We start from the raw sequence: 128,475 nt of genomic DNA, 5'->3' as shown, positions 1-128,475 counted from the left end.
GGAGACTGAGGCAGGAGAATTGCTTGAACCTGGCAGGCAGAGATTGCGGTGAGCTGAGATCGTGCCACCGCACTCCAGCCTGGGTGACAGAGGGAGACTCTATTCCAAAATAATAATAGTAATAGTAATAATAAAACAACCCCCAGGGAAATAGGTTTGTCGGAGGCCGCGCAGCCAGCGTGGACAGAGGTGGGCTGGGACTGAGGCAGGCTCTGAGCGTTTCTTCATTAGGATTTATTGGTCCCCTCCCTGTCCCTCCCACCCGTCCTCACCCACCCCACTGCACCCCTGGAGGGGAAGGGTCCTGTGGAGACAGCGAGGGGGTCCCCGTCACCCCAGGGCATCAGGCCGATCGGCCGGTGACCTTCCTGATCCAGGACACGTAAGGCGCCACAGCGGTGGCCACGGGGGGCTTGAAGATGTTGGTGCAGACCCTGGAGCTGAAGGACAGGACTCCGGCCAACACCTGGCCTTTGCCACACACCAGGGGCCCGCCCGAGTCACCCTGCAGGGATGACACACTGCAGCTTAGCCTCTGCGCCCGCTGAGGGGACGAGGGGAGCAGGGCCCGCCGAGGGGAGCAGGGCCGGGCCTGTTATCCCCGGGCTCAAGGAGACACAGGGGCTGCTCCCAGCCCACGAGTGTCCCCTCCTACCCTCCCGCTGGCCCTGTGAACCCTGCCCCTTTTTCCCACCCCGGACCGTCTTTGCTGGAGCAGAAGTCACAGCTCTGCCGCTTCCCGGCTGTGTGGCCTTGGGCGGGTTGCTAAACCTCTCTGAGCCTCAGTTTGTGCACCTGAGAAATGGGACCACTGCCAGTGCTTCCCCACCCCCCAGCCCCTGACAGGACTCCCCAGAGAACGGGAGAGCCAGGAACCTGCCCGGCGGCTGCCCTGGCCCCGGCCCTCCCGCCAGCCTCGTTCCCCCAGCCCCACCCGGGCGCCCCTCACCTTGCAGGGAGCCTGGTCCTTGGAGTCAGCCGCCAGGCAGACCATGTGGGGGGAGAGGCTGCCGTTCCAGAAGCGGCTGTTGTTACACATGCGGGTGTCCAGCACGTGGAGGTCCAGCTCCCGCAGCACCCGGGACAGGGGCCCGCCTTGGTGGGTCAGCCCCCAGCCGGCCATGCTGCACCGAGTCCCTGCAGCCACCACCTGGCGCTTACTGGGCAAGGCCAACGGCCGGATGGTCCGGCTGGGCTTCACTTTCCCGTCCAGCTACGAGTGACAGGAAGGGGCAAGTGAGCAGGGGGAGGGGATGAGAGTGCGGGGGGAGGGGCGGCAGTGCAGGGGCAGGGGGCGGCAGCAGGGGGAGGGGGCGGCAGCGGGGGGGAGGGGGTGGCAGTGGGGAGGGGTGGCAGTGGGGGGAGGGGTGGCAGTGGTGGGAGGGGTGGCAGTGGGGGGAGGGGCGGCAGTGGGGGAGGGGCACCCGTGGTGGACAATAGGGTGCCCGGTTCTCCCTGTCCCGTCCCTGCACACCTGAAGCAGCGCGAGGTCGTTCTCCAGGGCAGGGACTGGCTTGTAGTGAGGGTGCTGGACGGCTGCCTTGATGTGGAAGGTAAGACCGGGGTCGTCCAGGGTGTGGAGCCCCAGCACCAGCTTCAGCCGGGCCATCCTTGCGACAGAGGGAATCAGGGTGCTGCGGCCTGGCCCGGCGTGGACGACCCGCCACATACAGTCCCGGCCCCCACTGTGCCTGTCGTCCACGGCCATCACTCACAGCCGCTGCCCCTCACAGGCCTTGGCTCGGCCAGTCCTTCCCTGTGTCTTCGCCACCCACCTCCTCCAGGAAGCCCTCCCTGCTCTCACCCCTGCCCCAGACTTCTGCCTGGCCCTGGCCCGAGGCAAGGGCTGTGTGCCCAAAAATCCAACCCCAAGCCTACAGCTTCACGAAAACCAGCTCTGGGAATTCCCTTCACTTGGGGCCCCAGGCTCAACCACAGTGATTTGTACAGGGCTTGACACATGCCAATCCTCCTAAGTGTGCCCCGACTACAGAGAGCCAAGCCCTCTTTCCACAGGACTGAGGGGGGTCAATCTTTCCACCTTGTGAGACAGGCTTCCTGGTAGTGCAGCAGAGCTGGAAGACAGACAGGCTCCAGAGCGCCTCCTGTGAGCACCTGGATCAAGCCGCACCTGAAGCCAGACCTCCTCCTAGACTTCGCAGTTACACAAGCCGGCAGATCCCCTTTTGTTACTTTGACCATCTTGATCTGGGCTCTGTATGACGGGCCAGGCCTGAGATAGGGCAACTCCATGATGGGTCACTCAGCGGCTTCCTGCTCACCAGGAACCAGGTCGATTCCCAAGCCACTCTCGAAGGCCGGCTTCGACCTCCTGGCCACAGGTGGCAAACACCCCCACCTGACCCTCCTTCCTCAGAGCAGAAGCCCTGGACTAAGTTGGGTCCATCAGCGGGTGAATGGACAGACACAATGCACTCCGTCCACACCAGGACTGTGGCTCAGCTGTGAAAGAAGCCAGGCTCTGACCCAGGCTGTGGTGTGGAAGGAGCCGGCCCTGCCAGTGCCTCTTGCAAGGAGTCAACCTTCTCCAGGAGTCCCACAGCCGCAGGTCACTTAAACCTGCCTAAGCCGTCACCGGGAGGGGAGAGGGGTCCGACAATGGGCCTAAATCTCCCAGAGCCCACCCCCTGCGAAGAATGGGGGCTGTCGGATGGACTCCCCGGACCCCTGGGGTGGGCAGGGCAGGGTACTCACCGCTGGACAAGGCAGTGGGCAGCTGTCAGCACCCACTTTGGGTGCACCAGGACACCCCCGCACAGGTGGGAGCCATCTCTCTGCAGTGAGGCCATGTACGGGCGCGAGTGGGGCATCACCTCCCGGCCCCCGATGATCTGGGTCTCAAAGGAGCTGCCTGCTGGGATGGGGGACAAACAGCCAGGCTGGGGCTATATGCTCCCCCCTCCGCCTGCCGCGACTGTGCTTGCCCAGCTCAGAGGCCCAGGACCCCAAGCACATGTGCCATCCTAATGAAGTCCTCGATGTTCCCTGAAAGTTTTAGGCTGACACGTGTGGGCTGCCCTTCATCCCTCCCATCCCCCTCTCATCCCCCCATCATGTTCCCCCCAGGCCACCTCCCAACCCCCTTCCCAGGACCTCCCCAGGCCCCACAGCCAGAGGAGTCCTTCAAAACGCACATCAGGCCGGATGTGGGTGGCTCACGCCTGTGATCCCAGCACTTCGGGAGGCTAAGGGAGGATCACTTGAGGCCAGGAGTTCGAGACCAGCCTGGGCGATACAGCGAGACCCAGTCTCTAAAAAAAACTTTTTTTTTTTTTTTTTTGAGACGGAGTCTCGCTCTGTCACTCAGGCTGGAGTGCAATGGCACCATCTCGGCTCACTGCAAGCTCCACCTCCTGGGTTCAAGCGATTCTCCTGCCTCAGCCTCCCTAGTAGCTGGGATTATAGGCACCCGCCACCACACCTGGAAAATTTTTGTATTTTTAGTAGAGATGGGGTTTCACCATGTTGGCCAGACTGGTCTCGAACTCCTGACCTTGTGATTCACCCACCTCAGCCTCCCAAAGTGCTGGGATTACAGGCGTGAGCCACTGCGCCCGGCCATTTTTTTTTTTTTTTTTTTTTGAGACGGAATCTCGCCGTGTCGCCCAGGCTGGAGTGCAGTGGCGCAATCTCGGCTCACTGCAAGCTCCGCCTCCTGGGTTCACGCCATTCTCCTGCCTCAGCCTCCTGAGTAGCTGGGACTACAGGCGCCCGCCACCACGCCCGGCTAATTTTTTGTATTTTTAGTAGAGACGGGGTTTCACCGTAGTCTCGATCTCCTGACCTCGTGATCCGCCCGCCTCGGCCTCCCAAAGTGCTGGGATTACAAGCGTGAGCCAATTTTTTTTTTTTTTTTGAGATGGAGTCTCCCTCTGTTGCCCAGCCTGGAATGCAGTGGCGTGATCTCAGCTCACTGCAACCTCCGCCTCCTGGGTTCAAGCGATTCTCCTGCCTCAGCTTCCCGAGTAGCTGGGATTACAGGAGCGTACCACCATGTCTGGCTAATTTTTTTGTAATTTTAGTAGCGACAGGGTTTCGCCATGTTGGCCAGGCTGGCCTCAAACTCCTAACCTCAGGTGATCCACCCGCCTCGGCCTCCCAAAGTGCTGGGATGACAGGCGTGAGCCACTGTGCCCAGCAAGAAATGTACTCTTTAAATAGGTAAATTTAGGCCGGGCGCGGTGGCTCAAGCCTGTAATCCCAGCACTTTGGGAGGCCGAGGCGGGCGGATCACGAGGTCAGGAGATCGAGACCATCCTGGCTAACACGGTGAAACCCCGTCTCTACTAAAAATACAAAAAAATTAGCCGGGCGTGGTGGCGGGCGCCTGTAGTCCCAGCTACTCAGGAGGCTGAGGCAGGAGAATGACGTGAACCCGGGAGGCGGAGCTTGCAGTGAGCCGAGATCGCACCACTGCACTCCAGCCTGGGTGACAGAGCAAGACTCCGTCTCACAAAAAAAAATAATAATAAATAAAATAAAATAAAATAAAATAAAATAAATAAATAGGTAAATTGTACAGTGCATAAATTATTTCCTAATAAAGCTGTACAAAAATTATTTTAAATCAATCATACATTTAAAAGGATCGATTTCATAATGTAGCGTAAATCAGCTCAAAATCTTCCTCTGTATCCCCATCATGCTTTGAAAATCGAGTCCCCGCTTGGGGACCGGGTGCCGTGGCTCACGCCTATAATCCCAGCACTTCGGGAGGTCAAGGCGGGCAGATAGCCTGAAGTCAGGAGCTGGAGACCAGCCTGGCCAACGTGGTGAAACCCTGCCTGTACTAAAAATACAGAAATTAAGGCCGGGCGCGGTGGCTCACACCTGTCATCTCAGTACTTTGGGAGGCTGAGGCAGGTGGATCACGAGGTCAGGAGATCGAGACCATCCTGGCTAACACGGTGAAGCCCCGTCTCTACTAAAAATACAAAAATTAGCCGGGCGCGGTGGCGGGCGCCTGTAGTCCCAGCTACTCGGGAGGCTGAGGCAGGAGAATGGTGTGAACCTGGGAGGCGGAGCTTGCAGTGAGCCGAGATCACACCACTGCACTCCAGCCTGGGTGACAGAGCAAGACTGTCTCAAAAAATAAAATAAAAAAAATAAATAAATAATAAAAAATAAAAATACAGAAATTAGCCGGGCGTGGTGGTAGGCATCTGTAATCCCAGCTACTTGGGAGGCTGAGACAGGAGAATCGCTTGAACCCGGGAGGCAGAGGTTGTGGTGAGCCGAGATCATGCCTTTGCACTCCAGCCTGGGCAAGAAAAGCAAAACTCCATCTTAAAAAAAAAAAAAAAAAAAGGCTGGGCGCGGTGGCTCACGCCTGTAATCCCAGCACTTTGAGAGGCCGAGGCGGGTGGATCACCTGAGGTTGGGAGTTTGAGACCAGCCTGACCAACACGGGGAAACTCTGTCTCTACTAAAAATACAAAATTAGCCGGGCATGGTGGCGGGCACCTGTAATCCCAGCTACTGGGGAGGCTGAGGCAGGAGAATCGCTTGAAACCAGGAGGCGGAGGTTGCAGTGAGCCGAGATGGCACCATTGCACTCCAGCGTGGGTGACAAGAGTGCAACTCTTGCTGTGCCTGCAAGCTGCCTGCACCCCGGGGCCTTTGTCTGTCTCACCCAGCTGCCTGCGTGCCTTTCCCCCACCGGCTTCCTCCCTTGCTTTATGCTCTTGTCTCCTGCAACGGCCCCCCACCTGCCCTCTTGCCCTCTGTGCATCCTCTGCTCTGCTGGCCTCCTAGCACCAGCCCCTCCCAAAGACTGTGGCACACAGCCTCGTGCCTGGCCTGTCTCTTCCAGTCAGACAGGAGGGCAGGCCTAGAACAGCACGAGCCCTGCAAATATGGATGGATACACAGAAGCAAAGGAGAAAGGAAGGAGGGACACAGGGAGGGAGGAAGGAGGGATGGAAGGAGGAATGGATGATGGATGGATGGGAGGAAGGAGGGGAGGGAGGAAAGGAAGAGAGAGGCATGATGGATGGATGGGTGGATACATGGAAGGAAGGAGGGAGGGAAGGATGATGGGTGGAGGGAAGGAGTGAAGGATGGAGGGAAGGAAGGAGGGAGGTTGAAAGGAGGGATGGATGGATGAGTGGGTGGAAGAATGGGAGGAAGGAGGAATGATGGGTGGATGGACAGGTGGAGGGAAGGAAGGGGGAATGAAAGGACGGAGGGAGGGATGACGGACCCATGGGTGGAGGGATGGATGATGGATGGATGGGTGGGTGGAAGAATGGAAGGAGGAATGATGGGTGGACGGACGGGTGGAGGGAAGGAAGGGGGAGATGAAAGGAGGGAGGGAGGGAGGGATGATGGACCCATGGGTGGAAGGAAAGAAGAATGGGAGGAAGGATGATGATGACTGATGGCTGGATTCCTACCTCTGTCCATCTTCTTGGGTTCCCAACTCATCAAGAGCCCCTGTCACTCAGTCCAGCTGGAATGCAGGGGAGCCGCCACCCACCTCCCTCCTCCCTCACTGCTGGGCACCTAGTCCCAGCCAAGCCCTTGGTGGTGGCAGGCAGCCGGCAGGGATCGAGTCCCAGCTCTGCCCTCCCAACTGGGCAGTCCTAGGTCAGTATCTCCTTCGCCGAGCCTCAGTTTCCTGCTCTGCACCTTGGGTGTGAGCGTGACTGCTGCCTTCTGGCTGCTGCTGGGAGGATGGACGAGGTGAGCCGGTGGCCACCACACACTCCCACGGTCCTGGGACGTCCACTCGCGGTGAAGCGTGAGGAGCTCGGGACGTCCCAGGCCTCAGTCTCCCTCCAAACAAGGATGAATCTCCGCTCTTACACCCAGGATGTTGGCGCCCACGCCCACCCCTCCCATCCAGGGACCCTCCCTCCCGAGAGCGCTGGGCCTCAGTGTCCCCCCTGCACTCTGGCTCCCACTCACCTATCGACAGGACCCCCAGGGCCAGCACCAGCAGTGAAGACACACAGGCCTCCATGCCGCTGTGGAGACCCGGTGTGGGTGCTGGCCCCAGCCCCAAGCCTCCCCACACGCGCTTCCTGTTGGGGAGGTAACAGTCACAGCCCCGCCCACCGCTGCACACCCTCCACCCTCCACCCTTGAGCATTTTAGAAAGTGTTTCTCAAAGAGGACTGGAGATGAAGCCACACAACCATCATCACACGTGAAAAAGTAACACCTTTTTTTTTTTTTTTTTTCAGAGACAGAGTCTCACTGTCACCCAGGCTGGAGTGCAATGGCGCGATTTCCGCTCACTGCAAAGCCATTCTCCTGCCTCAGCCTCCCAAGTAGCTGGGACTAGAGGCGCCCGCCACCACGCCCGGCTAATTTTTTTGTATTTTTAGTAGAGACGGGGTTTCACCGTGGTAGCCAGGATGGTCTCAATCTCCTGATCCGCCCACCTCGGCCTCCCAAAGTGCTGGGATTACAGGCGTGAGCCACCACGCCCGGCCAAGTAACACTTTTTTTTTTTTTTTTTTTTTTTTGAGACGGAGTCTCGCTCTCTCGCTCAGGCTGGAGTGCAGTGAAGCAATCTCGGCTCACTGCAAGCTTCGCCTCCCGGGTTCACGCCATTCTCCTGCCTCAGCCTCTCCAAGTAGCTGAGACTACAGGCGCCCGCCACCGCGCCCGGCTAATTTTTTGTATTTTTAGTAGAGATGGGGTTTCACCATGTTAGCCAGGATGGTCTGGATCTCCTGACCTCATGATCCGCCCGCCTCGGCCTCCCAAAGTGCTGGGATTACAAGCGTGAGCCACCGCGCCCGGCGACACTTTTATTATCATTATTAATTTTTAGAGACAGGATCTCCATTGCCCAGGTTGGAGTGCAATGGTGTGATCACGGCTCATGGCAGCCTCGAACTCCTGGGCCCAGGCGATCCTCCTGCCACAGCCTCCCAAGTATCTGTGATGACAGGTGCTATCACCATGTACGGGTAATTTTAAAATTATTTATAGAGGCCGGGCTTCCGGGTTCACACCATTCTCCTGCCTCAGCCTCCCGAGTAGTTGAGACTACAGGTGCCCACCACCACGCCCAGCTAATTTTTGTATTCTTAGTAGAGACGATGTTTCACCGTGTTGACCAGGCTGGTCTCAAACTCCTGACCTCAGGTGATCTACCTGCCTCGGCCTCCCAGTGCTGGGATTACAGGCATGAGCCACCGTGCCCGGCCACTACTTCCTGTCTCTGAATCGGACTCTAGGGACCTCCCAGGAGTGGAATCACACAGGATCTGTCGCGTTGGCGTCTCTCCGAGCGTGACGTCCTCAAGGTGCATCCAGGCTGTGGCCTGTGTCACAGCCTCGCTCCTTTTCGTGGCTGTGTCACATACCATTGTGTAGATGGACCACGCTGTGTTTATGCATTCACCAGCAGACGGATATTTGGGCTGTTCTAGTTTTTGGTCTTCATGAACAAACTGGCCGGAGGTGGTGGCTCACACCTGTAATCCCAGCACTTTAGGAGACTGGGGCAGGAGGATCGCTTGAGCCCAGGAGGTCGAGGCTGCAGTGAGCCGTAATTGCGCCACTGCTCTTTGGCCTGGGTGACAGAGCAAGACCCTGTCTCAAAAATAAATAAATTTAGGCTGGGTGCAGGGGTCACGCTTGTAATCCCAGCACTTTGGGAGGCCAAGGTGGGCGATCACCTGAGGTTGGGAGTTGGACACCAGCCTGGCCAACATGGTGAAACCCCGTCTCTACTAAAAATACAAAAATTAGCTGGGCGTGGTGGCGCGCACCTGTAGTCCCAGCTACTCGGGAGGCTGAGACAGGAGAATGGCGTGAACCTGGGAGGCGGAGGTAGCAGTGAGCCGAGATTGTGCCTGCACTCCAGCCTGGGTGACAGAACAAGACTCTGTCTCAAAAACGAAACAAAACCAAGCAGCTATGGATGATCCTGAGACTTGGGTGTGGCTGTGCCACTAAGACTTCATTCACAATAGGGGCGGACGCCAGGTTTGCCCTGAGGGCCATGGTTTGCTGAGATCCCAGGGCCCCATTTTCTGTCTGAACTTGGTGGGAAACCTCATCCTCACAGCTCCTCCACCCTGGATCAGCCACTGCGCGGCTTTTCGGGTACCCAGAAGCAAGGCCAGGAGCTTCTGGAGAGCTGAACGCAGGCAGGTTCCTGGAAGCCAGTGTGCCCTGGGGAGGGCAGTGAAGCTCCGAGCTTTCCTCCGTGACATGAAATAAAATGATGCTGGGTACTTCCTGACACCAGGATGTGAGGTGCCTGCCCTGTGTGTGCCCAGGGCCATGGCTCCCCATCCCGAGGCAGTGCCTGGAGGGAGCTAGAGCCGCCGGAGTGCTGATTGGGGGGGCATCTGTGGCCCTGGGAGCCCTGAGCTGCTAAGATCAACACCCAGGCGACTGTGTACCCAGGACGAAGCTTCGCTGGTGCCTGCAGAGGCAGCTCCTGTCCCACTAGATGCTCCTGGTCACAGGGAGGAACTCTGGGGGCTTTCTGGCCGCCCCTGTCCCGCAGGCTGGGGGATGCTGCCCAGGCCTGTCTGACCCAAGTCATGGGAGTGTACAGGCCGCAGGACCAGGCTGCTCCCTGTGCCTCCCAGGACAGGCCTCCCAGATCCACACCTGGCGTAGCCAGGGTCCAGGTGGGGCTGGCCGCGTGCAGTCACTCATGGACCTGGGGGCTGCCTCTCCCTCCCAAGCACAGCTTCTCTGGCCTCTCATAAAGTAGTTTTATTTAGATTTCAAACAAACCAAAGCAGGGAGAAGAGTCGGCCACGGTGAATCCGTCCACTCTGTGCTGGACGTGGCTCCAGGCCCTGGAGCTGACAGGTGGGACCGGGCCCCTCGGACCGCTACACCTGGGCCTCCTGGGCTGGCAGTGTCAGGGAACGGCCCCCCGCCCACGTTCCCAGCAGCGCCCCCGTGGCTCCTCCGGGGTGCAGCCAGTCCAGAAGCCGGGGGGCCCCGGCAGAAGTCGGGCTCAGCTCCCCTCCCGAGAGGACAGGTGGGCCGGCCACTCCCACCCTGGACCCGTCCACTGAGCCCCGAGTGATGTGAGTGGCGGTGGGGCAGCCCCTCTTCTCTGAAGCAAGTGAAAACCCAGAACAGACACGGGGAAGGAGAAAAAGAGCCAAAACGAAACAACCAGAGGAGACGGGGACCAGCACAAAACCTCCGTGAGGTAGTCTGTCGTCTAAGGAGCCACGGGTCCGGCCCTAGTGAGGTAAACTCTGCGAGTTTATTCTGGTGGTGTCAGGACTCCTCCGTGCCAGAGTCATCCTCATCGTCCCCGAAGCAGCTGTCGGCCTCGTCCTCCACCTCACCGTCCTCGTAGTAGTCGTCGTAGAAGAGGTCCGAGCCCTCGTCGGGCGCTGGCGCCTTGGTCTTCACGCAGTACTCGGCCAGTGTGGTGGGCACCTTCACGCCGTCACGCTCTGCGTCCACCTTGGTCCCCAGGACCTGCTTCCTGGGGGGACAGGGTGGGTGAGGGCGCCACCCACGTGCCTGGACCCGGCCCCTGCCCGGCCCCCCTGCCCCAGGTCCGACGCTTATCCCAGCGCTCAGGTTTCTTTTCTTTTTTTTTTTTTTTGAGACGGAGTCTCGCTCTGTCGCCCAGGCTGGAGTGCAGTGGCGCCATCTCGGCTCACTGCAAGCTCCGCCTCCCGGGTTCACGCCATTCTCCTGCCTCAGCCTCTCCGAGTAGCTGGGACTACAGGCGCCCGCCACCACGCCCGGCTAATTTTTTGTATTTTTAGTAGAGACGGGGTTTCACCGTGGTCTCGATCTCCTGACCTCGTGATCCGCCCGCCTCGGCCTCCCAAAGTGCTGGGATTACAAACGTGAGCCACCGCGCCCAGCTAGGTTTCTCTTAAAACGGCGTGTAGCGACCACTTAGGACAAAGCCCTGTGCGTGAGGAGCTCCAGGGGGAGAGATGACAGAGGAGGGGGCTCGGGAAGGGCAGGAGGTGCGGGTGGGAGGCTGGACGGGCGCAGTGCAGTCACAGCCGCCCACCCCGCCCCGAGGCACACCCCACAGGGACCCATCAGGAGCTGGGAGGAAATAACGATGCCGGCAGCCGGGAGGCCCACGCAGCCCCACTCAGAGCAAGAGCCTTTCCTGAGCACAGGAGCAAAGGGAGCAGCTGGGAGGGGCCAAGGACGGGAGGCAGGACCATCCCTGGAGCCGGGAACCAGCACAGGCGAGACGGCAAATGCAGAAACGGCCTGAGCCTCTTCGTGGCCTCATCAGGATTCTAAACCTGGGGGCCTGGCCATCCCGGCCTCTAGGCAGGAAGGGAGGACAAGTTAGCTCAAACTTCCTGGAGGACACCGTGTACACTAGGCCCTACGAGGGGCCGCGCCGCACACACCGAGGAACCTGCCCCCAGCTCCACCTCCAGAACACACGTCAAAGAATGTCCCCCCAGGACTGGAAGCAAAGGGGCTTCCAGGGGTGGCACAGCAGGGCCGGGCTGCACGTTGACCCCATTTGACAGAAAACAGGAACGAAGCTGCAGCCTCAGGCAATGGGCTCGGGACTCCAACCCGGCCCTCGAGCCCCTATCACCAACCAGGCACGGCTCTGGGCTCTGGGCCTGGCTGCTACCGGGGTGTGCGGGTCCCACAGTGCCCGCATGGCAGGGCACCAGGGAGTGGACAGACAGCCTCAAGCCCAGCCCACAAGCCCAGTGCTTTCTATGGGGAGGCACGACGCATGGAGGGCAGGCGTCTGGCCTCAGGGACGTCCCTGGGCGGCGGGACTCAGCGGATGCCATGCTTTGCTTTCCAAGCTCTCCAATGGGCTGGGTGGGTGGCGGGTGGCCCGGGGACGGCACTGCATGGGTGGCTGCCATGGGGAGACACAGGGGAGGGCCAGGGTGGGAAGTGACCTGCGTCATGGAGGTGCCGCCGGCACACCGCCAGCATGAGCTGGAGGACCGTCTGGTGGTGCTGTTCAGCAAGACCAACATCCCTGACCAAGCCAGGCTCCATGGCAGCCCGCCCGGCACAGCTCAGTGGGACTTGGGCTGCCACAAGGCCAACACACACACAGACTTAAAAACAGGCAGAAACAGCGATCACAGCACTCCACATGGCACATGTGAGTTGGCCCGCAGGGAGTTTTGACGGATAAAAATAGTGTGGCTTTTATTTCTGTGCTGGGATCTCAGGGGGGTGGTGCCTCAGGGAGGTTGCCGGGAAGAACTGGGCCAAGGAGCCAGCCACATGGGCCAGGTGACATGGCCGGGCCAGGGCCACCGAGGACATCTGCACAGAGGGATGGCCAGGGCAGCTACCCTGTGACCTCCAGAGGCCAGCAGGTGCTTGCAGGGCACTTCCCAGGAGGCCGCACGGGGCCCGCCCACCATGGCTGCTCAGAGCCGAGACCGCCCAGCACCAGGATGCTGCCCCGGGCTGACCAGCGAGTGCAGGACGGAAGGTGCCCTGGATGCTCGTGGGTCCTGGGGTGAGGAAGACACATGGATTATGTGTGCAATATTTTAAAGGTTGTTTTTAAGATTCTGCTTATACAAAATACCAACGAAAGTAGGTGAGGCCTCTGTGAGGAAATCTATGCAATTTGACTCTGAAAAAAAAAAAAAATGGATAGGAAAGGCCTCTACGTAACAGGAAGAGCAGGAACCGTTAAGGCCGTCAGCCCGTAAAGAAAGCCTCGTCTCTGTACACAGACACGCAAGTGTTTACACATTCATGTGAACACAGGCACCCAAGAGAAGGGGCTGTGGGGCTCAGCTCTGGGGCACGAGGGCGACGGGAGGAGAGGGAGAGCCGTGGGTCACCACACACAGCCACGCAGGCGAAGTGGACCGCAGGTACAGAAGGCACTGGGAGGTGGCTGCACAGCCATACCCAGAGCTCGCCAGGCCAAGAGCCTGCAGGGACGCACTCCAGACACAAGGAAAGCCAACACCCCTGACTAACAGTCAGTCACTGGGCACGCACAGCACGACCCCATTTCTTCATTAAAGCACGGACATGCGTTAAACTGAAAAGCCTGGAAGAATCTATGAAAACATTAACCACCAGGCCAGGTGCGGTGGCTCACGCCTGGCATCCCAGCACTTTGGGAGGCCGAGGCGGGGAGATCACCTGAGGTCAGGAGTTTGAGACCAGCCTGGCTAAGACGGTGAAATCCCACCTCTACTAAAAATTACAAAAATTAGCCAGGCGTGGTAGTGGGCACCTGTAATCCCAGCTACTCGGGAAGATGAAGGGGGAGAACTGCTCCAACCCAGGAAGTGGAGGCTGCAGTGAGCCGAGATTGCACCACTGCATTGCGGCCTGGGCAACAGAGTAAAACTGTCTCCAAAAAAAAAAAAAAAAAAAAAAAAAAAAAAAAAAAAGGCCAGGCCAAGCGCAGTGGCTCACGCCTGTAATCTCAGCTTTTTGGGAGGCCGAGGCGGGTGGATCACGAGGTCAGGAAATCCAGACCAGCCTGGCTAACACGGTGAAGCCCCATCTCTACTAAAAATACAAAAAATTAGCCAGGCGTGGTGGCGGGTGCCTGTAGTCCCAGCTACTCAGGAGGCTGAGGCGGGAGAATGACGTGAACCTGGGAGGCTGAGCTTGCTGTGAGCTGAGATCTCGCCACTGCACTCCCTTCTGGGCGACACAGCCAGACTCTGTCTCAAAAAAAAAAAAAAAAAGGAAAAAGGGCAAGAAGCTGGGCTTGAACCTGGCTGGACCTTCCGCCACTCGGCCCGGCCTCCATCTGTGACTGGCACCCTGTAAATGGGCACCAGGAAGCTCCGCCACCCTCACCAGGATGGTGGGGCTGGGTGGCCGTGGGACCAGGGGCTGGGGTGCAGGCCGGATCTGAGTCTCTCCTCCCGTGACGCCCCCGCCCGCCCTCACCGGATGATGTCTGTGTACTCCCGATCCTTCCCCTTGCTCTCTTTCCACTTCCTATACATCACGGAGGCGTCCACGTTGGCAGGCGAGAAGGTGTTGGGCTCGTTCAGGAGGGAGATCACACTCAGGAGGATGGTCCTGTGGGGAGGGCGGGTTGGAGTGGGGCGGCCCGGGGCACCCCAGCCTTCCGGCTCTTCTCTGGCCCTGAGGGTCACGGGGACATCTGGACCCGCCCAGCAGGTGACCTTCATCTGGCCTCATGGCCTCTGCTTCTGTCTCAGGCCCCCAGAACAGCAAGGGCTGGACCTGCATCAGCCTCCTCCCTCCCACGCCAAGACCAGGGAGAGCAGCAAGGTGCAGACCCCTCCGTCAGACCTGGGGCTGCCCTCACGCCCCCATGTCCTGCCTGGACTACACTCCAGGACACACAGGCAACACGGCCCAGTGCCCGCACCCGGGGACGAGGCCCGGGCGGCACATGTGGCACGAGGCAACCAACCCAGAGACGGCTGGGGAAGGAGAAGGACCCAGGACTGAGGAGGGTGGGACACCTCTAGGTGGTTCCAGACGGTGGGGCGGGCCTGGGGTCCTGGTGGGAGTCTGCATAGACACCACAGTGCTGCAGGCCTCATGAAAGCACCTACCGTGCAGGTAGAGTGAGGCCCAGGACCGCCGGCTGGCAGGTCCCGAATCAGGCCTCGGTGCCACGGCCTGCAGGGGGAGCCCGGCCTACCTGGTGTTCTGGGTGGACACGGGGGGTGGGACTGGCCGGATTGTCTGGGTGGACACGGGAGGGAGCCTGGCCTACCTGATGTTCTGGGTGGACATGGGGGGTGGGGCCAGCTTACCTGACGTTCTGCGTGGGGTTCCACCTCTCTGAGGGCAGCTCCCCACTCTGGGGGTCGTCCACCGGTGGGTGGAGGATGGAGATACACACGTCCCCTGTCTGCACAAGGAGAAGACAGGTCGGAACAGGTCGGAGGTCAGCACGGGCTCCCGGCACCCCGGTTCCCGGAGGATGAGGATGTGAGGCCCGTGGGGGCCGCGCTCACCTCGTAGATGTTAGGGTGCCACATCTTGGTCAGGAATCGAAAGGCCGGTGGAGAGTATGGGTAGTCGATGGGGAACTTGAGGCGCGCCTGCAGGGGCAGAAGGCGGGTGGCTCAGCCCAGCCCAGCCCCAGGCCCTGCCCCAGCTCACAAGGTGCCCAAGGCCATCCCACTCCCAGTGCTGGTGCCTGAGGGTGTGTGTGAGGGACACCCCATCCCGGCCAGGGCAGGGACTCTCACGGGCCTGGGGTCAAGTCCCCAGAAGGCTGCCTCAAGCCTTTTCTGAGTCACCTGAGCTGGTCCCAGCTCCTACACAATCCAGGTGGCCGGGACCCGGCCCAGCACAGCTGCCGGGGAACGTGGGCACTGGCTGCCCGCGTGGCTCCAGGCCCGTGGCAGCCCAGGTCAGGCACATGGGACCCAGGCCAGGGGCACCCACCAGCAGACAGAATGGACTGGCAGGGGCTCCAGGCTCCCCTCGGATGGAGCTGAAGCCCAAGAGCAGGGCTGCACCTCCAGAGCATTGGCAGCCAGGGTGTGGGGAGGGTTCGCGCAGATGACTGCTCACTCAGCAAACACTCGTGACACCTGCCCTGGCCCAGGCCGTGGGAGGGGATGAGTCAGTATGGCCGTCTGCCCTCAGGTGTCCGGTCTTGGGGGGTCAGGCAGGCAGACCCATAGGTCACAGAAACCTGGCAGGACTCGTTCCCTGTCAGCATCGCCCCCTGTGGTCACCCAGGCTCTGGGGGTCCAGACCTGCTGGCAAGGACAGCCACAGAGGGAGGATTGCAGCCACGTGCCGGGTGACAGAGCTGTCTGGCCTGCAGCCTGGGCGTGATGCCACCCACAGCCCTCCTGGGCCACAGCAGGTAAACAAGGAAGCCTCACTGTTTTCCTGCTGGGCCCCAGTGCCAGACACAGAGGGTGTCTGGGTCAGGGGTCCTGGTGGCACTCAGCACTCCAAGGCACGAGGGCAGCATCCCCAAAGAGTGATCGTGGGCAAGGCCTGGACAGGGAGGGCACTTGGGGGGTCTTGGATCGTTGGCGGGCCCCTCCTGGACAGGGAGGGCACTTTGGGGGTCTTGGGGGGTGTCCTCTGTTTGACAGAGAACTCACTGGGGCCCCGTGAGGCAAGTGACTTGGCCGCGGCCACAGAGCAAGGCTGGAACTTGTCTCAGAACTGCCTAGCAGTTCCCCAAGACCTCAGGCCCCCCAAGCCTGGTGCTGGGTTTCAGGTGCCAATCCTTGACAACAGCCAAGGCCTCACCTGTACCAAACCCCACCAAGTCCCAATGAGCCTCTTGTTTTCGTCACCTCTAAGAATGCCTTTTACCCGGAGCAGGCCCAGGCTCGGAGAAGGACAGCGCCCCACCAAGCGCACACTGCAAGTCAAGCTGTGCAGGGCTCTCTCCGGCGGCCCCTGCCCCAGGGCTGTCTCCGGCTCCTGAAGGAACAGTGGCTGCAGGCAGTGGCTGGGCAGCAGCAGCCCTGGGCACTCGGCAGTTCCTGTACTTCCACGCTCTCCCAGCTCCCTCCCAGCACAGTGGGAAGGGAGAGTCCTTGTGGGTGGCAGCACCCCCGTCTCAACGCTGGCTTCTGACGACTGACCCTGCGGCAGATGTCTAGAGGCCCCTCCCTGGGAAATCTGGAAAACCGGATTATCCCCTAATGCCGGCCCACAATCCCTGGCAACCGGTCTGGTGGGCAGCAGCCAGAAACCCGCATCCCTTCCTTCCAGAACAGCAGCCGCCTCACAGGCCTGGCTTCGAGGTGGGGCTGCCCCTCCTCATAGCCAGCTGCTCCCCCAAGCACACAAAAGGGGCTGGGGGAGGGGGCTGCTAAAACCATTTGGCAACCTCCAGGCCCAAACTCTGTTCCCTGTGTGGGGACGCAGGATTCCAGATGCAGAACCCACAGGCCACCCACCCTCTGCTGTAACCCAGAACCTCAGCTCAGGAACGGCCCCCAGCAGACCAGGCTGCTACCCTCACAGCCGCTGAGCGGGCGCGGTTCAGACATTCATTAGCCCGGAGAGCAGACACACATCGTGCGGGAGGCATCCGTTCCTCGGCCCCACGCCCGCAGCTGGCCGGGGCAGAGTGGGCCAGGCGGTGCCGTGTCGTGTCCAAGCTCTTGGCAGGAAGTAACGGCGGGAGGGGGAGATTCCTGGACAGGGTGCTCGTTCCCCACCTCTCACACAGGGCCCCTCGCTTGGTCCCTCTGGCCCCGAGAACGAGGTCCCTGAACGCTAAAAGGAGTCAAAGGTCACGTCTGGATCGTTAGATCAAGAAAACGGCCCTGGTTTTGGCCTGAGTCCTTTTCACATGGGACAGAAACAGCCTCCCTGCTCCCAACAACAACAAAAACATCAAGAAACTGCTTGGAATTAAACCGCCAGAGGGCAGAAGAAATGGCCCAGAACTCGGGGTTTGGGTCACAAGAAGCCACCTGTTCAGTGGAATCTGAGAAAGGCCAAGACCAGCTGGGATGAGCGAACCCGGAGCTTCTGAGGTCGGGGTCCGGGACGCGGGTCCGAGCCGGGAGGCCTGAGAAGAGCTGCAGGGAGCAGGTGGGAGGGACGCCCCTACCTCAGCCTTCCCGAGGGCGCAGGTTACATAAAGCAGGGGATGAAGCCCAGGGCGCCGGGCCGGCTGCTATTGGCAAGGGTGGCCGCTTTCCAGGCAGGTCCTGGCTGCCAAGGCTCATCCGGGCCTTTGTTGGAGCCTGAGCGAGTGGCCGCGCCAGCCACCCCCAGGCTGGCCTCGCTCCCCCGCTCACGGGCCCAGCTCCCCAACAATAGCAGCTGCGGGGTCTGGGGGGGCCTCTTTGTCTCCTCCGGGGAGGGCAGCTGAAAGGCCGGCGCGGCCTCGGCTCCGCTCCCTCTTTCTCGCAGGGGCGGAGGGGGAGGCAGCCGGGGTCGAGCCCCCGCCAAGGAGGTGGGCAACAGCCCCACGCCCAGATGCTACAGGGAGGGCCCCCGGCCACCCCTCCGGGGGCCAAGAGCCTAACAGGGGACCGGACGGTGCCTTAAAGGGAACTGGGGATTTTCGGGGACTGCAGCAGAGACTGAAGGTCCCCGAGACCGCCCGAGGAGGGGGCCGGGCAGAGCTGGGTGGGGGAACCTGGCCATAGAAGGGAAACAAGCCCAAGCCAGGAGGCTGCGGGGCCCGCCCAAGAACAGCGCTAGGACCGCGGGGCAGGGAGCTGGTTCCCGGCGCCCGAGATCGCTCGTCGGCTCCGGGACCCGGGCGGGGGTCGCCGCGCTCACCTTGAAGTAGCCGCCCTCGTAGTAGGTGTTGGGGGGCCCGAAGATGGCCACCTCCCAGTTGTATAGGTCGCCCTCGTCCACCAGTGTCACGCGGAAGCCCTCGACCGGCTCTTCCTGCAGCCCCTTGAGCTCCAGCAGCAGCGCCTTCTGCGAGCTGGGCACTAGCGGCCGAGCCATGGCGGCGGCGGAGGGGCCCGGGGTCGGCGCCGCGCGGGGCCGCGCGACCACCGCGAGTTCGCGAGACGGGCCGGGCAGCGCACCGTCCGAGGGGGAGCCACTAGCGCCGCCGCCTGCCTCCTCCTCTGCGCCGCCGCCGCCCGGGGACCCCGAACGCTCCACCAGCTCTGGCACCGCCGCCCCAACGGCGCTTGCCTTGACTGGGCCCGCGCGCCCCGCCCCCCGCTGCGCCTGCGCGCTCCGCCGGGCCCCGACTGCGCCTGCGCGCGCCGCGGCCAGGCCCGATCTACGCCAGCGCGCCCGCCCGCGGGGGACGCCGGGAAGTGGAGTCCCGGCCCCGGTCCCGCCTACCGCGCCGAGCGCCGCCGCCGGGAGGGAGGGTTAGAGCGCGCAGCCCTGGGCTCTTCCGATCCCCGAGGCCGCCGCCGTCGCCCCCAGCTCGACCAGCACCGCGGACGCTGTGCGCAGGGAGGCGGCCAGGGCTGCTCTGCGCCGTCGCCGGCCCGGTCCCCCGGCTTTGGGGTTGTTTTGTGACGTTCCGGCGCGGGGCGGGGCCGCGGGCGGTGAACGGGGCTCGGCGCGGGGTCCTGACCAGGGCCGGAGGGGCGGGGCCGGTCCATCCGGCGCGACCCCGCGTCCCCGCCTCCGTTTCCCCGTCTTTACAGGGGACGGGCGCGAAGTCTGTTCTCGGATCGCGCTGGCCACGCGGAAGGGAGGAAGGGGCGGGAGCGAGGCGGGGTCCGCAGACCTGGCTTCCAGGCGCGGCGCTGCCTCGGTTCCCCCGACAGCCGGAGCTCTGAGAAGTGGGCGAGGTCAGGGAGGGCTCTGACGGGTGGGAGGCGGCGAGGGCTTTCCTGGTCCCCGTGGAAGTCACCATGTGGTGTGAGACGAGTGCAGACGCTGGAGCCATCAGAGGTTGGCGAGGTGCTCCTGCCCCCCAGAGAAATTGGGAAACAGGCGCACCCCAGCCAGCATCCGCTCAGCACCTGACCCGGGAGAAGCGCCAGCCCCACGGAGCCCCCACCCCAAGCTGAGCCCGAGCCCGGCTGTGCCTCCTCCCAGCCTGACCTTTGTCCTACCCGAGTCTTTTTTTTTTTTTTTTTAATGAGACAGAGTCTCGCTCTGTGGCCCAGGCTGGAGTGCAGTGGCACAATCTCACTGCAACCTCTGCCTCCCGGGTTCAAGCTAGCGTCCGCCTCAGCCTCCCGAGTAGCTGAGATTACAGGTGCCCGCCACCACGTCTGGCTAATTTTGTATTTTAAGTAGAGATGGGGTTTCATCATGTTGGCCAGGCTGGTCTCGAACCCCTGGCCTCAAGTGTGTTGTTAGGTTTTGAAAGGAAGGGGAGGATGCAGTTTGGACTAACAGTGATCCGTCTGCCTCGGCCTCCCAAATGCTGGGATTATAGGCATGAGCCACCGCGCCCAGCCCACCTGAATCTTGACCCCAGCTGATCCGGGGCATCACTGTGACCCCACCTGACTTCTGACCCGGCTCAGTGGCTGCCCAGACGCCCACATGCTCCTTTCCGTGAAGCTTGGTCGGGAGAACTGGCCGTGGTGAGGACGGGGCAGCCCAGCCTCCCCTGAGTCATGCCTGTGACTGGGGTGGCCCTGTCCTCGGCCTGTGCCGGTGGCATTGTTGCTATGCCCTGGGTACACACAGCTGCATCAACACACAGGCTGGGCGTGGTGGCTCACGCCTGTAATCCCAGCACTTTGCGAGGGCAAGGCGGGCAGATCACGAGGTCAGCAGACCGAGACCATTCTGGCTAACACGGTGAAACCCCGTCTCTACTAAAAATACAAAAAATTGGCCGGGCGTGGTGGCGGGTGCCTGTAGTCCCAGCTACTCGGGAGGCTGAGGCAGGAGAATGGCGTGAACCCGGGAGGCAGAGCTTGCAGTGAGTCGAGATCGCGCCACTGCACTCCAGCCTGGGTGACAGAGACTCTGTCTCAAAAACAAAAAAAAAAAAACAAAAAAAACACAGTCTGGGACCAGGGCCACTCCATCCTGCAGGTGCCCCAACGCCTGGCCCCTGGCCTCATGAGTCTGGTGCCCAGCAGAGGACCAGCAGGCAAACCTGTCTGGGGAAAGGGAAACCCATCAGGAGTGGAGAGGCAGGGAGGGATCCAAGAAAGAGCTCTGTGCCGAGCGGTCATTTCCAGAGCTGTCCAAGGCCCAGGCCGTGGCGTCCTCGCCCGTAAGGGCCTCTGGGCCTCCTCCCTCAGGCCCCTCTGCCTGGCACCCTGGGGACCTGGAGTAAAAGGAGAGTCTCGGGACTAGGGGGGCCCTCTGGCTGTGGCCCTTTCACCAAGGTTCCCAGGGTTTTCTGAGCCTCAGTCTCTCCCGTGGCACAGGTCACGGATATATTGCTGGCATCGTGGAACCGGCAGGCAGCAGCTCATGGGTAAATTAATGCTAATTAGAATAATCACGAGTCCTCCTCTGAGGGCTCCCAAAATCTCTCTTCTTCCGTACACCCACATCCCAGGAAGTACTGTGTGGGTGAGGGAAGTTTTCTTTCTTTTTTTTTTTTTTGAGAAAGAGTCTCGCTCTGTTGCCCAGGCTGGAGTGCAATGGCACGATCTTGGCTCACTGCAACCTCCGCCTCCCAGGTTCAAGCGATTCTCCCGCCTCAGCCTCCCGACTAGCTGGGATTACAGGCACACACCACCACACCTGGCTAATTTTTGTGTTTTTGGTAGAGATGGGGTTTCTCCATGTTGGTCAGGCTGGCCTCGAATTCCTGGCCTCAGGTGATCCACCCGCCTCAGCCTCCCAAAGTGCTGGGATTACAGGCGCGAGCCACTGAACCCGGCTGCCGCTTTTTTTTTGTTTTTGTTTTTTGTTTTTGAGAAGGAGTCTCGCTCTGTTGCCCAGGCTGGAGTGCAATGGCACGATCTTGGCTCACTGCAACCTCCACCTCCCGGGTTCAAGCCATTCTCCTGCCTCAGCCTCCCGAGTAGCTGGGACTACAGACGCGTGCCACCACGCCCAGCTAGTTTTTTGTATTTTTAGTAGAGACGGGGTTTCACCGTGTTAGCCAGGATGGTCTTGATCTCTTGACCTCGTGATCCGCCCGCCTCGGCCTCCCGAAGTGTTGGGATTACAGGCTTGAGCCACCGTGCCCGGCCTGGGTGGGGGAGATTTTCAAGCCCCTCCAGCTGGTCCCACAGGGCCCCGACCCCCAGGGAGGCTCAGGCTCACACCACCCTGGAGCGGTGGACACCGGGGGAAGGGTCATCCCATCAGTTCCCAGGGCCCCCACCCTGGGCTGCAATGATTGGTTCAGGAACAAGCATGTGACTCCTGACGTCCAATGAGATTCAGCCCTGGGACATTCCTCTGGGATCACAGTGCTGGGGTGGCTGAGCTGGAAGGACCTGGGCCTGGAGTTACCGGGTCATGGTGTCACCACGGGGCCTGTGAACAAAGGCGGCACCATAGGAAAGCTGAACCGGCTGATGAGAGGGGAAACGTTGATAATCCCATTAGTGATCTTGGATCCAGCTGGTACCTGACCTCCCCTGGATGTTCCAATGATGCAAGCCCATAAATTCTTACTCTGTTTGTTTTGAGATGGAGTCTCTCTGTGTCACCCAAGCTGGAGTCCAGTGGTGCAATCTCAGCTCATTGCAACCTCTGCCTCCCAGGCTTAAGCAATCCTCCCACCTCAGTCTCCGAAGTAGCTAGAATCACAAGCGTGCACTGTCACACCCAGCTAATTTTTGAATTTTTAGTAGAGATGGGGTTTTACCATGTTGGCCAGGCTGGTCTCGATCTCTCAGCCTCAAGTGATCCTCCTGCCTTGGCCTCTTAAAGTACTGGAATTGCAGGCGTGAGCCACCACGCCCAGCCTTTCTTAGTTTATTTTCCTTTCCTCCCTCCCTCCCTGTTGCTGAGGCCGGCCTTGAACTCCTGGGCTCAAACAGTCCTCCCACCTCAGCCTCCCAGGTAGCTGAGACCACACGTGCACACCACCACAACCAGGTTAAATTCCTTCTTCGTGCTGGGCGCCGTGGCTCACGCCTGTAATCCCAGCACTTTGGGAGACCGAGGAGGGTGGATCACCTGAGGTCAGGCGTTCCAGACCAGCCTGACCAACATGGAGAAACCCCGTCTCTACTAAAAATACAAAATTAGCTGGGCGTGGTGGCACATGCCTGTAATCCCAGCTACTAGGGAGGGTGAGGCCCGAGAATCACTTGAACCTGGGAGGCAGAGGTGGCGGTGAGCCGAGATCGTGCCATTGGACTCCAGCGTGGGCAACAAGAGTGAAATTCCGTCTCAAAAGTAAATAAATAAATAAAAATAAATTCCTTCTTCGTTAAGCCACTTTATTTATTTATTATTATTATACTTTAAGTTTTAGGGTACATGTGCACAATGTGCAGGATTGTTACATATGTATACATGTGCCATGTTGGTTTGCTGCACCCATTAACTCGTCATTTAGCATTAGGTGTATCTCCTAATGTTGTCCCTCCCCCTTCCCCCCACCCCACAACAGGCCCCGGAGTGTGATGTTCCCCTTCCTGTGACCATGAGTTCTCATTGTTCAATTCCCACCTATGAGTGAGAACATGCGGTGTTTGGTTTTTTGTCCTTGGATAGTTTACTGAGAATGATGGTTTCCAGCTTAATCCATGTCCTTACAGTGGACATGAACTCATCATTTTTTATGGCTGCTATTAAGCCACTTTGAGTTAGGTTTTCCATCACACGGCACAGAAGAGACTTAAATTCAAATCTAGTTTCTGCCATGACCTTGGAAATATTCCTCAAACATTAAACCCAGTCTCAGGTTTTTTTACTTTATTATTATTATTATTATTTTTTTTTGAGACGGGCGCGATCTCCGCTCACTACAAGCCCCACCTCCCGGGTTCACGCCATTCTCCTGCCTCAGCCTCCCGAGTAGCTGGGACTACAGGCGCCCGCCACCACGCCCGGCTAATTTCTTGTATTTTTAGTAGAGACGGGGTTTCACCGTGGTCCCGATCTCCTGACCTCGTGATCCGCCCGCCTCGGCCTCCCAAAGTGCTGGGATTACAGGCGTGAGCCACCGCGCCCGGCCTACTTTTATTTATTTATTTTATTTTTGAGATAGTGTCTTGCTCTGTCACCCGGGCTGGAGTGCAGTGGCTCCATCTTGGCTCACTGCATCCTTTGCTTCCCGGGTTCAAGTGATCCTCCTGCCTCAGCCTCACAAGTAGGTGGCTTGTGCCACCATGCCGGCTAATTTTTATATTTTTAGTAGAGATGGGGTTTCACCATGTTGCCCAGGCTGGTCTGGAACTCCTGACCTCAAGTGATTCACCCTCCTTGGCCTCCCAAAGTGCTGGGATTACAGACGTGAGCCACCGCGCCAGGCCTATGAGTTTCAGTTTTTATTTTATTTTATTATTTTATTTTGAGACAGAGTCTCACTCTGTTGCCCAGGCTGGAGTGCAGTGGCACGATCTTGGCTCACTGCAATCTCTGCCTCCTGGGTTCAAGCAATTCTCCTGCCTCAGCCTCACCGAGTAGCTGGGACTACAGGTGCGCCACCATACCTGGCTAACTTTTGTAGTTTTAGTAGTGACGGGGTTTCGCCATGTTGGCCAGGCTGGTCTCGAACTCCTGACCTCAGGTGATCCGCCTGCCTCGGCCTCTGAAACTGCTGGGATGACACGCGTGAGCCACTGCACCCGGCCCGAGTTTCAGTTTTTTAATCTGAAAGTCGGTTAGATAAGATAGTTGTGCAAGCTCTTGCTGTGGAGCCCGAGATGTCACCGAGACTCTTGCACGATGGCGTCTTGCTGCTCTCGTGCCCTGTAGGGAGGAAAGACATGACCTCAGAAGGCAGAGGGGTGCGTGTGGGAGGATATGGTCCTCAGAGGAGAGGGACACGGAGCCAGGACACAGCAGCTGTGGGGCCTTGGGCAACATGGCCGGACCTCGTCTCCACAAAAAAAAAAAAAAAAAAAAATTGTTTCTTAAGTAGCCAGGTGTGATGGTACACACCTGTGGTCCCAGCTACTTGGGAGGCTGAGGCAGGAGGATCGCCTGAGCCCAGGAGTTTGAGGCTGCAGTGAGCTGTGATTTTACCACTGCACTCCAGCCTGAGCGACAGAGCGAGACCCTGACTAAAAAAAAAAAAAAAGGAAAAACGCAAAAGGCTGTGGGGCCCGCGTGCTTCCAGATGCGTCAGAACCGGCTTCCAGGTCAGCTTTCCTCTGTGCAGTTCCAGGCCAGTTCCTCACCGTGGAAGAGGGAATAAGGCCCCCAAGACGTCCACATCCTGATCCCCAGAATCTGTGGCTGTGCCACCTCAGGTGGCAAAAGGGACTCTGCAGGTGTGATAAGAACCCCAAGATGGCAGAGCATCCGGGGTGATCGGGGGCCCATGTCCTCACACGGTCCTTTTAAGAGGGCGGTGGGGGGAGGGGGCCGAGAGTCAGAGACTGGAAGAGGTTGCGCTCTTGGAGGTGAAGGGGGAGGAAGGGCCTGGAGCTGAGGGATGCGGGTGCCTCTGGACTCTGGGAAAGGAGGAAACAGGTTCTCCCTGAGCCCCCAGGAGGGACCAGCCCTGTTCATGCCTTGATTTTAGAAGTTCCGCCTTCCAGAGCTGTGAGATGATACGTTCGTGCTAAGTCACTAAATTTGTTACTGCAGCTACAGGGATTAACACCTCAATGACTTCCAGGGATTAACACACCTCAATGACTTCCAGCTTCTTCCTCGGGGAAAATTGTTTCCTTCTTTCCCTCCCTTCGCCTCCCTCTCTCTTCCCTTCCCCTCCCCGCTCTTCCCTTCCCCTCCCCCTCCCCGCTCTTCCCTTCCCCTCCCCCTCCCCTCCCCTCCATTCTCCTCCCCTCCCCCCCTCCCTTCCCCTCCATGCTCCTCCCCTCCCTTCCCCTCCCTTCCCCTCCCCTTCTCCTTCCCTCCCTTCCCCTCCCCTTCTCCTTCCCTCCCTTCCCCTCCCTTCCCCCTTCCCCTCCCTTCCCCTCCCCTTCTCCTTCCCTCCCTTCCCCTCCCTTCCCCTCCACTCTCCTCCCCTCCCCTTCCATTCCCTTCCCCTTCCTTTCCCTTGCCCTCCTTCCCTCTCTCCTTCTCTTCCTTCCCTTCTATGTGCAAATCCAGGTTCTGGGGATTGAGCAGTGAACAAAAGCAGCAAACTTCTTGCCCTTGGGTTCACAGGGAGAGAGGCCACAAACCAGCATATAAATACATAAATAAGCAGTTTCTAAAGAATGCCAGGGGCTAGAGAGCCACAGGGATGGTGTAGGAAGGCACCTTGGACCCAGGAGGTGACATTTGAGCAGAGACCCCGCTGGTGTGGGGAAGCAGCAGGCAGGTCTGCGGGAACAGTGCTGCAGGGAGAGGGAACAGCACGTCCAGGGGCCCTGAGGTGGGGACAGCCTGACTGGCTAGAGGCCCAGGGTGGTGAGTGCGGGACAGAGGTGAGAAGATGCCGGAGAGCCTCCCGCTCAGCTGTCCTGAGTGCCGGCCTTATTCACAGACATGGCGGAGGTGATGGGTGCAGAGTCTGGCCCATGCACCCAACCCAGCCAGCCAGCACTGTGCTCCTGGAAACAGCTCCCGGCTGCATCTGAGTGGCCAACTGGGTTTCTCTGAACCCATCGCTGAGGCTGGGGGAGGGAATGCTCTGATGGGCTGGTGGGGACTGGGGGTCCAGGTGGGCGAGGGTGTTGGCTGGACCAGCCAGGGGCGGTGAAGGGCTGGGGGTCCAGGTGGGCGAGGGTGTTGGCTGGACGAGCCAGGGGCGGTGAAGGGAGGTCAGGCAGGGTGCCTCAGGATGAGGTGCAGTGAGGGCCACTGTGGAGCCCGGGAAGGCGTCTGGGCGTGGTCTCAGTGCTCAGTGGATTGGGTGAGAGGCTTCCACAGAGACCAGAAACTCTGGAGGAGCCCAGGGTCCAGGGAGCCGGCCAGAAGCTCCGTCTTGGATGTGTCAGGTTTGGGATGTCTCCAGGGAGCCAGGAGAGGAGGACTCTTGGGAGGAGGGGAGGCCCTGGACGGAGCCACCAGTGGAGCTGGGGAGAGAGAGGAGGCTTCCAAGGGGGACTGTGGGGTGGGGCAGGAGCCTGTGGCTGCTGCCAGAGGGAATTGCCGCGTTCTACGCTGCTGTGAGGCCAGGGAGGACGGGTCAGCTTCCCGGCTGCACTGGCAAGGGTCATGCCGGGATCAGGACAGAGGGAGTCCTCGGGACCTGAGGGCAGGCACAGTGGGCAGCACAAGGTCAGGGATCAGGGGAGGCCCCGGGGAGCTGGGTGGGCCAGGGAAGGTGGGCTTCCGTCGGCCTTGGCCTCAAGGGACCGGGGCGGAGTGTGAGCTGCACCCTGGGACCAGCTTTGGTGTCCTCTGATTGGTCACTCCTGGAAGCTTGCGTGCCCTGCGTCCCTGTCTGGGTGTCCAGGATTTAAGCCTACCTCAGCCTGCCTGGCTGTGGGCTTTGGGAGGACAGGGGCCTCTCCTATTTATTTTTTTTTTGAGACGGAGTCTCACTCTGTCGCCCAGGCTGGAGTGCAGTGGCGCAATCTCGGCTCACTGCAAGCTCCGCCTCCCGGGTTCACGCCATTCTCCTGCCTCAACCTCCCGAGTAGCTGGGACTACAGGCGCCCGCCACCATGCCCGGATAATTTTTTGTATTTTTAGTAGAGACGGGGTTTCGCCGTTTTAGCCAGGATGATCTCGGTCTCCTGATGTCGTGATCCGCCCGCCTCGGCCTCCCCAAGTGCTGGGATTACAGGCATGAGCCACCGCGCTGGGCTCTCTTGTGTTTTGTGTCCTGTTGCTCAGCCCCCAGCCCGTGCTCACCGGAAATGCTGCTCAGGCCCCACGTGGGCTCCCACGTGCTCACAGAAGTCTTTTCTGTGTGGATGACTGTGACGTGGTGGTGAGAGCAGGGGAGAAACACAGCTTGAGTGTTCCCTACCTCCAATGGGACCCCCCCAGCAGAACAGGCGGTCGGGACTCTCATTTAACAGGAGAGACTAAGGCCAAGGGAGTGAAGTCACCTGCCAGCAACTGTTTGGAGCTGGGGTTCCGGATTCACTTGTTTTTTTATTTTTTTGAGACGGAGTCTCGCTCTGTCGCCCAGGCTGGAGTGCAGTGGCGCGATCTCGGCTCACTGCAAGCTCCGCCTCCCGGGTTCACCCCATTCTTCTGCCTCAGCCTCCCCAGTAGCTGGGACTACAGGCGCCCGCCACCACGCCCGGCTAATTTTTTGTATTTTTAGTAGAGACGGGTTTTCACCATGTTAGCCAGCATGGTCTCGATCTTCTGACCTCATTATCCGCCTGCCTCGGTCTCCCAAAGTGCTGGGATTACACGCGTGGGCCATTGTGCCCGGCCTTTTTTTTTTTTTTTTTTTTTTTTGAGACAGGGTCTCACTCTGTCGCCCAGATTGGAGTGCAGTGGCTCAATCTTAGCTCACTGCAACTTCTGCCTCCTGGGTTCAAGTTATTCTCCTGCCTCAGCCTCCTGAGTAGCTGGGATTACAGGCGCCCGCCACCATAGCCAGCTATTTTTTTTGTTTTATTTTTAGTAGAGACAGGGTTTCACCATGTTGGCCAGGCTGGTCTCGAACTCCTGACCTCAAGTGATCCGCTTCCGTAGCCTCCCAAAGTGCTGGGGTTACAGGCGTGAGCTACCGCGCCTGGCTGGATTCGCTCTTTCAGTCTGAGAAGTGATTCTTTTTTTTTTTTTTTTTGGAGATGGAGTCTGGCTCTGTCGCCCAGGCTGGAGTGCAGTGGTTCGATGTCTGCTCACTGCAAGCTCCGCCTCCCGGGTTCACGCCATTCTCCTGCCTCAGCCTCCCGAATAGCTGGGACTACAGGAGCCCGCCACCGCGCCCGGCTAATTTTTTTGTGTTTTTAGTAGAAACAGGGTTTCACTGTGTTAGCCAGGATGGTCTCGATCTCCTGACCTCGTGATCCGCCCGCCTCGGCCTTCCAAAGTGCTGGGATTACAGGCGTGAGCCACCGCGCCCGGCCTCAGTCTGAGAAGTGATTCTGGCTGTTGTGGCGGGAGGGCACTGGGGGATACCGGACGACCCTCCCCACCGGTGGCGAGTGGGAGGCCCTGTGCGTTCTGGAGCAGGCCCGGCGCAGATCCCAGCTGAGCCCTTGCTGAGGGTGTAACCTCCGCTGCCTGGGCCTGGGAATCAATCACTTGAGGCACTTCAGTTCCTGGGAAGTGTTGGGGCTGTTGCCTCACCAATGTCACTGCCATCTGCCCAGCTGGCCTCTTCGTTTGACATCTGGGGAGACTGAGGCCCAGGGAGGATACCTGGGCCGGGCGGGGCTGGAAGGCCTCGGCCCTGCGTTCCGGAAGAGCCGCCTGCTCTCAGGCCTCAGGCTCCGCAGGGCCCCGTGGGGCTTCCCCCTCCGCTGCTCCCACCAGGCCGGGTCCAGGGGTCCCGGCGTTTCCGGCCTCGAATCCTGCCTCCAGCCGCCGCGGTTCCGGGGCCGTGCGGGGCCTGCTGGGGAAAAGCGCCTTCTGCGGGCACCGGGGCTGGGAGGCGGGCGCGCGCACACACACCAGCGTCAGCCTCGCAACAGATTTTATTAGCGTGGGGCAGGGGCTCCCGCGGGGGTGGAGGGGCGGCCGCGGCGCTGTGTGGGGACGGGGCGGCCGCTTCCTGGGAGCCCTGGCCTCCTCCGCAGGGCTGGGCGCCTCGTTGCAGGCCCTCACCGGGGGGAGGGGAAGGCTCCGCGCGCCCCGCACGCGGGGACCCCCCGGTGCAGATCCCGGATCCGCGCGGCCCACGGGGCTCAGCCCACCGGCTTGACCTTCGCGATGAAGAGCGCGGCGGCCCTCTCCAGGAACTCCTCGCGGGTCATGGGCGCGCTGGGCCGCCGCCCCCCGACGGCGCGGTCCAGCGCCAGCGCCAGGCTGTCGGGCCCCAAGCGCGAGCCGGCCTCCAGGAAGCGCGCGGGCGCGGCGGCGTCGCTGGCCTGCAGCGCGCCCTCCAGGGTGTCCAGCACGGCCTGGCCCACGCGGCGGTCGGCCACGGCGGCGGCCGGGTCCTCCAGCAGCTGGAAGAGCGCGCCGGCGCGCGCCACGAACTCCAGCAGCACGAAGCAGGTGAGCGTGCCCGCGCGGAAGACGCTCAGCGGCACCGCCTCGTGGTCACGGCACTGCACCTTGCGCAGCAGCGGCGCCACCACCTCCTCGGGGGCTTGGCCGTCCCGGCAGATGCGCCTGAGCAGCTCGCTGTAGGTGCGCCCGTCCAGTCCCGGCCTCTTCCTGCGCCCGCCGGCGCTCAGGCACTCGTAGGCCACGCTCACGTTGTTGTTGAAGGCGGCCCTGCGGAGACGGGGACGTTGGGGGCCGGCAGAGCGCTCGCGCCCACCCAGCCCCAGCCTCCCCTCCCCGCCAGGCCTATGCCCTAGCCTCCCCGACCCCACAACCAGCCCCGGCCTCCCCTCTTCCCCTACCCCCCATCCCCGGCCTCCCCTCCTTCTCACCCTCTATCCCTGCAGCTCCCCTCTTGAGCCCCCAGCCTCCCTCCTCCCAGCTAGGGCCTCTCCTCCCCCGAGCATCCCCAGCCCAGGCCTCCCTCCTCCCAGCCCCCACCCAGCCCAGGCCTCCCTCCTCCCAGCCCCCACCCAGCCAGGCCTCCCTCCTCCCAGCCTCCACCCAGCCAGGCCTCCCTCCTCCCAGCCTCCACCCAGCCAGGCCTCCCTCCTCCCAGCCTCCACCCAGCCAGGCCTCCCTCCTCCCAGCCTCCACCCAGCCAGGCCTCCCTCCTCCCAGCCCCCTCCCAGCCCGGGCCTCCTCCTCCCAACCTGAGCCTCCCTCCTCCCAGCCCCTACCCAGCCTGGGCCTCCTCCCCGCCAGCACCCCCAGCCGGGGCCTCCCTCCTCCCAGCCTCCACCCAGCTCAGGCCTCTCCTCCCCGCAGCTCCCATCCAGCCCTGGCCTCCCAGCTCCAACTCTGGACGGGCCTCAGGGCCTCTGCAAGGGCAGTGACACTGCCTTCCCCCAGATCTCCCTCACCTCCTCCCTGCTCTCCTCCAGGTCTCCCCTCAAACGTTGCCTCCCCTGACCCCTAACTCCTTTTCTCCTGTTTTCTTCCTGGTGGTCATCCTGTCTCACTCGCTGTCCCACATCCCTGTGAGCTTCATGTTTCCCACCAGAGCGTGAGCACGTGCCCTCCAGGGCCGGAAGTTCATCTTGGTTGTAGCCCCCTGGTGCCTAGAACACTGCCCTGCACACAGTAGGTGCTCAGTAAATGTCTGTTGAATCAACCAACAGGCGTCTGTCTGGGGCATCTGGCCCCAGTGAAGAAGGAATTAATGAAATCAATCCTAACCTAATAGTAGTAGTAATAGAAATTTTTTTTTTTTTTTTTTTTTTTTTTTGAGACGGAGTCTCGCTGTGTCACCCAGGCTGGAGTGCAGTGGCGCGATCTCGGCTCACTGCAACCTCCGCCTCCCAGGTTCACGCCATTCTCCTGCCTCAGCCTCTCCGAGTAGCTGGGACTACAGGCGCCTGCCACCACGCCCGGCTAATTTTTTGTATTTTTAGTAGAGACGGGGTTTCACTGTGGTCTCGATCTCCTGACCTCGTGATCCGCCCGCCTTGGCCTCCCAAAGTGCTGGGATTACAAGCGTGAGCCACCGCGCCCGGCCAGAAATTTTAAAATCCTCTTAAAGTTGCTGCAAAGTGTGACCCCCGCCCTTACACTCAAGTTAAAAGAGAATATTAACAGCCTGTCTTCTCTCTGTAGTCAGTGGACCTTATCTATACTCTCCAGCTCCACATTCCTCAGTTTATTACAGGCCCAGCGAGTTCCTGCTTACCTCCCTAGCACGGCTGCAGGGTCACAAGACTGATAAGTTTAGGTTGTAAGACATGTTTTTCTCAAGATGTAAGAAATGTTGGCCGGGCATGCTGGCTCACGCCTGTAATCCCAGCACTTTGGGAGGCCAAGGTGGGAGGATCACGAGGTCAAGAGATTGAGACCATCCTGGCCAACATGGTGAAACCCCGTCTCTACTAAAAATACAAAAATTAGCCGGGCGTGGTGGTGCGCGTCTGTAGTCCCAGCTATTTGGGAGGCTGAGGCAGGAGAATCGCTTGAACCTGGGAGGTGGAGGTTGCAGTGAGCCAAGATGGCACCACTGCACTCCAGCCTGGGCGACAGAGTGAGACTCTGTCTCAAAAAAAAAAAAAAAAGAATAAAACAAAAATAAATGCTGTAATGCTTGATTAACTGCCTTTGCTTCTTGCCTCTGTAACTTGCTTCCCGCCTCACGTGGTTCCCACCTTACGATGTTTGAAAGTGGGAAAAGCCCTTTGTTTGGAGCTCAGACTTTCTGGATGTGTGTCCGGCTGAGCCGGTGATCACCTTGATAAACTCTCCTGAACCATTTTTGGTCTCTCCAGTTTTTGTTGCACAACACCAGGACCCTCTGGTCTTCCTCCCTGCAGCAGCAGCGCCTGTTTACACTTGGCCAAATACTGTGCTCAACATTTAACACAACTGACATTTCTTTTTTTCTTTTCTTTTCTTTCTGTCTTTTTTGAGACAGAGTCTCATTCTGTCGTCAGGCTGGAGTGCAGTGGCACAATCTCAGCTCACTGCAACCTCCACCTCCCGGGTTCCAGCGATTCTCCTGCCTCAGCCTCCTGAGTAGCTGGGATTACAGGCACGTGTTACCACGCCCAGCTAATTTTTGTATTTTTAGTAGAGACGGGGTTTCACCGTGTTGGCCAGGATGGTCTGGATCTCTTGACCTCGTGATCCGCCCACCTTGGCCTCCCAAAGTGCTGGGATTACAGGTGTGAGCCACTGTGCCCAGCCTGTGCTGAATATTTAACACAGCTGACATTTCATTTTTTTAAATTTTTTTGAGATAGGGTCTCAGTGTGTTGGGCAGGCTGGAGAGCAGTGGTACAATCAGGGCTCACAGCAGCCTCCACCTCCTGGGCTCAAGCGATCCTCCTACCTCAGCCTCCCAAACTGCTGGGATTACAGGCGACAGCTGCTGCTTGGGGCCAGTGGTGGTGTTTCTCTCCCCACAATCCCCACAGGCAAGGCCCCACAGTCAGCCTGAGGGTCAAATCCGACCCGCTGCCCGCTTTTGCAAATAAAGCTTTATTGGAACGTAACCATGTCAGTCTGCTGACATGTGGCCTGTGGCAGCTTCAGACCAGAACCGTAGAGCTGAATGTCAGGATGGAGGCTGCCACGCAAAGCTGAAATGTTCACCATCTGGCCCCTTACAGAAGAAGGCTGTCAGCCCTGCTGCCGGCTCTGGGGTGGGTTTGATTCCTTGCCCCAGTGAGGAGCCTGAGGCGTTACTCCGTGCCACTTGTGTGCTGGCAGTGTGACACACGCTCCCGTGGAGGGCACCAGGGAGTGGCCAGGGAGCACCGTGGCCAGCGTGGGGCCGCTGCAGGACCCTGGATGGGCTGCTTAACCCCCGGGCCTCTCCCCCCATCAGTTCCCGGCCAGGCCTCATGCTAGTGGCCTGTTACTTCCTCTGGGACATATAGGGAAACTGAGGCTCAGGGCAGCCCCATGGCCTGGCCAAGGGTCCCAGGAGGAAGTGGCCAACCTCAGGGCTTATGCTTTTCCCTTCTGGGAGCTCAGCTTCATGGTAAGGAGGGCAGCCTTTTCTCCGGCATGACCTGGGCACATGACTTCACCTTTCTGTGGGCCACCTGTGGTAGGTGCCAAGGAAGTGCTGAGCCAGCAGGCAGTGGGTGCTCAGTAAATGCAGGGTTGGTGTGCAGTGGGTGCTCAGTAATGCTGGGCTGGTGTGCAGTAGGTACTCAGTAATGCTGGGCTGGTGTGCAGTAGGTACTCAGTAATGCTGGGCTGGTGTGCAGTAGGTGTTCAGTAATGCAGGGCCGGTATGCAGTAGGTGCTCAGTAAATGCTGGGCGGGTGCGCAGTAGGTGCTCAGTAATGCTGGGCCGGTGCACGGTGGGTGCTTGGTGAACACGTGCCTCCCTGGTCATCGCTGCTGCTCACTTCAGGGCTTCGGGATGGATGTGCCATCTCAGGGAACTCAGGGTCAAAGCTCTGCTATGGAGGAGGAAACAGGCCCAGAGGCGGGAGGGCAGCGACCTGCAATTCAACTCTGGGCCCATCTGGCTGTACGCTCCTTTTCCCTCCCAAGTAGTAAAGGCCCCATTTGTTGGCCCTTCTAATCTGCTGGGTGCTTTTACCATCCATGAGGTCATCCCCAAAATGCGCTGGAGGCAGGCGCAGTGTCAGCACTGGGGGCAGGCACAGTGTCAGCGGCCCGAGCTCCCATCACGCCTGACTTCACGACCGCGAGCCGAGCCCAGCTGACCCCTCTGCATGAGCCAGCAGGAGCCGGACCGAGGCCCCTCTCATCAGCATCTGCTGTGAGGTCGGGTAGGCTGCTGCGGCCTCACAGATCACACCCCAAACCTAGAGGCCTAAAACCAACAAGCATGTACCATTGTCACAGCGTCTCGGCGGCGGCTTTGCTGCCAGGCTCTGGCTTGGGGTCTCTCATGAGGTTGCCGGGGCCACACTCCCCCCGGGGCTCGACGCGAGGCGGCCCACTCCCCCGCAGGGGAGCCCGCGCGGCTCTTGGCAGCGGCTGCAGGTGCTCCCTGGGAGCTGCGCGAGCGACCCCACCGCATGGCGGCTGCACAGCCGAGCCAGCAACCCATCCAGGAGGGAAGGGGACACCACGATGTCCTTCGTGACCCGCCTCGGAGGCCACACTCTGTCCGCTGCTTCTGCAGTCCCGTTCCGGCTGTGCAGGGGGAAGGGACGGCACCAGGCCGTGAACCCCGGGAACCGAGGCTCGCGGGGGCATCTCGGTGGCTGGCGACGGCAGCGCTGCCCCGCGGATCCCTCCGCCACTTCTCCACCCCGCCGAGGGTGAGCCTCTGGGCCTTTCTTTGCCCCCCTGAAACGTGCAAGGGGGCGTGGCCCACTTTCAGCGGGAATGTTAGGAGCCATCGTGCTACTTCCCAGTCCACTTCTCTGTGGTCAAGATTGGAGGCGCGTGTCAACATCAGACAAGCCCTTGGTGGGGGGCGGGGTGCAGTGGCTCATGCCTGTGAGCCCAGCACTTTGGGAGGCCGAGGCAGGAGGATTGCTTGAGTCCAGGAGTTCGAAACCAGCCTGGGCAACATAGTGAGATCCTGTCTTCTACAAAAATTTAAAAATCATCCAGCTGTGGTGTCATACGTCTGTGGCCCCGGGTACCTGGGAGGCAGAGGTAGGAGGATCCCTTGAGCCCAGGAGGTCGAGGCTGCAGTGAGCTGGAATTATGCCACTGCACTGCAGGCTCGGTGACAGCAAGACTCTGGCTCAAAAAGAAAACTGGGCCAGGCACAGTGGCTCATGCCTGTAATCCCAGCACTTTGGGAGGCCGAGGCGGGTGGATCATTTGAGGTCAGGAGTTCAAGACGAGCCTGGCCAACATGGTGAAACCCCGTCTCTACTAAAAATACAAAAATTAGCCGGGCGTGGTGGTGGGTGCCTGTAGTCCCAGCTACTCGGGAGGCTGAGATAGGAGAATGGCGTGAACCCGGGAGGCGGAGTTTGCAGTGAGCCAAGATCACACCACTGCACTCTAGCCTGGACGACAGAACCAGACTCTATCACAAAAAAACAAACAAAAAAACAACTAGATGTCCCCTGCAGAGTAAGCGAGAAGAGTTTTGGCTGTGTTGAAGCCACTGAGGTTTGGGGTTGTTGGTTCCTGTGGTGCTTGACGCTTCTCCTGACTGACAGGTCTGTGGGCCAGGATTACCCAGCTCCATCCACCACCACTTCTGCACAAATTCTCTCCTCTCTCAGGGCGGCAGCCCTGGTCCGGCTCCCCAAGCATCCACGTGGCCCCTTGGTGTGCAGGGCTCTGTGCCTGGCCCAGGCCTGCCTCGGCTGTTCGTCTGCCCCTCCCAGCCTGGCCTTGTGCATCTATGGAGTGGGGGTTCTTTTGAGGACGGCAGAACAGGGCTGGAGCCAGGTGCTCAGGACAGCAGCCGGCATACGTGTGGGAGGCCCCACCTGCGCTTATTTCGGGCTGTAATTAGGGCTGCAGCTCAGCCGCAGCTGCCTTGACCGGCAGGAAGACACACAAAGAGGTAATTACAGCCTGGTGAGATCACAGCTATGATGACGGCAGGAGACAGGAAGGTGACAGCCGACTTCAAGGCGGCCGCATACCCGCCCCTCCTGGGCTCCCGGGCGGCTCCCAGCAGAATCATCGGGTGAGGGAGGAGGAGGAAGAGGAAGGCAGCAAGCTCTGGGCTTGGAGGAGGCCGGGGCTGGAACGTCGGCTCTGCCTGTGACGGTGGCCTCTGGGCCTTGGTTTCCCTGATTGCACCATGGAAAGCGGGAGCCCAGCCAGGACTCCGTCTGTGCCGGCTCCTACACAGAGCGGTTTGTAAGGCTGAGCATTTGTTAATACAGGAAAGATCCTATTTATGGAACGTCTCCAGAAAGAGACACAGGAGCCACTCTGCACCTTAGACTTCTGCTTCCCACTCCTGCCCCCAGCAGACGCCGGGCGGTGTCTGGGACATCTGTGGTTGTCACGACTCGGGAGCTCCTGGCAAGGAGTGGGTGGAGGCCAGGGACGCTGCTCAGGGCCCTGCAGTACCCAGGACGGCCCCCAGAGGGCGAGTCGGGGGGAACCCTGGCCCCGATCAGCGGGGGCTTCGTTTCCGTGCACGTTTTCCTGGCAGTGACCTGCGGGGGGCGGTGCAGCCCTTGCTGCTACGATGAGCACCGTGGTGGCTGAGGAGGCCTCCGGGGCTGCACTCTGGGGCTCTCTGACCCCAGCTCTGCCCATGGTGGCCGTGTGGCCTTCAGCAAGTCATGTAACGTCTGTGTTTGTGCTCCAGGGTGCCTTGGAGATGACCAGGAAGGTGGCAGGAGGGGGACACTGTGGCTGCCATCACCAGCCCTGGTGGCTTGAGCTTGCCATTTCTCAAAAGAAGGTGGCAGAGAGGATTTGGGGTGACTTCTCCCCCAGTCTACCACGGTGATGCTCTCAGGAGCAGCCCCAGTCAGCCCCTCAGCCTTTGGGGGTCCACACGCTGGACTGAGTGGGGACAAATCTGCCAAGCTCTGGGTTTCTCTTCCTGACTGGCCAGGTGACCTCTGGGGTTCCTGACGGTCCAAGGATGGAGGGGCGGCCGGAGCTGCCCGCTGGGAGGACGGGAGCAGGCCTGGCTCCGTGAGCACAGAATCAGATGCCACGCAGGTCTGCACGCCTGTCTTCTGCGTTCCCCACTGGCTGTGTCTCTGGGGAGCCCAGGCGAGCCGAGGGCCAGGATGCATCTGCCACCAGCACCACCCTTGCTCTGAGTCCCTGCTATGAGAACTCTTCTAGCCAATGGCTCCACTCCTGTCCTGGGATGACTGGTGCCCATCAAACTCATGCCCATCCAGAATCTCAGACTGAGAGCTTATTTGGGACAGCGCTTTGCAGATGTAGACGGTTGAGGTCACCTGGAGTAGGGTGGGGCCTAATGGTGTCCTTATGAGAAAACACAGGACAGAGACACAGAGGAGGCCACATGAGGACGGAGGCAGAGACTGCAGCGATGTGGCCACAAGCTAAAGACTGCTGGCCGCCACTGGAAGCTGGGGAGGCAAGGAAGCCTCCTTCCCTGGAGCCTCCAGAGGGAGTGTGGCCCTCCTGACACCTCGATTTCAGACTTCTGCCCTCCAGAACTGTGAGAGAATAAATTTCTGTTGTTTTAAGCCACTAAGTTGGAGGTAATTTGTTCCAGCAGCCCTCAGAAATTAATATAAATATCCTCATCTGTGGTGTCTGTGGGGTGAGTGGCTTGTGCAGTGCTCAACCTGAACAACCATATATGGTGGGCCTGCTGTTGACCCCTTTTCCTCCTTGGAAGATTCTCTTCCGGATGTCCTGGGAGGCTGTCTGCCTCCTGCTCCCCCTTCACCTCTGGTCCCATCTTCTCACCCTTTCTTGTGGGCTCTCTGGGCTAGGTGCCCTCAGGGTGCAGTCCTGAGCTCTTCTCATCTCTCCTGAAGCCTTCAGGACCCCTCCAGTTCAGTCTTCTGTCCTAGCCCCGTGTCTCAGTTGCAGACGCTTCTTTCTACCTTCCTGTCTCCAGGCTCCTCCCAGCCTCCAACTTAATCCGCAAGTGGCTCTGGCAGCTTCTTCAAACCAGGGGCCTTCCATCGCAGTAAACGGCTCCACTGACGCTCTGGGGCTGCCCTTGCCCGCTCCCCTCCCATCTGGCTCCAGCAAATCCTCGGGCGGGGCCTTCAGAGCCACTGGGCCATTGGAGCAAGTCTGCTCCTTGTCCAGGTCCCCAACACCCTGCCACCATTATCTGAGTATGATCTTGGACACCAGTGCACCCTGACCGTGGTGGGGGGGACACTCCCCGTCTCTCTTCTCCCCCCGAACTTCTCTGGGACTCTGGCGAGGGCTGCCACGGTGGGCGCTTATGCCCTGGTTATGAGGCTGAAAGGGCACCTTTGCTTGGCATCCTTCCCTGCCTGCTCTTCTCACCCCCTTCCTGGGTTCTATTGGGCGCACCCCTTATAAAATCACCTGCACACACAATGCCTACCTCAGGCTCCGCTTCTGGGGACCCCACCCCCACAAAAGACAGCAGCCCATCCATCCCCAACGTCAACACATAGTCCTCAACCACCTTCCCTGGGCTCAGAACTGGCCCCAGCCAGGGGACACCGCGCGTAGGCACCTGCAGCCTCGCACGCTTCAGCCAAATTCCGTGGCTTTCCCGCCTCCCGTGTGTCCCACACTCTAAATTTGCACCTGCTGGGCCTCTTCCCTGCAACCCGCCCCGCACATCGCCAGGCTCTTCCAGGAATCCCCACCTGCCCGCTGGGAGCCTGTCCCCTAAGGTGGGGGCCCTGGTGACTGCGCTGCTCTCTGTAAATATTCACGTTCTGGCCGAATGGACGGGGATGCCATGAGGCTGCTAACGAGGCGACTAGGAGGACCTGGCTCGGGGACTAGCTCTGCGACTTCGGGCCAAGTCCTCTCTGGGCTGCATGATTTTGAAAATTACGAACTGCAAGGGGAAACTCAGCACCTGCAAAAAGGCATCACAGAAGGCGAAGCCGGCCAGAAGGACTCGCGCAGCATGCAGCGCGCTGCCCAGCGCCGGACCCAAGCCCGCACCCTCCAGCCCACCTTGTCCGGTCCATCCCAGCCAAGAAGGCACCGCAGACTACAACTCCCAGGAAGCCCCGGGCCCCCGCGCCGGCGCTGCGGGTAGGGAGCCGCGCGGGGCATGCTGGGAGTTGAAGTCCGTCGCCGCCCCACCCGCCCAAGCCGGCCCGCTGCGCACCTCTGGGAGTGGTGGGCCAGGCGAAGGTGCCACAGCGCGCGGCCCAGGCGCTGCTGCTGCAGCAGGAGCTGGCTAGGAGGCTCCCCGGCGCCGCCGTTTACAGGCGAGCGCAGGCCCATGTTCTCGAAGTAGTGAGCCAGGAAGGCGATCGGCTCCTCGGGCCGCGCCTCCAGCACCTTCAGCAGGGCCGCGCGTAGCATTTCCGTCACGCCGACCTGCCGCAGAAAGTCCTCCTCGCTCTCGGCCGCCCCCGCCGCCCGGGATACCGACTGGCGGCCGCTGTCCGTGAAACCGGCCGGCGGTGGTACCGCTTGCCGCCGCTTCTCCAATGCCGCCATCTTCGCTGAGGGCAGCGGGACCGGAAGCACCGCCATGTTCCACTGTGCGCTAGAGCCCCCCCGGCGGCCATTTTGATTAAGGGCAGAGAGCACTGGTATCCCGCTGGGAGACTTGGGGAAATGACAAGGGCACGCTACCACTTTCCCTGTGTCCTTATTGGCACTCTCTCTTCTCCTCCCTCTTTGTGTATATTGATTGGCTCTCCTGGCTTTGGCCTCAGTCCTGAATTTTGCCAGACTCCAAAATGGCTGCCTCGGAAGTGCTCCGTTTTTGGCACGAAGCCGGATTGCTTGCCATTTGGGTAGCGAGCGAGTCCTTCATTAGCATGGTCTCCTAGCAGCCAGTCTCCCTGGTTACCAGAGAAGCCTGACGGAGCATGCGCAGGGATGGACCTGCCCAGGACTGCTGGACCCAGCCCCGCGCCCGGCCCCCAGACCCTTTTCTCATGTTCATCTCTGAGCCTTGGTGCTGGGGGTCGAGCTCAGCCTGGCCTTCCGCCTAACTCAGTCAACGTCTGAGTGCGTAGCTCACCTCGTGGGAGAAGCCCCCTCCCCAGCTCCGCTGCAGCTGCGCCGAGCCCCTACTGGCGGCCACCCGGGCGAGCATCCCAGGCTGTTACCCCGCCTGACCGCCAGAGGGAGCTTTCAGACCCCGCAGCCTCCAGAGCTCTAAACTCTCCCATGGCTCCCCAGTGCCCCCAGGCTGGCATCTCCAGGCCTTCATCGGCTGACTTCGCTTCCAGCTGCCCTCCCAACCCTCCGCAGCCCCCAGCCACCTCAAAACACGAGCAGTCTCCTCCATAAGCCGCCTCTCCGTGTGTTTCCCCAGGCAACCTCTATGTATCTTCCCTCACTTCTCCCACTGCTTTCGGGGACTCCTGGTTAAGCTTCTCACCAAGGAAACCACTAAGCCCTCGCCTTTTCCCGTCCCCGGCAGAGCTTGCTGGGTGCCATCCCCGTCCCTCAGGGGCGTTGCCCCAGGCAGGGGGCAATGAGAGCTGTTTGCGGGGGGCCATTCCACCATCCTCCGACCACAGGAATCTCTGGCGGGCAGACCAAATGCCCTTTGTAAAAAGTAAAGTAGAGGTTCTTCGTCAAATGAGACTTTCCTCCCCATCTAATTAGGAATAAATAGTAACTTCTCTTAGAAGCAAAATTTATTCAAAGACCAGTGGTAGGCTGGGCGCGGTGGCTCACACCTGTAATCCCAGCACTTTGGGAGGCCGAGGCGGGCAGATCACGAGGTCAGGAGATCGAGACCATCCTGGCTAACACGGGGAAACCCCGTCTCTACTAAAAATACAAAAAATTAGCCGGGCGTGGTGGCAGATGCCTGTAGTCCCAGCTACTCAGGAGGCTGAGGCAGGAGAATGGCGTGAACCCGGGAGGCAGAGCTTGCAGTGAGCTGAGATCGCGCCACTGCACTCCAGCCTGGGTGACAGCGAGACTCCGTCTCAAACAAAAAACAAACAAACCAAGAAAAGACCTGTGCTAACATTCTTTGTTAATTGTTTTTTTTTTTTTTTTTTTTTTTTTTTTTTTGAGACGGAGTCTCGCTCTGTCGCCCAGGCTGGAGTGCAGTGGCGCGATCTCGGCTCACTGCAAGCTCCGCCTCCCGGGTTCACGCCATTCTCCTGCCTCAGCCTCTCCGAGTAGCTGGGACTACAGGCGCCCGCCACCACGCCCGGCTAATTTTTTTTGTATTTTTAGTAGAGACGGGGTTTCACCATGTTAGCCAGGATGGTCTCGATCTCCTGACCTCGTGATCCGCCCGCCTCGGCCTCCCAAAGTGCTGGGATTACAAGCGTGAGCCACCGCGCCCGGCCATTCTTTGTTAATTGTTAATGTTATATTGTATATATAATGTAATAAAGAAATCAATGTACTTTATGTTCTTAGCTCCCACGATGTAGCCTAAATATTTGCCTGGCATGCTTATACTGGTCCGAGCAAGCATTAGGTCATAACCTGTTCCTCTTTTTTTTTTTTTTTTTTTTTGGAGACGGAGTCTCTGTCGCCCAGGCTGGAGTGCAGTGGCGTGGCGGGATCTTGGCTCACTGCAAGCTCCGCCTCCTGGGTTCACGCCATTCTCCTGCCTCAGCCTCCCGAGTAGCTGGGACTACAGGGGCCCGCCACTGCGCCTGACTAATTTTTTGTATTTTTAGTAGAGACGGGGTTTCACCGTGGTCTCGATCTCCTGACCTCGTGTTCCGCCCACCTCTGCCTCCCAAAGTGCTGGGATTACAGGCGTGAGCCACTGCGCCCGGCCTCTCTTCCTTATTTGAAGGTGTTTTTACCTTTCTCAGCATTCCACAAGCTACTTCTTCCTTCCTTTGTTCTCCTCTGCCTTTGCCTCTTTTTAAAAGTTCCGAGTTGCTAGCCAGTCGGGACAAATACAGAATGTGAGGTCTCGTTCCAGTCAGTGGAAACCCGACACAGCAGTAGGGTGGACGCGTCAGGTTATAAATGACCCTGTCTCCTTTGTTCTGGATACTCTCGTGGCAAAACTGCTGGCGAATGTACCCTTTCTGCAGAAAGTAAAACAGTGGCCTTGCTGAGGAAATTAAATTTATATTCAAGTGCTATTTCTTTACGGCACCGGGGAACAAGCATTTCTAACACTTTATTCTCCAGCCCTGGACTGTGGGATGAGGGACATGGAGCCATCAGGGCAGGGCCCACAGTCAGCCGTCCTGCTGTCCGGAGCCCTCAGACCCCTCCTCTCCACGGAGTGGGGGTCAACTGAGAAAAATGACATGTTTCTATCATTTTAGGAGGTTTATTTGCCAAAGCCTCTGGAGGTCCCGAAGACGGGCCCAGGGTGGTCAGGGCACAGCTTGGTTTTACGCATTTTTAGGGAGACATGAGACATGAATCAATATCTGTAAGAAGTATGTTAGTTCCATCCTGAAAGGCGGGGACCACTCAGGGAGGGGCTTGAGGTCACGGGTAGATGAGACAAACGGTGGCCTCCTTTTGAGTTTCTGATGAGCTTCTCCAAAGGAGGCAATCAGAACATGCATCCATCTCTGTGAGCAGAGGGATGACTTTGAGTAGAATGGGAGGCAGGTTTGCCCTGACCAGTTCTCAGCTTGAAGGGGTCCAAGCTATTTTGCTTTCACAGGGGGAAGGGCTGGCCACTCAGGAGGGGCTGATCCCGACCTGGCCGGTCCCCCTTAACCCAGCCCAGGCTGACACCTGGGGCAGGAACCTCAGAGAAGCTGGTGGGTGGGCGCCGTCCTCAGCCAGGTGCCGGCAGTGTTTCCAGAGGTGATAGGTGAGCAAGGCCAGGAGCAACAGTCCCAGCACCACACTGCTGGTCCACAGAGCCGTGGGCAGCTGGTCACCTGCAGGTTTGGACGCTGGAGAGAGCAGGAGATGCCGGTCAGAGCCCTCCGGGCCTCTGCAGGCTTGGGAAGGAGGAGCCTCTCAGAGGCTACACGTGCTTCCAAAGTTACCACATTCCCTGAAATTTCACAAAGGACTTCACCATGACCCTTTCGAAATGCGCATAGCACCTTAGAGTTTACAAATGGGCAGTACAGGCCGGGCGCGGTGGCTCACGCCTGAAATCCCAGCACTTTGGGAGGCCGAAGCGGGCAGATCATGAGGTCAGGAGTTCGAGACCAGCCTGACCATGGTGGAATCCCGTCTCTACTAAAAATACAAAATTATTCGGGCGTGGTGGCGGGCGCCTGTAATCCCAGCTACTCAGGAGGCTGAGGCAGGAGAATCACTTGAACCCGGGAGGTGGAGGTTGCAGTGACCCGAGATCGCGCCGCTGCACTCCAGCCTGGGGGACAGAATGAGACTCTGTCTCTCAAAAAAAAAAAAAAAAAAAAAGAGGACAGTCCAGAGAGAGGACGGCTAATCACCACGAAGGGTGCTGACCCTGCAATCTGCACTTTGAAGCCTTAGGGTGGGGAAACAGGAGGAATGTAATATATCTCCTTCATACTATTTTCTATTGATTACCTGTTGAAATGATAATGCTTGGGATATATTGGGCTCTGTCAAATGTATAACCACACTTTTTTTTTTTTTTGAGATGGAGTCTCGCTCTGTTGCCCAGGCTGGAGTGCACTGGTGCGATCTTGGCTCACTGCAAGCTCCGCCTCCCGGGTTCACGCCATTCTCCTGCCTCAGCCTCCCGAGTAGCTGGGACTACAGGCGCCTGCTACCATGCCTGGCTAATTTTTTGTATGTATGTATGTATTTATTTATTTTTTGAGATGGAGTCTCTCTCTGTGGCCCAGGCTGGAGTGCAGTGGCACAGTCTCGGCTCACTGCAAGCTCCGCCTCCCAGGTTCATGCCATTCTCCTGCCTCAGCCTCCCAAGTAGCTGGGACTACAGGTGCCTGCCACCACGCCCGGCTAATTTTTTTTGTATTTTTAGTAGAGATGGGGTTTCACCGTGTTAGCCAGGATGGTCTCGATCTCCTGACCTCATGATCCGCCCACCTCGGCCTCCCAAAGTGCTGGGATTACAGGCGTGAGCCACCGCGCCCAGCCTTTACTTTTAAATTTGAAATTACCTGTAGAAAGTAGAAAAGTTCCCCTTCAAAGCTCGTCTTGCTTTACAAATAAAATAATAAGACACTAGAAATAATAGCTTCTTACTCTAAAGCCTCCTATCAGCTATTAGTTCTTACACTTTAGCCCAGTTAGTTGCTTGGGCTTACCCAGGTACGTCTGGACAGCCCCAGGTAACTCTTAGCTCATAGCTTATGCCTCTTCCTTATTTGGAAATGTTATTGCTTCCTTAAACCTTTCGTAAGCAACTTCCTCTCCTGGTTTGTCCTCCTTTGCACTTACCTGTTTAGGAAAGTTTTAAGTTGTTAGCAAATTGGGTATCAGTTTAAGACTGTGATGTCCTGCTCCAGCCAGTGGATGCAGAACGCAGCAGTAAGGGTGACCCAAATGTGTGAGGGATAAATATGTCTGCTTTTCCTTGGTTCAGTTGTGCTCTCGCCATTGTTCCATCTGCGATGAGTACCCTTTCTGCAGAAACTAAAAATGGCCTTGCTGACAGAATTAAATTTGAGTGCTATTTCTTCGTGGCACCGGGGGACAAGCATTTCTAACATTACCTATGTGGGCCGGGTGCAGTGGCTCATGCCTGTAATCCCAGCACTTTGGGAGGCCGAGGCGGGCGGATCACCTCAGGTCAGGAGTTCGAGACCAGCCTGGTCAACATGGTGAAACCCCATCTCTACTAAAAATACAAAAATTAGCCAGGCATGGTGATGGGTGCCTATAATCCCAGCAATTCAGGAGGCTGAGGCAGGAGAATCACTTGAACCCAGGAGGTGGAGGTTGCAATGAGTGGAGATTGCACCACTGCACTCTAGCCCTGGGGGACAGGGTGAGACTCTGTCTCAAAAAAAAAAAAAAAAAAAAAAAAAAAAAAGAAAGAAATTAGCTATGTGGCCGCATTCTGTTTCTGCTTGTATTCCAAAGATTGTTCTAGTCTACAAGGCTTAGAATTTACCAAGTGCCTGTGCCTTGACATCTACACGGTCCCTGAGGTTTACAAAAAGGACCCACAGTTAAGAGAAGCCCACTGGACAGATGGGGAAACCAAGGCTGGACAGATGGGGAAACCGAGGCTGGGCAGACATGGGGAAACCGAGGCTGGACAGACGGGGAAACCAAGGCTGGGCAGACGGGGAAACCGAGGCTGGAAAGATGGGGAAACCGAGGCTGGGAAGACGGGGAAACTGAGGCTGGGCAGACGGGGAAACCGAGGCTGGAAAGATGGGGAAACTGAGGCTGGGCAGACGGAGAAACCGAGGCTGGAAAGATGGGGAAACTGAGGCTGGGCAGACGGAGAAACCGAGGCTGGAAAGATGGGGAAACCGAGGCTGGGCAGACGGGGAAACCGAGGCTGGACAGATGGGGAAACCGAGGCTGGAAAGATGGGGAAACTGAGGCTGGAAAGATGAGGAAACCGAGGCTGGGCAGGGCAATTTCTTGTCTAAAGTCTTCATCCAAGGAACCTCTCGCTGCCAGCCCTTCCCACCCTCCCTGCCTGCAGGGACCAGAACTCACAGCCTGTTGGGATCACTTTTCCCTGCGTGGGCCCAGCCTGGCAGATCTCAGGGCGGCAAATCCTGGTGGAGCCTGGGCTCCTGGGGCTGTGTGTGGAGCCCTGCTGGGAGGTGGTCTCCGGGGAGGTCGTGTCGGGAAGCTCCGGGGAGGTCGTGTCGGGAAGCTCTGGGGAGGTCGTGTCAGGAGGTTCCAGGGAGGTCGTGTCGGGAAGCTCTGGGGAGGTCGTGTCAGGAGGTTCCGGGGAGGTCGTGTCAGGAGGTTCCGGGGAGGTCGGGCAGTGCAGGACTGGAAACAGAGTGAGGGCTTTTTTTCTCTGCTGCCCCAGGACTGCCTCTCCTGCCTCAGTCTCCGCATCTGGATGAAGGGCTTGGACCAGAACCCCTCCAAGCCCCTTCCCTGGACCACTCTGGTGAGTCACATTTCCATTTATTCTTTTTTTTTTTTTTTTTTTTTGAGACAGAGTTTTGCTCTTGTTACCCAGGCTGGAGTGCAGTGGCGCAATCTCAGCTCACCACAACCTCTGCTTCCCAGGTTCAAGCGATTCCCCTGCCTCAGCTTCTGGAGCTGAGACCACAGGCGCGCGCCACCACACCCGGCTAATTTTGTATTTTTAGTAGAGACGGGGTTTCTCCATGTTGGTCAGGCTGGCCTTGAACTCCCAACCTCAGGTGATCTACCCGCCTCGGCCTCCCAAAGTGCTGGGATTACAAGCATGAGCCACCGCGCCTGGCCATGTCTAATTTTTGTATTTTTAATAGAGATGGGGTTTCACTATGTTGGCCAGGCTGGTCTTGAACTCCTGACCTCAGGTAATACACCCACCTCAGCCCCCCAAAGTGCTGGGATTACAGGCGTGAAGCCAGCCTAAAGCCTACAATTTATAAAGTGCTTTGAAATCCACACGGTCCCTGAAATTTACAAAGCACCCACGGTCAGGGAAGTCCACTGGACAGATGGGAAAACTGAGGCACCACAGGGTGCAGGATGGGAGTCCGGGCATTGCAGGGCCCCCACTCACTGGCAACATCACCCCAGCAGTCTCCTTAATCTCCACGTGCCTCAGTTTCCTCAACTGTCAAAGGGGTGAGAGTCACCTCTTTTTTTTTTTTTTTTTTTTTTTTTGAGACGGAGTCTTGCTCTTTCGCCCAGGCTGGAGTGCAGTGGCACAATCTCGGCTCACTGCAAGCTCCGCGTCCCGGGTTCACGCCATTCTCCTGCCTCAGCCTCTCCGAGTAGCTGGGACTACAGGCGCCCGCCACCACGCCCGGCTAATTTTTTGTATTTTTTAGTAGAGACGGGGTTTCACCGTGGTCTCGATCTCCTGACCTTGTGATCCGCCCGCCTCGGCCTCCCAAAGTGCTGGGATTACAAGCGTGAGCCACCGCACCCGGCCTGAGAGTCACCTCTTTGAGCTGCCCTGAGAGTGAGTGGGTGCCACGTTTATTATGAAGGGCTGTGGACGGAGGAGAGTTGGGAGGAGGCTGGTGTGGAGAGAGGAGCTGCTTGGGGGCTTTCTGCCCTGGCCTTCTGCTCCATCCCCTGTGAGGCTGATGGGGAGACTGAGGCCCGTGAGGGCCCGTGTTCTGTAAAATATCCCTCAAATCCAGCCTCCTCTCTGCCCACCCCAGCCCCACCCCCACCACCAGGACCTCCCGGGTCTCCCAGCTTCTGCTCCATCCCCGGGAGCCCTTTGCTTGAAACTCATGACCTCACGTCCATTAACATGGGTATGAGGGTGCCCCGTGGGAGGACAAATCCCTCTTTCTTTAGTGGGAGAAGCTGGCAGGGGCTTTGGGATTGGACAGGGCACGAAGGGAGCACCTCCTGGGCACCGGCCACGTTAAATGTCTTCATCCGACCATTCCGCAAAGGTTTATTGAGCACCTGCTATGCACCAAGCCCTGTTTTAGCTTCTGTGGACACAGCCGTGCGCAAGACATGATTCCCACCTTGGGAGCCACAGTGGGAGAAGGTCATGGAAAAGACAGAGAATGTACGGGATTGGGGAATGTCAGATGTTATCCAAGGTGTCAAGAAACAAAACAGAAGGGAAAGGGGGCTCACACGCGTGTGCGTGTTTGTACGTGCGTGTGCGTGTGTGCGTGTTTGTACACGTGTGTGCGTGTGCCTGTGTTTGCACGCGTGTGCACGTGTGCCTGTTTGTACACGCGTGTGCTTGTGTGTCTGTGTTTGTACACGTGTGTGCTCGTGTGCCTGTGTTTGTACACGTTGAGGATCGGGGGTTGACCCTTTAAACGGGAATCCAGGGAAGCCTCACGGAGGAGGCAACATTCTACAGAGACCTGAGGGGAGGAGGAGAGAGCCGTGGAAAGATCCGGAAGAAGGGTATTCCAGGCAGAGGGCACAGCCGTGCAAAGGCCCCGGGGCAGGATCACGCCTGGCGTGTTGGAGGAACAGCGAGGAGGCCCGTGTGGTTGGAGCAGAATGAGGAGGGGGAGAAAGGGTGGAGGGAGGGCAGGAAGGGGACAGGGCAGGTCGTGCAGGTTCCCGTGGGCGGCGGGGAGGACTTGGGCTTTGACCCCGAGGCAGGAACCATGGAGCGCTGTGGGCGGGGAAGGGGTGGGACCTGTGCTGGGGGCAGGTGCTCGGTAAATACACGTTCAGTTGATGAATGTCGCTCTGGCTGCGTGGGGGGAATCCAGTCCTCCCAGCGCCCCACAGCACAGGTGCTGCCCCCCGTCCCGAAGTGCTTGTCAAGGCTGGCGAGCGGGTGGGTCTCCAGGGCACCCAGCGGACTCACCGGGGATGGCCTGGCGGTGGCTGAGCTCCAAGCCAGGCAGCCTCATCGTGGCCTGGCAGTAGAGGGCGGGCGGGACAGGGGTCCCCAGGGGCGGCAGCCGCCAGCGCTCTGTCACCCTGAACAGCACGTCCTCGTCCTCCTGGGGCTCCTCTTCCTCCATCTCCGGACCCAGGGCCTGCGCCCCCTCCAGTTCCTGGCCCCCCAGGAGCAGGGAGAAGGAGAGCGCGTTGGGGTCCCCAGGCGTGACCTTGTGGGCCGTACAGGCCACCTCCGGGTCACCAGGCGCCAGGACTGCCGGGGAGACGGTCAGCTGGTCCGGGAAGGCTGTGATGGAGGGTCGGGGGTGAGGGCTGAGCCCAGAGTCAGGGCTGGACGGGATGGAGGGGCCGGAGCCCGGAGGGGGCTTGGAGATGGGGCCAAGGATGCGTGGGGGCTGCTGATGAACAGGCAGTGGGGACGGCCTGTGCCCAGGCCCCGTGGCCCCACCCAGGGAGGCTGGAATAGACTGGAGAATGGGCCAGGGCCGGCCCTGGGCGGGTTGGGGTGAGTTGGGGGGAGGCGAAGGCTGGGGACCTGGGTTCAGGGAGCTGCGTATGGAGCCGGGACCCGGCCTGCAATCTGGGAGGCTTCCAGGAAGAGGTGGCGTAGGGAAGGAGCCGTGAGTCCAAGGGTCAGAGAGAGGCAGGGCGCGGGGGGACGCCTTACCGTACACAAGGAGCTGCACGGTGTGCTGGAAGGTGCGGCCCCAGCAGGAGCCCACGCACACGCGCGTCCCGGCCGCCGACAGCGAGGCGTTGCGCACGGTGAGGACGCTGCGGCCCGTGTCCGACTGCACCGCGCCCAGGCTGGTGTCCAGGCCCCGCCACTGCACGGCGGCCCCGCGGTCCGCGCAGGTCAGGCGGCAGGTGAGCTGGCGCGACGCGCCCAGGGCCACGGCCACCACCGGCTCCGGGGGCTCCACCTGCAGGGGCTTCACCTGGAGAGACTGGCCTGCGGCGACCGCGGCTCTCGCTCAGCCGCGCGGAGTCCCGGACCCCGCCCCGACCCCTCCCTGCGTCCCGCTCCACCCCGGACCCCCGTCCCGCCTCTACCCGGTTCCCGGACCCTCCGCTCCACCCCCGGACCCCCGCCCCGCCGCTACCCGGACTCCCAGGCTCGGTCCCTGAACCCCGCCCCGACCGCCGCCTCTGCCCCAGTCCCCCAAACCCCAGCTGCCTGGAGCCAGTTTCGCTGCGGGTCAGAGGGCCGCGCGGAGCCCCCCAACTTCCCCTCTCAGACCCTGCCTCCTCCGAGCGCCCTCCTCTGGCAGGATCACCAATCACCCCCTCTCGGAGCCCCTTAACTCCGAGCCCCCTCCTCCCTCCCGAGCCCCCTCCCCTCTCCCGAGCCCCCTCCCCTCTCCCGAGCCCCCTCCCCTCTCCCGGGTCCCCGCCTGTCTCACGAGCCCCTCCTCTCTCCTGCGCCCCCTCCCCTCTCCTGCGCCCCCTCCTCTCTCCTGCTCCCCCTCCCCTCTCCCGAGCCCCCTCCCCTCTCCCGAGCCCCCTCCCCTCTCCCGAGCCCCCTCCCCTCTCCCGGGTCCCCGCCTGTCTCACGAGCCCCTCCTCTCTCCTGCGCCCCCTCCTCTCTCCTGCTCCCCCTCCTCTCTCCTGAGCCCCCTCCCCTCCGCTCCCCCTCCACTCTCCTGAGCCCCTTCCCCTCTCCTAAGCCCCCTCCTAACTCACTCCTCTCTCCCGCGCCCCCTCCCCTGCTCACCGAGGAGGAGCCCCAGAAGCCCCGCCAGCAGGAGGGCCAGTCCCCAATCCATGCTCAGTACCCTCTGTCCCGAGGCCGCGGTGAAGCCGCTTAAATAGCGGCGCCCGCTCCTTCCCGCCGCCCCGCGACCCCGCTCCAGCTGCTCCCCGGGGGCTTCCCAAGGGGCTTTCCCGGCCTGACCCCCGACCCTGGAGGCGGCAGAGAGGCAGGGGCTGGGGGCCAAAGATGGGGCGGGGGCCCCGGGGCCACTCAGGACGGGCGGGCAGGAAGGTCTGGGTCTGTTCCAGGCCTCGTTTTCTGGGACGGGAAGATCGCAGACGGAGGCCGGAGGGTCAAGGTCAAGTGCATGGGAGTGGGACAGAGGCCGGGCAGCGCCGCCCCCGCCCCGACGGCGGGTCCCCTGCACTTTTTCTTTCTTTTTTTTTTTTTTGAGTTTCGCTCTTGCTGCCCAGGCTGGAGTGCAATGGTGCGATCTCAGCTCACTGCAACCTCTGCCTCCCGGGTTCAAGCGATTCTCCTGCCTCAGCCTCCCAAGTAGCTGGGATTACAGGCATGTGTCACCACGCCTGGTTAATTTTGTATCTTTAGTAGAGACAGGCGTTCTCCATGTTGGTCAGACTGGCCTCGAACTCGCGACCTCAGGTGATCCGCCCACCTCGGCCTCCCAAAGTGCTGAGATTACAGACATGAGCCACCGCGCCCAGCCCGCCTGCACTTTCCCGGGCGGCCGCACAGGGGCGGTGGAGAGCAGCCGCGCCCTGCTCCGGAGCTGCGGGCCGGGTCTTGTGCGCTGGGGTCCCCTGGGGGTCAGGTGAAGGTCGCTGCAGATGGAGGCCCCCTGGGCTGAAGTCTCCTGGCCGTGGGGGAGCTGTGAGACCCTCCAGGACATGGGACAAGTCACCCCATCTCTGAGCCTGGCTTCCTTCCATCACACGGCAGAGGCCGCCCACCTAGCAGGCCCGGCTGGGGCCTTGGAGCCCGAGGGGGGCTGCCTCTGTTCCTTGGTCTACACTGAGACCTGGATCTCGGTCCACAAGAGGGATCTGGAAGAGATGCCGGCTGGGCCCCCACTCACAGCTGCCATCAGGGAGTCCTGGGAACCTCAGCTTCCAAACACACTGGAATCCACCACCTGTCCCTCCAAGCCCCCCACACTTCCGGTTCTGCTTCCCGTTCTGTTTCCACTTGTGGCTTGTTTACCCCCCTGCACCACCGGGACCCTCCCAGGGCCTCTGGGCCTCTGCCCGGGCTGCTCCTCACCTTACCCAGGTTCTGCCCACCCCCTCGCCCCCCCGCCCTCCTCCACTGTGGTTCCCAGGGTGCTCTCCTCCAAGCTCAATGAGGGCCTGTGGTGGCAGTCGTGATGGCTGGCTCCCCTCTACCCAGGGGCCCTTCCCTGTGACCCTGGACCCCATGCACCGCAGGCACGCGGGAATAAAATAATGGAGCATTCCTGATGACCTCAGGGTCTGTCTGTGCCTGTTTCCCTGGGCATGGAATAAAAAGCAGCAGCCAGTCCATGTGGTTCCAAGCATTGCCAATTGGCTTACCTGTCAGAGGAGGGAAACTGAGGCCCACAGGAGGGTCTGGGACCAGAGGAGGGAAACTGAGGCCCAGAGGAGGGGCTGGGATCAGAGGAGGCTGAGATCCAGGGGAGGGCCTGGGTGCAAAGGAGGGAAACTGAGGCCTAAGGGAGGGGCTGGGTGCAGAGGAGGCAAAATGAGGCTCAGGGGAGGGGCTGGGTGCTGGGGAGGGAAACTGAGGGTCAGAGGAGGGGCTGGGTGCAAAGGAGAGAAACTGAGGTCTAGAGGAGGGAAACTGAGGCCCGGGGTGGGGAAACAGTCCCCTCAGACGTGAGGGCCCAGGTGTGTGAGCTCACAGCCCTGTCTCCCTGGGCCCCATCCCCCTCCTGCCCAGGCTGGTGCCGGGAAAGGCCTCACCGGAAGGCAGACTCCAAGAAGAGGCCCTCCCCAGGCCGGAGGTGCAGGCCCTTCCTGGGAAGCTGGGCCCTTAACCCGGGCGGGGGGCAGCAGGCCTGGTGAATGGGCTGTTTCCCAGCCCCTGACCCCACTTCCTGCAGGTGGGGAGGGGCCACTGGGCGCCAGGAGGGCTGAGGCCCCTTGCAGGGTGTGTCCCAGCTCTCCAGGGCCCTGTCCTGCACCCGCCCGCTGGGTCATGCGTGGTGATCATGCCACTCACAGTCCCCATGTGCCGAGCCCTTACATCCACAGGCTTGTGGGGGCGGGGACACGACAAAGCTGGGGTCCCCCTGGGGACAGGGCAGGTGGGATGGACACAGGAAGGAGGAGGGAGGGTTCCCAGAGGCAGAGGGACCCGCAGGTTTAAACGGCCAGAGGTGGGGAAGGCGGGGGTGAGGGAGACACAGAGACAGAGAGAGAGAGAGAGACAGAGACACAGAGAGACAGAGACACAGAGAGACAGAGACACAGAGAGACAGAGACACAGAGAGACAGAGACAGAGCGAGGAAGAGAGACAAGGCAGAGAGACACAGGGAGATAGAGACAGAGACACAGAGAGGGAGACAGAGACGCAGAGGGAGAGACAGAGCGAGGAAGAGAGACAAGGCAGAGAGACATAGGGAGATAGAGACACAGGGAGACAGAGACGCAGAGAGGGAGAGACACAGTGATGAGGAAGAGAGACACAGGGAGACAGAGACACAGAGAGACAGACAGAGCGAGGAAGAGAGACACAGGGAGACAGAGACACAGAGGGAGAGACAGAGCGAGGAAGAGAGACAAGGCAGAGAGACACAGGGAGACAGAGACAGAGACACAGAGAGGCAGAAGCAGAGGGATGGAGAGACCGAGGTGGGCCAGAGGCCTGAGGGCCGGGGAGGACCCTGAGACCCCTGGGTCTGAGTCCTGGTCCCACAGGAAGGGACTGCACGGTATCTTCCGCCGGCAACAGGAACCTCCCTGTTGTCCTTGGGAGACTCGACCCCACCCCCAACATCAATCCCCTTCCCGGCATTGTCCTCGGCGGCCTCCCTCAGGAAGCCCCCCTTCCCATGGAGGGTCCCAGCCGTCCCACCAGCCCCAGACCCCACATCCTGGCCTCCCTGTCCACAGCCGCCGAGGGAGGGTTCCAGATGACTGTGTTGCCCTGAGGGGAAGGGGCTGTAGGGGCGCCGGTGTCCAAGAACCCCAGACCTGAGGGTCTCAAGGAGAGGGGGGGAGGAATGAGATTGATGGAGGCTGCAGGAGGGGGTTCAATAAGTAGCCATGTGCATGCGTGTGCGTGCGTGCGTGCGTGTGTGTACGTGCATGTGTCTGTGTGCGTGCATGTGTGTGCGTGCATGTGTCTGTGTGCGTGCATGTGTCTACGTGCATGTGTCTGTGTGCGTGCATGTGTGTCTACGTGCATGTGTCTGTGTGCGTGCATGTGTGTGTGCATGCATGTGTCTGTGTGCATGCATGTGTCTACGTGCATGTGTCTGTGTGCGTGCATGTGTGTCTACGTGCATGTGTCTGTGTGCGTGCATGTGTGTGCGTGCATGTGTCTGTGTGCATGCATGTGTCTACGTGCATGTGTCTGTGTGCGTGCATGTGTGTGCGTGCATGTGTCTGTGTGCGTGCATGTGTGTGCGCGTGCATGTGTCTGCGTGCATACGTGTGTGCGTGTGTACGTGTGTTGTAGCCATGAAGCCCACGCTGGGGTGGGTCTGGCTCCCCATCAGGTTTAAGGAGGAAGGATCAACCTGGCGCGGTGGCTCACACCTGTAATCCCAGCACTTTGGGAGGCCAAGACGGGTGGATCACGAGGTCAGGAGATCGAGACCATCCTCGCTAACACAGTGAAACTCCGTCTCTACTAAAAATACAAAAAAATTTAGCCGGGCGTGGTGGCGGGCACCTGTAGTCCCAGCTACTCAGGAGGCTGAGGCAGGAGAATGGCTTGAACCTGGGACGCAGAGTTTGCAGTGAGCTGAGACTGTGCCACTGCACTCCAGCCTGGGCGACAGAGCAAGACTTCGTCTCAAAAAAAAAAAAAAAAAAAAGGAGGAAGGATCTCTTCGTGGCCCACCTGGCACAGGTCCCTGAAGGAAACCTTGTCTGAGTGGAGTCCCTCCCCACAGGCTGGCCGAGCTGACTACGTCACTGAGCCTGGGCAGGGCTGACAGCCTCCCTGGGGTCAACGACCGCCTGGTGAGGGGCTGGGGCAGTGCTCAGTCCCCAGCAGCCCCCGGGAAATTGGACATGGAGCCTCAGGCAATGATGCTGGTGTGGTCTCCATGGCAGCCCCACCTGAGCTAATCAGGAGGGGTCTGGGGGGATGGGGGTCTATGGGGCAGGAGGCACACTATGGTGAGAGCTGGCTTGGGGCTGGCTCTGCCCCGGGGAGAGGCGAGGCTTGGGGCCGTGGTCAGCTGCTCTGACGCCTCGGTGCTCCCAGGGGCATCTCCAGGCTCACCCCAGCTTCCACAGCCCTGTCTCATGGGTCAAAGGGCCACTCAAAAGCTGCTTTGAAGACGGGGCCCAGCCAGGAGCTGCACAGGCCTCTCCCGAGGGGCTAGGAGGCTAGAAGGGCACAAGCCACAGCGTTGCGTCCAGAGACTGAAATTGTCTGTGAACCGCCCTCGCTGGGTTTGAGGCTAGAGAGCTGGTGTTTGCACTACGTCGCAAACACCATAAAAGTCACTAAACTGTTGCTTTAAAAGCCCTCTTTTTTTTTGAGAAAGAGTCTCACTCTGTCACCCAGGCTGGAGTGCAGTGGTGCGATCTTGGCTTACTGCAACCTCCGCCTCTTGGGTTCAAGCGATTCTCCCGCCTCAGCCTCCTGAGTAGCTGGGATTATAGGCCCGTGCCACCATGCTCAGATAATTTTTGTATTTGTAGACTTTTTTTTTTTTGAGATGGAGTCTTGCTCTGTCGCCTAGGCTGGAGTGCAGTGGCACGATCTCAGCTCACTACAACCTCCGCCTCCCAGGTTTAAGCAATTCTGTCTCAGCCTCCGGAGTAGCTGGGACTACAGGCACCCGCCACCACGCCCGGCTAACTTTTGTATTTTTAGTAGAGATGGGGTTTCACCATATTGGTCAGGCTAGTCTCAAACTCCTGACCTCAGGTGATCCGCCCGCCTCGGCCTCCCAAGGTGCTGGGATTACAGGCGTGAGCCACCGCGCCTGGCCAATTTTTGTATTTTTAATAGAGACGGGGTTTCCCCATGTGGGTCAGGCTGGTCTAGAACTCCCCACCTCAAGTGATCTGCCCGCCTCGGCCTCCCAAAGTGCTGGGATTACAGGCATCAGCCACTGCGCCCAGCCCTGAAGCTTCCTTTCTAACGCGAATGTCAGCTTAGAAGCAGACGCAGCTATTGGAAAACGTGTGGAACAGCAAGGGTTTGTGAAGCTACTTTTCCAACTAGAACTTTAGTGGTCTGAAGTGCAGATGAAATATTTCCTGTGAGAAATAAGAAATGGACACAAATGTGCAAAATACACACTGGGCTCTGAACGCTCAGCGTGAACAGCGTACAGCATCTCAACATGTATTCAGTATTGCTTATGAGTCGAAAGGATAGTATTTTGGACACAGTGGATTAAATAAGATAAAGATACATCTTTGTTTTATGTTTCTTGTTTTGTTTTGTTTTGAGCTGGAGTTTCGCTCTTGTCCCCCAGGCTGGAGTGCAGTGGTGCGATCTCGGCTCACTGCAACCTCCACCTCACCGGTTCAAGTGATTCTACTGTGTCAGCCTTCCAAGTAGCTGGGACCACAGGCATGCGTCACCACGCCCGGCTAATTTTTGTATTTTTAGTAGAGACGAGGTTTTGCCACGTTGGCCAGGCTGGTCTCAAACTCCTGACCTCAGGTGCTCCACCTGCCTCGGCCTCCCACAGTCCTGGGATTACAGGCGTGAGCCCCCGCGCCCGGCCTTATTTTATGTTTCATACGATTTATTTTACTTATTACCATCCATTTCTTTTCTTCTTTCTACCGTGGCCGCTGGACCTGGGGCTCCCGCTCCACTTCTGGGGACGCCGCTCTGGCCTCTCTCAGCACCGGGCAGGGGCCAAATGCGGGTGTTCGCCCTGGGTCGGGGCGCTCCCCAGGCCTGGGGTTCAGGCAGAGCCGCAGCCTGCTGGCTGGGAGGGTTCTCCCCTGCAGGCCTGCGGCCTCTGAGGACGACTCGCTCTCCAATCTCCATCCAACCCGCGCTGAGCGCTGGACATCCCGAGCGCGCTCTCCGCCCCTGCGGTTCCTAAGGGGTTAGGAGGGTGGTTCTCCCCTGGCCGTAATCCCGCCCCCAGGAGGCACTAACCGTAACCTGGCATCTGGGGCCATCTGTGGTTGTCACGACCGGGAAGGGGGCGATCCTGGCTTGGAGCTGCGGGGAGGTGGGACGCTGCCGGCCCCACCCGAGGATGGCCTGGGCCGGTGCCAGGCGTGTCGGGACCCGGGTGTGGGAAACCGCGGGCGGAGGGGACGGGAGGACGGGCCTGGCAGTAAGAGGGGAGCGCAGGGGCCGGGCACGGTCACCCCCAGGCCCGACGGCCCCGGGGAGCCTGTTTTGGGCGTAGGCCACCCGGGCTGGATCGAGCACGGTCGGGGAGGATGAGGGCTGGGTCAAGGCCCTCGGCTCTGCCGGGAGGGTGGGGGGCCGGTCTGGGGCGTCCGGGCAGGGAACGGGGCCGGGGCTCTGCGTCCACAGCCGGGCCGATGGGCCACGGGCTGGGAGGGCGGGTCGGGGCTCGGGGGTCGGGCTGCGAGGGCGGGTCGGGGGTCGGGGCTCGGCCTGCGAGGGTGGGTCAAGGGTAGGGGCTCCCGGTCAGGGTCGCGCTCAGCACTCAGCCGCTGTCCCTGCTGACAACCTTCTAGACCCGCGGGGCGCAGCGGACCAGCCACTCCCCCTCCTTTTCCGCGGGTGCAGCTCCCGGGCCCAGCTACAGCGCCCGCACCCGCCCCGCGCACAGCTCCCGGCAGCCCCCGCGCCGCCGCCGCAGCTGGACCACAACTCCCGCCATGCCGCGGGGCGCAGGGCGCCGGGGCGTGTGGCCCACAAGGCTTTGCGCGCCGGCGGGGCCGCTCTAGCCCGCGGTCCCGCAAGTTCGCGGCGGGCTGATGAGGGCTCGGGGCGGGCGGCGCGGAAGTCCTGGCGGCTGCAGCGCCACGTGGTCGGTCTCCTCGTGTTCTCACTGCGGGGCGCCCCGGCTGCCCTTGCGTAGGGCCTGGCACGGGGCGGCCGAGGGGGCGTCCCCGCTGCAAGTCGCCGGGCGCGCTGGTCCGGGGAGGCCTGGCCGTTCACCCAGGGAGCCTGTCGTCCCCGGGCGTCTCGCGTTCCCGGGCGGAGACTGGGAAGCCGGGTCCTGTTCCCCGGCGCTGGGCTCGCTGCGGGGGTCGGGGCCGCACGGCCGGGTCGGGGATCCAGGTTCCGGGACGCGGATTCTGGATTAGGGGTTGCCGGGCTTCCGGCCGGCTCCGCGGGGTCTGGGTCACCGGGAGGCCGTGGCTGTGTTGGGGGCGCCCGGACGTCAGTCCCAGCAGCGCGAGGGACGAGGGCGCTCGTTAGTTCCACACAGATTTACTTATTAACGGAGTCTCGCTCTGTCGCCCAGGCTGGAGTGCAGCGGCGCGATCTCGCCTCACCGCAACCTCCGCCTCCCGGGTTCACGCCATTCTCCTGCCTCAGCCTCTCCGAGTAGCTGGGACTACAGGCGCCCGCCAGCACGCCCGGCTAATTTTTTTTTTTTGTATTTTTAGTAGAGACAGGGTTTCACCGTGGTCTCGATCTCCTGACCTCGTGATCCGCCCGCCTCGGCCTCCCAAAGTGCTGGGATTACAAGCGTGAGCCACCGCGCTCGGCCGGCCTTTTTTTTTTTGAGACAGAGTCTCCCTCTGTCGCCCAGGCTGGAGTCCAGTGGTGCGATCTCAGCTCACCGCAACCTCTGCCTCCCAGGTTCAAGTGATTCTTCTGCCTCAGTCTCCGGAGTAGCTGGGATTACAGGCACGCGCCACCACGCCCGGCCTTTTTTTTTTGTATTTTTAGTAGATAGTGTAGCAGGAAGAGCCGCAGACAAAACTCTTCAGACACCGAGTTAAAGAAGGAAGGGGTTTATTCGGCCGGGGCCGTGGGCAAGACTCCAGTCTCAAGAGCTGAGCTCCCCGAGTGAGCAATTCCTGTCCCTTTTAAGGGCTCACAACTCGGGGTGCGTGTGAGAGGGTCGTGATCTATTGAACAAGCAGGGGGTACGTGACTGGGGGCTGCATGCACCGGTGATGGGAACAGAACAGGACAGGGATTTTCACAGTGCTTTTCTATGTACATGGAATCTGTAGATAACATGACCAGTTAGGTCAGGGGTCGATCTTTAACCAGGCCCAGGGCGTGGCACCGGGCTGTGTGCCTGTGGATTTCATTTCTGCCTTTTAGTTTTTACTTCTTCTGTCTTTGGAGGCAGAAATTGGGCATGAGAAAATATGAGGGGTGGTCTCCTCCCTTAACAGAGTTTCGCCATGTTGGGCAGGCTGGTCTCAAACTCCTGACCTCAGCTGATCCCCCCCTGCCTCATGCTTGTTATTTTGACACAGTCTCACTCTGTGGCCCAGGCTGGAGAGCAGTGGCGTGATCTCCACCTCCCGAGTTCCAGTGATCCTCCTGCCTCGGCCTCCCAAAGTGTTGGGACCACAGGCACACGTCATGCGTCTGGCCAGCACATCTTTATTGAGTGCCTGCGGTATGCCAAGCGCTGTTTTAAGTGCCAAGGAGACAGCAGAGTGCAAAGTGGGCTGACCTCAGTCCGAAGGAGCTTCCATTCCAGTGAGCAGCAGGGAAGAGAGACCAGGAGCCGGGCTAGTCATGCCATAAACCCCGGGCATAATACTGAGGCAGTGCTGTGCAGAGAAATGGGGCAAAACGCCCTCACTTGCAGCGCACGCCACCTCGTATTGTAAAGACTCCCATCTTGGCTGCCAGTGTGAGCCAGCCAGCTCACAGATCGCTGCGAACTTCACAGTGGGCCCAGGAGCTGGCATGATCAGCTCCAGCCCTGCTGCAATAGGTGAGGCATGGAAAGTGCTGCTGGGAAGAAGGAAAAGGCAGGGAAGGGGGCAGGCAGCATGACGATAGGCAGGTTGCAGTATCAAATCTGTGGTCCTGATAGGCCAGGCATGGTGGCTCACGCCTGTAATCCCAGCACTTTGGGAGGCTGAGGTGGGCAGATCACTTGAGGTCAGGAGTTTGAGACCAGCCTGGCCAACATGGTGAAACCCCATCTCTATTTCTTTTCTTTTTTCTTTTTCTTTTTTTTTGAGACGGAGTCTCGCTCTGCTGCCCAGGCTGGAGTGCAGTGGCACGATCTCGGCTCACTGCAAGCTCTGCCTCCCAGGTTCACGTCATTCTTCTGCCTCAGCCTCCCATGTAGCTGGGACTACAGGCGCCTGTCACCACACCTGGCTAATTTTTTGTATTTTTAGTAGAGACGAGGTTTCACCATGTTAGCCAGGATGGTCTCCATCTCCTGACCTCGTGATCTGCTCGCCTCGGCCTCCCAAAGTGCTGGGATTACAGGCGTGAGCCACCGCTCCCGGCCCCATCTCTATTAAAAAATACAAAAATTAGCTGGGTGTGGTGATGGGTGCCTGTAATCCCAGCTACTCGGGAGGCTGAGGCAGGAGAATCGCTTGAACCCACGAGGTGGAGGTTGCAGTGAGCTGAGATTGCGCCCCTACCCTCCAGCCTGGGCGACAGAGCAAGACTACAACAAGAAACAACAATCAATCAATCAATCAATCAGTTCCAAGGAAGATCTTGGAGGTGGAGAGATTTGATCAAGGCCTTCCCGTAGGGGAAGGGAGTTGGACCGGGTGTACCAGGCAGAATGTACGGTGAGTGCAGAGGCTGAGTCTGGAGGGACCAACGCAGCCAGAGACGGCAGGAAGGGCCTGGGCGTGTAGGACCTTGCAGGCTACAGCAGAGCCCACAAGGACCCCTCTCCAGCCCCCCAAATCCTCAGAATACAAGCCCTTCCTTCCTCTGAGCTTCGGTGTCCTCGTCTGTAACATGAGGACTTGCCAGGCATGGGCTGGGTGCCCAGCAGAGCCTGAGAGCTGGTCCTGTCCTCACTGTCCCACGGGGACAGCAGGCTCTCTCTGGATGAGGATGGAGGGGAGCTGGCAGGTTCTCTGTGTCCTCGCGGGAAGAACAAGCCTTCCTTGTTAGCGTCTCCTGGGAACAAAGGGGTGGGCAGCCCCATGGCACGTGAGTCTGAGTCGGGGCTGGCCGCCGGACAAAGGACAGCAGTGAGCAGCCTCTGGGAAGTGGGGAGTGGCAGATCGCGGAGGCTGGGGGCACGAGCTGACCCTGGACGGGCCGGCAGCAGCACCCACAAACACCTGGCCTCCCCCTCCTGCTGTGCTGTGTGCCAGGGACACAGAAACAGCAGGCCGTCGGAGGAACCCGGGCTCCTGGGAGCTGCTTCCCAGCTGCCGCAGCCTCGTCTGCAGCCCAAGGATGTGTTTTAGGAAAGAATGGCGGGAACTTGGGGCTGGCACCGTGGCTCACACCTGCCCTCCCGGTGCTTCAGGGGGCTGAGGTGGGAGGATCGCTAACCCCAGGAGGTCGGGGCTGCCTCATTCCCATCATCCTCTGATCATCCTTCTCCACCATCAGCGAGCTGTGATGGCGCCAGCCGGGATGGCAGAGTGAGACCTCGTCTCTAGAGAAGACAACAGCGGGACTTGGATCAGCAGCAGCCACAGCAGTCACGTCCGTCATCTGGACTATTGTAGAGCTTCGTTCCACTCGCCGGCTCAGCAGGTGCTCACTGTGCATCTGTCTGCGCAGGCGGTGTTTGGGATGCCCAGGGCGCCACGGGGCTCCGGCATGCTCGGCTCCTGCCTCTTTGTGTTCCTATGTGTGCACGCATGTGTGTGCTCACCTGCCTGTGTGCTGTGCGGGCGTGTGTGTGTACCCGCGCCTGCCTGTGTGTGCCTCGTCTGCGTGTGCACCCACGTGGTGTAAACGTGCGCCTGCATGTGTGTGTATGTGTGTTACATGGTAGAGCACGGCAGTGACCTTCCATAAACAACTAAGCAGGTCAGCAGGTCTTCCTCCAGGTTGAGGTCGCATCCGGCCTTTCAGGACCCTCCCTGCTCTCACTCCCGTCCACCCCACAGTGTCTGAGAAAATCTTGTGAGTTCTGCCTCCAAGACAGGCCCAGAACCCACCTGCCCCTGACCATCCCACGGCAGCCCCCAGCGCAGGCCCCGTGGTGCCCACCCGGGCTGGTGTGGTTGCCTCCCCCGGGCTTCCCTACCCCCACATTCCTACCCGAAGTCGATTCCTTCAGACCCAAGTCAGGCCATGGCCTCCTCTGCTCCAGCAGAGGCCTCCGTGGCTCCCACCTTGCTCAGGGTAAACCAAGTCAGGCCGTGCCCTCCTCTGCTCCAGCAGAGGCCTCCGTGGCTCCCACCTTGCTCAGGGTAAACCAAGTCAGGCCGTGCCCTCCTCTGCTCCAGCAGAGGCCTCCGTGGCTCCCACCTTGCTCAGGGTAAAACCCTGTGTCCTCTCCGTGTCCTCAGGGCCCTTCACGACCTGCTGAGTCAGCCCCGCCCTCCCTCCTCCTGCTCTCCCCTCCTCACCCTGTGGCAGCCACCCTGGCCTCCTCACTGCTCCTCCGCCTCGCCAGGTGCGGTCCTGTCCCAGGGCCCTTGCACAGCGGTGCCCTCCCCAGACATCCCGTAGATGTCTGCACAGCTGGGCATCCCTTAGAGGTCCTCACTTCCTTCAGGCCTTTGCTAACGTTTCACCTCTTCAGGGGCCTTCCTGGCCACCGTATGTGAAGTCCCAACTCTCTGCCCTGAGGTTTCCTTTCTGTGATCACGTCACTGCACACTCCAGCCTGAGCACAGACTGAGACCCTGTGTCAAAAATAAGAGGCCGGGCGCGGTGGCTCACGCCTGTAATCCCAGCACTTTGGGAGGCCAAGGCGGGCAGATCACTTGAGGTCGGGAGTTCGAGACCAGCCTGACCAACATGGAGAAACCCTGTCTCTACTAAAAATACAAAAATTAGCTGGGCATGGTGGCGGGCACCTGTAATCCCAGCTGCTCGGGAGGCTGATGCAGGAGAATGGTGTGAGCCCGAGAGGCAGAGATTGTGGTGAGTCAAGATCACGCCATTGCATTCCAGCCTGGCGACAAGAGTAAAACTGTCTCAAAAAAAAAGAAAAAAGAAAAGAAAAAAATACATAAAACAAGAGAGACATGTGTTCACGGCATTATTTGCGGTTGTCCGAGCTAGAAGCAGCCTAGAAGCTCCGAGTAAATCCTGGCATCTTCATGGGATGGAGCGTTGCCCAGCAACAGAAGTGAGTGATGGACAGGTGTCACCGACACCAGGACCGATCTCACAGGCAGGGTGGGGGGTCTCATGAGTGCACTGTCCCCTTCCTGTGCCGCACAGAAGAGGCAAAGCGGGGCCTGGCTTTACAGGCAGGATGGCAGTTGATGGGTGGAGGGAAGGAAGATGGCTGCAGGAGCACCAGGGGCTTCCGGGGGGCTGGAGACACAGTATTGATCCCAGAGCCAGCCCCATGGGGATGATTGGTCCCAGAGCTTCTGGGGAGCTGTGAGAGGAAGAGCCGATGGCTCTCTACTGCAGGGTCTTCCGCAGGCCCTGTGGACATCCCAGGTGGGGCGGTCCCGGCCACTGCAGGCTGCTTAGCGGCATCCCTGCCCCCACTCACTCCATGCCAGGAGCTCCCCCAGTCGTGACGACCACAGGTGTCCTTGGACACTGCCCAGCGTCCCCTGGGGGCAGTCACCTGGGTTGGGAACCCCTGGTCTGTTGATTTCAGCCCACCATGATCTCATAGCTCCGTGTCACTGGAACCAGGGTGAGCCTGCGTGCCTGGGGTTGTGGTGAGGGGACTCAGGCAGGTGGAGGTCTGTCGGGGAGGAGCCTGTGCTAGACACAGTGGCCGCCGGGACGGGCATCTGTAGGGCTCCCCATGGTCCTGTCTGAAGAGCTGGCTCTGGCTGACATGGAGTGGCCTTTTGGGGCTAGGACAGGCGTCCCAGGGACCCCCGAGGAGGCGGGGGTGCGTGTGGGGGGAGGATGGGGCCCTGGACTGGGCCGTGGCTGTGGGATGGAGAGCAGCAGTCAGCTGCTGGGTGGGCTTTGGACCCAGGAAGCGGCCCCAGGGGTTTGGCTCCAAGTCAGCGTGGGTCTGGAGGTGCCATTTGCTGGAGTGAGGGAAGGCTGGAAGAGGATGTTTGAATGATAAGGGGCCAGATGCCCTTGTCTTCAGAGTGACCCTGTGGAGTCAGGCTGACATATACCCATTTTTCAGAGGAGGAAACAGATGCACAGCGGTGCAGTGACTCATCAGGGACCACACAGTGCCTAATCCAGAAACCCTGGTTCATGGGCGGAGGAGGTCTGCCTGGGAAATTCACTGCAGGAAATCGTAAAGGAGGATAAGTGGGAATAGCCTCGGTGCCCGTCGAGGGGCAGGGCTGGGGCAGTCTTATGAAGGCAGCCAGGGTGGGTGACATTGAGACTGGCAGGTGTGGGTGGGCAGGACAGTGCAGGGGCCAAGAACATTCTGGACTTGAGTACTGGGTCCACACTCCTGCTGGCTTTGCGACCTCCGCCTCCGTCAATGGTGGTAGTCATGGAACAGCTCGTGGGGTGGCGCCTGTGAGCACAGAGCTGGCAGCAGAGCCGTTCTGCATGAGTGTAATCTGCTGTATACCAAGGACGCCCTGCCGATCTCACCCTGTACGCAGTAGGCGATTAATAAGTGCCCATCCACTAAGGCAGCATTTCTCCATCTTGACACCATTGACATTTGAGGGTCTTCTCTTGGGAGGAACGGCATTGTAGGTCTCCAGCCACTAGATGCCATCAGCACCCCTGGTCCTGGCAGCCAAGAATGTCTCCAGACATAGCCAAGTGTCCCCTGGGGGCAGCAACACCCATGGCTGAGCACCACTGGCCCAAGGGATCAGTCCTAGGCTCCACGCTCTAGACCTGGGGTGCCCGACACAGCGTCCACAGGCGACAGGTGACGCTGGAGCACTGGAACCATGGACGCTCCACACTGAGGCAGAGAGTGCAAAACATGCCAGGCTGGGAGGACAGCATGAAAAGAAGAGTGTGAAATATCTAACCTGTAATGTTTGTATGCAGAAATGATATTATTTTGGATATAGGGGTTAATAAGATATAATATTAAGATTAATTTCATGTGTTTCTCTTTTTTTGATACAACTACTAGAACATTTAAAAATGGCCAAGCATGGTGGTTCATGCCTGTAAACCCAGTGCTTTGGGAGACTAAGGCAGGGGGATTGCTTGAGGCCAGGAGTTAAAGACCAGCCTGGGCAACATAGCAAGATCCCATCTCCACACACAAAAAAGAAATTAGCCAGAGATGGTGACACATGCGTATAGTCCTAGCTACTCCAGAGGCTGAAGTGGGAAGATCACTTCAGCCCAGAAGTTGGAGGCTGCAGTGAGCTATGATTACACCACTGCACTCTCCAGCCTGGGTGATAGAGCAACATATTGTCTCAAAAGAAAAAAAAAAAGTAGTAGGTTCTCAGTCTGTTTCTGGTGGGCAGTGCTGCTGTGGATGATCAACTTTCTGGCTAGACCATGAGCTTGGTGAAGATGAGTTGGTCTTAGTTGCCATCATCCTTCCCATTATCCTTTCCCGTCATCCTCCGATCATCCTTCTCCATCATCCTCCCATTGTCCTTGCCATCATCCTTCTCCATCATCGTTCTCCATCATCGTTCTCCATCATCCTCCCATTGTCCTTGCCATCATCCTTCTCCATCATCCTTCTCCATCATCCTTCCCACCATCCTTCTCCATCATCGTTCTCCATCATCGTTCTCCATCATCCTTCTCCATCATCCTTCTCCATCATCCTTCCCATCATCCTTCCCATCTTCTTTCTCCATCATCCCATCATCCTTCCCATCATCCTTCCCAACATTCTTCCCCATCATCCTTCCCCATCATCGTTCTCTATCATCCTTCCCACCATCCTTCTCTATCATCCTTCCCACCATCCTTCCCATCATCCTTGTCCATCATCCTCCATCATCCTTCCTATCATCCTTCCCCATCATCCTTCCCACCATCCTTCTCCATCATCGTTCTCCATCATTGTTCTCCATCATCGTTCTCCATCATCCTTCCCATCATCCTTCCCACCATCCTTCCCATCATCCTTGTCCATCATCCTCCATCATCCTTCTCCATCATCCTTCCTATCATCCTTCCCCATCATCCTTCCCACCATCATTCTCCATCATCGTTCTCCATCATCCTTCTCCATCATCCTTCCCATCATCCTTCCCATCTTCTTTCTCCATCATCCTTCCCACCATCCTTCTCCATCATCCTTCCCCATCATCCTTCCCATCATTCTTCCCCATCCTTTCCCATCATCCTTCTCCATCATCCTTCCCCATCATCCTTCCCATCATCCTTGTCCATCATCCTCCATCATCCTTCTCCATCATCCTTCCCCATCATCCTTCCCCATCATCCTTCCCACCATCCTTCTCCATCGTCGTTCTCCATCATCCTTCTCCATCATCCTTCCCATCATCCTTCCCATCATCCTTCCCATCTTCTTTCTCCATCATCCTTCCCATCATCCTTCCCATCTTCTTTCTCCATCATCCTTCCCATCATCCTTCCCACCATCCTTCTCCATCATCCTTCCCCATCATCCTTCCCATCATTCTTCCCCATCCTTTCCCATCATCCTTCCCCATCATCCTTCCCCATCATCCTTCCCCATCATCCTTCCCATCATCCTTCCCATCATCCTCCCCATCATCCTCCCCCATCATCCTCCCCCATCATCCTTCCCCATCATCCTTCTCCATCATCCTTCCCCATCATCCTTCCCCATCATCCTTCTCCATCATCCTTCCCATCATCCTTCTCCATCATCCTTCCCCATCATCCTTCCCCATCATCCTTCTCCATCATCCTTCCCCATCATCTTTCCCCATCATCCTTCCCCATCATCCTTCTCCATCATCCTTCCCCATCATCCTTCCCCATCATCCTCCCCATCCCTCCCATCATCCTTCCCATCATCCTCCATCATCATTCTCCATCATCCTTCCCATCATCCTTCCCCATCATCCTTCCCAGCATGTGACGCCCTCTCCCGGCACCGCCCGCGTTTTGCTCTCCCAGATGTCACCAGAGGGCGCCTGTGAGCTCTGATTGGGATGCGTCCCTGCCCACAGCTCTCACGTCACCCACGCCCCCACAGTCCACAGGCCGTGCAGGACCCGCCGCATCAGCTTCCTCCCGGCTCCTCTTCTCCTCGCTCACGCTGCTCCAGCTGCACGGGGCTCGTCGCTGTTTCTCCTACACACCAGGCAGGTCCTGCCCCAGGGCCTCTGTGCGTGCAGTTGCTGTCAGCCTGGAATGCTTCCCCCGCCTCCCGAGCTTGGCCTCTCCTCTGGTTTCTGCTGGAGCGTCACCTTCTCAGTGAGGCTCCCGACCTCCCAGTTCACATCGCAGACGCTCACACCACCAACCACCCTGTGGCTGACCGTCAGTAACGGCTTGAGACCGTCATTACGGCAGTTACTACTGTTACTGCCTGAGACCATCATTACAAGACTCAACGAAGGGACAAGTGTAGAAAATGATAACAAGAAACAAAAGAAACTTTTATTTTTTTATTTTTATTTATTTATTTTTTTTTTTTTTTGAGACAGAGTCTCGCTCTGTCGCCCAAGCTGGAGTGCAGTGGCGCGATCTCGGCTCACTGCAACCTCTGCCTCCTGGGTTGAAGCGATTCTCCTGTCTCGCCCTCCCGAGTAGCTGGGACTACAGGCATGTGCCACCACACCCGGCTGATTTTATTTTTAGTAGAGACGGGGTTTCACCATGTTAGCCAGGATGGTCTGGAACTCCTGACCTCGTGATCCGCCCGCCTCGGCCTCCCGAAGTGCTGGGATTACAGGCATGAGCCACAGTGCCCGGCTTTGAAACTTTTAAATAGAAATGAAAACTTAAAAGTAACTATTTTAAAGGAAGGGCAACACGGGGAAGAAGAAGAGAGAAAAAAGAAGAAGGGGCCAGGCGCAGTGGCTCACGCTTATAAACCCGGCACTTTGGGAGGCTGAGGCAGGCAGATCACAAGGTCAGGAGATCGAGACCCGCCTGGCCAACATGGAGAAACCCCGTCTCTACTAAAAATACAAAATGAGCCGGGCGTGGTTGCGCATGCCTGTAATCCCAGCTACGCAAGAGGCTGAGGCAGGAGGATCACTTGCACCTGGGAGACAGAGGTTGCGTTGAGCTGAGATTGCGCCACTGCGCTCCAGCCTGGGCAACAAGAGTGAAACTCTGTCTCAAAAAAAAAGAAAAGAAAAAAAGAAGAAAAGAACTCCCTGCTCCTAGAGGGCAAAGGCAGCTTCCTGAGCTTCATACAGCCCTTAGTATTTATTGGGTAACAAGAGCAGGGAGGAGGAGGTAACGATTGAGCAGCTGCTTAATGGATCACAGGTTCATATTGTTACTGACAGGCTTCAATTATGCCTAATCATAAGAAACATTTGTGCCTGGGTGGTGGCAGCCCTCTGCAGCCCTTCTTCATGGCAGACGCAGTTTGTCAGTTTGCCAACATTCTGCATTTAATGGAACAGTTTGCTGTTTACTCATCTAGTGGTATACTGAGTTGATCAGACCCTCACTCTTTCAGCCTCCAACACCCCCCTGTGCCCACGTTTCCTCCATAGCGCGACGTGCCCTCTGCACTCACGTAAGTTTCACTTATCTGCCCGCCTGTCTCAAAGGGAAAGGGAGGATGAGGAACTTGTGTGTTTTGTCTTCTCCTGTTTTCCCAGCACCTGAGCGGGGCCTGGCCCCAAATAAACACTGGCTGAACTCCTAATTACGGTGAAAACAAGGGTCTCAGGAGCACCGACGGCGTCACCTCCCAGGACACCGAGGCCCGGCAGTGACGTCCCTCGCCTGCAGCCGGCAGCTGGGCGGGTGGACGTGGGACTGGTGCCTGGCTTCTCATCCATTCCAGCCTCCCTTTTTTTCACTGTGGGGATTTAGTCTCTTCTGTCGAACAGGCAGGATTAAAATCAGGGCTTATTTGCATGTGTGTCGAATTCATTTGCATCTCATTTGCAAGCTCTTTGCTTGGCAGTTGTGACAAGCTTTGAGCTGAAGACAGAGTTGATAGAATCTGGTGCGATCAGATCAGAAGGGGACTGGAGGCTGGAGGGGCCCCAGCTGGTTCTGGCGAGGCTGCCAGCCCTCAGCGTCCTCACAGCAACACGGGGTCGGCTTGGCCGGCTTCCCGTCCTGTCTTCCCTGTGGTAGCTTTTGGTTCCAGCCCACATAAAATGGGGAAACGGAGGCAGGTGGGGCCGAGTCCTGGCTGGAACCTGGTTGTAGGGTTCTGACAGCCCAAGTCACAGAGGGGAAACTGAGTCAATTGGGGCCGAGTCCCGGCTGGAACCAAGGTCTCTGGCTGTCTGCCCTTAGTGGCTGTGTGGTGTGGCCTGGACCTGGTGACCCGGATGTGAGGAGGGATAGGGTTGGGGGAAGACCTTCTAGGCCCTCGTTCCCTCTGTCTCTCTAGCCCTGGGAGCCCCTGGGGTCCTGCACTTCGGCTGGTTTTGGTGAAGGAGCAGCTTTGGCCGAGGGAGGTTGGGGTGTTTCCTCCTTTCTCCCTCCTCAGCACCCATCCCTGCTGTGGCTCTGGAGTTTGTGCTGCCTCTGGAAACAAGCAAATGGTGTGTCCAGGGTTGGGCAGTGACAGGGCCTGTGGGCTGGGGGCCCTCGTGACTGAGGAAGGGGCCAGCGAGGTTGGTTTGCTGGCAGAGGCATCTCAGATAGAGAGAGCTCAGGCAGAGCCCAAGGTGGAGACCGTCTTAGGGGCTCGAGGGAGGGAAAGCAGGTCCGGATGGTCAGAGTAGAGCGGCAAAGGGCAAGGAGCAGGACGAGAGGGCAGGGGGAGGTGGGGACGAGGCCGTGCAGGGCCTGTGTGCGGCGTGGTGGCGGGTGCCTGCAGTACCAGCTACTCGGGAGGCTGAGGTAGGAGAATGGTGTGAACCCAGGAGGCGGAGCTTGCAGTGAGCCGAGATCACGCCACTGGACTCCAGCCTGGGCGACAGAGCGAGACTCTGTCTCAAAAATAAATAAATACATAAATAAAAATAAAGACCAGCTTCTTTTGAGTGGGGAGGAGGCGTTCTTTTTTTCTCTCTTTTTATTTTTATTTTGATATGGAGTCTCACTCTGTCACTCGGGCTGGAGTGCAGCGGTGTGATCTCGGCTCAGGGCAACCTCCACCTCCTGGGTTCAAGTGATTCTCCCGCCTCAGCCTCCTGTGTGGCTGGGATTACAGACATGCACCACTGTGCCCAGCTAATTTTTTTATTTTTAGTAGAGACCAGGTTTCATCATGGTGGCCAGGCCAGTCTCGAACTCCTGATCTCAAGTGAGCCGCCCGCCTCGGCCTCCCAGAGTGCTGGGATTACAGGCGTGAGCCACCGCGCCCGGCCAAGGGATTATTTCCACAGTGTTCAATTTCATGGATTTCTACCGTTATCTTTACGATCTTCCTTATACTTCCTCTTGTTTTCCTAGCTTTTTAGGTGGAAACTTAGGCCCAGGCTGGAGTGCAGTGGCACAGTCTTGGCTCACTGCAGCCTTGACCTCCTTAGGCTCAAGCAATCCTCTCACCTCAGCCTCCTGAGTAGCTGGGATTACAGGCACACACTACCACTCCCAGATGATTTTTGTATTTTTTATAGAGACGGGGTTTCACCATGTTGCCTAGGCTGGTCTTGAACTCCTGAGCTGAAGTAATCTGCCTGCCTCGGCCTCCCAAAGTGCTGGAATTACAGGTGTGAGCCGCTGTGCCCAGGCTTCTTTTCTCATATAAAAATTTAAAGCAACCTCTAAGCGCTTCTTTAGCTGCATCCTACACAGTTTAATATGTTGAGTTTTTTTTTTTTTTTTTTTTTTTTTTTTGAGACGGAGTCTTGCTCTGTCACCCAGGCTGGAGTGCAGTGGCGCAATCTCGGCTCACTGCAAGCTCCGCCTCCCGGGTTCACGCCATTCTCCTGCCTCAGCCTCTCCGAGTAGCTGGGACTACAGGCGCCCGCCACCACGCCCGGCTAATTTTTTTGTGTGTTTTTTAGTAGAGACGGGGTTTCACCGTGGTCTCGATCTCCTGACCTCGTGATCCGCCCGCCTCGGCCTCCCAAAGTGCTGGGATTACAAGCGTGAGCCACCGCGCCCGGCCAATATGTTGAGTTTTTATAATCATTTAGTTTGAAAATTTTCTAACTTCCTTTGTGATTACTTCTTTGATGCATGGGTTATTTAGAAGTATGTTGTTTAACTTCTAAATATATTTGGGGGATCCTGGATATCTTATTGTTGGTGTTTCTATTTTAATTCCTTTTTCGCCAGATAATATGATCTGTAAGTTTCAAAAGTTTGATATGTACTAAGACTTGTTTTATGATCCTTTATGTAGACTAAACCATTTTGATTAAAAAGTTTTAAAACATTATGCAATACATTAAAATTACATTGCAGGGTGAATTGTATAATTGTATGGTATGTGAATTATATCAATAAAACTGTTAAAAATTACACTGCAGGCCGGGCATGGTGCTTCACACCTGTAATCCCAGCACTTTGGGAAGCTGAGGTGTGTGGATCACCTGAGGTCAGGAGTTTGAAACCAGCCTGGCCAACATGGTGAAACCCCATCTCTACTAAAAATACAAAAAAATTGGCTGGGCGCGGTGGCTCATGCCTGTAATCCTGGCACTTTGGGAGGCGGAGGCGGTCGGATCACAAGGTCAAGAGATTGAGACCATCCTGGCCAACATGGTGAAACCCCGTCTCTACTAAAAATACAAAAAAATTAGCTGGACATGGTGATGTGTGCCTGTAATTAGCTACTAAAAATACAAAAAATTAGCTAGACGTGGTGGCGGGCGCCTGTAATCCCAGCTGCTGGGGAGGCTGAGGCAGGAGAATTGCTTGAACCCTAGAAGCGGAGGTTGCAGTGAGCCGAGATCACGCCACTGCACTCCAGCCTGGGTGAGGGAGCAAGACTCCGTCTCAAAAAAAAAAAAAAAAAAAAATTAGCCAGGCGTGGTGAAACCCCATCTCTACTAAAAAATACAAGAATTAGCCGGGCGTGGTGGCAGGTGCCTGTAATCTCAGCTACTCAGGAGGCTGAAGCAGGAGAATGGCGTGAACCCGGGAGGCGGAGGTTGCAGTGAGCCGAGATTGCACCACTGCACTCCAGGCTCGGTGACAAAGCGAGACTCCATCTCAAAAAAAAATTACACTGCAAAAGTCTCCAAAAAATACAGAAATGAACAAGGAAGAGACAGGAACGTGCATCTCATTTGGCAGTTTTCTGAGCCTCTTCTTGGAGCCTCATGCAGTGGTCACCTGCAGTGTATCAAAATCCATTGCGGTTTAAATCTCGGAGGCATCTGGGAGGCAGTGAGGACGGCTCTCACCTCCCCTGTGTCCTCGCCGCTGCCCCAGGGCCTCTGCACGGCTGCCTCCTCACCTGCTTTGGGACTGTTCAGTTTTACCTTCTCCGCGGGGCTCACCCACACCCACACTGCCACCCTGGGCCCCAAACCTGTCTGCGTTTTCCCTCACACTCAGTGCCTCCTCATACACCAGACTGTGTTCACTTAACACGTTTACTGACGACTTTCTCTCTCCCATCCTGAGAACTTCTCCTTCTTTTCCGTCTGTTCCTGTCCAGTTCTCACCACCCCCAACAGAGACTGGTACACAGTAGGTGCCCAGTACATGCTTTGGGAGGAATGAGTGACAGGATGAGGCAGTGAATGCTTCTTGGCTCAGAGTTGAAACTCCCAGAGTTGTGCACTTGCTGTATGACCTTGGGCTGTGCCTCAGTTTCCCCAGGTGTAGAAACGGGGCCACGCCACCCACGACCCCGCCAGGCCCTCCTGCTGCGAGGCTGTGGGTGTCATGTTTGCAGGTCTAGTTCCCTGGGGCCAGCCCTGGCCTCAGCTGCCCAGCTCTGCCGGCTCCCGGGAGACACACTCTGCTGACACCGGACTCTTTCCTGGACCGTCCAGCCGCCTGGCCGACACTCGATCCCGGCCCCACTTCCAGGCCAGTGTCCGGCCGACCAGCCTGCCTCGGGCCAGGGCCCCACGACTCCCTGCTGGGACAAGGGGCCGTCTGTGCGGCTGTGGTCCTGGGAGGGCGTGGTGAGGCCGTGAAGGTGGGGACGGTGCCTGGGCCTGTGGCCGCCAGAGCTGCTGCGGCTCAGAAGGTAGCACTAGGCCCCGTGGGTGCTGTGGGGGCCATCGCCTGCCCACCATGGGGACCCTCAGCTGCGACCCCGCCCCACGGCTGGCCACAGCCCCCCTTGGCCGGCGAGTGACGGAGGGCCAGATTCCGGAGACGGGCCTGAGGAAGTCCTGTGGGACGGCCACCCTGGAGAACGGTGCGTGCCAGCCACGGGGGACGGGTGGGACCCTTTCCTGCTCCACTCCCCCTACTTCTGGGGCTTCTGGAATGTTCTGGGAGTCCAGCAGGAGGCAGGAGTTTCAGGCAAGTCCTTGCCCTTCCCCAGACCTCAGTTTTCCTTCCGGCAGGATGGGTGTGGACACGGGGTTGCCATGAGCCCCGCTTAAGTGTCTGTCCGACGGAAGCTGAGTGCTTTGCCAGCCGGGCCCCTTTCCGGGGGCTGTGGGTACAGCGGTGGGCAAAGCCACAGCGATCGTGCAGGGGACTCGGGGAGAAGGGAATGTTTCCAGCGTGGCCCTCAGGGACCGGCGCCCTAGACAACCCGGGACAGGGCGAGGGCCGCGTGTGCGGAGGCTGCTCTGCTGGGAACCACATCAGCTGCCGGCCTCGGTGAGGGCCCAGGACGCGCCGCAGTTTCCTCACCCACAATAAGCGGCTGGAGTCAGGCCCCAAGCCAGGTCCTCCGGCTGGTTCTGTGGTCTCTCCTGACCCCTGTGGCATCGAGATTCTGCAGAAGCCACAACACGTGGCGTCTGTGACTGTGTATCTCTGGGAGGCTTAGGCCTCAGTTTCCCCATCTGTGACTGTGTATCTCTGCCTGGGCCTCAGTTTACCCATCTGTGACTGTATCTCTGCCTGGGCCTCAGTTTCCCCACCTGTGACCGTGTATCTCTGGGAGGCTCAGGCCCCAGTCTCCCTGTCTGTGCCGCAGGGTGAGGGGCGCTGCTGTCCCCAGCCTTTCCCTCTGTGATTCATGTCTGACTCACAATGCAAGCATCACATTTTGTCCCTGAGGGGCAGCAGACTCCTGCTCCCCGGGGCCCCCAATCCTCACCATGGAGGGAGAGGGGAACCCAGGCTGAGGCTCAGGAGCGGGGCCAGGGCTCCTTCCACGGGGAATCTGGGCCCAGGCGGTGACCTGAGGGCTTTGGACCGCAGGCTTGGGGCCAGGCTTGTACGTCCTGCCGTCCACCGTGGGCTTCATCAACCACGACTGCACCAGGGTGACCAGTCCCGCCTACTCGCTCGTCCGGAGGCCCAGTGAGGGTAAGGCAGGCGGGCGGCTGGGGGCTTCCCAGATCCTCCAGTCTCCCCCCAGGAGCACTGATGGGTCTCCTTACCCCTTAGATCCAGGCCCCCAGTTAGTGCGGCAGGAAGCAGGCAGGGCTGGGCTCTACAACCTGCTCCACCTCCTACTTGCTGTGAGTCCTCAGGCAAGCTGCTGTCCCTCTCTGTTTTTTCATTGATAAAGAGAATGGAAGGAGAAAGAGCGCAGTAGGGAGGTGAATACCTGTACCTGCCTTCCCGTGTTTGCAATTCCTCGCTGCTTGGACTCAGGCAAATTGCTTAAGTGCTCTGCAACTCAGTTTCTGTTAAAAGTTAACAATGGTAGGCCGGGCGCGGTGGCTCACGCCTGTAATCCCCACACTTAGGGAGGCTGAGGCGGGTGGATCACGAGGTTAGGAGATCCAGACCATCCTGGCTAACATGGTGAAACCCGTCTCTACTAAAAATGCAAAAAAATCAGCTGGGTGCGGTGGCTCACACCTGTAATCCCCACACTTAGGGAGGCCGAGGCAGGCAGATCACGAGGTCAGGAGATTAAGACCATCCTGGCTAGGCCGGGTGCGGTGGCTCACGCCTGTAATCCCAGCACTTTGGGAGGCTGAGGTGGGCAGATCACGAGGTCAGGAGATCAAGACCATCCTGGCTAACGCAGTGAAACCCCATCTCTACTAAAAATACCAAAAAAAAATTAGCTGGGCACGGTGGCGGGTGCCTGTAGTCCCAGCTATTTGGGAGGCTGAGGCAGGAGAATGTCGTGAACCCGGGAGGCGGAGCTTGCAGTGAGCCGAGATCGTGCCACTGCACTCCAGCCTGGGCGACAGAGTGAGACTGTGTCTCTAAAAAGAAAAAGAAAAAGTTAACAATAGTAACAAAAACATTAACATAATATTAAAAATAACAGACTCCATACAAGCTTGTTGTAAGGATTAGATGCATATTAGATGCCTTTTAGAGATTCATTAAATGAGGATTAAATGCTTTTAAAAGTAGCCGCAAAGCTGGGTGTGGTCGTGTGTGCCTGTGCTCCCAGCTGCTGAGGAGGCCCAGGCAGGAGGATCACTTGAACCCAGGAGGTCGAGGCTGCAGTGAGCTATGATCACACCACTGCACTCCAGCCTGGGTGACAGAGCGAGACCTCGTCTCAAAACAAATTTAAGAAAAAAAAAGTAAACGTGTGCTGTCCGGTGTGAGGCTGAGCCCTGAGCCCCAGTTTCTCCACCATGAAGGTGGGGGCTCCCCAGGCCTGGCCCATCTCACAGGGCTGTCGTGTATCTCTGTGGACATTCCTGTCCTTGCGCAGGCAGCACGGCGGGAGGGAGGGCATGGGGTGCCCCGGCTCGCTGTGCCACGTGCTGGTGGCCTTGCTCCTGTCTAGAATGGGCGCAGTGGCTGCGATGGGTTCCCACGCAGCGAAGCAGCTCAGGCGTGGACCCCGCCCGGCGCACAGGGAGCTGTTGGTGTTCATTAGCGGCGCTGACGGGCCAGCAGGTCTCTGGGCTCCCAAATTCTGTAACTCCATCAATGCTCCCAGATTCCATCCCTCCATTTTCTACCGCTGCTCCAATGCCCCAGCTGGGCTGGGAGCGCGGTGGGAAGGGTCTTGTGTGGGGATTTGGACAGAGGCCCTGCTGGGAGGGGCGGCTGGAGGAGGGGCAGGACAGCAGCCTGTTCTCAGCCTTCAGAATGAGCAAAAATCCCAGAACACACTGGGACTCAGGAAGCTGCAAGGGGTCCCAGAAGGCCAGTGAAGGCCTCAGCACCCCCTGTCCCCAGGACTGGCTTAAGATCTTAGCCTATGGGCTGGGCGTGGTGACTCACGCCTGTAATCCCAGCACTTTGGGAGGCTGAGGCGGGTGGACCATGAGGTCAGGAGATCAAGACCATCCTGGCTAACACAGTGAAACCCCGTGTCTACTAAAAATACAAAAAAAAAAAAAAATTAGCCGGCTACCGTGGCGGACGCCTGTAGTCCCAGCCACTCGGGAGGCTGAGGCAGGAGAATCGCTTGAACCCGGGAGGTGGAGGTTGCAGTGAGCCGAGATCACACCACTGCACTCCAGCCTGGGCGACAGCGAGACTCCGTTTCAAAAAAAAAAAAAGAACCTAGCCTACAACCCAGACAGATCTGAGTTCCCAGGTTCAAATCCCAGTCTCAGGACACCTTGGGTCAGACAGCATGGGGAGTCTGGTGCAGTGGGGATCGGACAGCGTGGGGAGTCTGGTGCAGTGGGGAGTCTGGTGCAGTGGGGATTGTGCACACTTTGCTGAAGGCCCAGCATAGGCTTCTTGGAAGTGGAGCATGGGATCTGGGTTTTGTAGGATGAGTAGGAGTTCGGTGGAGCCCCCAGAAGAACTGAACTCCAGGCAGAGCCTGCTTTGTAGGCTGAGGCCTTGAGATGAGTGATGTCAGGATGAGCTGGGGTGTGTTCATTTCTCACGGGGCACTGAGCCAGGGGTTGGGGAGGGCAGAAACAAAGGCTGGAAGGTTCTAGGTGCATGGTAGAGGCCAAGGTCAGTGCTTCAGCATGGGGAGTCCTGATGGCCAAGCCCTGCACAGTGAGCACTTTGAGGCAAGTCTGTGGTCACGTGAGTGAGGCCCAGGCATCTGCGGAGGGGCGATGGGATTATGACCAGGGATTTCTTTTTCGAGACTGAGTCTCACACTATCGCTCAGGCTGGAGTGCAGTGGCGTGATCTTGGCTCACGGCAACCTCTGCCTCCCGGGGTTCAAGTGATTCTCCTGCCGAGCAGCTGGGACTACAGGCGCCCGCCACCACACACGGCTAATTTTTTGTATTTTTAGTAGAGACGGGGTTTCACCGTGTTAGCCAGGATGGTGTCAATCTCCTCATCTTGTGATCCACCCACCTTGGCCTCCCAAAGTGCTGGGATTACAGGCGTGAGCCACCGCGCCCGGCCTCTTTTCTTTTTTTTGAGACTGAGTCTCACTCTATCGCCCAGGCTGGAGTGCAGTGGTGTCATCTCGGCTCACTGCAAGCTCCACCTCCCAGGTTCAAGCAATTCTCCTGCCTCAGCCTCCCGAGTAGCTGGGACTACAGGCGCCTGCCACCACACCCAGCTAATTTTTTGTATTTTTAGTAGAGAAAGGGTTTCACCATATTGGCCAGGCTGGTCTTGAACTCGTGACCTCAGGTGATCTGCCCGCCTCAGCCTCCCAAAGTGCTGGGATGCCAGGCATGAGCCACCATGCCCAGCTATGATCAAGGGTTGCTAATAAAAAATTAGCAGGGTGTGGTGGTGCATGCCTGTGGTCCCAGCGTTCAGGAGGCTGAGGTGGGAGGATCACTTGAGCCCAGGAGGTTGAGGCTTCAGTGAGCCATGAGCCACCACACTCTCCAGCCTGGGCGATAGAGTGAGACACTCCCTTAAAAAAAAAAAAATCTCCCCAGCCTCTTCCAGTCCTGGGGGACTGTTATTTGCCCTGGGCCTGGGGAAGGGGCTAAAAATAGACCCCCTCCCTCCTGCCAGTCTAACGAAGGATGAGGCCGTGGCTAAGGGTCAGTGATCTCCCTTGGAGTGTGGCCAGTGAGCCTGCGTTGGGGACCACAGCGTATGTGCAAGTACTTGTGCCTGTGGCAGGGAGGTCTGGAGCCGTGTCTGGGCCACACTGCGTGCCACGGACTCCTCAGGGGAGGGCAAAGGTTTGGATGACGTTTCGGGGAGGTCTGGAGCCGTGTCTGGGCCACACTACGTGCCACGGACTCCTCAGGGGAGGGTGAAGGTTTAGAAGACGTTTCGGGGAGGTCTGGAGCCGTGTCTGGGCCACACTACGTGCCACGGACTCCTCAGGGGAGGGCGAAGGTTTGGATGACGTTTCATCCCTCACCCGTGGCTCGCTGCCACGTGTACTGAGTGTGTGCACAGACGGTCTGTGGGGCCGTGAACACCGGTCATGCTGCTACACACAGGTGCCTGCGCATCTGTCACTGGATGTGCTTTGGCGTGGCAACAATGGTGAAAGCAGCAAATGGTCCCAATTGCAAAGTACAAGGCCCCAGGATCACTCCCTTCTGTGGATCCTCTCACTTTTTGATTTTCTCAACATACTGATGAGAAAAACAAGCTTAGGATAAATAACTTGGCCAAGGTCACCAGCTCACAAGAGGCCCTGCTGGATTTGAACGTGGTCCAACGCCGGGCCCCTCTCTTAAGCACGCGACCTGCCAACAAGCCGAAGCCGTGGTTCAGAGCCCAGTTGCTCTTGTTACTCTTTCTTTACGTACAGTTTTTTTTTTTTTCTTTTGAGTCTCCGTCTTGCTCCGTTGCCCAGGCTGGAGTGCAGTGGCGCGATCACAGCTCACTGCAGCCTCAACTTCCCAGGCTCAAGTGATCCTCCCCCTTCAGCCTTCCGAGGAGCTGGGACCTCAGGTGCATGTCAACATGTCTGGCTAAGTTTTAAATTTTTAGTAGAGATGGGATCTCGCTGTGTTGCCCACGCTGGTCTCAAAGTCCTGAGCTCAAGTGAGCCTCCTGCCTCGGCCTCTGAAAGTGCTGGGATTACAGGTGTGCACCCCCACACCCAGCCTAATCATGTCCAGTTCCAACAAACCCACGAGCTGGTTCTCCAGCCCACACCTGCACAGAGGTTAGAGGGACAGAGCAGAATCACTTTGATTGTGAGGAGACAGAGTCAGAACAGAGACCTGAGGCACCCAGTTCAGGCAGCCACAACTCAGGGCCCCCGGGGTGACCACTCCGAGATGGGGCTGGGGTGGCCTCTGACCGGGCGGGAGTGTCTTGGGGCCAACAGGGGCACTGAAGCTGGGCGGTGGGGCAGGCACCATCTTCAGAATCACTCTCAGCACTCTGGGCTCCTCTCCCCAGCACCACCTCAGGACACCAGCCCAGGTCCCATCTACTTCTTGGACCCAAAAGTCACACGCTTTGGCCGCAGCTGCACCCCTGCCTACTCCATGCAGGGCCGGGCCAAGCCCCGGGGTGAGTACTGGGGCCATGCAGCTGCACGAGGACCTGCTTTCCAGGGTCTCAGCGACTCCCCTGCCCTGTCCTCCCTCCCCCTCTTATCCTTGGAGTTCTTAGAATGCAGTCTTTGGAGTGATCAGATCCAAGGGACACGGAGGAGGGGCCGCCACTCCAGTGCCCCGGTGGGAGAACTGAATGAGTGAAGTGGGTCAGGGTCACAGAGGCCCTGGGCACACATGACCACAGAGGCAGCTGGCCTAGGTGTCAGGAGGTGAGAGGTGAATGGGGACTGTGGCAATCAGCAGTGTCCTTCACAGGCACCCAACAGTTTGACTGCACAGCTGACACACCTGCCTGACTCCATTCTCCCATCCACCTGCCCACTCAGCCACCATCTATCCATCCATCCACCCACCCATCCATGTATCCACCTACCCATCCACCGTCCATCCACTCATCTATCCACCCACCCATCCATCCACCCACCCACCCACCCATCCATCTATCCACCCATCCTTCCACCATCCACCCAACCATCTATCCATCCATCAGTCCACTCATCCATCCACCCACCTAGCATCCACCCACCCATCCACCCACTCACTCATCCATCTATCCACCCATCCATCCACCATCTACCTAACCATGTATCCACCCATCCATCCACTCATCCATCCACCCACCTGGCAGCCACCTACCTATACATCCACCCACCCACCTATCCATCTATCCCCCCATCCATCTACCATCCAACCACCTATCCACCCACCTGCCCACCCATCCACCCACCCACCCATCCATCCACCCAACCATCTATCCACCCGTCCATCCACTCATCCATCCACCCATCTACCATCCACCCATCTATCCATCTATCCACATATCCATCCACCATCCACCCACCCACTCATCCATCTACCCACCTGCCCATCTGTCCACCCACCCACCCATCTATCCACCTACCCATCCATCTGTCCATCCTTTCACCTATCCACTCATCCATCTATCCACCCACCCACTCACCCACCCACCCACACAACCATCTACCTACCCATCCATCCACCCACCCACTCATCCCTCCACCCACCCATCCATCCACACACCCATCCACCCACCGACCTTCACTCATCCACCCACCTGCCTGCCCACCCATCTACCTACCCACCCATCCATCCATCCATCCATCCACCCACCCATCCACCTATCTATCCATCCTTCCACCTATCCATCCATCCATCATCTATCCACCCATCCACTCACTCATACATCCATCCATCCACCCATCCTCCCACCCATTCAGCCACCCACCTACCCACTCATCTATGAATCCTTCCTTTTTTCCTTCCACCCATTAACCATTCCATCCATCCATCCATCCATCCTCCCACCCATTCAGCCACCCATCTACCCACTCATCTATGAATCCTTCCTTTTTTCCTTCCACCCATTAACCATTCCATCCATCCATCCATCCATCCATCCATCCATCCATCCACCCATCCACCCATCCACCCACCCATCCACCCATCCACCCACCCACCCATCCACCCATCCACCCATCCACCCATCCATCCATCCACCCATCCATCCATCCATCCATCCACCCACCCATCTACCCATTCATCCATCCTTTCACTCATCCATCCATCCGTCTACACATCCATCCATCCATCCCCCATCCACCCACTCATCTATCCACCCATCCATCCATCCATCCATCCATCCATCCACCTACCCATTCATCCATCCACTCACTCATCCATCCATCCGTCCCCCATCCACCCACTCATCTATCCACCCATCCATCCATCCACCCGCTCCTCCTTCCACCATCCACCCAACCTTCTATCCACCCATCCATCCACTCATCCATTGACCCACCTAGCATCCACCCACCCATCAACCCATCCATCCATCCTTCCATCCATGCATCCACCCATCCATCCATCCACCTATCTATCCATCCATCCATCCATCCATCCATCCATCCATCCATCCACCCACCCATCCATCCTTCCATCCATGCATCCACCCATCCATCCATCCACCTATCTATCCATCCATCTATCCATCCATCTATCCATCCATCCATCCATCCATCCATCCATCCATCCATCCACCCACCCACCCACCCACCCATCCATCCACCCACCCACCCATCCATCCATCCACCCACCCATCCATCCATCCACCTATCTATCCATCCATCTATCCATCCATCTACCCATCCATCCATCCATCCACCCACCCACCCACCCACCCACCCATCCATCCATCCATCCACCCACCCATCCATCCATCCATCCATTTACAAATCCCTTCATGAACCATTCACTCCTCACCCAACCACTCACCTCCTACCTATCCTGTTCACCCATCAACTCAGTCAACTGCTGGAGAGTTGGAGTAGATTTGAGATGCCTTCCTTTTTATGAGATCCCAGTCTGGTGGGGCAGTTAGATGCAGGTGCAGACCATCCCACCTCAGTGTGCTCACGTCTGGAGAGAAGGGAAAACCCAGGCTGCGGGGCTTGGGAAGGGCTGTGAGGGCTCTACCCTGGATGGTACGGGGAAGGCAGCAGGGAGGAGGGGTGGAAAATGAAGGCATGCTTGGCCCTGGGTCCAGCTTGGGCAAAGTCCTGGAGGCTTGAACACACACCATGTGTGTGGAGGATGGGGAAGGGAGAGAAAGGCACCTGGGCTGCTTGAGAAGCGTTGTGAGCTCCAGGATGCATGTGGGCAGTGGGGACCATGCCGGGTCTCCGGGCAGGTGAAGACATCAGTGCCACCCTTCCTTCCCCACTCTCTCAGGTCCGGAGGTGACGCCAGGCCCTGGGGCCTACAGCCCAGAGAAGGTGCCCCCTGTGCGCCATCGGACACCGCCGGCGTTCACCCTGGGCTGCCGCCTCCCCCCGAAACCCCTGGACACCTCAGCCCCTGCCCCTAATGCCTACACCATGCCCCCTCTGTGGGGTTCCCAGATCTTCACCAAGCCCAGCAGCCCCAGCTACACGGTGGTGGGCCGCACACCGCCCGCCCGCCCCCCGCAGGATCCTGCGGAGATACCAGGCCCGGGCCAGTACGACAGCCCAGACACCAACACCTACCGCCGGCGCCTGCCTGCCTTCACCATGCTGGGGCGGCCCCGGGCCCCGCGCCCCCTGGAGGAGACCCCCGGCCCCGGCGCCCACTGCCCAGAGCAGGTCACCGTGAACAAAGCCAGGGCTCCAGCGTTCTCTATGGGCATCCGCCACTCCAAACGGGCCAGCACCATGGCTGCCACCACACCCTCCCGGCCTGTGGGGCACAGGCTGCCCGGCCGCTGCTGCTAGGCCAGGCCTGTTTCCCACACAGCGAACGGGGCAGGCGGGCCTCTCCTGGGGCCTGGCTTGGCTGGAGGGGCTAGAAGCCGAGAAGGGCTGGGAAAGGAGGCTTCCCTCCCCTTTCTCGAACTGTCCAGGTCCTTCTAGGACATCTGACCCTTCCAGTCCCTGGGGGCTGTGACCCATGGCCCTCTGCAGGGTGCAGGGTGAGTCCCCTTCCAGTGCCCCAGTTTCTTCCAGTTTCTTCCAGGTCACACCAGGCCAGGCCAGGCCAGGCCAGGTGGGGAAAGGGACACCTTCCGGCCCTCCCCAGTAGCTGGCTGGAGACGGAGTTTCCTGTGTCCTAGAACTCGGCGTCCAGCCCACTAGGGCCTGGATCCCCATCACAGCGTGGGTTAGCTCCGGTCCCAGCCCAAACTCAGGCTGGAGGCAGCTGCGAGACCTGTGCCTTTCCCACTCTGCCTTCTACAGTTGCTTAGCCAATAAACCTTTCCTGGGCTGGAGAGCTGTCAGCATCACACGTGCTTGCTCATTTAACGTGTCTATTGATGTCACAGAAAGGAGACCTGAACGCTGCCTTCCAGATCCAGACCCGTAGCCCTCCAGCGCCCCTGGGGTCTGAAAGACCAGAAGAGAGACCCAGGGCTAGGGGAGGCTGGAGGTGGAGCCAAGCTTTTGAGCGGGCAGCCAGGTAGGCTTCCTGGAAGAGGCAATATTGAAGCTGGGTTTTGAAGGATGTATAGGAGCTTGAGGTATTCTAATATCTGCCATCAGTAGCTGCTTGCTATGTTTTGGATATTAATAAAGAGCATCTAAGCTTCACAGCAACTCAGGACCAGGTGGCATTTACTGAGAGGAAATGGTGCTTTGGAAAGACTGGACACTTGTCCTGGGGCATGCTGTGAGCCCCCACCTCAGTCTGACGTCAGGATTTGAACCCTGGACGTTGGACTCAGTTCCTGCCACCGTCTCCAAGGGACAGGAAGGAAACACACTGGGGGTGCCGTGCGACGGAGCCCTCTGTGTGCCAGGGAGAGATGGCACCTGGACCACCTTACAAACCTCCCATCCAGAAAGACCCTAATCCTGGAGCTTGGGAGGGTCCGACGCTGCCCCAGGACCTCCCCAAGGGATGCAGCCTGGGAGGCATGCAGGGCGCAGAGTGGGGGTGGTGGGGGCTGCTCTCTCCTCAGCCCACAGCCTCTGGGGCCGCCAAACCTGTCCCACCCTTTACCCATTAGGTGAACACACCCCAGGACCTAGCAGCCTGAATCCCCTGCATATGCCTGGACACGCACCCAGACACAGCGTCCACCCTGCGCACAACACACACATCGCCCGCAGGTCCAGCCGCGGCTCCACCCCGACCAGTCGCGCCCACGATCCGCTCCTCCGGCGGACGCGCAGGGGCGATCTGAGTCCGACACGCGCCGCGGCAGAGACGGCCAATCGCGGCCGCGCGCCTCCCTCCCCGCCCCCACCTCCCCGGCCCCGCGGGCGGTGCCGGCTGTGATCTCATCCTCTGAATTATCGATCAGGCTCCGGGCAGCCTCGCCCCTCCCTCCCTCCCCACCTGCCAGCGCGTGCCGGCCCCTCCCTTTGTTCCCGGCAATCAGCCCTGCTTGGGGCGGGGCAGGTGCAGGGGAGCTCCGGCCAAGTCCGGCCAGGATGCTGGGTCCCGGGGTGACAGGGACACCCCGTTTTCTGGTGCAGAAGGAACCGACCCTTGGGGAAGGTGCGGCCGGTCTCGGAGAGGCTGAGGGTGGGGACGGAGCGGCCGGCCTGGGAGGCTGAGGCCCAGAGCTCAGATGAGCTGGTGCAGGACTGGGCTCCCCAGAAATGAGGGACGAAGGGCCGCGACCCTCCAGCCCACTCCCCTGGGTTACAGCCGGAGAAACTGAGGCCGAGACAGGCCGCAAAGCAGGGGCCCGGCTCCGCTCCTAGCACCCCCCTCCCAGAGCCGGCACTCCTGGGTCTGAGCCTCGTCTGTGAGCCCTCGGCCGCGCCCCTTCCCCTCCCTGCGCCTCAGTTTCCCCACTAAGAAATAGGGGTGACCCTAAGGTATCTTCTAGCTGGAACAACGGAGAGGGAGGGGCTGACCTTAGGGTCTGGGGTTCTCTTTTCCCTGGCCGCGCCTCCCGGGCCTCAGTTTCCCCACTAGGAAATAGGGGAAAGAAGGGATGTGATTTCTAAGCTTCTCCAGCTCGGTCCTTCTGGGAACTTGGGCCGCGGGCGGGGGTGGGGGGCGCAGTGGGGAGGGTCGCTGACGGGGGTCTGGGTTCAAAGCCCCGTCCCGCCTTGGCTGCGGGTTCCAGGCCAGCGCCCGGTGCCCTCGGAGGGCCTCAGTTTCCCCAGCCTCGCGGCCAGGCGCCGGGACGAGGAGGGCCGGGGTCCCAGGGGCGCAGCCCCCCGCGGCTGCGCGCTGGGCCGGGCGGATGACATCACCGGGCCGGGGGCGGGAGGGAGCGGGCGGAGCGGGAGGGCCTCCTCCGCGCCAGGCGCAGCGCCCGGTCGGGCTCCGTCGGGCGGCCGCGGCCATGACGCAGGGTCCGGGCGGGCGCGCGCCCCCGGCGCCCCCCGAGCCCGAGGCGCCCACCACCTTCTGCGCGTTGCTGCCCCGAATGCCGCAGTGGAAGTTCGCGGCCCCGGGCGGCTTCCTGGGCCGCAGCCCGGCGGCGGCGCGGGCGGCTGGGGGCGCGGACCCCCAGCCCGAGCCGGCGGGCCCTGGGGGCGTCCCGGCGCTGGCGGCCGCCGTCCTGGGCGCCTGCGAGCCCCGCTGCGCCGCGCCCTGTCCCCTGCCCGCGCTCAGCCGCTGTCGGGGCGCGGGGCCGCGGGGGCCGCGGGGCGCGAGGGGGGCGGCCGGGTCCGGGGACGCCGCCGCCGCCGCCGAGTGGATCCGGAAGGGCAGCTTCATCCACAAACCCGCGCACGGCTGGCTACACCCCGACGCCAGGGTCCTGGGGCCCGGGGTCTCCTACGTCGTGCGGGTGAGTCCCCCCCGCCCCGGAGCCCGTTCGCGGCGGCCTTCCCTCCCCCACCCTCTCCTCTGGGACCCCCGGACCCCGTGAGCCAGGTGTCCCCTCCCCATCCTTCCTGCTCTCCCGCCACCCCGGACCCCCATCTCCGGCCGGCGCCCGGCGGCTGCCCCCACCGGGAGTTGCTGGGGTCCGGGTTCCCACGGCGTCACGTGGGGAGGGGCGGGGAGAGGGCGGCGGGGGAGGGGCGCGCATGCGCAGGTGCACCGCCCCCCACTCGGACTGGGCGGGCGAGGCCGAGAGCGGCGAGCGGCCGGGGTGTCTCTGCCACCGGAGCCCCCTGGACAGCTGTTCACGAATGACAGACGGGGCCCGAGACGCTGGCCTGCGGTGGGGGTGCGGGAAGGGGTGTTTGTTTGGAAAGGGGCTGGACAGACCCCAGGATTCCAGATGGGAGGCTGCAGGGACTTCCAGGGCGGCCAAAGAAGCGGCCTTTGTTTATGTATCCTGGGTCTTATGATAAATGAACCTTTTCAAACACACGGGGAAGTCGGGCGCCTGGACACAGCACGCCTCCACCTAGGACGGTAACCTTCCCCTCTGCTGACCGGTCTGCCGCTCTCTGTGGTTTATGATAAACCGTGTGAAGTCACCTGCAGGAGTGACAGCGCCGTGCAAGTCCCCCGTCTTCTGAGAGAGCGGCAGTCCTACAGCTGCAGTCATTACGGCGTCTGGGAAAATGATCAGCCATTCCCGCACGCCACTGCCGGTGGGTGCTCCCAGCTCCCCCGGGCCTCTGCGGCCGAGAACATTAGCTTGTGTTCGCATTGGGTTATGTCTTTGCTTTTCGGGACACTGAGTTCAGTAGGGTCCTTCCCTCTACACTGGGTTCAGTGGGGTCCTTCCCTCTACACTGGGTTCAGTGGGGTCCTTCCCCCTACATTGGGTTCAGTGGGGTCCTTCCCCCTACACTGGGTTCAGTGGGGTCCTTCCCCCTACACCGAGTTGAGAAGGGTCCCCCTACAATTCCTGTGCTGTAGGAGTGTGACCTTATTTGGAAACGGGGTCCTTGCAGATGTAATCTAGTTAAGATGAGGCCTGGCTGGATCAGGGTGGGTCTCTGTAAGGAGAAGGAAATTTAGACTCAGACGCACAGAGGAGCGGGCCGTTAGGAGACAGGCAGCGGTGGGGGCCTCAAGCTAGGGCCCACCAAAGCCTGTGGGAGCCCCCAGAAGCTGGCTGCGAAACCTCACTCCCCGACGTGTGGTCCGGGGGCCTGGGATTGTCAGCCTCAGGCACGCTCGGCCTGCGGAGTACAACCGGCTTCTGCCTCCCCGGGACCTGCTTCCTCCTTCCCGGGACCCACTTCCGCCTCCCCGGGACCCGCTTCCGCCTCCCCGGAACCCGCCTCCTCCTTCCCGGGACCCGCTTCCTCCTCCCCGGGACCCGCTTCCGCCTCCCCGGGACCCGCTTCCTCCTCCCCCGAACCCGCTTCCGCCTCCCCCGGGTCTGTGCAGGTGCCAGGCCTGGTTGGGTCTGTTTTCCCCGGTGGCATCGGGCCGCCCTCGCCGTCTCCCGGCAGTTTGTCCTGCAGGTTTAACGCCGACGGCCAGCGTGTTCCACGGAGGACGCGTGGGCTTCCTTCACATCACGTGCATCGGGACCAGTCGGGTCTGGCCATTGGCCGTGGATGTGGGATTTAGAATGTTCAGAATTCAGACGCCAGGGTTGTTGGGGCTCCGGATGTTGGGGGGTAACTGCTGCTTTCCGTCAGTGAAGGAAATATTTAGCATACGCTTCCCCTGCCCGGCACAGATGAGGAGTAGACAATGAGAGACCTTGTTCCTGCTCTCAAGGAGCTTAGATTCCAGTGGGAGAGACAGTCAGTAAATCAGAAGAGGACAAACACATGAGGAAATAGGTTCTGGTAGCGGCTCTGCAGAGCTAAAATCGTGTGATGTTAGAGCTGGAGGCTGGGCGGCTGCCCCTCCCAGGAGGCGACCTTGAAGCTGAGACCTGAGCCATGGAAACCCCGGCCGTGGGGTTTGCAGACAGAGTTCTAGACGGGGCACAGCAGGTGCAGGTGCAAAGGCCCCACACGGTGGGTTTACAGAGTTCTAGGCGGGGGCACAGCAGGTGCAGGTGCAAAGGCCCCACGCAGTGGGATTGTGGACAGAGTTCTAGGCGGGGCACAGCAGGTGCAAAGGCCCCACGCAGTGGGATTGCGGACAGAGTTCTAGGCGGGGCACAGCAAGTGCAGGTGCAAAGGCCCGACGCAGTGGGGGTTGCAGACAGAGTTCTAGACGGGGCACAACAGGTGCAGGTGCAAAGGCCCCACACGGTGGGTTTACAGAGTTCTAGGCGGGGCACAGCAGGTGCAAAGGCCCCTCGCGGTGGGATTGCAGACAGAGGTCTAGGCGGGGCACAGCAGGTGCAAAGGCCCCACGCTGGGAGCGGACCTGGTGCGTGTGCATCACGGCAAGGAGAGCCACGGGGCTGGAGCTGATGGAGAGGGAGGAGGACTCTCTCTGTGGGCTGTGGTGAGGAGTGGGGGTGGTTTTAATTAGGGGGGTGGCGCAGAGTGTGCAGTTCTGAAAGCCCCTTCCAGGGGCCGTGTGGAAGTGGTGCTGAGGGAGGAGGAGGGTCTGGAAGGGCAGCAGAGACCCAGGAGGAGCCTGCGAGGGCTGGTGGTGGCCCAGGCCGGGGGACCTAGGCGAGTGGAGAAGTGGACAATGAGCCTGTGTTGGAGCCCGGATGGAGTTGCTGATGGACGAGGGGCCCCGGCCCTAGGGAGCCTGACTGGCCTCAGCCCCCAGCGCTGTCCCCCGGGAGCCCCGTCCCCCGGCACCTACATCACAGCAGGCACAGGGACAGCCGATCCCTCCTGGTCACAAGGAATCTTGAGTTAAGGAGGGGAATAGCCAAGCCCCATCACCCGGGGGCTGCGGCCTGCGGCTCAGGCCCGCAGGGCTCTTCCACACTGGAGGAACCCTGTGCACTGAGGGAAACTGAGGCACAGAGCGGCAGAGCTGCGTCTGAGGTTACGCAGTGAAAAGCAGGACCAGAACCCGGGGATGAGGGTCCTCCTGTGGGAGCCAGAGAGAACATTCTGAGGGCACTCATCATGCACGCACCTGTGTGGGGCACAGCAACGGCCCCCAGTGTCCACATCCAGCCCTCAGATTCTGCGAAGGTGCCCGTCACACGGCGACAGGGGACCTCCAGGTGGGACCGAGTGAGGAACCCTGAGATGGGATGATTTGGGGGCCCGGTGTCCTCGCAGCAGGGGGTGAGAGTCAGAGAGAGACTGGAAGAGGCTGCCCTGTGGCTGCTAACCGGGAGGAAGGGGCCCCCAGCCAAGGGATGTGGGCCCCTCAGGACGCTGGGAAAGGTGGAGCAGATTAGGAACCAACTCTGCCCACACCTTGATTTTAGACTTCTGACCTCTAGATGGAAGCGGATTAGCTCGCATTGTTTTGAGCCACTCGATTTGTGGTAATTGGTGACAGCAGCAAGAGGGAGTGAATGGGCCGGGCAACTCAGCCGGCATCGCAGAACCCCCACAGAACCCTGCAGCGATCCCAGTGTGCAGGAGAGAAGTCGGACGCTGGACAAGCAGTGGCGTGGGCAGCATCGTTGCAAATGCAGCACCTCAGGCGCCGGGGCTCACACCGCTGAGTCCTGCGCGGTGCTAAGTCCCGTGGAGCCCTGGGTTCCATTCTCCCCACAACCCTGCGTCTTCCACCCATTTTATAGATGAGGCAGCTGAGGCACAGCAGGTCAAAGGGCTGCCCGAGAGCCCTCCCCTGGGTCACAGCACTTGTGATGCCTTTGGGGCAGTCACCACAGACCTGACTCGGAGCCGCTGGGCGCTGAAGGGACCTTGATTGTCCCCTGTGAGAAGCACCCGGGGTCGGCGGCTCTGGGGTTGGTTAATTCAGCAGCTTCAGTGACCTTGTCAATGGGTCTAGGTCGTTGTTATTCCCCCGAAATTCATGCCAACCTGGAACCCCAAAATGAGGCTTTCTGTGGAACAGGCTCTCTGCAGGTGTCATTAAACGAGGTCACGTTGGATTCACATCACCCTGAGCCGGTGACTGCCGTCCTTATGAGAAGCTGCGTGAGGGCATGGAGAGAAGGACATGGGACAGGATGAGGGGGGCAGAGATGAGCAACGCGGCCACGCGCCAAGGATGCTGGGGAGCCCCGGCCACCACCAGCGCTGGGAGAGGCGGGACGGGCCCTCCCTGCTGCCTCCGGAGGGGACGGGCTACTGGCCCTCAGGCCTGTGTGAGGAAGCATTTCTATCGTCTTTTTTTTTTTTTTTGAGATGGAGTTTCCCTCTTGTTGCTAAGGCTGGAGTGCAGTGGCGCAATCTCGGCTCACTGCAACCTCCGCCTCCCGGGTTCAAGCGATTCTCCTGTCTCAGCCTCCCGAGTAGCTGGGATTACAGGCGCCCGCCACCACGCCCGGCTAATTTTTGTATTTTTAGTAGAGACAGGGTTTCACCCTGTTGGCCAGGCTGGTCTTGAGATCCTGACCTCAGGTGATCCACCCGCCTTGGCCTCCCAAAGTGCTGGGATTACAGGTGTGCGCCATCGCGTCCGGCCCATTTCTGGGGTCTTAAGCCCCGTTTGTGGTCTGTTAGGGCAGCCACGGGAGACCGACCGTCCTTCCTGGGACCTCTGCTGGTCTTGGGTCAGTTCCTCCCCTGGCCGAAAGGCAGTGACTCTGGTTCGGCAGAACAGGGTCCCCTCTCTGTGTGGGGCTCCTTTTGTGAATGGGGACATTTTTCCTGGGAATCCCCCGCCGACTTTGCTGTGGGTCTCATGAGCCCAGCCCGGCACTGCCCAGCAGAACCGTCTGTGTCTGCACCATCCAGGGTGGCTGCCACGAGTCACATGGGTGGCTGGGCCTTGAGGTGTGGCCTGTGCTACTGCGGTGCCCACTTAATTTTACTTGATTTTAAACTTAAGTGGCCACAGGCAGCAAGCAGCTGCCGTGCTGGACAGCTCGGTCTGGATGAATCTTTACGCCTGATCTTTGGGCCTCACCTGAAGGCGTAGATCTGAGCAATATGTCTCTGTTGAGAAAGACACAGAGCTTGTCTTGTGGAGAGGCCAGAGTTTGTGCCAAGGTCTGTGGACACTGACCCCGTGTTCCTCCCACATGTACCATTTTGGCGCTGGGCTCGTCCCTACACAGAAGTCCCGCGAGTCAGGCCGTCCTGCCCTCTGCGGTGCCCTCGTGTACCTCACCTCGTGAACGCTTCAGGAATAGTTTCCTGTGCGTGTCCGGCTCTGCTCCAGGAGCGTGGAGCCCAGGCCGGGCAGGGGATGGACGCCAACCGGGACACGGTCGGCAAAAAGACACTTCATCCTTCCTGTATCACGGGTCCCTCACACCAGGACGTGCAGGGAGTTGTGAGAGGGTGACAAAGTTGAGATGGTTCAGCTCCAAATGCAGCTTTTCCTTGAAGGCGAGGGGTCAGGTGTGGCCAGTTGACACGGTGGATGAATCCCATGGCTTGACAGCATCCCTAAAGATCTGGGTTCTGGCCGGGCGTGGTGGCTCAGGCCTGTAATCCAGCATTTTGGAAGACCAAGGCGACAGGATCACTTGAGCCCAGGAGTTTGAGACCAGCCTGGGCAGCTTGGTGGCACCCTGTCTCTACCAAAAAAGAAAAAACATCAGCCAGGCAGGGTGGTGCACACCTGTGGTCCCGGCTGTAGGAGGCTGAGGCAGGAGGATCACGTGAGCCTGAGAATTCGAGGCCGCAGGGAGCCAAGATTGTGCCATTGCCCTCCAGCCTGGGTGACAGAGCAAGACCCTGCCTCAGAAACAAAAGAACCCATATCTGAGTTTCTGAGAGACAGAGAGTTTTTGAGTTTCTGAGAAACAAAAGAACCCATATCTGGGTTCTTTCTGTCCTCCTGCCATCCAAGTACCAACCAGGCCCAACCCTGCTCAGCTTCCAAGGCCAGACGGCACCAGACTTTTTCAGGACGGTGTGACCACAGCGTCTCCCGTCTTTCTGTGCCACCATCCTCGGCACGCTGGCTTGGCGACCTTCAGGGTCACAAAAATGGTGGCCACGGCACCCGACGTCACTGGGACCTGGCCACGTCCACTGGAAGCAGAGGTCATCCCTTCCTGGAGCTCTTTGTGAGAGACTCTGGCCATTCTCCCTCCCCCAATTGGCTGGAAATGGCAAACCCTTCACTCGTGGAGGGGAACGGGGCCACCAAACTGGCTTAAAGACCAGCGGCATCTGGGAACCTGCTGCAGATGCTGATTCTCGAGCCCCACCCCAGACCTGCTGGGTCAGAGACTGGGGGCGGGGGGCGCTTGGAGAGCTGCGTTTTGTAAGTCCTCCAGGTGATTCTGATTCACACTCAGGTTTGAGATCCACCAGCTGAAGCTGCATGTGGCCGTCCTGCCGATCAACTACCACTATTTACAGCAAGCATTTTGTGACCCTTCACTCCTGAAATGAAACCCAAGTGTACCTGTAACACCCACCTACGCAGGAATTCCCCAAGTCAGTACGATGCCTCAATCTCACTGAAACGGAGGAACACTGACCTACGCAGGAATTCCCCAAGTCAAGGCCGGGCGCGGTGGCTCAAGCCTGTAATCCCAGCACTTTGGGAGGCCGAGGCGGGCGGATCACGAGGTCAGGAGATCGAGACCATCCTGGCTAACACAGTGAAACCTCGTCTCTACTAAAAATACAAAAAATTAGCCGGGCGTGTTGGCGGGTGCCTGTAGTCCCAGCTACTTGGGAGGCTGAGGCAGGAGAATGGCGTGAACCCGGGAGGCGGAGCTTGCAGTGAGCCGAGATCGCGCCACTGCACTCCAGCCTAGGGAACAGAGAAAGACTCCGTCTCAAAAAAAAAAAAAAAAAAGGAATTCCCCAAGTCAGTACGATGCCTCAATCTCACTGAAACGGAGGAACACCCACCTACGCAGGAATTCCCCAAGACAGTACGATGCCCCAATCTCAGTGAAACGGAGAAACACCCACCTACGCAGGAATTCCCCAAGACAGTACGATGCCCCAATCTCAGTGAAACGGAGAAACACCCACCTACGCAGGAATTCCCCAAGACAGTACGATGCCCCAATCTCAGTGAAACGGAGGAACACCCACCTACGCAGGAATTCGCCAAGCCAGTACGATGCCTCAATCTCACTGAAACGGAGGAACACCCACCTACGCAGGAATTCCCCAAGTCAGTACGATGCCCCAATGTCGATGAAATGGAGAAACACACACCTACGCAGGAATTCCCCCAAGACAGTACGATGCCCCAACCTCAGTGAAACAGAGAAACGCAATGGCGGCGATTCCTAGTAACTCGAAATATGTTTCAGCCTGTAAATATGTAGGGTCCGCTCTCCAGGAAGCACAGAGGCCACCACAAAGGCCACCATTCCTGTGACAGCCACAGACGGGGCAGATGCAGGCTGCGATTCTGCAGCTCCAACACCACGGCTGGAGTCATGCGGATGATGTGGCTTCTAAAATAGCGAACAACTATTTTAGTCCAACGTGTATTAAAACGATGCTGCCAGGCACGGTGGCTCACGCCTGTAATCCTAGCACTTTGGGAGGCTGAGGTGGGGAGATCACCTGAGGTCAGGGGTTCGAGACCAGCCTGGCCAACATGGTGAAACCCCATCTCTACTAAAAATACAAAAATTGGCTGGGTGTGATGGCAGGCAACTGTAATCCCAGCTACTTGGGAGGCTGAGGCAGGAGAATCGCTTGAACCCAAGAGGTGGAGGTTGCAGTGAGCCGAGATCACGCCACTGCACTCCAGCCTGGGCGACAGAGTGAGACTGTCTCAAAACAAACAAATAAAAAATGCCAAAAAGTTAAAGAGAATTAACATATGATCTAGCAGTTTCACTTCTTGGATATACACCTTCCAGAAACGGAGAGCAGGGACTTGAAGGGATGTTTGTACACTCATGGCCACAGCAGCATAACTCCCGGCAGTCCAGAGGTGGAAACAGCCCAGGTGTCTGTTGATGGATGAGTGGATCAACACAGCATGGCCATCCACATGCTGAAATATGACCAGGTCACGGCGTGGCCATCCGGACACTGAAATACAGTGTGGCCACGGCGTGGCCATCCACACGCTGAAATACGGTGTGGCCACGGCGTGGCCATCCACACGCTGAAATACGGTGTGGCCACGGCGTGGCCATCCACACGCTGAAATATGGTGTGGCCACGGCGTGGCCATCCACACGCTGAAATATGGTGTGGCCACGGCGTGGCCACCCACACGCTGAAATGCGACGTGGCCACGGCGTGGCCATCCACATGCTGAAATACCACCACGCCACGGCGTGGCTATCCACATGCTGAAATATGACGTGGCGACAGTATGGCCATTCACACGTTGAAATACAGCACAGCCACGGTGTGGGCATCCACACACTGAAATATGACGTGGCCAAGGAAAAATGAGGCTGTGACCCAGGCATGAGTGGATCACCATGGCGTGGCCATCCACACACTGAAATATGATGCGGCCAAGGAAAGAAACGAGGCTCTGACTTAGGCCACGGCACGGACGGACCTTGAGGATGTCTCACTGGGTGAGAGACTCCAGACATGGAAGGACAAGCTTTGTGTGATTCCACCCATCAGAGGTCCCCAGAGCCATCAGATTCAGAGAGACAAAAAGTAGGATGGGGCTGGGGAGGGGACGGGGAGTAAGTGTTTCGTGGGGTCAGTTTGAGTTTGGGAAGATGAGGATGTTCTGGACAGACGGTGGTGGTGGCTGCACAGCCATGGGAATGCGCTGAGTGCCACTGAACTGTGCACTTAAAGACAGTTAAAACTCTAAGTTTTATGTTATGTGTGTTTTACCACAATAAAAAAGCAAGCACACGAAAACGCACCACTCTCGCGTCACGGGTCACGTGGAGTTAGGTTGGAGGCGTGGCAGTCATGGAAAGCTTTCCCCACACAATGCCCGGAGGAAGCTCCGAGGCCCTGGGGACAGTTTGGCGTCATTGTGAGTCCCCCCTCCTGTAGCCCCGGCTGCCCAGCCTTGCGATGACGGCCAACAAGGCCCCACGTTTCCGGGGCGCCCCCAGGGCAGCACGCACCCCTCGCCCCTGTGGAAAGCCATGGCTGGGGGCACTGACGGGGGCTGCGGCCAGTGGGAGGGGTGTTCTCCTGGCCAGGGGCAGAGGGTGGCAGTGGTCAGTGTGGCGCAGGGCGTCAAAGAAATTTGCCTTTAAATAGTTTCAACCTTAGATCAAAGAAATAAGAACAGGGCCGGGCGCGGTGGCTCACGCCTGTAATCCCAGCACTTTGGGAGGCCGAGGCGGGCGGATCACAAGGTCAGGAGATCGAGACCATCCTGGCTAACACCGTGAAACCCCGTCTCTACTAAAAAAACACAAAAAATTAGCCGGGCGTGGTGGCGGGTGCCTGTAGTCCCAGCTACTTGGGAGGCTGAGGCAGGAGAATGGCGTGAACCCAGGAGGCGGAGCTTGCAGTGAGCCGAGATTGCGCCACTGCACTCCAGCCTGGGCGACAGAGCGAGACTCCGTCTCAAAAAAAAAAAAAGAAATAAGAACAGTAGAATACACAGAGCTTTTGTAAGTTTGAAAATCTATCGAGATGAAGAGTTACAAAGAAGACTCGTACAAAGAGTTCCTGTGTGTCATTCACCTAGATTCGCCGATTATTAACATCTTGCCTCATTTATTCTGTCTGTATAAATTATTATTATTATCATTATTGAGACACAGTTTCGCTCTTGTTGCCGAGGCTGGAGTGCAGTGGCGCAATCTCGGCTCATCGCAACCCCCGCCTCCTGTGTTCAAGCGATTCTCCTGCCTCAGCCTCCTGAGTAGCTGGGACTACAGGTGTGTACGACCATGCCTGGCTACTTTTTGTATTTTTTTTTTTTTTTTTTTTGTAGAGACGGGATTTCACCATGTTGCCCAGGCTGGTCTTGAACTCCTGAGCTCAAGCCGTCTATCGGCCTCGGCCTCCCACAGTGCTGGGATTAGAGGCATGAGCCACCGCACCCCATCCGTCCTGTCTCTTTAACCGCCTTTAGCCTCGCAGTTGTTCCGTGCTGGGATCCGTGGAGCCAATAGTGTTGAAGAGTGCACGCCGGCTGCTGGGCTGCCGTCCCTCAGTTTGTGTCTGCCTGGTGTTTGCCTGCAGTTGGGTCAAGGTTGTGTTTTTGGCAGGAAGCACGGAGGGGTGCTGTGTTTTCCCAGCTCATCATGTCAGGAGGTCCCCAGGGTGCTGGTTTGTCCTGGTACTGGTGCTGGAGACTTTGACCACCTAGTGTCCTGGGGCGAACGGTGTTCCCCAGAACTCATGTCCACCTCCAGCCTCAGAATGGGTCCTTATTTGGGAAAGGGCCCTTGCAGACATGGTTAGTTAAGATGAGGCCATACTGGAGTTACTGGAGTAAGGTGGGGCCTGAATACACTGACTTGTGTCCTCTAAGAAGAGGGAAATTTGCACAGAAGCACATAAGGAGACAGCTGTGCAGAGAAGGAGGCAGAGATGGAGTAACACGGCCACGAGCCAAGGACGCTGGGAGCCCCCAGAAGCTGGAAGAGGCAGGAAGGACCCTCCCCCGGGGCTTGGGAGGGAGCGAGGCCCTGCCCACAGCTTGACTTCAGACTCCCGGCTGCGGGAGGCGGAGAGGATCAGCTCCTGTGGCCCCCATGAGTGGCCTTTGCTCACGGCAGCTGTGGGAAATGAATGCACTTGGTGAAGGTGAGCTCTGTCTGTTTCCCTTATAATTAGGAAGATCTGTGGGGACTCGTGGAATTGGGGGTGAGGTGCATGGGGACGTCTCAGCGCACGCCCCGGGAGCCCCTCGCAGGCCCGGCCGTGCACGTTTCCAGCCCAGCGCTGCCTGCGGCCTCCCCAGCCCTGGCCCCGGCATCCGGTCTTTCTGCCCTGGAACGTGATCTGGGGAGACAGACGTTGACACTGTGCAGACATCCTGGTTCCCAGCTCCCAGCAAACCTTCACACACTTGTTTTAGCAAAACCTTAGGGTTCTTGTGTGAATGGAGACTTTTCATTTTATTAATATATTTATATTAATGGAAAAGCAGGGAGTTATGGTTGCAGTGTGAAGTTTCCTCTTTTTCTCATATAATTTTTAAAATTTTTTTTGAGGTGGAGTTTTGTTCTCGTTGCCCAGGCTGGAGTGTAGTGGTGCGATCTCGGCTCACTGCAACCTCCGCCTTCTGGGTTCAAGTGATTCTCCTGCCTCAGCCTCCCGAGTAGCTGGGATTACAGGCATGTGCCAACATGCCCAGCTAATTTTGTATTTTCAGTAGAGATGAGGTTTCACCGTGTTGGTCAGGCTGGTCTTGAGCTCCTGACCTCAGGTGATCCGCCCGCCTCGGCCTCCCAAAGTGCTGGGATTACAGGCGGGAGCCATCGTGCCCGGCTCTCGTGCAAATTTTAAAAAATGAAGATATAATTCACGTATCCTAATCCTTAACTGTTTAAACTGTGCAATTCAGTGTATTTAGTGCAGCCACAGGGTTGTGCAACCCTCACCAATGTCTAGTTCCAGGACGCTCCCATCAGGCAAAATGGAAACTTATGGCCCGCCCTCAGCCATCCCTCCCCTCTGCCCCCTCCCCAGCCCCGGCGCCCACGCGTCCCCTCCCTGCCTCTGTGGATCGGCCTGTCTTGGACATTTCATAGAAATGGGATCACACGCTGTGTGGCCTTTCGTGTCCGGCATCTCTCACGGAGCGTGGCGTCCTCACGGTGCGTCCGTGCTGTGGCCTGTGTGGGAGCCTTGCTCCTTTTCACGCCTGGGTCATGTTCCAGCATGTGGATGGACCCCACTGGATTTATCAGTTCATCTGTTGATAGATATTTTAGTTGTTTCCTGCAATTTCCTTTAAAAAGTAAACGCAGTTATGTTTGTAAGTGGAGTTTATTTAAAAGGAAAATACCCAGTAAATGACATCAATACAGGCCATGGCAAAGCCTATGAGGAGGGTCCCCGTGGCTGGTGTGGGCAGCGGTGGAGGGTCCCCGTGGCCGACGCGGGCAGCGGTGGAGGGTCCCCGTGGCCGACGCGGGCAGCGGTGGAGGGTCCCCGTGGCCGACGCGGGCAGCGGTGGAGGGTCCCCGTGGCCGACGCGGGCAGCGGTGGAGGGTCCCCGTGGCCGACGCGGGCAGCGGTGGAGGGTCCCCGTGGCCGACGCGGGCAGCGGTGGAGGGTCCCCGTGGCCGACGCGGGCAGCGGTGGAGGGTCCCCGTGGCCGACGCGGGCAGCGGTGGAGGGTCCCCGTGGCCGACGCGGGCAGCGGTGGAGGGTCCCCGTGGCCGACGCGGGCAGCGGTGGAGGGTCCCCGTGGCCGACGCGGGCAGCGGTGGAGGGTCCCCGTGGCCGACGCGGGCAGCGGTGGAGGGTCCCCGTGGCCGACGCGGGCAGCGGTGGAGACTCGGACGGTCTCCCAGGCTGGGAGCACAGACACAGCGACCTCGGCTTGTATCTGCCCTGACCTGCTGCATGCGTGAGGCCAGCCAGGTGGCTTCCCCTCTCCGGGCTTCAGTTTACTGACTTGTACAGTGGCTCCTTCCCTTAACCTCCTGTGGGATCTGGGTCATGCTTTCTCTCTGGGCCTCGGTTTCTGAATTTGCAAAGGGGAAGGTTGAACGTGAAGCCGCCAGGGCTCCTCCCCATCTTCTGTGGGAGGGTCCCGGGGTTGCCACCACAAACCACCACAAACTGTGGGGCTTAAAACAACACAGACAGCCGGGCACGGTGCCTCACGCCTGTAGACCCAGCACTTTGGGAGGCTGAGGCGGATCACAAGGTCAAGAGATCGAGACCAGCCAGGCCAACATGGTGAAACCCCGTCTCTACTAAAAATACAAAAATTAGCCGGGCGTGGTGGCGGGTGCCTGTAGTCCCAGCTACTCAGGAGGCTGAGGCAGGAGAATGGCATGAACCCGGAAGGTGGAAGTTGCAGTGAATGGAGATCGCACCACTGCATTGCAGCCTGACAACAGAGCAAGACTCCGTCTCAAACAAACAAACAAAAACAAAACAACACACACACATAGACTTGTTCTGTCACAGTTCTGGGGCCCCAAGTCCGAGCCAAGGTGTGGGCAGGGCTGGTTTCTGCTGGAGGCTCCGTCCCAGGCCCCTCTCCGGCATCTGGTGCCTGCAGCCGGCCTTGCCGTCCTCGGCTGCACACGGCCCCTCCAGTGTCTGCCTCTGTCTTCACCCGGCCCCTCCCTTCTGTGTCTCTGTCTCTCAAATCTCCCTCTGTGCTTGTCTTTTATTTTTATTTTTTTTTGAGACAGACTCTCCCTCTGTCACCCAGGCTGGAGTGCAGTGGCGTGATCTCGGCTCTCTGCAGCCTCCGCCTCCCGGGTTCAAATGATTCTCCTGCCTCAGCCTGCCGAGTAGCTGGGATTACAGGCGTGCACCACCACGCCCAGCTAATTTTTTTATTTTTATTTTTGTATTTTCAGTAGAGATGGGGTTTCGCCATGTTGGCCAGGCTGGTCTCAAAACTGCTGACTTCAAGTGATCCACTCACCTCGGCCTCCCAAAGTGCTGGGATTACAGGCGTGAGCCACCGCGCCCGGCCTAAAAATGTGATTTTTTTTTTTTTTTTTGAGACGGAGTCTTGCTCTGTCGCCCAGGCTGGAGTGCAGTGGCGCAGTCTCGGCTCACTGCAAGCTCCGCCTCCTGGGTTCACGCCATTCTCCTGCCTCAGCCTCTCCAAGTAGCTGGGACTACAGGCACCCGCCACCACGCCCGGCTAATTTTTTGTGTTTTTAATAGAGACGGGGTTTCACCGTGGTCTCGATCTCCTGACCTCGTGATCCGCCCGCCTCGGCCTCCCAAAGTGCTGGGATTACAAGCGTGAGCCACCGCGCCCGGCCTAAAAATGTGATTTTTAAGACATGGTCTTGCTCTGTCGCCCAGGCTGGAGTGCAGTGGCGCCATCACAGCTCACTGCAGCCTCAACCTCCTGGGCTCAAGCCATCCTCCCACCTCAGCCTCCTGAGTAGCTGGGACCACAGGCCCACACTCACCATGCCCGGCTAATTAAAAAATTTTTTTTTGTAGAGATGAGGGCACATTATATTGCCCAGGCTGGTCTTGAACTCCTGGCTTCGAGAGAGCCTCCGACCTCAGTCTCCTGAAGTGCTGCGATTACAGGCATGAGCTGCTGTGCCAGGCCTGGAAATTTATTTCTCACGGTTCTGGGGGCTGGCAGGGCCACGATCAAGGCGCCGGAAGACTCGGTGTCTGGCGAGGGTCTCTTGTTCTCCTGCGTCCTCACGTGGTGGAGGGCCGGGCTCTGTCTGGGGTCTCTGTTATAAGGGCGCTCATCCCAGTCCTGAGGGTGGAGCCCTCACAGCCTCCTCACCTCCCAAAGACCCACCTTTAAATACCCTCACTGTGGGGCATAGGTTTCCACAGAGGGATTTTGAGGGGGGCGCAGACATTCGGCCCTAGATTGATATTTACAACTGGGAGAATTTCACAGAAAAGCCCTGAATTTCTGGTCTCTTTAAAAAAAAAAGCACATGGCCGGCAGCATCGGCGCCCTGGAACGTGGGACATGCAGTGAGCTGAGGTCCCCACCTCTTCCTGTCGTGCAGGGGGAGCAGTTCCGATCCTGGAGCCCAGGGGTGTGGGTTCAGGACCCAGCTCGGCAGGCCGTGTGGCCCAGCAGGCCAGTCACCCTCCCGCCCAGGCCTGTTTCCCGAGGGGTCATCGCTGTCCATGGCATGTGGATTTGCGTGGAGTGGATTAAAGGACCACATGCACAGCGTGTCCGCAGCAGAGACTTACACGTGACAAGCGCCCTGAGTCAGCGAGGTGCCGGTATCGTTACCGGATTTGCGTGCAGTGGATTAGAGGACTCTGTGCACAGCATGTCCGCAGCAGAGACTTACACGTGACAGCACCCTGAGTTAGCGAGGTGTCAGTATCGCTACTGCATTGCATCCTACCTTGTGTGTTTACCTGGCCGATCCTGCAGGCTGCAGGCATCTGAGTTTGCAGTCCCTGTTCTCAACCGAATAGGATATTGCATTTCCTCTCGTGAGCTGCCGTGGGCCACAGAGGGTTTGCCCCCCACCTCCCCCGTGCACTAGGCTGGTGTCCCCACAACAGGACCCGTGGACCACACAGTTTAGGGTTTCAGCCGCGTAACCGGAGTGGGCTACGTGTTAATAAGGGGGCAGGTAAGGGAAGGAGAATCCCTCACTCTGTGGCCCTGCAGCACCAGACACTGGCGCAGACACCACCCCAGAGTCACACGCTCTGCCTGAGAGAAGACAGCCATTGAGCAGCCAGCATCCCAGCAAAGCTGCCTCCTCAGTGGGAGAATCCAGTGCTAGGGACAGGGACCATGGCTAATTCCTTTAGGGTCTGACCTGTCTACTACATGCCTGGAGTCCATTCATCTATCTGTTCATCCATTCATCCATCTACTCATCCACCTACCCGTCCATCCATCCATTCATCCACCCACCAATCCACCCATCTGTCCACCCATCCAACCATCCATCTGTCCATCCATCCACCCATCCACCCACTCATCCATCCATCCGTCCACCCATCCACCCACTCATCCATCCATCCGTCCACCCATCCACCCATCCACTCATCCACCCACCCATCCATCCATCTGTCCCCCCATCCACCCATCCATCTGTCCACCCATCTACCCATCCACTCATCCACCCACCCATCCATCCGTCCGTCCATCCACTCATCCACCCACCCATCCATCCATCCATTCACCCACCCACCCATCCACCCACCCATCCATCCATCCATTCATCCACCCACCCATCCACCCATCTGTCCCCCCATCCACCCATCCATCTGTCCACCCATCTACCCATCCACTCATCCACCCACCCATCCATCCATCCATCCATCCACCCATTCATCCACCCACCCATCCATCCATCCATCCATTCATCCACCCATCCATCCACCCATCCATCTGTCCACCCATCTACCCATCCACTCATCCACCCACCCATCCATCCACCCATTCATCCACCCACCCATCCATCCATCCGTCCACCCATCCACCCACCCGTCCATCCACCCATCCACCCACCCATCCATCTATCCATTCATCCATCCACCCATCCATCCACCCATCCATCTGTCCACCCACCCACCCATCCATCCGTCCACCCATCCACCCACCCGTCCATCCACCCATCCGTCCATCCACCCATCCACCCACCCGTCCATCCACCCATTCATCCACCCACCCATCCATCCATCCGTCCATTCATCCACCCATCCACTCATCTATCCATCCATTCATCCACCCATCCATCCATCCATCCATCCATCCATCCACCCTCCATCCATCCACCCACCCATCCATTCATTATCCATCTGCCTGTCCATCTACCCATCTATCCATCATCCACTCACCCATCATCCATCCATTCACCCACTCACCCGCCGATCTATTCATCCTCCATCCATTCTTTCATTCATCCATCCATCTGCCATCTTTCTGTCAGTCCATCCACCCATCATCCATCCATTCAACAGGAGGTGAGGCCGCTCAGTCCATGCCCTGCTTAAGTGCTCCCTGGCTCCCCAGCTGGCCCAGGATGAGCCCCTGCCCCTCATCACAGCCCAGGTCCTGTGGCCTCTGCTTCCTGCCTGCATTCTCGCATCTGTCTCTGCTCCTTGCTCTCCCTACTCCAGGTACATGGAGCCGTGGAGAGGGGCAGAGCCTGGGCCAGCCCATACAGTGACCTGTACACGCCTCAGAAGCCCTCAGGCTGATGTATCTGTGGGGTAAAATCCTAAACATGGAGGTGCAGGGTCAAAGTGTTTGCGTGTTGATCATTTAAAAAAACTGAGGTGAACTTCGCATAACATTATTCATCATTTTTCATGTTGCATTTTTCACAATTCAGTAGCATTTAGTACATTCATAATATCGTGCCACCACCCCTTTTGTCTAATTCCAGAATTTCTCATGACCCCAGTAGGAAACCTGTTCGCGTCAGCCTTCATTCCCCGGTCCCTGGCACCCACACATCCTCTTGCTGCCTCTGCAGGACATTTCATAGAGATGACGTGGGCTGTGCCCCTAACCCTCCCTCCAGCAAGGGCCAAGGTTGGAAGGGCGCTGTGGTCTTCTCCTCCTGGCCTTGCTCCCCCACCCTTCACGGCACTGAAGCAGGTCAAGGACGCGGTGGGACGCCTCTGCCCCTCTCATCCCTCAGTGTCATCAGAGTCATTGAGACGGTGAACTCCCTTTTCACGGAAACGGCTGTCTTGGCCAGGAGCCTACAAACTTCCTGTGGAGGGCGAGGCCAGCAGTGTGTGCATCTGTGGCTGCCTGGGACTTCTGCCCCACGGTTTGCCAGACCCTGAACTGGGCGCTGGAGATAGGGAAGTGCTCAGGACGGCACCGTCCCCACGCTCCTCGGCTTAGGTGCTGGTGGAACAGAAAGACACCGATGAGGGCAAGACGGTGAAATGAACAAGCACCACCGAGCCTCGGGAGGGAACCGCCAGGCTCCCGGGAAACAGCAACAGAGAAAAACACGTCCAGAGTCAGAGGGCGGCTCTCGGGACAGTGTCAGGGCTGGGCCTTGAGGTGGGGGAGGCACGAAGGCCCCAGAGCCACCAGGGACAGAGGAAAGTGCTCAACCCCAGGGGTGCTGGAGGAGGCGAAGGGCTGCCGGGAAAAGGGACGTGGCTCCACTGCAGGGGTTCCGATGGCGTCTGACACCTGTTCTCTCCCCTCAGTACATGGGCTGCATCGAGGTCCTCCGCTCCATGCGCTCCCTGGACTTTAACACGCGCACGCAGGTGACCAGGTGAGCCTCTAACCCTGCCCTGGCCGTGTAGGGCCGAGTGACGCGCTGGAGGGCGGCAGCACTGGAGGGCGGCAGCGATGGGCTCTGAGACGGCCGCGCTGGGGTCCCAGGACGCAGCCTCGGTGCCCCCCTCCCTCCCTCCCACTTCACGCCACGTCTCCGCCCTGTCCCCATGCCAGGTGTCGGTCACTGTGCGCTGCAGACCTTGATCCCCCTCTGAGATGGAAAGAACGCCGGTCGCTCATGGGGTGCTGGGCAAGTCCCCGCACGGCGTGGGGCGCAGGGCCTGGCGGGTTCCCTCTGGGACTGGGGCCCGATGGCGTCTTTGTGTCCCCGCTCTGTTTTCCGAACGGTGACCTCAGGATGCCGTGCGGTGTCTGGAAAGGAATCATAGGGGCTGTGGATATGCCCAGGGCTTAAGCAGGGAGGAGAATGACACCCTTTTTTTTCTGTGAAAACTGGTAGATTCCGTTCGTATAGACTTAAAAAAACCATGTGGGATAGTTTACACGTGCGTGTGTGAGATATAATGTACAATTCGAGGCTTTTTAGGCTCTTCACAGAGTCACACGACCACCACCACTGTCTAGTTCCGAACATTCTCATTACCCCACCAAAACACCCCGTCCCCATCACAGCCACTCCCCGTCCCCTCCCCATCACAGCCACTCCCCGTCCCCTCTCCAGCTCCGGCACCCACGCATCCCCTCCCTGTCTCTGTGGATCGGCCTGTCCTGGACATTTCATAGCAATGGGATCACACACTGCGTGGCCTCCTGTGTCTGGCGTCTCTCACTGAGCATGGCATTCCCAAGGTGCGTCTGTGCTGTGGCCTGGGTCAAAGCCTCGCTCCTTTTCTTTTCTTTTTTTTTTTTTTTTGAGACGAAGTCTCACTCTGTCGCCCAGGCCGGAGTGCAGTGACACCCTGTTGACTCACGGCAACCTCTGTCTCCTGGGTTCAAGCATTTCTCCTGCCTCAGCCTCCCCAGTAGCTGGGACTACAGGCGCCCACTACCACACCCAGCTAGTTTTTATATTTTTAGTAGATACAGGGTTTCTCCACATTGGTCAGACCGGTCTCGAACTCCTGACCTCAGGTGATCTACCCACCTTGGCCTCCCAAAGTGTTGGGATGACAGATGGGGGCCACCGCACCCGACATGCATTTGCTTGTGTCAGGCCCACAGTGCTGGGATGACAGGCGGGAGCTGCCGCATCCAGCCAATTTTTAACCTTTTGAGGAGCCCCCGGCTGTTTTCCACAGCAGCCATGCTGTGAAAATTCCCACGTGCCCTGGGTGGGGGATCTGGTTTCTCCACGTGACGCCGACATTTCCGAGGCCCCTTCAGGACCCCGTAGACTTCTAACCTCTCCTGGGGACCAGTGGTTTGAGGCGCTCTTGTTTGGGGTCAGCTCCTGCCGCCACTCAGGGGCTCCTCCAGTGCTGCAGACAGGATCACGACACGGGACCCGGGGTCAGGCTCAGGGCCTCCAGCTCACCGGTCCAACCCCCAGATATGACCGCGCGCCTTCCTTGCGGGCCGAGGCCGGGGACGCACTGGTCCCTGGGAAAGAGGGTGGTAGAGGGGCCAGAGCTGGGGGCCGGGCCTCTGCCGGATGCAAGGACACACATGGAGTGGGCTGGTGCCCACCCTGCACCTGTCCTGCTGGGCACTCCTTCCCCAGGTTCCCCAGCCCCCTCCCTCCCCACTTTAGGCCCCCCGACCCTCACCCACCCCTCCCTCTCTGCCTTCCTCTCCCCTCTCTGACTCTCGCCCTTCTCTGAGCTCCTGCCTCCTCCCCAGACCCCCGCCCTCTCTGACCCCTTCCTCCCCAGCTCCCTCCATGGCCGCCCCCACCACACTCTCTAAGCCCCCTCCTCCCAACCCCAGGGAAGCCATCAACCGGCTCCATGAGGCCGTGCCTGGTGTCCGGGGATCCTGGAAGAAAAAGGTGAGTGAGGCTTGTGGTCTCTCGTGGGGCTGGTGGGGCAGTCGGGGGCCTTGGGGACGCTGCGGCCATCCTGGGAGCCCCTCGGCAGCCCCCACCCACGGCCGCCCTCGCTGTGCTCCGGCCCCGACTCAGGCCCCCAACAAGGCCCTGGCATCCGTCCTGGGCAAGAGCAACCTTCGCTTTGCCGGCATGAGCATCTCCATCCACATCTCCACCGACGGCCTCAGCCTCTCTGTGCCTGCCACGCGCCAGGTGGGTCTGCCCTCTTCCCCTGGCGTCCGAGGGGCCAGGAGTCCTAGGAGGCAAACCCGGGCGGGGTGCTGGGGGTGGGCAGCAGGTGGCGTTTATCTGGAAAGACGAGCCGAGGCCCCACTGAGCAGGAGCTGGGGGTGCAGCCACTGCCCTCACGGGGCTCAGCGCAGGGGCTCCCGGCCTGGGCAAGCTGTCCCGGTATGGGGGTGCTCCTGGCATGGAGTGGGTGGGGGCACGGATGCTGCTCAGCACCCCACAGGGGCCAGGACGCCCCGCCCCAGAGAGTGGTCTGTCCCAACATCCACAGTGCCTGGGGAGGGGCGGGGATAAACCCTGGCTACCAGTCTTCAGGTGGAAACAAACAACAAAAGTATAATTGCAGGCCGGGCTCGGGCTCGGTGACTCACGCCTGTAACCCCAGCACTGTGAGGCTGGGTGCAGCGGCTCACACCTGTAATCCCAGCACTTTGGGAGGCCCTGCGTGGCGGCTCACACCTGTAATCCCAGCACTTTGGGAGGCTGAGGTGGGCAGATCCCTTAAGGTCAGGAGTTCGAGACCAGCCTGGCCAACATGGTGAAACCCTGACTCTACAAAAAATACAAAGATTAGCCGGGCATGGTGGCGGGCACCCGTAATCCCAGCTACTTGGGAAGCTGAGGCAGGAGAATCGCTTGAACCTGGGAGGTGGAGGTTGCAGCGAGCCAAGATTGCACCACTGCACTCCAGCCTGGGCGACAGAGCGAGACTCCGTCTCAAAAAACCAAAAGACAAAAAAACTATAATTGCAGAAATGAAGGAAATAATAGATTTTAGGAGGCACTGTGAGGCCAGGCGAGGGGTGTCCTGAGCATGTGCTGGGCCCTGTGTGCTAGAAGAGACTTCCTGGAGGGCTCTGGGAGGTGGTGAGGAGGGGGGTCCCAGGGAGTTGTGGCTGAGAGAGGAGGCATCTCCCCATCGGAGAAGTTAGCATGGGACATCGTGAGGGGTTTGGGGCAAGGCAGCGTCCCTGGGCTGGTGTGGAGGCGGCAGGTGGTGGTGAGGGGCAGCTGGGGGTGAGGGGCAGCTGGGGCTCCAGGGAGGAGGCTAGAGAAGGATGGAGCTGGCGGGGGAGCTGGCTGAGGGCCATTTCCACGCAATTTCCATCTCTGCCCCCACCCTGTGAGGCACGGACCCCTGACCACCATATGGACAGGACACTGGGGCTCCAAGTAGGCCCTTCTGGCTGGGCCAGGGTTGGCAAGGGGAAAGCCTTGAGGGTCCCTATGGGGGCTGAGGAGTGGATGTTCTGTAGGGAGGACTCAGGATGTGGCTGGTAGCAGGTGCTTACTGGGGCCTAGAGGGATTTGAGTGACGGGAAGCAAATGAAGCAGGACCACACAAATGAGCACGCAGACAAGCACGCAGATGAGCACGCAAATACACTCACAGGTGCCCTTGCACATGGACAAAGGAGTCAGGAGTGTGGGGCCATCCCTCCCCTGGCTGCTTCGGGTGTGTGTGTGTGTGTGCACGTGTGTGGGGCTTGGGATGTGTGTGTGCGTGAGCGTCTGGGCAGGTGCATGTGTGAAGTGTTGCAGTGGGGGTGGTTTGTCCACTCACACACATTCCCGTGTGACCTCCTGCGGACCCCACACATCCCCTAGGGCCCTAGTCCCGTCCTTGCTGGGGACTCCACATCCCAGCCTCTGTTGTCTAGGCTGACCCAGGACCCAGCTGCAGTGGGTGCCTGTCCAGGAGACGTCTCCATCCCCACATCCCTGCCCCTGCCCCACTCTTTGCTGTGATCCTGGTCCATCCGCCGGGCCCCCTGCCCTCGAAGCGGGGCCCCCATGACCGCGTGTGCCTCCTGCCACCTCAGGTCATCGCCAACCACCACATGCCGTCCATCTCCTTCGCATCGGGCGGAGACACGGTGAGGCCAGGGGTGGGGGTGGACCTGCAGCCCTGCCGCCCCCTCCGGCCGCGAGACCCTCTCATCCTTCCCCAGAGCCTGCCTAACGTACCCTGTGCCCACATCCACTGCCCCATCTCTCTGCATTGCTGGGGTGGGCGGCTGGGAATCCTGGTGGGGGGCCCAGGCAGGTCCAGCTGGCCCCTCCCCGCCCGCAGGACATGACGGATTACGTGGCCTACGTCGCCAAGGACCCCATCAACCAGAGAGGTAAGGCCCCTGGGGAGGCCGGTGGGGGTCCCGTGTCCGGGGGGCACGGCCGTGTGGCTCGGAGGCCGCATGACCGATGCGCCCGCAGCCTGCCACATCCTGGAATGCTGTGAGGGCCTGGCGCAGAGCATCATCAGCACCGTGGGCCAAGCCTTTGAGCTGCGCTTCAAGCAGTACCTGCACAGCCCACCCAAGGTGGCGCTGCCCCCAGAAAGGTAACCAGAGCTGCCTCCCCCGTGCCCTGGGGATGCCCCCAGTGACCTGCCCGGGTGCAGAGCCTGCTCCACCTCCTGCAGGCCTCGGCCTCCGTCCTGCCCTTGTGCCTCCCTCCCTGTCCCGTGAGAATGTGGCTCAGCCAGAGGATCCCGTTTCCTCGGCTGTAACATCCGGGTAAATGCATCCCCACCTGCCCCCCAGGACTGGGGAGGACTGAGTGAGCTGACTCCCCGGTGTGCCTGAGGCTGTCAGCCCTGCTGCTACAACCAATATCCCTCCTCCAGACGCGCGGCCGGCTCCTGCAAAGGGCAGAAAACGGCCTCCGTCTCACTGCAGAAGATGTGTAAAGGGGGGGGCGTGTCTGTGTGCTGGTAACACGTTTTTTATAGACATTGAAGTGTGAATGTCACGTGTTGCACAATATGATTCTCTAGATGTTTTCTCAAACACTTAACTTTGATAATTTAAAGGTTGAAAGCCCATTCTTAGCTCGTGGGCCACACAGATCTAGGCAGTGAGCTGGATTTGGCCCTGGGCTGGGGTTTGCCAGCTGGCCTTGGAGAAGGAGCTATTTAAGTCTCTATTCATCATTAGAAAGTCAGCTTCCTCCAATGGTGGGAGGGCAGGTGCAGGTGCATGAGCTCCCAGCCCTGCTGGTCACGAGGGAGGCGGCATCGCACACCTGCTCACACTCACCCCTCTGTGCACGGGGACAGCGTGCTTGATGCACGTCGCTCAGCACGCTCCGAAGCTGGGACGGGCTCCTCGCCTGCCTCTGGAGCTGCCTCTGCCTTCTGTAGGCTGCCTCATAATTTATCCCAGCAGCGATTGTGGGCCAGGTGGGGTGCACCCCTCTGGCTCTCGGGGCCGTGCTTACTGAGGAGCATCTGCAGGATCCATTCCTGCCAGTGCCATCGGGGCCAGAGGATGGGGGCGCTTTGATCCCAGAGAGTTGCCACCCTGACCAGCGATGTCCTGGTTCTGGGTATAAACTTGGCTCATGTCCTCTGCTGCCGGGTGGGGCCGGAGGTGGGCAGAAAGGAGTGGAGACCGGGTTTGCCAACGACCTGCCTTTTGTGCAACATTCCATTTTATAGATGAGGAAGTAGTGGGCCTGGTCACTTGCCCTAGAAGTGTTTCCTGGTAGGAACCCTCAGCGACAGGTGGGGGGCTGGGATTCGAACTCAGATCTTTCCTGCTCCCCCAGAAGCTCAAGCCGTAAGGCTTTAGCCCCCCTTGGGCCCTGCCTGTGCCACGGCCATTGCTGTCTGTCCCCCAGGCCGGCGGGGCCAGAGGAGTCGGCCTGGGGGGACGAGGAGGAGGCTTTGGATCACAATTACTACAACAGCATCCCGGGGAAGGAGCCGCCGCTGGGCGGGCTGGTGGACTCCAGGCTGGCCCTGACACAGCCCTGCGCCCTCACGGCCCTCAGCCAGGTCAGCCTCTGCCCTCGGGGGGACAGGGGCAGGGATGCCCCAGCTGCTGGTTCCCTGGACCTACCTCCAGCTCTTCTTTCTGCTCCTGTTCTCCTCGATCCTAGAGGAGGGTCTGTCCTCACTCACTCACTCACTCAGGATCTCACTCACGATCTCACAGACTCACGATCTCACTCACAATCTCACTCACAGACTCACGATCTCAATCACTCACGATCTCACTCAGGATCTCACTCACTCACTCATTCACTCACTCGCTCAATCACAGGCTCACAATGGGGCGCCGTGTATCTGCCCGGCCTCCTCTATCTCTCAGTCACAATCTCACTCACGATGAAGCGCCATCTATCTGCTCGGCCTACTCTGGACACATTAGACGAGGTGGCATTTCAGACATGACTTCTACCCTCAGACACTGAATAAATACGGCAATGATTTAATCACGGCCTTGATAAGTCCACCAGGGAGGCAGTGAGGATGTCCACAGGGACATGCACTCTGTAGGGAGGTCCAGAGGCCTTCCCTGAGGAAGCGGCATTTGGGCGGAGCCCTGACTGGTGAATAGGAGCTGCCTGGGAGAGCAGTGCAGGGAAGGTTATCCAGGCAGGGGGAACAGCCATTGCAAGGTGGCGGGATGTGCTGACCACCTTCCAAGATGGAGAGAAGGCAGGGAAGGCCACGGCAGAGGTGGGTGGCGGACACCCAGGGGGCGTAGTCACAGAGCGAGGGAGCCATGGGAGGGCCAGGGCTGTGCTCACCACTCCTAAGTCTCCAGCCATCTAGGAGGGCCGGGTGGGGAGACTGGGGGTCCTGAGCCAGGAAGAGGGGCTTGCACACACCGGGGAACCTCTCGCTGCTCTGTTTCCAGGGCCCATCTCCTTCTCTAAGAGATGCCCGCAGCCTGCCATGGGACGTGGGGTCCACCGGTACAGGTAGGATGGGCTTGGGCTGCAAGGGGTACCCACAAGGATTCTGGTGCTCTTTAGCCCTGTCCCGTGCTGGCTCCCCCTCAGTCTTTCTCCTCTTTGCTTATTTCACATTCACCTATGAGATCGTTTTGCTCCTAACACTCTGCTGAGATTTTCATCATCAGTGTCTGTTTTTCCTGCACAGACTGGATTCCTTGCATGTTGGGTATAGGTACTGCGTCATCCACGCGGTATTAGGTTTCCGTGCATGTTGGATGTAGGTACTGCGTCATCCACGCGGTATTAGGTTTCCGTGCACGTTGGATGTAGGTACTGCGTCATCCACGCGGTATTAGGTTTCCGTGCACGTTGGGTGTAGGTACTGCGTCATCCACGCGGTATTAGGTTTCCGTGCACGTTGGGTGTAGATACTGCATCATCCACACATATTAGGTTTCCGTGCACGTTGGATGTAGGTACTGCGTCATCCACACGGTATTAGGTTTCCGTGCACGTTGGATATAGGTACTGCACTATCCACACGGTATTAGGTTTCCGTGCACGTTGGATGTAGGTACTGCGTCATCCACGCAGTATTAGGTTTCCGTGCATGTTGGATGTAGGTACTGCGTCATCCACACATATTAGGTTTCCGTGCACGTTGGATGTAGGTACTGCCTCATCCACATGGTATTAGGATTCTGTGCACGTTGGATGTAGGTACTGCGTCATCCACGCGGTATTAGGTTTCCGTGCATGTTGGGTGTAGGTACTGCGTCATCCACACGGTATTAGGTTTCCATGCATGTTGGATGTAGGTACTGCGTCATCCACACATATTAGGTTTCCGTGCACGTTGGATGTAGGTACTGCATCATCCACATGGTATTAGGATTCTGTGCATGTTGGATGTAGGTACTGTGTCATCCACGCGGTATTAGGATTCTGTGCATGTTGGATGTAGGTACTGCGTCATCCACGCGGTATTAGGTTTCCATGCATGTTGGATGTAGGTACTGCATCATCCACATGGTATTAGGATTCTGTGCACGTTGGATGTAGGTACTGCATCATCCACATGGTATTAGGATTCTGTGCATGTTGGGTGTAGGTACTGCGTCATCCACGCGGTATTAGGTTTCCATGCATGTTGGATGTAGGTACTGCATCATCCACATGGTATTAGGATTCTGTGCACGTTGGATGTAGGTACTGCGTCATCCACGCGGTATTAGGATTCTGTGCATGTTGGATGTAGGTACTGCGTCATCCACGCGGTATTAGGTTTCCATGCACGTTGGATGTAGGTACTGCGTCATCCACACGGTATTAGGATTCTGTGCATGTTGGGTGTAGGTACTGCATCATCGACACGGTATTAAGTTTCCATGCATGTTGGATGTAGGTACTGCATCATCCACATGGTATTAGGATTCTGTGCATGTTGGGTGTAGGTACTGTGTCATCCACGCGGTATTAGGTTTCCATGCACGTTGGATGTAAGTACTGCGTCATCCACGCGGTATTAGGATTCTGTGCATGTTGGATGTAGATACTGCATCATCCACACATATTAGGTTTCCATGCACGTTGGATATAGGTACTGCATTCGTTCACATGGTTCAAAGCATCATGGAGTTTAAAAAGCTGTTCAGTGAGCACTCTCTCTCTCATACCTGTCTGCATCTGTTTTCTTTGCCTCCCTGATCAGGCAGCCACTGTTAGCTGTCAGTGCCTCCTGAGTTATTTTCCCAGCTTTTGAATGGATATTCAAGCCAGTTCAAACGTGCGTCATAGCCCCCGTTTTTGCAGATAGGGTGTGCTCCCCATGCATCTTCCACCTTGCTGTGTCCATGGGGCAAACATCATGGGTTCTTCCCACACCGTGCACGCCAGACTTCCTCATTGTTATATCATTTATTCCACCCACGCCCTGGTCCTGGACATCTGCATAGATTCCAGGCGTTTGCCATGACAGACGGCCGTGCAGTGACCTTAAACGGTCCGCCTGTGTGCCAGGACTCAACAAACACGTCCCAGGGAGGGGCACCCGTGCCATTTCAGTAGGAATCAGTAATTGCCTGCTCAACCGACATTCCCACCAGGCACTTCGAGCTTTGGCTTTTTGTTTTTGAGACAGTGTCTTGCTCTGTCGCCCAGGTTGGAGTGCAGTGGTGTGATCATGGCTCATGGAAGCCTCCACCTCCCAGGCTCAAGCAGTCCTCCCTCCTAACCCTCCAGAGTAGCTGGAACCACAGGCGTGCATCACTGCACCCAGCAAATTTTTAAATTGTGTGGAGGTGAGGTCTCACTATGTTTCCCAGGCTGCTCTCAAATCTCAAAGCCCTGGGCTCAAGAGATCCTCCCTTCTCTGTGCCACGTGCAATGCCCCTTCCCCGTGCCGTGTGCAATTTCCCCTTCCCTGTGCCGTGTGCAATCCCCCCTTCCCTGTGCCGTGTGCAATCCCCCTTCCCTGTGCCGTGTGCAATCCCCCCTTCCCTGTGCCGTGTGCAATCCCCCCTTCCCTGTGCCGTGTGCAATTCCCCTTCCCTGTGCCGTGTGCAATTCCCTTTCCCTGTGCCGTGTGCAATCCCCCCTTCCCTGTGCCGTGTGCAATCCCCCCTTCCCTGTGCCGTGTGCAATGCCCCTTCCCTGTGCTGTGTGCAATCCCCCCTTCCCTGTGCCGTGTGCAATCCCCCCTTCCCTGTGCCGTGTGCAATTCCCCTTCCCTGTGCCGTGTGCAATTCCCCTTCCCTGTGCCGTGTGCAATTCTCCTTCCCTGTGCCGTGTGCAAATCCCCCTTCCCTGTGCCGTGTGCCATCCCCTTCCCTGTGCCGTGTGCAATTCCCCTTCCCTGTGCCGTGTGCAATTCTCCTTCCCTGTGCCGTGTGCAAATCCCCTTTCCCTGTGCCGTGTGCCATCCCCTTCCCTGTGCCGTGTGCAATTCCCCTTCCCTGTGCCGTGTGCCATCCCCTTCCCTGTGCCGTGTGCAATTCCCCTTCCCTGTGCCGTGTGCAATTCTCCTTCCCTGTGCTGTGTGCAAATCCCCCTTCCCTGTGCCGTGTGCCATCCCCTTCCCTGTGCCGTGTGCAAGTCCCCTTCCCTGTGCCGTGTGCAAATCTCCTTTCCCTGTGCTGTGTGCCATCCCCTTCCCTGTGCCATGTGCAATTCCTCCTTACCCAAGCCATTCCTGATGGGCATTGAGGGTCTTCCCGCTCCCTCAGGTAACTCCGCGGCAGGCGCCCCTCATTGCCACGAGCCCTCTTCTCCAGTGCATGCTGAGCCGGGAACTGCCGGGTCACGGAGCGCCAGCCTTAATCACGTTACCCGCGGTGCCAGTCCACCCTGGAGGCGGCTGTGCAGTCGGCTCGCCCGCCAGCCCCGCCTGCGGCTGCCTGTTCCCTAACAGCCTTGCTAACATCTGTGTTGAGCTTTTTTTAGATCTTCCCAAACAATCTGGCATTTCACTGCCAAGCGTCAGAGCCCTCGAGCTGGTTAGAGAAACTCGAGCCATCGAGTGCCCACCCGGTGCCCAGCTGTGATCTGGTCCTGGCGCACGTTCCTCTGGGATGCTGGCTGCTCACCCCGGGGCTCGCCAGCGTTCCCTGCCCCTGTGCCCACACCCAGGCTGTTCTCACTTGTACTCATGCCTTTCCCGATTCTCTGGCTAAGAACTCCTACAAATGTGCCCATAGCGCAGGTCCAGGGTCCAGGGATTCCTCCACCCTTCTGCCTCTCGCTCTCGTCCTCCCCCCCCGGACTCTCCCTCTCGCTCTCGTCCTCCCTCCCTGGACTCTCCCTCTCGCTCTCGTCCTCCCCCCCGGACTCTTGCAACTGCGTTTCTTCCCTCTCACCCATCCTGACCCTAAGAAGCTGAGAGAATCTGTGCCCCTCTCGGTAACTGGGAAGGCCGGGGAGAAGCCCCTCTGCCCTCCTCACCCAGCAAGGGCTAGCACAGCCTCACATTCATGTGGAATCACAGCCAGACCCTGTTCCAGGGCAGAGGAAGTCTGGTCAGGACCCGGCAGAATACAGATGGGGTCCAGGCAGCTCCCGGGGGAGATGCCCCGAGGATACCCGCGATGCCGTTCCGGTTTGAACCATGTAGATACTTTTTTTTTTTGGAGACTGAATCTCATTCTATTGCCCAGGCTGGACTGCAGTGGCCTAATCTCAGCTCACTGCAGTCTCTGCGTCCTGAGTTCAAGCGATTCTCATGCCTCAGCCTCCCAAGTAGCTGAGATTACAGGTGCCCACCACCACACCCGGCTAATTTTTGTATTTTTAGTAGAGACGGGGTTTCACCATGTTGGCCAGGCTGGTCTCGAACTCCTGACCTCAAACGATTCACCTGCCTCCGCCTCCCAAAGTGCTGGAATTACAGGTGTGAGCCACCACGCCCGGCCCCATGTAAATACTTTACATGTTCAAAATACAATTAAAAAAAGAAAGGAAGGAAAACCCTAAAATAGAACTGAGTCAGAACAAGTGACCCTCCGTGCGTCATGTTGATAGCATAATTATAGGGAAGCAGAGTTGCTGTGATTATTTTTAAACGTGGAGACTGAACATACACCCTGGGAAGCTCAGGTCCCTGGGCCGGGGAGGGCAGGGGCAGGGCGGGGTGGAGCAGCAGCTGCCTTCTCCCTGGGTGTGGACGTCTGGTGCCCACAGCGCCAGCCGCACGCTGTCCCACTCGTGTCCCTGGTTGGAGCCCCGACGGGGCTTTGCTGCTGTTAGATGCTCCCTGTAGCGCCTGCCGACGGGCAGGTTACCACGGCAAGGCCAGAGCAGCATCCGCCCTGCAGCCAGCAGCACAGACGGTGGCGGGGGGGACCTCCTGGTGGGACCCCGTCAGGTGTCCAGGGCCTGGCTCCCTGCAAGCCCCTTGCCTGGCTCCCAGCCGACCCCCTGCCCCTCCTTACACTCCGCAGCTCCACCAGGGGACGGCTACGTGCAGGCGGACGCCCGGGGCCCCCCGGACCACGAGGAGCACCTGTATGTCAACACCCAGGGTCTGGACGCCCCCGAGCCAGAGGACAGCCCCAAAAAGGATCTGTTTGACATGCGTATGTGGCAGCCTGGGGGGCGGCTGTCACCCCATGCGGCCGTGTCGTCTGAAGGGGGAGGCACAACCCCACCCCCACTCCCTGCGGGATCCCTGGTCTGATGGGGGAGGCTCCCTTCTCCCCGTGAGATCCTTCAAGTCCACAGTGGTGGGGCAGGGAAGCCCAGTCTGTTTCCTGGTGGAGGCCTTGTCCGATGGGGGTGTCCTGGACTCTGCCTTAAAAGGGGCCAGTCTGACAGGGGAGGCCCATTCTCTCTAGCGAATGCGGCCGAGCAGCGTGATGGGTGAGGCCCAGCCCCTCCTACAGGACCCCATCTCCTGGGGCCTCCCTGCTGAACCCCCCAGTCTGGTTGGGAATGCTGCTGGCCCCCACTCTGCGAGAAGCTCTGCTCTCGGGGGTAACCCACCTGCCCCTGTCGGAACCCCCAGTCTGAAGGGAGGGGCCTGGTCATTCCTTGAAAGAATGGTCTGTGTGGTGTGAGGCTGCGGCGCCGTCTGTGAGGCCCTCCAGTCAGCAGGGAAGCCAGACCCTTGCCCCGTGGGACGCCTTAGTCTGCGAGGGGAGGCCTGGTCTTTTCTCCGTGGGACTCCCGGCCTGCTGGGACGACTGCCTGGCTCACTGGTCTTGCTGACTCTGGGTCTCCCTGGTCTGATGAGGGAACGTGAGTTTTCTCTTCATGTGACTCCGGGGTCTGAGGATTCTTCCTACGGAAACCCCGGCCCGATGCGGGAGGCACAGCTTCCTGCTTGAAGGAACGCCCAGTCCAATGAGGGAGGCTCAGTCCACCCCTGGGCAAAGTGGCTGGTCTGACGGTGAGCCCGTCCCTTCCTTCCCTGGGTAGGGTCGTCGCCCAAGCTCAGGACACCTCCTAAGCTAGCTGCAAATTTCTCCCTTCCTTCCATCACCTGACAGTGCAGCTTCTTCTTAGCATCACAATAATGACACCATCTAGCACCTAGTGGGCGCCTGCTGTGTACCAAGCACTACGAGAAGAGCTTGGCCCTCTTGGCTCCTCACAGCAACCCTCAGACGGGAAAGGAGGGGCTTGAGGCTGTGAGCTTCCCTCTGAGGCAGGCTGTCCCTTAGGGTGACCAGACTGCCAGGCAGCCCCAGTTGAGGAAGGGTGTCTTCTTGTCCATCCTCCACAAAGAGTCCTGGGGCTGCCTCTGATTCGCCACATGCTCATCCCCAAACCAGTCGCTGGCTGGGAGGGGGAGGTGAACATGCTGACTGGCCAGGCTAGGAGTTGGAGCTGGCTCAGCCCCAGGGTCAGGGCAGGAGGACCCCCAGGACCAGGAGCTGGAGGGGTGCAGGGCCGCTCCAGCCATAGGGAGACCAGGGCATGAGGGTCAGGGCGGGAGGACCCCCCAGGACCAGGAGCTGGAGGAATTCGAGGCGGCCGCAGCCACAGGTAGATGCGTCTCCGTCAGGGCTGGGCTCCAGCGCTGCAGGGTCTGAACCACGCTGCTTTCTGCCGGGGGACATGCCCACCCCCGTTTGACCATGAGGGGACAGAGACTCAGAGGAGAGCCTTTGAGTGGCCTGTCGGATGTCGGCGTTGTCGGAAGCCATTAGAAAACCCAGGGCAGAACATTTTAATGCTGGGGCAAGAGAGGGATGCCGGCTGTCATCGTGAGTATTTAGGGTACATTGGAGGCCCCGGCCAATGCAGTAAGACCAGATAAGGAAACGAGAGGCATACGCTTTGGGAAGGAAGCCCACCCGACAAGGCAGGAAAAAGAAATAGGGGTTAACCTCTGAAAGAAACAGCTGCTGTTAGCCTTTGTACGTGCTTAGAAAACCCAACCTGGGGGTCCAGGTTGCTGCACATGTGAGCCCACCGCACGCACGTGGCTGGGCCGAGTGTGAGTCTGATACGCTGTGGGCGCTTGGTCAGTGCAGGCCGATGAGTTCATGAGGGAATCCCCGGGGAACTCGTTTCTCCCAGCTCTGGTCCCGGCAGAAGCAGCTGCCTGCCCCCTGCCTGCCCAGCACCCCTGTCCCTGGCCTGCAGGACCCTTTGAGGATGCCCTGAAGTTGCATGAGTGCTCAGTGGCGGCAGGCGTGACAGCAGCCCCCCTTCCCTTGGAGGACCAGTGGCCCAGCCCCCCTACCCGCCGGGCCCCCGTGGCCCCCACGGAGGAACAGCTGCGTCAGGAGCCCTGGTACCATGGCCGCATGAGCCGTCGGGCGGCAGAGAGGATGCTTCGAGCTGACGGGGACTTCCTTGTGCGAGACAGCGTCACCAACCCCGGGCAGTATGTCCTCACCGGCATGCACGCCGGGCAGCCCAAGCACCTGCTGCTCGTGGACCCCGAGGGCGTGGTAAGCTGGGCACAGGTGGGAGGGTCTTGGGCCCGAGGGCGTGGTAAGCTGGGCACAGGTGAGAGGGTCTCGAGGGTCTCGGGGCATGCAGGAGCTTTCCATGTTTATGAAGCTTTTCCAGATTGTTCCAGATGTTGCCTTTGACCAGCTACTATAGAATTACAAAGTATTTTCCAGTTTATTTTTGAGACAGTCTGGCTCTGTCACCCAGGCTGCACTGCAGTGGCACAATCATAGCCCTCTGCGGCCTCGAACTCCTGGGCTCAAGCGATCCTCCTGTCTCAGCCTCCTGAGTAGCTGGGACTACAGGTGTGAGCCACCGTCCCCAGCTAAGTTTTTGTAGAGATGGGGCCTTGCCACGTTGCCCAGGCTGGTCCCGAACTCCTGGCCTCAAGTGATCCTCCTGCCTTGGCCTCCCGGTTGTAATCCCAATGTTACGATTTCTTCCGTCATAAGATGCTCCCCCCCATTTATCATGACTTGTGCACCTTACAAATGGTGATGCATTTGAGGGATAAATATGGTATTTTCAGGTTCTAATTTATTTGAGGGTGTACAAAATATGTCTCAATTTACAAGGAATTTTGGGATCAAATTACTGAATTGCTTCAATTCCTTCTTCCTTCCTCCCTCTCTCCCTCCCTTCCTTTCTCTCTCTTTTATTTTCTTTTTCCTTTTTTTTTTTTTGATGGAGTCTTGCACTGTTGCCCCGGCTGGAGTGCAATGGCACAATCTTGGCTCACTGCAACCTCCACCTCCCAGGTTCAAGCAATTCTCCCACCTCAGCCTCCCCAGTACCTAGGATTACAGGCTCCCACCACCACGCCCGGCTAATTTTTCATATTTTTTTAGTAGAGATGGGGTTTCACTATGTTGGCCAGGCTGTTCTCAAACTTCTGACCTTGTGATCCACCCACCTTGGGCTCCCAAAGTGCTGGGATTACAGGCGTGAGCCACCACGCCCGGCCCTTCTTTCTTACTCTTCTCTCTCTCTCTTTTTTCTTTCTTCTTTTCTTCCTTTCTCCCTTCCCTTCCCTTCCCTTCCCCTCCCTTCCCCTCCCTTCCCCTCCCTTCCCCTCCCTTCCCCTCCCTTCCCCTCCCCTCCCTTCCTTTCCTTTCCCCTTCTCCCCCTCCCTCCCCCTCCCCTCCCCCTCCCCTCTCCTCCCCTCCCCTTCCTCTCTCTCTCTCTCTTTTCTTTTCTATTCTTTTTCTTTCTTTTCTTTCTTTCTTGATGGAGTCTCCCTCTGTCTCCCAGGTTGGAGGGCAGTGGTGCGATCTCAGCTAACTGCAACCTCCACTTCCCCAGGTTCAAGGGATTCTCCTGCCTCAGCCTCCGAGTAGCTGAGACTACAGGTGCCCGCCACCACGCCTGACTAATTTTTATATTTTTAGTAGAGACGGGGTATCACCATGTTGGCCAGGTTGGTCTCGAACTCCTGACCTTGTGATCCACCCACCTCAGCCTCCCAAAGTGCTGGGATTACAGGTGTGAGCCACCGAGCCCGGCCTAATTGCTTCAATTCTAAGATATACACTCTCCCCGCCCGAATTTCGACATCTCTGGAGTCTGGATTTTGTTTAAAAACCATCAATTGCATATTTAAACTGCATCATTATTTTACAGGGAGGTTTTTCTCTTCTCTGTCCTCCTGGTACCTGAAACCGTGGCGCATCTTACAGTTGCTCTAGGCCAATGAGATTTAGTAATCTCCAGCTTCTAAAGCGTTTTAGAGTTTACAAAGCATTTTCCAATTTACAAGGAGTTCTAGGGTTTATGAAGCATTTTGAGCGTCCGAGAACTGCACAGGTTATTTCCCAGGTGGGGTGCTGGAGGGTTCGGAGGCCTCTCAGAGTGTAGGAGGCGTTTTCAGCCATCCAGCTGAATCCCTGGGTGGCTCCTAGGCTGGTGTGAGCCTGGTCTCTGCATGAAGCACACGGCGGCGGGCAGGTGGGGGCGCTTGTGCACCCGGGCCTGGGACAAAGCTGGAGGGGGCAGGGCTTGGGTGAGAGGTGCCTGTTCTCCCAGTTCCTGAACCCCTGCAGACTGTTTCCGGTCTCCCCGCCACCGCCCAGCCTCTAGCTTGCTGTGTGATGCCTCAGTTCTTTCCCAGGTCAGACTTTCTCTGTTAAATGGATCTCGCTGGGGTCAGACCGGCAGCCACTACACCCAGAGAAGCTTCAGAACGTCTACCAGTACCTTGTTAAAAGGCAGATTCCCAGCTCCCATTGCCAGTGCCATGGAAGGACGTGATTTTGCCACAGGCCTGGGAATGTGCATTTGTCCCGCTTCCCACGTGAAACGTGCACCGGGCCCCGCCTCACCCGGGAACGGCTCAGCCGTGGGACACAGGGTCTCTTGGTGTTGCATCCAGTTCCAGCACTCAGTAGCGCTAAGAGGTTCTCATTCTAAAATGCGGATGGATTTTGATTTGGCGATTCAGGGTTTCAGGCCTGTGTCTCCATGATTTCAGGGGTTTGTTTCTTGGAGCTGCGTAGCAAATGGCCACACACGAAGTGGCTTAAAACAGCAGAGGTTCATTCTCACGGCTCTGGAGGCCACAAGTCCGAACTCATGGTGTGGCCAGGGCTGGTTCCTTCTGGAGGCTCTGAGGGAGCCGGCCTCCCGGGCGCTGCCGGCTTTGTGGACACACGGCGCCAGTCTCTGCCCTGTCCTGTGCGTCTGCGTGTTTTCCTCTTCCTGTCAGGACAGCGGTCACTGGACTTAGGGCCCCCCTGGCTCATCCTGGACGCATTCGTCCCAGGACCCTTGACCTGTGTATCTACAAAGACCTTTTTCCAAATGAGGGTCACATTCACAAGGCTGAGGGCTAGGACCTGGCCATATCTTCTTGGGGTCACCCTTCAGCCCCTGACAGAACCCTGGGGGTTTCAGAGCCCCCGCCCATGTGTGGTTCTGGAATTCTGAGGCCGATCCTGTGGCTGGTGTCCCGGAATTCCCTGGTCCGGCCACTCATCCATGCAGGCACCCTAGGGGCTCCCCAGCAGGACCCCAGAACGCCGATCTCCGACTCTGCGGGTCCAGGTGAGTTCCTGGGAGCTGATGCCGAGGTCTCTGTCCTGCAGGTACGGACGAAGGACGTGCTGTTTGAGAGCATCAGCCACCTGATCGACCATCACCTGCAGAATGGGCAGCCCATCGTGGCCGCCGAGAGTGAGCTGCACCTGCGCGGTGTGGTCTCACGGGAGCCCTGAGCCAGGTGTGTGGCTGCCGCCATGGGTCGCTGGCCTTGCCTCCTTTGCCAGGTTCTTTTCTAATTTGAAAATTGAGACCCGGCTCACGCGCCATGCCTTTCCCTCTAGAGGGCACGACTCAGGGGTGTTCAGCATCCGAGCCGTGCAACCACCTCTGTCGAGTTCCAGAACATTCTGTCAGTCCCGAAAGAGGCCCTGTCCCCACCAGCCGTCACTCCCTGTCCCCTCCCCAGCCCCAACCCCCACACATCCGCCTCCTGTCTCTGTGGATGGGCCTGTCCTGGACATTTCATAGCAGTGGGATCCCACGCTGTGTGTCCTTCTGTGTCTGGCGTCTCTCACTGAGCGTGACGTCCTCCGGGTGCATCGCGCTGTGGCCTGGGCCGGAGCCTGGCTCCTGTTCACGGCTGGATAATGTCCCGCTGTGTGACGGGACCATATTTTCTTTGTTCATCCGCTGATGGACGCTGGGGCTGCTCCCACCTTTTGGCCACCGTGAGCCTTTGTGTGCAGGTTGTGTGTGGACGCGTGTCACTGCCCACGGGTGGGTATGTGCAGCCATGACCATGACACTGCGATTAGCTGTGATGGACGTCGCCTGGCCTTTGTGGACCCCGGCTGCGTGCTGGGTGGCCAGGCCTCCTTCCCAGAGGAGGGGTGGGCACTGCTGGACAGGATGGTGGGCTGGGACAGGCAGGGGCTGGCGTGTGAGCCCAGGCATCGAGAAGACCACACCTCAGGCCGGGCCGAGGAGCCCCAGGCCTCCACTTTTGGTGCGGGGCTGGGGGGGACCCGTGGTAGGGTGTGGACGGAGGAGGGACAGGCAGGTCTGGGTGATTTCATGGTCTCTCCTCTGGGGTGAGGTTGGGGCAGGAGAGGGTGCAGCTGTGGGTCTGGAGGGAGCAGAGGCTGAGAGAGCAGCCGGGGAGGAGGGAGGGCTGGCGGGGAGGGGGCTGTGGAATTTCCCAAGGGCTGCGCTTCTGGGCCAGGTCGGGCTGCGCTTCTGTCCCCATGACAACGGTCTCCCTCCAGCCTCCTCTCTCCTGGGCGGCACCTCCCCCACGCGGCCGCGGCCTCCACCCAGCCCCCAGCCAGGCCTCGGGCTGCAGGCAGAGGGGGTTCCGGGTCTGGGAGGGGCTCCCGTAAAGCACCTGAAACTGCCGTGTTCCGTTGGCGCCGGTCCCTGCCTGCGTCCTCTCGGAAAGGCGTTGGTGACCCCAGAAATAACCTGGAAGGCAGTAATGATTCCTGCTCGGGAGGCCTTGCCCTGTCCCGGGAATGTGCTCAGCCCTTCGGCTCTGAGACAGGCAGTGGGATCGGCATTCTCGCTTGCACGCGAGGAAACAGCAGAGAGGTTAGGGCACTGCCCTAGGTCCACGGCAAGGACTCACCTGCACCGGAGCGCTGGGCTGGACCTGAGGTGCGGCACTCGTGGAGATGACGGCGAGGCACAAGAGCGATGTGGCTCGCACCAGAGCCCAGGTCTGCGGCCGCCGTCTCAGCCCTGACCTCGCCTTCTCTTTCTGCCCGCAGGTGACCGTTCTCAGCCCCCGCTCCTGCCCGTCGTGGCCTTGGGGCTCTCAGCCCTCCTGCTGGATCCTGGTCAGGCCGAACTGCCGCTGCCTCTCCTTCCTCCGCATGAGCCTCTGGCATAGCCCTTCCTCCAACTGGCCCTGGGCTAGGCCGAGCCTCCTCCCGCCGGGGCCCCTGCCCACCCACTCCTTTGCCTGGAGTGGGCAGTTCATACCAAAGACGGAACCGTTTCGCCTTTAAAGAGAATATATCCAGAAGCAGCCGCTGCCCCGGAGCCCTGGCCTGTGGGTCCCCCTCTCGCCTGGCTGGTTCAGTCTAACACCCCGGAGAGTCAGGGCTCCCAGCACCCTGGGGAGGAGGCGGATTCCGGGCCTGGCTGGGCTTACTTTTCCCACCTGAGGAACTGGGTGCACAGTTGTCTTTGAGGGGGGACGGTTAAGGTGCTTTGGGGTTCTCAGGCCAGGACACCTGCTGGCGCTGAAGTGGAGGCAGCCTCGAGGTCACCTGGGATTTTGGGGTAGCCAGGCTGCTCCGAGACAGTGGGTATCGAGGCAGTCGTGAGGCCCCTACTCCACTTGGGAGCAGGGGAAGGACGTGGTTGCCCAGCCTGGGCTGCGCCCGGTAGCTTCCCCGCAATCCCGCCCTCGCAGCTGTGGACCTAGACCGGTTGTTCAGATGGGTTTGTAATTAAACCTGGGAATGGCCACAAGAGCACAAGCCCACCTGCATATCTGGGGGCCCTCGCGGGGCTGGGGCTGGGACTAGTCTCCCAGGTGGAGAGCTGATGAGGGGCTCAGAGGGACCACATTTGGCCTCCCTAAGGGCCTGGACTTGGAGAGACGGAAGGCGGGGCTGTGCGTGTGCCCATACCTGCCAGATTGTGGGGTGACCCCTCTGCCCAGCAGCCCCCGCATCTCTCTGGTTACCTCTATTTTATCCAGGTTAAAACACACTGCAACTTCTCCATTAAACACTTCTCTCACCTCCTTGGAGACACCCTAGTTTATCACCCAAATGCCAAACCTCTGCCTTTTAAGACAGCCCAGGACATCAGACACGAGCTGTTTGTTTTCTTCTCCAAGATGACCCCAGCGTGGCCCTAGATGGGCCGGGCTTTTCTGTTGTCCTAGCTTCTCTCCAAGACATCCCCTCGATGCCCCTGCTCTTCCCCGATGCCCTGCATCAGGCTCAAGCACCCCAACTCCATTTCTTAGACCTGCCGTCATGTTATATCTGAGCCTCTGGCTCCAAGAGCCCCCCCAACTCCTCCCACAAACACAGCATCTTCCCAGGAGAGAGGTTCCCAGCCTCTCCACATCCCTGCAGGGCCACGTCTGTCAAGGGCCGAGGATCTCTGGCTGCTTTCTCTGCAGACGGCAGACCCTACCCCCTGCCCTGGGGGACAGGTCTAGTAAGGGTGTGTGTGGGGAGAAAAAGCCACTCTGGTTTGTGCTTAACTAGGACTGGAGGCTTCCAAAGGCAAACCCAAAAGGGGCTTCGATGACACGTCTCATTTCCGAGACGTGGAGGCAGAGCCACTCATCCATCCATCCATCATATTTCACCCATCTATAAATCCATCAGTAACCCACTCATCCATCCATCATATATCATCCATCTATAAATCTATCAGTAACCCTCCATCCATCCATCCATCTATAAATCCATCAATAACCCACTCATCCATCCATCATACATCATCCATCTATAAATCCATCAGTAACCCATTCATCCATCCATCATACATCATCCATCTATAAATCCATCAGTAACCATCCATCCATCCATCCATCCATCCATCCATCCATCCATCCATCCATCCATCATACATCATCCATCTATAAATCCATCAATAACCCACTCATCCATCCATCATACATCATCCATCTATAAATCCATCAGTAACCCATTCATCCATCCATCATCCATCATCCATCTATAAATCTATCAGTAACCCATTCATCCATCCCCCATCTACACATCCATCAGTAACCCACTCATCCATCCATCCATCCATCATACATCATCCATTTATAAATCCATCAGTAACCCACTCATCCTTCCATCCATCCATCATGCATCATCCATCTATAAATGCATCAGTAACCCACTCATCCTTCCACCCATCCATCGTATATCATCCATCTATAAATCCATCAGTAATCCACTCATCCATCCCCCATCTACACATCCATCAGTAATCCACCCATCCATCCATCTACACATCCAACCATATATCCATCCTCCCATTTACACATCAAGTAATCCACCTACCCATCCCCCATCTACACAACCATCAGTGACCCACTCATCCATCCAACCATCCATCTACATATCCAGCCATCCATCCATCTCCACATCTACACATCCATCAGTCATCCATCCAGTCACCCATTCATCCCCCTATTTACACCCATCAGTAACCCAGCCGTCCATCTATCCATTCACCCACTTGGTCCCCCATCCATCTGCCTAAGCCTCCATCATTATTTCCATCCATCCATTTTCCATCTGTCCATCCATTCATCATCCATGCATCCACCTGTCTCTCTACTGCTCATCCATCGTCTGTTCATTTGCATTCCCTTCACTGCTCCATCCATCCACCCACCCACCATCTTTCAGCATGCTTGCATTGAGTATCTTTTATCTGCCAGGAGCTCTGGTGGGCAAACAAGATGCAATAGTGACCAAGACAGATCTGCCCTCATGGAGTTAATGGCCAAGTGACATTAATCAGCAAATCACCACTCAACATACAATAACAACTGTGGAGTGGGCGTGGTGGCTCATGCCTGTAATCCTAGCACTTTGGGAGGCTGAGGTGGGCAGATCACCTAAGGTCAGGAGTTCGAGACCAGCCTGGCCAACATGTCAAAACCCCATGTCTACTGGAAATACAAAAATTAGCTGGGCGTGGTGGTGCATGCCTATAGTCCCAGCTACTCGGGAGGCTGAGGCAGGAAAATCACTTGAACCTGGGAGGCGGAGGTTGCAGTGAGCTGAGATCACGCCACTGCACTCCAGCTTGGAGGACAGAGCAAGACTCCATCTCAAAACAAACAAACAACTGTGGAAAGGAGTGCGTCACAGAGCTTAGCGATCCCAGGAAATCTAGGAGGGTATCTTTGTGGGAACAACATAGAGACTGTGATTGGAGGGTGAGCCCCTGGTGAAGAAAGTGGAGCTCCGGGCAGGGGAGACGGCGTGTGCAAAGGCCCTGTGGTGTGTTCAGCCAGCACATTCAGGGAGCAGAAGGGTGGCCAGTGTGGCCGAGGTGAGGTCAGAAGCGGGGTGAGGACACAGAGCTTGGGGGAGGCCTGGTGCCAGGAAGAGCTGCCAGGGGTCTTTTGAGCACAGGGGCTATAACATTCCCCGTGAGATTTCCCAGTGGGAAGTAAACTGTTGGGAATCGCGGGGAGGGCAAGGAGGAAGCGCTGGACCAGAGGAATGCTGGGGAGTAAGGAGTGTCAGATTCCCAAGACGCGTAGGACAGAGAGGGTCTAAATGCGCTTCATTCATTCATAGCCCTGGGCCCAAGTTGCCCATCCACGCCCCACCTCCGTCTGTCCTCTTCCAAGTCCCTGTGTAAATAGAAACTGGCGCCTGCTGGGACATGAGCCAAGAGCAGCGTGAACTCGGGGTGCTGAAACTCTCCCTGCTTTACAGATGAGGAAACGGAGGCTCGGAGAGGCGAGGTGACCTCCGAGACCATCCCACTGGGAGGTGGTGAAGCTGGTTTTGGAGGGCCCCCATCTCCCAATCCCATTCTCTGGGTTGGAAGAGTCTGGGTGCCCAGACGCCTGGCTCCAGCTGGGTCCCTACACCTGTCTCCTACCCCTTCCTACCTTTGTACTTCCAATAATTGGAATAATTAAGTCAATAATCCACTCCTCGGGAGCCTGGCCTGGAGTGGGAGGCAGGAGAACTCTGGGTCACATTCAACCTCTGAATGCTGCGCAGCCTGGATGAGTCGTTTTCTTCCCTGAATCGCACTCGATCCCCTGCATGAGGAGACAGGAGGACTTGCCATGGAGGGGCCAGGATGCCCCAGGAATCAGCTGATGGGAGGGGCCAGGATGCCCCGGGAATCAGCTGGTGCCGTGGAGGGGCCAGGATGCCCTGGGTATCAGCTGGTGCCCTGGAGGGGCCAGGATGCCCCGGGAATCAGCTGGTGCCGTGGAGGGGCCAGGATGCCCCGGGTATCAGCTGATGGGAGGGGCCAGGATGCCCCGGGTATCAGCATCAACTGAGCACCCCGCCTGCGGCAGGCCTGGAGGTCAGCCGGTTCCGTGCGCTCCCCAAGGAATCGGGCTACTCCCCCGTGCCTCAGTGTCCCTCTCTGGAAACTGGCGATGGTGGCCCTCCAGGGCCCTCCACTGGGCTAACCTGTGATGCACGAACCAGTCAGGTCCCTCCTGGGAGCTCGCAGACAGTCCTGCTCCTGGGATTGTTTTATTGTTACGCCGTCCCCTCCCTTTCCTGAGGCGCCCAGGGTAAGTCTTCAAGCTGCACAGGCACCCAGGGGCCTCCTCAGCATTGGAGCTCGGATTGCAGGACCCCCCCGCCGTTTTTTTAAACCACCTCCCTGTAGGTCCTCCAAGCCTGTTATCCTGGAGGCCACTGTGGGGCAGCCTTGGATTCAGGCCTGGCTCTGGGAAGCCCCGGGTTCCTGCTGGGGGCCCCACCTGGGGACATGGAGGGTCAAAGCCTCCCAGCATGAGGCGCCACGACTCAGGGCCGAGGGGGGCTGGTCGATACCACCTGGGCCCCTCCTCCAGCTTGAGCCGGAATCAACAGCACCTGGTCTCTGATCCTGGAGGGCTGCAGCGAGGCTGCTGCAGAGGGAAGCAGAAGGTTCTGTTGACCAGGAGAGGCTCCTGTTTGCTTACGGATGGTGCAGAGCTAAGCAGCCGGAAAGCCCCGGCCTCCCTGCCCCTGCCCCACCCAGGGTGGGGTCTGCGTCCGTCCACAGGGCAGGTGTTAGGACCCATCCCGGGTACTTTTCAGGCCCATGTGTCCCCAGCCCCCAAATGTGATAGGGTGTGGGGATGGGGTGGGGCTTCTGGCCAAGCCAGGCTGTGGTGGGGTCAGGGCTCTGGGGTGCACTTTGAGGTCTGGGTCAGCTCCCCCCTGGCTGAGACCCCTTCCTGACCTGCAGAAGCGCCTGAGGAAGAGGGTGACTGACACCTGCCTGGCACACGTGGTGGGGCGGCTGCAGGCACTTTGCACATGGTGATCTGTTGAGCCCTCCCTCGAGTGCTGTGGTGCCCTGGGCTGCCGAAAAGACAGAGGTCTGGATGCTTGTCCAGCGTCACACGGTGGGGAGGGTTGGCACCAGGATCCAAGCCCTGATTGACCAGCTCTGGATTCGTGTCCTTAGCACAGAAACAGGCATAGTGTAAACTCAGTGCCTCATCCCCCAACCCAGCTGGGAGGAGAGGGTCTGCCCCCACCTGGGCTGGGCAGGGGTGCCGGAGAGCAAACCCCCAATACCTGGGGCTGGCCTGATGTCAGGAGACCCGTCACTGCCCCTTCCTCGGACCCAAGCTGTCCCCTTCCCTCCTGGGGTCCTGCTGTCCTTGTCTGCAATGGAGGAGGGTGGCTCTGTGGCCCCTGAGGCCCCCTCCCCTCGGGCCTGCTGAAAGAGCACTGTTTCAGGGCCATTGTGGAGATGCTATTCGCCCATTTGTTTGGCAAATGTTTACTGGAGACATGGCTGCCCTGTGCCTTGGGGACACTACAGGGACAGGACCCCCAGGGCCCTCCTCCCGGCTCGGGCCCAGCAGGGGTGGTGGACAGCAGCCCAAGGGTGTTCTTCATGGCGGCAGGAGCTGGGGTTCGGGGCGGCCAGAGCTGGGGTTCGGGGCCCTGCCAGGCTGTGGTGGGGCCTGCCCAGGCTTCCTGGAGGCGGCGGCAGTGAAGGGGAGAATTCCTCGGTGTCTGCCTCCTTGTCAGACTTCGGGGCTGCGTCGTGGTTGCCCCAGCACAAAGTGGGAGCTCATCAACTTTTGCTGGGTGAGCAAAGCTGAGATGGGGTCACAGGTCCTCTGGGTTTCACTTTCCCCCTCTGGACGGCAGGACTCTAACCCCTCACTGCAAGGGTACGTGGAGAGTGGGGAGGCCTCAGCCCAGCTCCCTCGCCCTCCTGGACCCCTCTTCTACCACTGTGGCAGCAGCCGCTCCTCCCAGCTTGGGCCACGTCCAGCCTTGGGGACATTCCGAGAATGCAGGAGGCTCCTGGACAATCAATAATTCAATAAAGCGTCCGGCGTCCGCCGGCTCCGGGTGGGTCCTGGTGATATGTTATCTTGCTGGCTCCATGCACGCGGAGACTGTGAACTGCTCAGCTCGGTTCCAGAAGAGGAAACTGAGTCGGCGAGGGGGGGAGAGAAGGAAGCAATGAAGGCCGGGGCTGGCAGATCACATGAGCAGCTGGCAGGAGGGGGGTCAGGGCCTCAGGAGGGGGGACCCTGTGGTCTCAGGAACTGCCAGGAAGCCTGGGTTTGGACCTGGTCTTGCCCCCTCTGGGTTTCTCCATCCGTGAATCACACGCATGTGCCTTCTCCCTTCGCCCCGACCCTCACACTTTCATGCTGAATTCGTATTCTGGGAGTCACCACCCCTGCAGTTCTGAGCTGCACCTGTACGCTCTGCAGGCATCCTGCCCCTGCATCACCAGGGCTGGGGCCACCTCCCTGCGTCCCAGCTGTGTCCCCGGTGGCCAGGTCACTGTCCAGCATCAAGCGGGTGCTCAGAAAACGTTTGTCCATGAAATGAAGGAGGAGCCCCCCCTTGCAGGCTTCTTGGAGGGCTGCTGAGAGGTTGCACATTTAGTAAGACCTGCTGTCCTAGCTGCTCGGTCCTTGTTTCTGGAAGGAAACCCCCCATCTTCCTCATCTACAAATTGCGAATTGCAGTAGGACCTGCGTACTGGATTGTGTGAGAGTCCGAGACCCGCCAGGACGCTGGGAGGCTGGCAGGGAGGAAACGCTCCATCATAAACCCAGCTGCATTTATTACTGTTGCCGTCATTTAATGCGTCGTCGTTAGTCGGGAAAGCTCCTCGCCGGCAGCGAGTAGGGGGTCTGGGACCCTCTTCAGATATACGGAGGCAGGGGCTTGGGTTGGGAGTCCGG

The 128,475-nt window shown here is 58.8% G+C and overlaps 6 protein-coding genes and 1 long non-coding RNA gene across 13 annotated transcripts; 3 read left to right on the top strand and 4 right to left on the bottom strand.

Annotated features, from left to right (window-relative positions):
• Positions 1–211: 211 nt before the first annotated feature.
• On the bottom strand, positions 212–7,243 carry GZMM (granzyme M). 2 transcript variants are annotated; one of them, XM_063620007.1, is made up of 5 exons: positions 6,931–7,243; positions 2,716–2,875; positions 1,475–1,610; positions 950–1,213; positions 212–505 (listed from the first exon to the last, which is right to left on the bottom strand). In XM_063620007.1, exons 1-5 carry the CDS (start codon positions 7,112–7,114, stop codon positions 344–346), a joined length of 906 nt encoding a protein of 301 aa, XP_063476077.1. In that variant the 5' UTR covers positions 7,115–7,243; the 3' UTR covers positions 212–343. The 2 variants fall into 2 exon arrangements, with proteins under 2 accessions (XP_063476077.1, XP_055103775.2); XM_055247800.2 differs by having other exon boundaries at positions 2,716–2,872.
• Positions 7,244–9,696: 2,453 nt separating this feature from the next.
• On the bottom strand, positions 9,697–18,581 carry CDC34 (cell division cycle 34, ubiqiutin conjugating enzyme). Of its 2 annotated transcripts, none has more exons than XM_055247804.2 (5): positions 18,172–18,581; positions 14,907–14,993; positions 14,703–14,800; positions 13,858–13,992; positions 9,697–10,447 (listed from the first exon to the last, which is right to left on the bottom strand). In XM_055247804.2, exons 1-5 carry the CDS (start codon positions 18,346–18,348, stop codon positions 10,234–10,236), a joined length of 711 nt encoding a protein of 236 aa, XP_055103779.1. In that variant the 5' UTR covers positions 18,349–18,581; the 3' UTR covers positions 9,697–10,233. The 2 variants fall into 2 exon arrangements, with proteins under 2 accessions (XP_055103779.1, XP_055103778.1); XM_055247803.2 differs by lacking the exon at positions 9,697–10,447 and adding an exon at positions 10,736–11,264 and having other exon boundaries at positions 18,172–18,493.
• Positions 18,582–28,901: 10,320 nt separating this feature from the next.
• On the bottom strand, positions 28,902–39,329 carry TPGS1 (tubulin polyglutamylase complex subunit 1). Its single transcript, XM_055247799.2, has 2 exons — positions 38,663–39,329; positions 28,902–29,664 (listed from the first exon to the last, which is right to left on the bottom strand). The coding sequence occupies exons 1-2, from the start codon at positions 39,034–39,036 to the stop codon at positions 29,130–29,132; spliced, it is 909 nt and encodes a 302-aa protein (XP_055103774.1). The 5' UTR covers positions 39,037–39,329; the 3' UTR covers positions 28,902–29,129.
• A 2,226-nt stretch (positions 39,330–41,555) lies between these two features.
• On the bottom strand, positions 41,556–50,760 carry MADCAM1 (mucosal vascular addressin cell adhesion molecule 1). Of its 3 annotated transcripts, none has more exons than XM_055247648.2 (5): positions 49,565–50,760; positions 48,518–48,802; positions 47,813–48,136; positions 45,052–45,336; positions 41,556–42,362 (listed from the first exon to the last, which is right to left on the bottom strand). In XM_055247648.2, exons 1-5 carry the CDS (start codon positions 49,614–49,616, stop codon positions 42,142–42,144), a joined length of 1,167 nt encoding a protein of 388 aa, XP_055103623.1. In that variant the 5' UTR covers positions 49,617–50,760; the 3' UTR covers positions 41,556–42,141. The 3 variants fall into 3 exon arrangements, with proteins under 3 accessions (XP_055103623.1, XP_055103625.1, XP_055103624.1); XM_055247649.2 differs by lacking the exon at positions 41,556–42,362 and adding an exon at positions 43,565–44,010; XM_055247650.2 differs by lacking the exon at positions 45,052–45,336.
• Positions 50,761–56,385: 5,625 nt separating this feature from the next.
• LOC134732868 (uncharacterized) lies at positions 56,386–62,093 on the top strand. The gene is made up of 3 exons (XR_010116390.1): positions 56,386–58,587; positions 59,265–59,413; positions 60,198–62,093. It is a non-coding gene; the product is annotated as an uncharacterized lncRNA (long non-coding RNA).
• Positions 62,094–71,699: 9,606 nt separating this feature from the next.
• CIMAP1D (CIMAP1 family member D) lies at positions 71,700–81,977 on the top strand. 2 transcript variants are annotated; one of them, XM_055247589.2, is made up of 4 exons: positions 71,700–72,060; positions 73,023–73,130; positions 77,997–78,110; positions 80,906–81,977. In XM_055247589.2, the coding sequence occupies exons 1-4, from the start codon at positions 71,934–71,936 to the stop codon at positions 81,424–81,426; spliced, it is 870 nt and encodes a 289-aa protein (XP_055103564.1). In that variant the 5' UTR covers positions 71,700–71,933; the 3' UTR covers positions 81,427–81,977. The 2 variants fall into 2 exon arrangements, with proteins under 2 accessions (XP_055103564.1, XP_055103565.1); XM_055247590.2 differs by lacking the exon at positions 73,023–73,130.
• A 1,950-nt stretch (positions 81,978–83,927) lies between these two features.
• On the top strand, positions 83,928–122,322 carry SHC2 (SHC adaptor protein 2). 2 transcript variants are annotated; one of them, XM_055247634.2, is made up of 13 exons: positions 83,928–84,404; positions 102,199–102,269; positions 104,162–104,222; positions 104,355–104,474; positions 106,334–106,387; positions 106,585–106,636; positions 106,725–106,851; positions 108,132–108,288; positions 109,157–109,220; positions 114,131–114,265; positions 116,280–116,590; positions 119,675–119,808; positions 121,337–122,322. In XM_055247634.2, the coding sequence occupies exons 1-12, from the start codon at positions 83,955–83,957 to the stop codon at positions 119,801–119,803; spliced, it is 1,731 nt and encodes a 576-aa protein (XP_055103609.2). In that variant the 5' UTR covers positions 83,928–83,954; the 3' UTR covers positions 119,804–119,808; positions 121,337–122,322. The 2 variants fall into 2 exon arrangements, with proteins under 2 accessions (XP_055103609.2, XP_055103610.2); XM_055247635.2 differs by lacking the exon at positions 83,928–84,404 and adding an exon at positions 84,644–85,161.
• The last annotated feature ends 6,153 nt before the right edge of the window (positions 122,323–128,475 follow it).

The sequence above is a fragment of the Symphalangus syndactylus genome, chromosome 17 (genome assembly GCF_028878055.3).
Source record: "Symphalangus syndactylus isolate Jambi chromosome 17, NHGRI_mSymSyn1-v2.1_pri, whole genome shotgun sequence".
Lineage (NCBI taxonomy): Eukaryota > Metazoa > Chordata > Mammalia > Primates > Hylobatidae > Symphalangus > Symphalangus syndactylus.
This window is presented reverse-complemented; position numbering and strand designations above follow the sequence as displayed.

Coding starts and splice junctions, on each gene's coding strand:
- GZMM (XM_063620007.1), bottom strand. CDS start 7,114: ATGCTCAAGGGTGGAGGGTGGAGGGTGTGCAGCGGTGGGCGGGGCTGT. Junction 1,611..2,715: donor GCCCACTGCCTTGTCCAGCG/GTGAGTACCCTG, acceptor CTCTGTCGCAAG/GATGGCCCGGCTGAAGCTGG. Junction 506..949: donor AGGACCAGGCTCCCTGCAAG/GTGAGGGGCGCC, acceptor TCATCCCTGCAG/GGTGACTCGGGCGGGCCCCT.
- CDC34 (XM_055247804.2), bottom strand. CDS start 18,348: ATGGCTCGGCCGCTAGTGCCCAGCTCGCAGAAGGCGCTGCTGCTGGAG. Junction 14,801..14,906: donor GGCACCCTAACATCTACGAG/GTGAGCGCGGCC, acceptor CTCCTTGTGCAG/ACAGGGGACGTGTGTATCTC. Junction 10,448..13,857: donor GAGTACACAGACATCATCCG/GTGAGGGCGGGC, acceptor CTGTCCCCCCAG/GAAGCAGGTCCTGGGGACCA.
- TPGS1 (XM_055247799.2), bottom strand. CDS start 39,036: ATGGCGGTGCTTCCGGTCCCGCTGCCCTCAGCGAAGATGGCGGCATTG. Junction 29,665..38,662: donor CTGGCCCACCACTCCCAGAG/GTGCGCAGCGGG, acceptor CCGTCTCCGCAG/GGCCGCCTTCAACAACAACG.
- MADCAM1 (XM_055247648.2), bottom strand. CDS start 49,616: ATGGATTGGGGACTGGCCCTCCTGCTGGCGGGGCTTCTGGGGCTCCTC. Junction 45,337..47,812: donor CCACCGCCAGGCCATCCCCG/GTGAGTCCGCTG, acceptor CTCTGTTTCCAG/TCCTGCACTGCCCGACCTCC. Junction 42,363..45,051: donor AAAAGTGATCCCAACAGGCT/GTGAGTTCTGGT, acceptor TGCTCTCTCCAG/CGTCCAAACCTGCAGGTGAC.
- CIMAP1D (XM_055247589.2), top strand. CDS start 71,934: ATGGGGACCCTCAGCTGCGACCCCGCCCCACGGCTGGCCACAGCCCCC. Junction 72,061..73,022: donor GACGGCCACCCTGGAGAACG/GTGCGTGCCAGC, acceptor TTTGGACCGCAG/GCTTGGGGCCAGGCTTGTAC. Junction 73,131..77,996: donor CGTCCGGAGGCCCAGTGAGG/GTAAGGCAGGCG, acceptor TCCTCTCCCCAG/CACCACCTCAGGACACCAGC.
- SHC2 (XM_055247634.2), top strand. CDS start 83,955: ATGACGCAGGGTCCGGGCGGGCGCGCGCCCCCGGCGCCCCCCGAGCCC. Junction 114,266..116,279: donor AAAGGATCTGTTTGACATGC/GTATGTGGCAGC, acceptor CCTGGCCTGCAG/GACCCTTTGAGGATGCCCTG. Junction 116,591..119,674: donor TCGTGGACCCCGAGGGCGTG/GTAAGCTGGGCA, acceptor TCTGTCCTGCAG/GTACGGACGAAGGACGTGCT.